A 130,184-nucleotide genomic window follows, 5' to 3' on the forward strand; every position below is an offset into this window, starting at 1 on the left:
TTTTCCAAAGTTCGACTTTACCCTTGTGTAGATGAGGTGCACAGCACCAATACTACTGTGCAGACATGCTTGCTGTGTAACCAACATATTTACTTGAAACCATGTATGTTTTAAGTTTCATAACAGGACTGCTAAGGTCAGAGATAAAGCTTGAGCACCATGCTGTTTGCAAAACATCTCAGGGTGACTATAAATGTGCTGGAACAGCCATATTATACCCTACGGAGCCACAAAGTTTTGCTTCTAGGAAGGGAGTCCTGCTTGGAACAAGAACTTGCACCAACCATTGTGTAGTAAATTACACATTTTATCCAGCGTCAACCTCATACTTTGGTTTTCCCTTGACATCTCTGATATTTTCACAGGCCATGACCTGTTTGTGTATCTCATGTAGAGGACTAGTTTTATTACAGATGTTAAAATAGTGTCATACTGACTAGGAAGTTTTGACACGTGCCTTGAAATCAGCCTTTGTAACGTATCACCGTACCTTCTTTTTTCAGCGTGCATGTCGTAGCAGCGTACAGGCATACATACCAGGGACACTCCTGGGATAGCACAGTACAATGCGCAGTGACCAGCCCAAGACAGTTTCTGCTGGGGTATGGTGGCTGTGCTGAAATCCTATGACTTTGCTAGAGCATCCTTTCAAAAACCTTCATGTCTTGACCTAAAGTCTGCTGGGAATGTTTTCACGGTTTTGCATCAGGACACCCGGGTCTGACTGTGAACTAAATGTGTTTAGATGAATGTGCAGTATGGGACCTGTGAAAAAAGTCAAGGTACCACAGAAAAACATCTGTATCTTTTAGGCAGTAGGCAGGGTCAGTGAACGAACTAAACTTTAAGGAGTTACAGAAAAGCTTGATTATTTTCACATGCATATTTCAAGGTAGAAACTGGCTCTGTATTTCCATACTAAGTTTAAAGAAGAAAAAAATATCACATATGAATCCAAACATTTATAAATCAGAGACATCTCTTTTCAAAATTCCCTGTCAGAAAATTGGCAAAATTCTGCCTGTATGGATTTTTGTACGTAATAAAGTGCAATAAGATGAAATGTTGTCTTAGGGACAAAGAAAGGTTCCATGAAGTCTCTCTGCAGAAATATACGTATTTCTTTAGAAATCCATGGAATAGATCACTTTGGAGCTTTTGTCTTTTTCTTTTTGTCCTACTTGGCTTTAGCACGTACTCCCAGGTGCCCAGAGAGTGTTACCGTATTGTTTTTGCACTAGGTTGCATCATGAAAAGGAGGGAAGTTAGCACTGATGAATCCAGAACACATTTTGTGCAGAATATTTCTCTTCTTCCCCTTCATGGTGAGGGACCATGTTGAATTTTGAGGGTGTTTGAACAGCTTTACTGGAGCTGGTGTGAAGGCAGAAGTAGAGTTATATATAGCAACTTGGAGCAGGGAGGGAAAGCAGCACGTGTGCACTGGAGGGACAAGGACAGAGCTACCCAGAAACATCGTAAATTAACATAGTGTGATGACATATGAAAAAAAGGGACCTTGTTAACGAACCAAATTGTTATTGCAATGAATGTTTATTTTTAGAGTTACAGGAGGTATGTTTTAGAGGCTATTAGTCAGGAAAAAAAAAAAAAAAAAAAAAGAAGGGAGGGGGATTTCGTTCAACATCTAACCACATGCTTCTGCCCTGCAACGCAGGGAAACAAGGAGAGCATTGGATTTCACAGATAGCACCACAGACAGCTATTAAGGCCTAATCCAGTGTCACATTTCTGCCCAGTGCTGGCTAACTACCAGCCCAATTTGCTGGCTTCTCTCTCCCTGTGTTTCTTCATTGTTTCAAGCCATGCAGAGACTTATCCTAGTAATGGGTCAACTCTCAGCCAAATGTGTTCAATTGAAGGCCACCATGGGAGAATGGCAGGATATTGTCTTTCCAACAGCAAGTGAATTTCAGGCAGCTTAAGGCAGTATCCATTTCACTATAATGCTGGTTTATGTTACAGCCCTTTTCAAACTTCTAATTGCCCTGTACTGCTGACATTTATAGACATCCTCGACTTTAAATGAAAACACAACACTGAGGTCAGGAGGAGGTTCTGGGACAGCAGAGATCCCAGGTGAGGCCAAGGGAGGAAATTACTTCAAAACTTCCAAATGCCAAACATGTTGGGTTGGGGGGAGGAGAAGGGAGAGAAGAATAAAATCCAGAGGTGAAGGAGACCCTATTCACAGCCCCAAAGGTATGGATGCTTAATAGTGACTCTTACTTAACGGCGCATTCGAGACCTGGAGCACAGCTAGTCCTCTCTCCTCTCAGTTTCTCCCCCCAGGTATAAAGATTTTAAAATATTTCTTCATTTGGATGTGTGACACTATTTTAGCCCAGCTCTTCAGCTGTGTTACATCGGTGGAGCTCCAGTGAAGTCAGTTACTTTATGCCAGCTGGGAACTTGGCCTCACTGGAGTGAGAATGTGCTCTGCCTGTTACAGAGCAGAAAACTCCCGGATTTTCTTTCTTCAGTCCAGGTATCCTCAGCTGAAGGAAACTGATTTAACAATGGCTGAAGGTAGGAGATATCATTACATAGGCTGGCCCTTGCTTTCCAATGTGCTTTCCTCATCTCTACAAGTATTTGTATGTATTCCCAGGAAGCCAAAGCCTGGCCTAAGCAGTGCACACATGATACTAGGAAGGCTCACAGATCTATGGAGCACACACAAGGGGAGAAGACAGGCAAGGAATAAGACTGCAATGCACAGTTAGATTGGGAGGAAAGACTGGGATGTGAAAAATTCCTGTGCTCTTTGATCTGTTGCTTGGTGCTGTGTTTTACTTTTTCCCTTGTGTCACTATTACCTTTTGAAAAACAGGATTATGAACTATGAGACTGTGATGGAAGATACATGGTATTGGACTAGAACTTGGACAATAGGCAGATATTACTATTCTAGAACCATATAAAACTAAGATAATATTGTATCAATTATGTGAAAAAGATGTTAAATGCCAGTGTAAACTGATGAAAACCAGAGAAAATATGTTTTGTGTTTCAAATACATTGTTGAACTATGTTTACAACTTTCAGGTACATAATATTTTTTACTTGAAATATAGGCATGCTTATATATAATTCTGTATTTCTGTGATTACAGGTTGATATTCCTAATGAATATTTATAATGCTTTTACATAGCAATAAAAAAAAATCATCTAATCATAGCCAATTGTGTGCTGATTTTAAAAAGTCCTGTGTTTTATCCTACCCATAGATGGACTTCCACATCTTTCCTGGTGTCTTGCGAATTATCTAGTAGACATGCACCAGCTATTATGCAAGATATTCAACAGCTGCACGGTGACAGGTTAGACTACTTCAGGCTAGTTATTTAGGTTGCTGATGATGCTCATGATTCAAATGTACCTCTGGTGACTTTCAGTGGGAGATAAGTGACAAAACATTTTTGCAAAAACCATTGATAAATGTCTTGATGAGTTTGATTCAGTAACTCATACACAGGTACTTAGTGTCACTTCAGAGACCTTACAATATCTGAGAGAGGGTGTCTGACACACAGGACTGGCAGATAGAAATAGGACCTCCCAGAGAATCATATATTTCTCGACCAACAGCTTGGATATATTTAGTACTGCATCCAGCTCTGGAGCCCCTAAGGTAAGAAGGATGTGGACCTGTTGGAGCAAGTCCAGAAGAGGGTCACAAAGATGATGAGAGAGCTGGAGCACCTCTCCTGTGAGGACAAGCTGAGAGAGTTGAGGCTGTTCAGCCTGGAGAAGAGAAGGCTCTGGGGAGACCTTATAGCAGCCTTCCAGTAGCTCAAGGGGGCTTATAGGAAAGATGGGGAGAAACTCTTTAGTAGGGCCTGTTGTGATAGGACAAGGGGTAATGGTTTTAAACTAGAGGGAAGTAGATTCAGACTTGATATATGGAAATTTGTTTTTACAAAGAGGGTGGTGAAACGTTGGACCAGGGTGCCCAGGGAGATGGTGGATGCCCCATCCCTGGAAACATTCCTCATGCAAAAGCGGCATGGGTGCCACATAGCCAGTCAGTAAAATTCAGAGGAGATCCACTCACTTTAGTGGGGAGTTGTTAATCTACCAGACTTAAGGGCTTGGCAAGATTCCTCTTCCTGGGATTTTTGCAATTATATAGATTCATACAGTGGAATATCACTCGACCTGTCACAGAGATAGACAATGAGGAGAAACTCACATTCTTTTGACTCGGTGTTTGCCTCAATTTGGAAAATATAGTTCAAATTTTAAATATCATTCTATTAATACAGTGAGGTTTAAGACCTCAGTGAAGCTTAGGACTTTATAAAGGAAACCTAGACCTAAAGTAGCTATTTCTCCATATGTTTGTATCTGTTCCTGTCTCCAGGCATCAGCAGAAGATACTGGAATTCCTCTTTATAGAGAGGACAGTGAAGTCCCATGGGACTGGTGTGGTACTTTGCAAGCTGGAACAGAGGTATGAAAGAGCCTACTGCGCGAAGCACACAGAATACTCCTCCTTCTCTCTTGCATCTGCTCATCATGCTTCTGCCCCTCACTTACAGAATCCAGACTGAAAAACTTTGTCTTTCTTTCAGCATCCCACTGTTGCGTCAGGGTTAGTCAAGTAACATTCGTGCTGTGTTAAGCTTTCAGTGGCTTTTCTGCTTATACCTTGGAAGGCCTGGCCCACAGCAGTCTTCTCCAGCCTCACTCTCTGCCTGATCCATCCTAGTCCCACATTGTATGGGAAACTCCAGAGCTAGAGAGAGGGAAAAGAGAGGTAGATCTCTTGCAAATGCATTCAAGTAATATCTCATCTTTGACTTTTTTTGGCAGAGTGGTGACAATCTGAGTCGGTATTATTAATAGATCCAGACTGCAAACAAACTCATTCGTTATTTGATTTTATTTTTATGAGAATTTATATTTCCGTTAAAAATTCTCCAACTCAAATTTATTGCCAGAGTATAAATTACATTTTCTATTTCCTCTCTCTCTTCTTAATTTCTGACAAGTGACAACACTCTCTCAGAAGGAAAAATGTCATTCTCCTGATGGGATGTCTCAGTTCCCTTAAGCCCTGGTAGGTTTTTATTTGATGCTTTGGTTCCTTTCTGATTCTAGCTGTTCAGGAAATAAAAGGTCTCTTCAAAATAATGCTTATTGTAAAGGTATTTATGAATGAGAAATCTATTTCTAACGCAGCTCCTTGTTCTTAAACTAGAATTTCTGAGCAGAAACTCTGAGCTATGTTTCCACTGTTTTCAGATTTCTGCTTGTTAAGGGGAGCATTCTGTATGCAGCACAACACTGAACCAACATTTCATTATATTTTGGGATCCAGTTACTCATGCAGAGGGGTTTTTTTCTAACTTGGTGTAAGTTTCCTTTTCCTGGGGAGGTTTTCTTTTAATTTGCTTCAGTCTACAATGTCCTACAAGTATTTAGTGATATTTTTTAAATCATGGTAGTACTGCAAAATAAGTATCTTTTTCTTTTTCTTCTTTTTTTTTCTTTCTTTTTTTTTTTTTTTTAACAAATCTGGAAAAGAACCAAATCCAGATGAAATGCATCTCCAAGTTTTCTGAGTGAAAGCAACATTAAAGGATATCTAATTAGGCCTACAGTAATAACATCACCATCCTTGTTATGGGACATATATATATCTAAAGGCTTGTGATTTGCTGAGTTAGGAAGTTAGCAAGCTGGAGGGTCTACCACAATTTCTGAAGGCCCAATCAGCTACACCACATATTACACACACCATGGAAATTATAACCTACTCTATAGCTTTTGTGTAATCAATTTGGAATGACCAGATTTGCTCCCAAAACAAGACTTCCAGGATGCAAAAACCACAGATCTGAACAAGACCACAATTCCCTATATGCAAACTATCACGTTTTTATATAGTACAGTGAATCTAAAGAATTTAAAACAAAATGCAGAAAATCTGAAATGCCAGCAAACTAGTTGTGCTGTTTGCCTATGACCACAGAAAAATACTCTGGATGTCCTATACAGCCTGTAACTTTTTAAAGAACATTTAATGACTATATAGGAATTGCCATCTATGAATCCAGGCATATAGCCTCAACAAATCCTAATATAGCATCTCTTCTGCTTGCTATTGCTTGGCTCCTGAATTCCAACACAATCTTTAGATGGTAAACTTCCTTACTCTCAAAAATGTTGATCTGTGCTTGTGAGTTTTAAATAACATCTGTTCTTAAGAATTTCAAATACTTTGCTCAGCTCAGCATGGATGTAAATTGTTATGTTTGATTTTTTTTTTTTTTTTTTTTTTTAGTTTTCCCCTTCTACTGTATCTGCCGTTTTATGCAACAATGAGTTTCGGTGCTTTTATTAATCTTGGCAAAAGTCAGGATGACTGAATATCATAAATAAGTCTGGTCAATTTGGAATAGCCTCTGACTGCCATGCACTGAAGGAGGCATTACGGACTAGCTCTGTTCAAACAAAGATGCAGGGCAGCATCTTACCTTGTAAAAGCCCTATTTCTTTTGTCACAGTTCTGTTGCCTTATTCCATATGTCATGAATATGGTGAAGTGAAAAAGAACATTAGAGGATAAATTTATCCCAAGCATTGTAAAGTCTGTATTCAACCTATATTCTAGACTAAATATTTTTCTATTTAATACTCTTTCCTTGCTGAGTTTTTAATAGGGAATATTACTCGTTTTCACATCCAAGAAAGCATTTTTACTCATTAATTTCTCCATAAATCATCTTCCTTCTTTTCCTTTATTTTTGCTTGAGGGGTCTAGATTTGAAGCCACTAAAGCTCAAAAGACCTGGACCTAAATCCCAGACTCTTAAATAGCCCACTTGTTTAGCCTGGGGAAAATCCCTCTGTCTTTAGAGACATGGGCAGAGACAGGGGGAGAATGGAGAGTGTTGCCGTTCTCTCTTGCTCTGCCTTGTCCTTGTTGTGGCATTACATGAGCTGAACCTGCCTAGCCTCTCTATTTTAAAGATGCAGGCACTGCTGCTGCCTCAGTCAATGGACAGACGTGACTTAGCAGTGCTTGCGAGTCGTGTCTGAAAACTGCAAATAAGATCTAAGTTAGCAGTGCTGAGCAGGCTCTGAGACAAACTAAGATTGCTCATACAGACAATCGCGTCACCCCAGCAAGGCATGTGGCAACAAGCTTTAGTGGGCTTGTGGTAGCAAATTTACAGGGCAGAGACCTGACAAATTATTCTCGCTAGGTAAGTAAAAGCATATCTGCCCATATCCTTGGTTCTATAAGCATAAACAGGAATTATGTCATTTTCCCCTCTAACAGGAATTAAGGATAGAAACATTGATGCCTGTGGTGGTTCTATACTACAGGAATAGGGACCATACTCACTCCTTAAGAGGTACATTTCTTCACAGCAACTGCCCCCCACATTTCTGAGGCCAAATTTTTAGTATTCTAAATTCAATTAGTTCACATCACACTAATAGTAGCCTCATTTTCAGGACATTTTATACTGTCATAAATTTTAGAAATTTCTTAACATCATGAAACTCTAGTAATTTGACTATAAAATCTACAAGGTAGATATCAGCCCCTGAGCTGCTTTTACAGCCATTTGGGAGAGAAAAAATATGCTTGCAATGGAATTTTTTTATGACACACTTTAAAATTGCCCAAATCCCTTCTGCAAGGAGGGATGAGAGTGTACAGAAACTAACTGACAGTTGCCTCTATTTTATTTTTTGAATCTTACCCACAGAGACAGCTGGGATGAGGCTCTTGGAGAGACAGCGCTTTTAAGACAGTGATGTACTAAGGAGGGAGAGCAGCGGCAGCTGAAGCCCTGATCTGACTGGAGGGGCTACACGGCTGTGTGGCCACAAGTACCTCACCACCTGACGCAGGAGCACGTATGGCCCTGGCTGACGGCTCAGGGAACTAAAGCTGCCTCCTCTCACCTCTGTGATAAATCCATGCTCACAAGTCATGGCTTCTTTGGATCAGAGAAACAAAAGATAGGGAGCAGTAAGTCTCGGTTAGAGAAATAGCCAAGTAACCTGAATCAACTTGTCTACTTTGACATGTAATAGCACAATATTTATAGATCTTTTCTGAGCTCCAGGAAAATGTTCTGCTTTCTGTTGTGCTCAGTGAAATAGATCTGGATGCTGTACACCCCTCCTGTTATCACTAAAGTATTTAAACACCTAATCCCTTATCTCCATCGTGCTGTGGATTGAAATGACTGAATGAATGTTCTGAAACTTTAAACCATTAGTCTGGAGTTATTCCAAAAATATTTGCAGATAGGGCAAATAAGGAAAGAGATTTACCACATTTTAGGAAAATATGATGAGGAGAAGGAGACAAGATTTCCTTTAGTGTTTGGTCCATACTGGGCTGAATAATGGTTAAGTCGAAATCGTCTCTTCCTCTCTCCTGCAGCTATTTAAAGAAATCAACACTTTTCCTGAGCACTTGCAGGAGGTTCTGATGCCTCACTGTTCTCAGACAAAACTCATTGCCCAAGGCTGGGGACCCAATGGTCCTGTCCTTGGGGCAGAGCTGTCAAGAATGAAGAGAATTTGCAGAACACTTCTTTGTTTTGCTGAAAGTGTCTTAAATTAATCACATTTTCAAGAAAACAAATGCGCACATTACACAGCAAGTGTTCTGCCATCAGGAAAATGTTGACCGGATGTATTCACAGTAAAGAACAAAGGCATAAAGATAAACAAGACCCTGACAAAGAAAAGTATTTAAACATTTTTAAGTATGTGTTCAGAGTTAAGCGTCTCCATAATCACTTTGTTGAAGTGTATCCAAAACATAAAACTAACCTACTTATTTTTCTAGAAGTGAAGCTGGACAATGTGGCCCTGGTTTTCTTGCCTGTCCTACTGTATCAACCACACAGCCCAAGAGAGTACAAAACCTCTGTCAGATGAAACCAGTTGCATTTAACGTGCTGTTTCAACCCGCAGAAGTGTATCAAGCCCAGCAAGCAGTTTTTGCATGTGTATATGTACAAACTCATCTACACATACAGTCTAAATGTGTTTGCCTTACTTCCTAAGCTGTTGCAAGGCATAAGAAGACAACACAGTCAAGTAGCCTACCATAGCACATCCTCCTATCAAACAGAATAAGACACAAGTGAAAACTGCAATGGAGCTTTACACAGCTTAAATAGACACATTATTTAGTGTTGAATTTCCTGCAAGACCTGGTGGAGCCCTAAGAAGATCCTAAAGTTCCTCTTGCACCAGCACCTTGAGTGGCGCTCCCCAGGGTAGCAGGCACGCCACAGATCAGTCTATTTGCTCCCACCATAGCTGCACCCAGCGCTGTCATGTCTCTTCTGTGTGTCCAGACACTCCTTTTACCATGTTATAATGTATTAAGAATACTCTAGTACCATTTCCAGCCTACAAAAGCAAGTATTTTAATGAGACGGTCCTCAAGTGACCCATAAACTCTGCAGTTTTCCTACTACAGGTAGCATCTACTCATTACGGGCAGGTGGGGAGTCTGAATTGCAGCAGCTGCAACTCAATTACACCTTGTGTAAACTACCCTTCTATAAGAATATACATAGAAAGATGTGAAGGTAATATGTGCCACCTTCACTATGCTTGCACACAGTTGCACTCACTCACCCCCCCTAACTTTAGACATCTGCCTCTGGTAGTGCTCCTCTCTCCATCCACAGAAAAAAATAATTTAGCAAGGCTCTGCCTATAACTTAAGCACCACTGTCAAGGACGTTAAATTAGGTGGAATGATTCCAAGTTACTGTGATGACCTGCTATGGTCCATCTCCACTTAGATTTCTAGATGCAGTGTCATAATGAGACATTTTAATGATTGCAACGGTCCTTGCCCTGCCCGAGGTTACACAGCGCTACATACCTGTGTGTTCGTGACAGTCAATGCTGCAAATGAGCCTAGCAGGTAGCCTTGCGTGGCACTTCATGGTCACATAAATTGGCCACGTATCCTAAGACTTATTCCTAGCTTTCACATTGACACAGTAGCTAATTATAAAAGCAAACTGTAAGCCTATCTGTTTGCCCTTGCCTGTTGCCAAGTAATGTTTGGTTTGACGTGTGACAGTAGTATCAAGATACTTGAACCAAGGTTGGTGTAAAATAAGAGAATGATGTTGAGAGGAAACAATTGCAATAAGTAACTTTCCTTTTAAGGAAAAGAATCAGAAAACTATACACATTCTTAACATTTTAGATGCTCTTTCACTTTAGCAATAACCTGTGTGTTTGAGGATAAATTGCACTCTGTGTATTAAAATTTAAACTATCATTTCCCTTTCTTTGATATTTATAACAAATAAAGAAATATGTAGCTCTCTTCATAGACTTATAAAAGCACAATAATTTCTTGAGGGTTAAACATCCAGCCCTGAAAGATTAGGTTAATCATTTTTTTTTCTTTAAACAGAAGAAAAAGAAGAAGAAGGTAATAGTTATAAATTATCCAAGTAAAATTTTGGCTCCATGATTCCAGAGCTGTCTGGTTACTTTATCTATGACTAGACAGTCAATGTCTACAGCTATGCATAAGCTTATAGATTTTGACCTTTGTGTAGCCCATGACAAAGAAGATGTAACCAATGCATAACCAATTGTAGATTCACATGCTAATCAGTACCACAGCACAACAGAGATCATCGTTTTCACCTTTGTACATCTTTTCATGTTGTGATAATCTGACTAAAATTGACATTGGGGAGAGGCTGTTCAGTAGGGCCTGTTGCAATAGGACGAGGGGTAATAGTTTTAAAATAGAGGGGGGTAGATTTAGATTGGATATTAGGAAAAAAATTTTTACAATGCGAGTTGTAGAGCACTGGAACAGGTTGCCCAGAGAGGTGGTGGAAGCCCCATCCCTGGAAACATTCAAGGCCTGAGGCTCTGAGCAATCTGATCTAGTCGGCATGTCCCTGCTCCTTGCAGGGGGGTTGAACTAGATGACCTTTGAAGGTCCCTTCCAACTCTAACCGTTCTGGGATTCTATGATTCTATGACATAATTCCTAAGGTATCATAAAGCAAACAGAAATGAAGCCTTGAACAGGATATGTATTAATATTTGTTTTCAAGATTTCTGGAGAAAAGTTGAATCCACTAATTCCAAAATTTCTGAAACCTTTTCCTAGTTTAGCCATTTATTTTTATATGTGTATATTCAGTTTTATATACTAAATGCATAAATTTTTAAATCAAGCCACTTAGAAGAACATGGGAGAGTTGAGATAGCATTCCAATGCTCCTACAGTTTTTTTGCTTTTTAAATTCTTCTTGGTTGTCAAACCCAGGCATAGATTGGAGTAGCCTATCCATACATAAACTTCCTAAATTCCCATTCAGTTGATAATATCATATTCTTTTGGAAGTTCTAAGAATTGAGAATAATTATTATTTCCCTTGCTCTGCAGTCAAAGAAAATCCCCATGGCTTCTACTCAAGTCACTGAAACATAGAGGAGAAAAAGCAGTGCCACTATCTGATATTCATGTACATTTAGTGCTAGGTGATACAAGTGGATCTTATTTGATGAAAGAGTGCTACCAGTATCAAGGTGCTGAGCTCTGATTAATTTCTAACAGAGATGCACCATGGCTTCAAAAAAAATAAAAAGGCAGGAAAGCAAATCTCTTCTTCATTCTCTCCAATTCATAACTGTTCCAGCTGTTTATGGCTTGCTCTTTCCACTCAACCTTCTGGAGGCATTTTTGTTCCTCATGACCATTCAGCACTTTCTCTGGATGCCTCTGCCTATAAAGAAAGGTAGGATTGGCTTTCCCTGATGACAATTAAAATGCTTTTCCTGTTATGGGTGGAAAAGGAATGCTTGCAGTGGCTTGACCTGCCCTGAAAACTCTCTGTGTTTAGTAACTCGTCTGAAACACTTGTTTTGGAGTGTCAGCCATTTTTTTCTCAATCAATGTTGAAAATTTTAATAAGACACTACTGGAAAACAACTTTCTATTAGAACTGTTCTACCTTTCCATAACAAGCAACAAAATACTTAATGTTCATATGGAAAAATCTGAAGCAGAATGGATAATATATTTTAGTATTTTACTAACATTATGTATTCTTGGGCCTTGTTTAATCCTATTTCTAATTTAAATGAAAACCAAGATCCTCACTGCATCCAGAATTAAAAATACTTTCACCTCCAGCATGTTCTGTACAAAAACACAATAGCAGGTTCAAGAGACAGCACAGTCTATTTCTGGATGGCAGATGCTCTGTAGTGTAATCATTATTCATTGGCTGCAAGGATTTTCAGGCAGGCTGCCAAATAGCCCATGTGCCTCTGCTTATTGCCACATTTCTTAAAGGTAAGCTTTTTAATTGGAAAAGGGAGAGCTCATGTGTGATTTGCTATGTAGTCCTTGACAAGTAATTTTTTAAATTAAATGCTATGCTATTTTTTCACATGCAGGAAACTTTGGAGAATGTTATCTGCTTCTCCAAGATTCGCACATTAAAGCTCCATAGAACACAACTGTTCATAAGAAGAGAGGAAAACTGGGAAATTATTTACATCAGGCTGCAGCTTGGGCCCTTAGGTAAGTACATCCAAAATGTAATGCACATATCCACCATAAAGAGGAAGCGATATATTCACTAATGCGTTCCTTCTCCAATGCAAAGTGCTCTTACCAGGTACTTACTCTTCATCTCTACCTAGACCTGTATCTTCATCATACTTTGTATAATATACCCCTCCCAGATGGCAGTGGATAAAACACAGATCTACAGAAGAGTCTAATTCCAAGATTTGATGGGCATGACAAACATATGGTTTGCATATTCTAGACTCTATCTAAGATTTTAGAGCTGTCCAGATCACCAGACCCTTAGGTCTTTATCTGTAGATATAGGATGTAGCCCTATGGAGATAAAAATACAGGATTTTCTCTTAGAGGAAGTAGAATATGGTAAAATGATGAATATATTTCTTCACTGCAAATCTGAAAGGCCCAGTGTTCGCATTTGAACGTCTAGAACCCATAGATCCATTTCTAGCTTCTAGCTTATTTCAGGTTTGTAAGACTTGATTTCAGTACCTTCAAATGAAAATGTCATCCAGATATATAGATGTCTTAATGGGTACCTGCTTGGGCTTCCTCTTACTTCATGTGTGTGTCAGTGGTATATATGTGTATATCTCAGCTGAGTTCTAAGCTCTTCTTTTAGACAGCCGGAAGAAGAGGCTTCTGCAACGCACTGCTCATCTCTTCCTGAAGTAGATTTCTAAAGTAAATCTGTTAACCACACCCTAAAAATTCCTATTTTTTTTTCACATTGACAATAATGCATTGTAGACATCTGCATTATAGACATTGCACACACCTTGTGTACTAACCCACAGGACTAATGAAATACAACCAAACTTAAAAACTGGAAGCAAGGGAGACTACCTATGAGGAAAGACTAGAAGTGCTAACACGTTAATGCAGCCTGGTTAAGCTGTAATGCAGGCCTTCCTTCATGTTCTTCAGCATCACAAGTACAAACAAACAAAAATAAAATTTCCTGATATCCTGGGGTTGCTCAGCTTTGTCTACATCAGCTCTCTGGCAATAAGACAAGTCTGCTTGCCTGCAGAGTACTGGGGTAACCCAATCTCTGAATGTGGGAGGAGGGACACCAGAGAGTACCAGCATCCCGCCTGCACTGTAATGCAGCCATGGGGCCCTGTAGGAGTCACTGCCATCTCCTGTGCTTGCACCCACTCCCGGAAGGCCCCTTTCACCATCCCTCTTGTATCTACATTGTGTTTCAGTACCTTATGAAGATCTTGTGATATATCACCAGGGGTCAAGAAGACTATAGCTAGAAATAATGAAGTAGAAATAAGAACAGATAGAATAAGGAAAAAAAAAGTTTCCTAAAGCTTCCTATCACTGAACTCTCAACAGGCATAAAAGAGAAGCAGCTCATTACTTACAGACATTTTCTTCGGTGTCTTCAAGCCTGACCATCAAAGGCATTGTGCAGCAGACAGACACACTGCACACTCCAGATTCACAGACATAGTTGTGATCAAAAGGTATGAGGTCCCCTGACACTTCTCAAAATACCCCTGTAGGTAATCTGCAGCTTTAGCTGCTTTAATAACTTTAGATTCCTGGCACTTTGCTCCACCTTCTTTAATTGTACTAGTACACCTGCCCAACTCTCTTCACGCAATCTTCTGTGAAGCTGCCTTAGAATACTGCTTTCCACAAAGTTACCAAGGTATGAATAAAGACTATCATGCTCTCTCCCTCCCTGTCTTATCCTCCCCTTTTAGGAAAGCTGCCTGACTGAAACTATTGGTTTAAATTATGTAGACTAAACCTGCTAAGTTTTCCAACAATATTTTACGAGTAGCTATTGTCTTCCTCTGACTTGGAAAACACCACCTTAATTTTCCTCTTGCCTCTGCACCCTCGTTGTTAACATTACGGTATGCCTTAACAGAGATTTTTTTAGACCATGTGAAAAATTAGGTGTGTAAAGCCTAAACGGGATGGGGGTGGGTTGGAGGGTATGATGCTGAACTGACACAGGATAGGTTAAAGTCATAGTGGCCAAAGCTGGGCTTCTGTGGCCTGCAGTGCGTTATTCAGTTGGCAGTGATTTTCATGTGTATATTACAGCTGGAAAGCATCCTACAGGTGAAGTGGCAGGACAGAAGCTCTTTCCCATCCTTTTGAGAGCATTAAAGGATATTGGGGCTGGTGAGGTATGGAAGGGAGAAGGGAAATGGACCTGTCTGTCAGGAACATAAGGAGCTCCAAGCTGCTGGCCCTGCTCCTCAGCTCCCCAGCTGAATAAGGAGTCTGAGATGTTTAGGAAGGTAGGAAAGGAACATCCCAGAACAAAAAAAAGTCTGCAAAATGCTCTCAGATGCCAAGGAAGTCCTTGGGGAAAAATACAAGAATTAAAAAAAAAAAAAAAGGTTTTGGGTCTGGTCTGAATGATTAAGCAGCTTTTTTTCATCTCTAATTTCTATGACTTCATACTTGTGTGTTGAAATCCAGACTCCATTGATACTGATGATGAAACTCCCACTGAATTCCAGGAGCCAGGCTTTTATCTGCAGTGTCTAAGGAGAACTTTTGCTGATTCTAAAAGTCCTAAGTGCTATTTGAGGAATTTCCAGCTGCCATAAAAGCTATTGTTCTCTTCCCGATACTGCAAGCACAATTACATTTGAAAAGAGACCTCTACAAATATAAGTATTTGTGTAAGTATAAGGCCCCCTTTCTGTTTCTCATTGTCTTTAACAAGAGATATTTCCACTGATGAGTCTGAGGGTTAAAAACTAGTTATCTTACAGATGGGTAACTAAACTTTAATGAGATCAAAGATTGGCTCTTCAAGTCTATACAGTCTGTATGCTGCCTATCAGCTTTTTTTATGCTGACAGTTCCTGCTACGCACAGCTGACAACCTGAAGTGAAGCTCCCACCCTCCCCTGGTCTACAGCTACAAAGGGAACAAGGGAGGTCTGCAGGGAATCTGGAGAAGCCAGTTTGTTCCACACAGACGTGCCCATTGTAACTACTATGAAATATGGAAAGTGGGAGAATCCTTTAAATGTTCCATCTCTCTCCTCAGCACCACTGCGGCACAAGTGTCCTTCTGGGTTTAGTTTCTTTCCCTGGATGAAAAAAGGTCACACCATGTCTCCCATGTTCCTACAATTGTTTAATTTTGGGGGAACTAATGAGGGGAATACAACATATCATTTTCCCTTTGCAGAGGTTTTGCTTTTTATTTTAGGAATTAAATATTCATTAACATGGCAAGAAGGAACCAGTGTGAGTGCATCTCTGCAGTTTCATGCCTCTCCCTTGATGACAGAAAGGCCCCTTCTCAGGGGCAGAAGAGTAATAATGCTTTTGCTTCTTGAATACTGTCACCCGCAGCACGTTCTCTGAAAAAGATGAGGAATGCTACCTCTTCCAGCTGTTGTGAGGGGGAATAGCTGACAACACTGCCTTGCACAGACTTGGTTTGTAAAGGCATTTTCTCACTTTTGGGTGAGGAAGGCAAAGCAGTGTCCAGCTTGTGGATCCCAGGATCACTCAGAGCATCAGTCACTTGGGCTTTCTGAGATTTCTGATTTTCTTAGGAGACATATCCTTTTCATAGTGTTTCCCTTTTCACAGGGTCATCCTGGTAACTAAAGAGGATGAAAAATATATGCATAACAAGGGCGACAATTTGCCACAGCTCAGCCCAACACCGCACACGTTGTACTTGCTGTTGGCTTTATCCAGGAACTGTCATTTGGTGGGACTCCTTTCCACATCATCTGTACGGCAGAGTCAATGTCACTTATTGTCTTTTTTCACTGTGCTGGTCGGATACCTGCATAGTTTCATTCCCACAAAATACTAGTGGCTCTTGACATTGATTCTTTGCAAGACACTTTTCCAGATTCTTTTATTTTTAATTCATTCTCTTCCTTGACTGCCTTGAATGTTCCCATGAGCTTATAATTGCTTTTAGCAAATCCATGCTCCTTAAAAGAAGCATACGCCTCCCAGCTTAAAAGAAGCTGGCGTGTCGCACAACAGATAGATTGCACAGTTGTGTTCAAGTTTATTGAGGTTTCTTTCTTTACTGACAAAACCGGAAAAATATATATGAAAAGAACAAATCTAACTTCAGAAAATCCTTGTGACAATTGTTCCATCCTGCAAATGCCAATTTAATGTGGCATTTTGTTCATCTGATGTGTACAATGGTGAGAAAAAATGGATTTGATCAGAACCATGTGCACAGCAATATGAATAACAGATTATATGAATATCATTAATAATCTTTCTATCAAAGGATTGGGGCTTTATTTCTTCAGTTTTCCATTTTACATAGATTACCATTATTGCCTGTTTTTTTTCAGACATCAAGGCCTCCTAAAAACTCCTTAGATAAGGATTGAATTTAGCAACCATAAAGCAAAGCAGATACCTGTTGATGACGATATAGAAAAAACACTGTTGTGCAGAAAAGAACTTTGTATGACAACCAGTTTTCCATCTATATTTCCAATAATAAATAACTGTAAGACTATAGTTTTTGACACCTCTAAATATCTGTAAATATCCTGTATCCCTCTTCCTTAGATATTTAACATGACACATATTAATTGACAAAATAATACATACACACCAATCTTCCACATGGTGTGAAAGAATTAAACTAAAATGCCTTAGACTATCACCATATAAATTAGTAATATGCTACTGCCTTGAATGAATTTGTATCGATTTGGATGTGCTGCAAGTCTGGCCAAACGAGCAAAAATTCCCTGCTCTGAGGAAATTCCTTGGCATCAGCTCTAGCCATATTCTAAGAATAAGCAATTAGCTGCTTGTGTTTAAAATAGCAAAGAAAAAATTCATGGAAGTAAATAGCTCTTCTCCACAAATACTTACAGACTGAATATTCTGAGAGAGGATCTTTGAGATGCTAATACTAAAATAGCGTGAGACAGAAGAAATATTTTTGACCAGAAAAATCAGCAAGAAAAGAGCAAAAATGATTTATGAATGAATTGCCAGGGAAGATTTTTACCACATAATAGACTGACTTCTAGCAAGAAAGAGCTGAAGAATGATAGTTTATGTAAATAAGTCAAGAAAATAGAGACTACTAAATTAAATTGCATTAACAAAAAGTATAAATAAATCCCACGTTCATATTTGGATACTGAAAAAAGTACTGACACTCAAATGTAAGAAGAGTTTTTCCATTGCTATCACTACTACAATACTATAGCAGATTGCCTAGAAAATCATCCAAACAAGACAGCAAATCCTGCCTGTGCTTACTAGAATCGTATTTGCAGGAGACAAGTAGGGTCATGCTATGAAACAGAATCAAAGCTGCTATGGCAGGTTTAGCGGCCAAACAGCAGAGAATATGTTGGAAATGTATAGTGTGTTTGTCAGCTAGACTGTGGCTTTCTGAATACTTCCAAGCTATAGACATGGAAAAACGCTTCCAGGAAATAAGATCTCAGTATACTTCCCAAAAAACCCAGACAAAATATGGAAAGATGTTTATGAAAGGCTTAGATTTCCCTCTTCTACATGTAAGTGTTTGGACTCCGTACCCACAAGAAGCCCTAGAGAATGTGTAGCTTACAAGCTAATATGCCATCTTCATGTGCAATGAATTATGATATGGATAAGTTTTGCAAATCTCTGTACAAGAAAGTGTGCTGTGATGGAATCAAGGTTGTCTGGGAGAGCACTTGGCTTCCTCTCCCATGAGACTGTCCCTTCCCTGTGCTCCCCTGCCTTGTCCCCTACAAACTTATATTCTGCAGCAAAGGAGCCAGGAACCCTAACGGATAAAAACTGTGTTCTTGTCATATGGTTCTGTTTCAATCTTATCATGTGTATGAGGGCCTGCTTAACCTCTTGATCTGGTTTAACAAAAAGAGGAGGAAAGGAAAGAGCAAAAATGAAACAATGAAATAATAAAATAAAGTGAAATGAAATTAAATTAAATAAAATTAAAGAGAAAGGGAAAAATTGGAACTTCAGGTAGATTTCCTCATGTCTTCTTTAACAAGCATCTTATGAAAAAAAAAGCAGCCACATCTGTAAGAATTTTGATTTTTTATTTCCTTGTTAAGCAATTTTTTTTTTTTAATTGGGATAACTTCACAGTAGCTTGGTTTATAGTGTAGACCAACAAGCAACTTTCCCTGGCCTACCTGAAAGAGTCGTGAGCTGCAGTACAGGATGAGAAGGTGTCATGAGTGTGGGGAAAGGAAGTAGAGAGTATGTATACACTGGCTTTGCCATAAGTTGTTGTTCAGGTAACTGTCCTGAGGAAATATTATATTCTAACTATACATTGCAGAGGTCCTTAAAAATTTTCTGAATAAGCTGTTGTTTGTGTTGTTATTTTCAGAGCCATTCTCTTGGGGATTTCCAGAGCTACAAGTATATCCACACACAGTCCTCTGGAAAACTTGGAATCAACTATTCTAAATTACTACCATTCTTGCTCTAATGAATAAAGGTGAGGGAAAAAAATGATATCTCTATTTTGTCAGAAGTGTAGAAGTTCTGTTATTAGCTTTAATTTAGAATTGCAACAAATGTATTTTTCAATTTCCTATGCATTTTTTTTTAAATAAGTTACTTATTTTGTCAGCATGGCAAAATGTCATATTAGAAGCACAAGAATTTTTGAAATCTGCTGAGACTTGGGTTTAGGCAACATGTGACAAAGCTCAGTGGCATCTGTAATTTGTGTAAACAAAATAAATGTCTTGTGCCATACACGACAAATAGATACTTCACCAGCTTCAGTGAGATTTCCTATAAGAGTGGGAGCTACTTCACTGATTAAAGGAAAGATAAATTCTGAGTTCTGTTCTCAGATATATTAACACAAATCTGGAATGATTCCAGGTAAAGTCTATCAAATTACTTTAGCTTCCCAAAGAAGTTCCACTGTGATGCAATAGATATCATCACTCCATTTTCACTCATGTGGAGCATAAGAATACTGTCCAAAATCTGCACATTTCTTCTAAACAAACAAATTCATGCAGATCTAAACACAAGTGGAAAAGATTTTTTTAGGCTTGCATTTAATCATTTTGCTCTCTGAATTTTGAAGTTTTCCCGCATTGTATCATGACTGTGCTTCGCGTACCAACAGATATTAGTAATGGCCATTAAAGTACCCTGTCATTTAAAAAAACCAAAATTATAAAATCATCATGACATCTGACAGGATTACTGTTTGCAAGAAGAGAATTGCACAAGTGCAAGAAGCTGAAAGGTTGATCACTTTCTTTATTTCTTCATACTAACTTCATTGGATATCAATCTTCCTACGGTGTTTCCAACACAGGGAATTATGTGGGGGAGGCTGTCAAAAGTGTTTTCTGTCTGATATTAATTGGCTTCTGTTCATGCCTACAAATTTAGACATTCACTTTAATAGCACGTCCAATATTAAGCATATCTGAAAATCGCTTCTGCAAGATACTAGTGACTGGGAAAAATGTTTTCCTCAGATTGAGCCCTTCTTTGGTTAAGTATCATCTCAAAATAGATCCCACAGTGGGACAAATGTGTTTGTTGCTTAGATATGGTCTGCCAGATTTTCATGTGGAGTATTTCAAGCCGAGGAGGGAGAATGACCCGTACCGTGCAAGTTCTTCATGGGCGTTTAACACCCACAGTTTGAAACTCTAGCCGTGTTTATTTTCTCAAATAAAAACCAAGTGCTTGTTTCTGGGTCCTAGGTTTGGACCAGACCTCCCTGCCAGTGAGGCCTGGCAGGAATGACTGAATAAGCAACTGCGTTGGGTCATGCTAAAGCAACCCCGGGTTACTGGCTGGAGAGAGCAGCCAGAACTTGCAGTTGCTCCCAGGCTGGCTGACAACTGAAGCCTGTTGTTGCTAGTCCTTCTCCTGACCTTCAGCTTGGCTTTTGGCTACTGACTTTGTTTTGGTCTGTGAATCCAGATCTTCATCCTAAACACTGACTTGGACTGTGTGTGTTGTATTGCTTAAACAAAGGTCATGTGACAGGATTTTCAAGCGTGGAGAGTAAATCTTAAGAGTCTCATGTCTTCATGCAGTGCTTCAGAATATACCACCCCTGGTGAATTTAATTCAGGTGTTCCCTGGCATCTGGGTTAGCTGGGCGCAGATGCGAACAGCTACAGCAGAAAGCCATCCTCGCATTACTGCATCCAGATGTGCACACTTCTCGTATGAGGTGCTAGGACTCATAAGGACATATCCTGTGACTCATAGTGCTATATGAAGTGGCACTGCTCTGAATTGTGTTCATTATGTGTTAGGAGAGACCCTGTTCCTTTCCAGATGCCTACACTGCAGTGTGCACAGCCCACCAACTCATAACATTTCCTTTCTATTTGTTATGCTCCATATTCCTGTCTAGGATTTTTATTCTAACAGATGACAAGACACAGACTCTACAGACCTCTTCTAGCTGTTGACATTAATCCACCTTTCATTTTGTAGCCCCAGAACAGATGTTGTGATGTGAGGTGTACAGTAGAGCAACCTGGCATCCAAGGACAGTAGCTTGGCTTTGTTAAGATCACACAGATTACAAGTGGATACAGGAATACAGCAGGTTTTAATAACTACAGCATTTCTTCGCGTTGATTGTCAATGTTGGAACAGAGTGCCAGGACTGCCTCACCATGCTTTCTAGGCTAGCCTTTAAGAAGTTGCATGAGGGATGTGCTCCAACCCAGAAAAGGACACACAAATCGGAAAGACCCTTTCAGGCTAGAAATGGGTTGTTATTAAACATCTCCCTAGAAATAGGCCTTTAAATGCCCACAGGTTTGTGGTTTACAACAGTTTGATGCTGACAGTGGTTTACAACAGTTTGATGCAGGGATTGTAATGAAAGGTGAGCTATCTCTGTGATATCAGTACGGTTGAAGATGTCTAAAATTCCTGAAATCCTCAAACAAATCAGATATCAGGGCTTCCATCTAGTTTGTTGAGCTAGACTTTGTGAGGAAAGAGACAAGGAATCTCCTACTAGCCTACAGTACTAACATTTTGAGGCTGAGGTGGCACTGGAAGAGCTGAATTTAGCCAAGGAGCAGGACCTTGGCAGGACTATATCTACCTGTGTTTGTACTTTTTCAAGATTTGCTGACAGACTACACTGAAGACTGAGGAAATGTATGTGTTACAAGAAAATATTAGAAGTTCATTCTCCAACACACTGCCTTGACATTTTCTGTTGCAAAGGAAATTACCCTGCACCACTGTACAGGCAGGTATTGAAATTTGGGCTAATAGGAATGGGATGCTAAGTGAGATTGCAGAAGCCATGTTCACAGCAAGCCGTTGTGGGATCTGTGCAATTTGCAAGTGCTTGAGGCTTAAAATGATCTCAGGTCAGCCAGTAGATTGAAGTTACACACTGGGCTTCCAACCCAAATTTCCTCTGAAAACTCAACTGATGTAAAAAAAAAAATCAAGCATATGGATCAATATACCTATGCTTGTGCATCCCGCATTTTCATCTACAAAAATTGCTGGATTTGTATCACTAATGCTTGCATTGTGCTCTGCTTGATACTGTAAATCACTTTTTACATACTTGAAAATGTAGTTTCTCTACTTGGAGGCTGTCCTGAGTCACATCTGCTAGGGACCAAAAGTGAAATAAAGAAAATGGGAGGTCCTGCCCTCAACTAAAGTTTTATGTGAAAAATCTCACTTTAACTGAGAGAATATTTTACATTTGAATAAGCGATTTGTCAGTACTAGGGTAAAACTAGACCAATTAATGACCCCACAGTACGAGTAAAGACAGCAGTCTCTGGGTTGCAGTGTGGCTGGCTTTTCTCTGTTGTTCTCTCCAGTCTGATCTTCATTCTTGTCTTTACAGAGGTCAAAGAATCCCAGTTTGGGGTTGTCTTGACTGAAAGCTCCTTACTTTCGCCTGGTCCCAAAGCTGCTAGCAACTGTTCCAGCTGTTCTTGTCTTTCTGCTCCTAGATGAGTTTTAGCAGCTCCCATTTTTCAGAATGAAAATGGATTTTCTTCTTGGGGAAACAATAAGCAATTGGTCCAGCTCATCATGGTATAGACAGGATCTTAGTGAGCTACCAGACAAAAACACTGGTCAGGCTTAGGGACACCAAGAATGTCAGGTGCAAAGGATTTGCAGGGACGTACCGGGGCAACTCCAAGCGCAAGACGGTGCAGACAGATTATCAGGAACAGTTCTGAGAAAGTCTTGGATGAAGTTCAAATCACTGAAATGCCTAATGTGTTTCAGATTTGGCCAGAAGGGCACCTACCACCAAACAACGTGTTCTCTCTGACACATCGCTTTTTAACCAACTTCACTGTCACAGCAGTTTAATCACTGGTTACTTTTACTATCAAGGCAAACTGTTATGTGAGTTTCATTTCTTATGTCCAAAATACGTTTGCTGCAGGCTGGGTTTGCTGTGAAGTAGATAAACCACATCTGAAGCACTAATGTTCTCATAAACTGCCTTGTACTTTCTGATCATTTCTTTTAAACACAGCTTCTACTCAGCATCAAAAAACATTAGCACTTTTCAGAGAAACCAGATCCCTCAGCTTTGACACATGATTTAGCACTCTGATCATTACACAACACATGGTTTCAAAGTGTCTTTTGCAATTTTAAACATGTGTGATGCTACTTGAACTACACTGTCTCTTTCACAAACTGCCCTAGGGAGTTTATTGAACATATTTTCAATCGAGTTTCCTAGCACTTTAAGTATAGCTTTCTCAAATATCAGGGGATGTTGAAGCACTACATGAAACAAAATAATGGAGTGTGGACTGAGCAGGTGCAACTTTCATGGCTTGTACTCAGAGGTGTTGTGAATTCACAAGTGTTTTGAGTTATTCTAAGTTTGTTTTGATCTGTCGTATCCCGTTTTGGTATTTGGAGAGTCTAAAAACAAGTATAACACAAATGCCACAACTGCTGGAAAGCCACAAGAGGTTACTTCCTGCCACTTTAATTTCCTCCTTTGGTATCCTGAGCCATTTATGGGAGGCAAACTCCTCATGGAAGCAGATTGAGCACTTCCAAGGTAGCACTTGCTTATACCAGGATGGAGTTTTTCATGGTCAAAGGAGTGGGTGAGGGAGTTTAGTTTGCAGTGGGATGCCCTCTTTGATCCAGCTCGCCACAGGCCCACATAAGTGCTAGTGACAGCACTAGGGAGGGATGTGGGAGTGAAAGTCTGAGCCCACAGGATGGGATGAGACCACCGCTTTCAGCAGCAGATTAGATTTATACCAGATTCAAACGATTCCAGCATCAGTAACACCCATTGCTCACAGCCACTGAAAAACCAAATCAGCCCAGGCGATGCTTATTGCTGAATCAACTCCTTTCTTACAGCTTCAGAAACACAAAGTTGTGCAGCCTGACCGCAGCAGGAAAGAGCAAAATGTGGATCAGAAACTCCAGCCTGTGAGAGGATGAAGGGACTGAAGCTTCCTGCTCTCCCCTGAGCATCACTGAGTGCAGCACACCGGGAGGAGGCAGGATATTTGGGCTGATGGGAGCAGAGCCACCTGGTTGATGGGCAAGCATTGGCAAGGATTTCTCCTTGACAGCAGGTTTCTGTGTCGGCTATCTTGACGGCTCATCCCTCCCAGCAACAGGTTTTGTGAATCCACAACACTGTGCAACAACTCCCATACTGCCGGCAGCTCGACAGCCTCGCACCCCTGCTTCAGCCAGGGAGGCTGAGCGAGCGCATGAGATCCCAGCACTGCCTGTCGGCACACCCCATGGAAATGGCCTGGCTGGGGCTATCTGAAAGCCTGCTGGGTACTTCACAGCTGTGAACTGGACTTTCACAGTGAAAGCTGTGTTCTTTGAAGCTCCTCAACCAGACCAAGAAAACAATGGATCTTCTGAAAAAAAAAACCTTTTCCTGATAGTGTATTCAGTTCCCACCAACTTCAACACTGAAGTCTGCACTAAATAAGAGGCAGAATGTAGTCCTACCTTTGGTAATTTGTGCAGGTACTATTTCCAGAACTATTCCAAAGTAAATGAGGTACTTGCCAAAATATTAAGCTCCTTCACCTTGTGATTGCTCCCCGGTGTCCCCCTGTTTCAGGAGGAGTAGGTTAACAAGGAAAGACCCTGCTGCATTACCTTAACGAGCTGAAAGGGGTTATGGTGCCCTGGGGGCTGGCTCAGGTCATCCAAGCTTTTCTGCAGATATTAATACTAATTGGCCATGAAACCGAAACACATACTTGTTCTGAAATGTAGGTTTAGTGAGATGAGCAAATTATCATGGGCTGCCTGAAACCCACTGTTCCAGATCTAGAGACTGATGAAGATAAACATCTCCCTCTGAAGAACAAAAGCAAATCTCACCTCCTCGTGGGTGAACAGATGTAATTGTGTCATTTTCAGTGGTGTTTTACTAGACTGAGAGTTCTGTGTTGTGAAGGCTTGGCTGGAAGACATACACTTGCTTTTTTGGAGACTAAAAAGATCAGGTCTAAAATCACACAATAATCAAACCTTGCAGAAAGCTGAACAATTAATTAAATCCAAAATTCCCAAACATAGAAAAGGGAGTTGCTAGTTGGCATACACAAGCATAATATGAAGGTCTAATCTCAACTGATTTTACCTTTACTTAGGCAAGACATGTAAACCAGGGATTTGCCACTGTGAAACTTTGACAAAATTGTATTTTGAATCATAACAGTAAAGGCTACTGATCAAGATAAGCTCTGGCACTTCTGAAACATGGTTGCCTTACCCTTGGAAACACTTCTTGTCACTCTAAAACTTGTTATCCCACTCACACTGTTTTATTCTCTTCCCCTATTTGTTGATAAGGCACATATCACTATCACCAGTACGCATACAAGTTGACCTGGCATTTTGTTTTTCACATGGCAGTCATGGTGATATAAGATGATATGGGGTTCAGAAGATAGCGATCAAATCAATGAAACCATCATCTGGTTAAAGCAGAAAGCAAAACATATGTGAAATAAATTTTAAGCCAGCAGAAGGAAAATCCAGTGCTGTCATCACCCCAGCACTCTATCACCTGTACAGAAACACTGCATGTGCACTGGGTGTTCTTGCCACCCACCTCCTGACATCACGTGTGTGCTGACCAGTCTTATTGTGCTATCATAAAGCACAATTTATGCATGCTATGGCAAGTGTGGCAAGAGTGCAAACCATCTTCATCCACCATACTGTCAGAGCATGTGCAGAGAAAACAGTCAAAGGCTTTGGAAGGTGCTGAGATGGTGACCATTGTGTCTGCCTGGAACCCAAGTCAGGTCCTGCTCTGTCATTTAACAGCTCCGCTCCCTTCCAGACTCCTGCTGTGTCTGGCCATGGTTCCACGGTGACAACACCAGATCTGAGCCCTCCCGGCTGATCCACATGCAGACATTTCATCTGGGTGAAATATGGAGATGCAACTCTTCTTCCAACACGTGAACTGGAGCCCATCATTTAAAATTTGTTAGTTTTATGCTTCCAAGGTGGCAACCACAGGATGTACAACGCCTGAGCCACATAAACCTAACTGATGGAAAGATAAGCCAGTGCAATTGACTCAACAAATTGGTACTAGAAAAATTAGCTTATTCACCAGCAAAGTTGTTCAATACTTTGCATCATGGTTTTTTTGGTACCTCTCAATGCGGCAGGAAGAGCCCTTAAGATGGGGTTACTATATTGGTGAACCCCAGTCTCAAGCAAAGTACTGCAGTACCCAAGCCATAATAAACCCTCTGGACCCTGATATGATGCGGAGCAGAGACCTTTATTTTGCCTCTGCATGGAATCAGAATAAGCTTGGCAGGGTTTATTGCCTGGATCAATACTGGAAAGTGGCTGAGTGGCCTTAGAAGTAGGATAGATAACTTACTTATTGTAAGCCTGACTTAATAAATCCTGCTAAATTAGAATTAATGATGCATGGGTCTTCTCTGGGGTCTCTGCACCCATGACACAGCTAATTAATAGTCTAGATAAACTATCCATAGATAAAGACTAATGAGGTCAGAAGCACCCATTTCAAATATCTACTTTCTCTACCTTCCTATTCAGTTCCTTGGTATTCTTTGACTCCTCCTTCCCCAATTTCCTGCATTACCAGCGCAGGCATGCACAGCATGCAGTGCAATGCCTTTTGGCATACTGGAGGAAGAGGCTGAGCAGGAAAAGACAGTCAGACAGCACATGCTTCCTCTCCAGCCACACACCTTCTCTGAGAAAAGGGAAGGGATTGCTTTGGCACGCGCTGTGTTGGCTCTGCCTACACTCTTCTGGGAGGCAAGATCAAAACTACAGACTGGATTCTGCCTGCAGGTCTCCAGCTGACATCCCTGCTCTACACTGTAGAGCAGTGCTGAAATGCAAGAGCTTGCTAAATAAACATTTGGGGTTTTTCTGATGAAAGGGAATACAAGAAGAGAAAGGAAACAAATCCCTCTGCATCCTGCAGCAAAGATTGTTTGAAGTCCCCCATTGATTTTACACTGGTAGCAATGAGGGCTGCTGCCTCTACAGTTCTGCCCTGGGAATGGCATCTTCCAGCCATATCTTATGCCCGTACACTACCTCAGAGCACACTCGCATTGCTACATGGCACCATGCAGCACCACACAAAAAGATGAGCGACGATACCAGATGCAGCACTGCACTGAGCAGCTTCTCTGAGCGCGGCTCATTTTCTTGGGTCCCATGCCATACCGATGTGGTGATGCTGTTTCTGTTCCTGGAGGAACTTCACCCAGTGCCAGCCCAGACATCTGGCACCGAATCTCATCATGCAGGCTTGTGCTAACTGTGAAATTTATAAATGGTAATTACCAGTCCACATTGCTAATCCTCTTTACTACTTACGTCTCCAGTAAAAACTAGGGAGGCTTAACCATAGGCCCCCATGGAAGGGCTGTAGTTGGACTACTGGTCTCTGACCCCAGAGTTTGGAGAACACAGTGAAGGTTCCTGTCTGTTAATGTCTCTCATTGAAGGTTCATATCTGTTAATGTCTCTCATATTTTTTTTCTTCGCTGCTTCTTCCTTCTCCCAGCATATGCTGGCCAGATCCCATATAGGTTCAAAACTAGCTGCAAAAGGCACCAATGTCATTTGTTCACGGATTGCAAGGCTGATTGTTTTTTATCTCAGCAGCTCCTATTTCTTGTCTCTGGAGGTTTAGTAGCACACATTCATTTTACCAAAGCAGGTTCTTTTCTCTGACACCCACTGAAAATGTGTCGCTGCCCAGTGGGATGCTTAGCATCGTTATGCCAAAAAACTTGTCCCTAGGGGGTTTTGGCAGCAGTAAGGGCTTGAAAGTTGAAGGAACATATTTAAAACACCACCTGTGTGAGAGCCTCCGTGGTTCACTGCCTCTCTGAGGAACCCAACGACCACAGAAGCCCAGATGAAGCAGCAGTCTTGAGGTGGACTCTATCACCCAAGTCTTCTTTTTTTCTTTCCCCTGTTGATGGTAAGATGACTCATGTGTCCTTGAATCTGAGGGCAAACAAGCTGTGAAAACCTCTGTGAAATTCAGAAGCGGTGGCAGTGTTTTGCAGCATTGAATGCCAGCGCAGCAAACTCATCTCTGTAAAATGTTCCAATTTTACAATATTTCAACTACACACTACTAGAAAGCATCTAATATTAAGCCATACATCACTAGGGGCAGAGGCTTCTCATTCCTTTGCTGCAAAGGCAAAAGTAGGTAACCTGCATGTGATTTATAGGGAAAACCCTAACTAGATGAGTGCAACGCATACCCCATGCCAGCAGCAGTAAATCCAAGCCCGCTGTGCTCTCAAGGGAATGTTTCATGCAGTAGCCTGAAAAATATGTGTAATGCCTTTGAAAATCCTGTGGTTGAGGGCTGGTAGAAAATTTCTCACCACCGCCCTATGTGGCTACCTGCCTGTGCTGACAGGCTGCTACAACAGCAGCAACTGTAGAAATGACCTGGTATCAGGCCTTATATCAGACTCACCGAATCACTTTTGCATATAGTTAGGTTAAAAAGTTTATTTATGTTTATAAAGTCTGTAGTTCTATGAAAATAAATAAATAAATAAATAAATAAAAGAGAGATTATTTTATCTAGCCTTGAAAAGAAGGACACTTTAATTGCAGGACTGAAACATTTAAAAGTGTTACTTGAGGGCTTTGGAAAAGTCCTGTTCAAATTACTAAGATGAGAGTAGAACAAACTCTGAGGCTGATATGGACCAGCCTGAAACCAGTAGCAGAAAAATGACTTTTTCTCCATCAGGGTCCTGAGAACGTGGGACCAATGAGCAGGAAAAGTAACTGGGACAGGCAGCAAAATGTACTAAGGAGGAGGAGGAATTCACTTGGCTGTTATTAGTTGTAAGTTGTTTTCCATTTTTACTTATGGAAATAGGTTAAAAGAAATTTCTTCAAATTCTGCTCAGCCCTGAGTAAGAAAAGGAGCTCATCCAAATAACGCCCACAAGGAATGGAGGGAAACACGGGACTTGAATGACTTGCGCAAAGTCAAGCTGTAGGATAGCAGAAGACCTAAGGGGCAAAAAAAAAAAGCAGATCCCTACGGTGCAGTGCTGAGCATCCTGACGTGGGACATCTCTGTACCACCCGCACCAGCTGGGCTGTAGTGGGGCAAGTCATCCTCAGGAGGAAGAGGCAGCAGGGCAGCTGCCTCCCAGAACCCCCAAAGGAAAGGGCTGGCCCTGCTGGATTCAGAGGCTGTTGCCTCCACTTTTGCTCCTGCAGTGAGGGTTTATTTCTCCCTCTACTCAGAACAGACTGCGCCAGGTACAGTCTCCTGGGAAGACAAAATAGTCGCCACTCTTTAAAGTAATGGCATTTACCCCTGCCCAGAGCAATATAATCACCACTGCAGAGGGGAAGGAAAAATTAAAGCACTCTCAGAAATCTGGGAGATGGCAGGTGTTAGCCTCTTTAATAGGAGTAATAAAAATAACGACTTCTATTAATATTAGGTATCTGATTTCCAGTGTTAAACAAGAAAAGTGCAATACCTGACATTTTAAATTACCCTGTCATGTTTTCATTCCTTCCTTTCCCCTTGGGACTTAAAAATCTTGATGAAACGTGTGTGCACTCTTCAAATATTTCCTGAGGCCAGTGGGGTCCATATGTTCTTAGGAACAATTTTTTCACTCTGCGGGTCAGTCCTGATGACATTTAGATTTTTTGATTGGTATATATTGGCAGCACAGAGCTAGAAGATGATGGAGATTTCCCCCTGCAAATATAATGCAGTATTTTATATAGTTTAAGGGCAGCACGAAAGTAATATAGCATTTTACAAAGATTAAGCAGAACACTTCAGTGTTTACATTTTGATTACAGCCATGGTTCCTAAATTAGAGTGTCACTGTCAAGGTAAGAATGATATTTTATTTAAACTGCTGCTGAACATATGGTGTTATTTATGCCTCAGACATCCACAGCAGAAAGAATTTTCTAAGTCTAATTTATGCTGTTAGCGAGTAGCCAGCAAAAAGATGAGACCTCACTGTTTTTACTAGCTAACAGAGTGCTGTTTTAGATTAAAATAGTTAAGAGATGTATTTTTTTGAAGGAAAAAAATTCTACCCGGAATTGTACAGAAACCATGACTAATGTCAGCGTAGATCTGTATCCTTCCTCTGCTGTCAGATCTTACCCGTGACACCATCTCTGGTTGTCCTCAGCAACCCATTGTACATCATATCCCGTGACCTTCCCCTCTATCAGTAGTTTTTGATGAAAGTATTATTTGGACAGGTTGAGGTGGGTTATGTGTTTCAGGGGATGGACATGTCTGTATTCATCTGTGCACATGCTGAGAATCATTTGCTCTCTTGCTTACATGGAAGAAGAAACTGAGCTGAAGTCCAATTACAGGTCAACTTTACTCTTGAGTTGCGGCAAATGGTGTAGGAGGTTTTGTGAATTGGTGCATTCTGGGGAATTTATTTTTTTAGAAAAACAGGAAACGAGAGAGTACTTAAGAAAAATACTTACTTTTTATAAACAATTTAAATATATTTCCATTCTGAGTCCTCTCTCCCTTCCTCACCTTCCCAGTACCAAGGGAGGACTTGAGCCTGTATATTTTACCTTAACGCACTTCCTAACTCAGCTTTGTAGTTATCTTTTAGAGCTACAAAAGCTCACTTCATTCAAAGCTTGATCTATCTCATCGCTTCCACCAGAAAAGAGATTTATTTTGTTTAAATATTAGCACTCGCTCATATTAGAGAGCTAGATAGAGTTCTGCAATACAACAGACTATGCTAAAGAAAAGCTTGGTGCAAAGCGGAGATATTAGTCATTCAAAGGGAGCTGCCAAGGGTGCCAACAGGTGCGAATGGACATGACAATTTTACTTTTCAGTCAGAATTTCTAAGGATTATCTGATTTACATTTTTTTTCTGTTATGTAGAAAACTTAAATATGCATATATTGAAAAAAAAAAGTTTTAATTTAGGTTGTCCACCATTCTGTTCATTTTGCATTATGCAGTGGCCACTCTGTAGTAGGTACAGGCACTGCGCTGAGGGGTCTCCAGAAAACACCGTGCCAACACAGCCCGGTGGGCTGGGAAAGGGAAACAGGCAGGAGAGGCAGCAAGACTCAGATCCCTGAGCTGGCCCTGCTGTGGAAGGTGTCCATGAAATTTTCTGTGGGGGACAAAAGAGGTCAAGGTCTGGGTTTGGTACTGCAGCAGGGCACTGCCGACTCCATTGGCACAGAGAAACGGACCAGCCAAAATGACCAGCGGGATGGGGTAGCTCGAGGTTTCTAAAGGACATTTTGTCAAGAGAGCCTATTCGTATAAAACAGGCACAGCAACTCTGCCTGTTGTTTAAAAGAAAATACACATGTTATTGCCACTTATTCTGGCTAATCTTTGCAAAGTGCTTAAGTTTCACGTTCAAAGACATTAAGCACATGTTTATATCCAGTTCAGCTCCGTTTTTAAGAATTTTCAACAGGATACGAGCAAAGTCAATAAATCTGGAAAGCAGCCGCCTGACAAGTCCTACACCTTGCAGTGAGGACATTCGCTAATAACACGAAGAAGGGCTGTGAGTCTTTCAAAGGCAGCGTACGGTAACACCAGACTGTGTCCATAGGTAGTGTTCTTACTACCATTTTTTCAAAATTCTAATGCACTGGATATGCTTTTAAAGTAGTTTATCCTCAAATTTTGTGTGTAGAGAACAAGTGAGGCACAGATGTGTGCCTGTGCACGAAGCAGATGTGCACACGCAGACTCCGGGGCAATCTCTCAAACCAGTATTTCACACACCATGATCCATGTGAAATGGCCAAATTTCACTGGAATCTGCAGTTTTATTTACATCAAGGACACTATCTTTTAAAATACTTGATTATCTCAAATTTTAGCATGTGATTATATTTTTTGCTCTCCTTTAGACTGAGGCAAGCCCCAGATAACTTCACCAAATGAGATGTTGGTGTAAATCTGGAGTAGGTCAGACCTGGCTCTGACAAACCTCCTTGACTCTGGAGGTGAATAATGGTTTAATTCTGTCATGAGATGGCGGTTCCTCTATTTGTTTCCCCTGCTTTGATGAGTGGGAATGAATCCCCAGCTTTGTTCTGACAGCCTGATAGTGCTAAAGCCATTTGCAAACAGCCCCTGACTTCCAGCCTACAAAACCGGAGCTATTCCCATCCTAAACTTCTCCCCGGCGGATTCTGCCAATCATGACAAATTGTGTGAAATTTGTGGTGAATTTGTGATGTGGAGAAAACTCCACTAGGGACTAATTTGACACCATCAGATGCAATTTTCTTTTATTACCCTAAGGCAAGATTTAAACTAGTTTCCAGGGGTGAGAGGTTATAGCATTAACCCTCGGCGCTCGCCCCAGCAGGCTGCCACCTAGACAGTCTGGAGCATCGTTAAGTGGATGTATTTCTCCTGTTTCCTCAGTCTTTCCTGGGGTTTTCATTTTAGGGTGGTGCTTTTATTCTCAGTTTTCAAGATGGACACCTCTTTTCATAGTCAGACCAATCTCTACGAAAGCCTCTTCTGCAGCTTTTTTTTTTTTTTTTTTTGCAGGAGGAAAGGAAGATTTAGGCTCAGTCGCCCAGATCCGGTTAACCCTGTGCGGTCTGGAGAGAGGAGTGGAGAGTGAAGAGGGCAGGGATGTGAGGCCCCCAGTGAAGCTCAGATAACACGGGGAGGAAGAAATGGGCAGGGCTGTGTGGAGACATGGAGCACGGAGTCAGCTCAGATTCTGCGGGGCACTGCCAGCCCTTCCAAACCCAAGCCACCTCTGCACACACCTACCCTGTGGGGACCTGGGAACACAGCAGGAGACCAGAGCTTTCACATAGGGCCAGGCTTCAGCTAAGCATCTGCCTTCCTGCAATGTTGTGCCTGAGGCACGGCATCTCGCGCATCCTGCTCTCCAGGCAGGCTTCCCATAGCACCAGCCCAGGCCTAGCGGGGCTTCCTAGCTTGGGGTTCATCCTCAACCAAAGCAGCTACTTCACTTCCGGATCCCAGCAGGCACTGGAAGCAGTACAGACGTATTTTCTTGAAATCAGCCCTGAGTTCTGAATCTTTACCTTGGTGTTTGCTCGTCTGTCTGTTTATCCATGGAACAGTTACCCAGCTATCCACATAAGCTGCACACCAATAACAAATAACTGTGCAGATGTTCGTGCTGACCAACAGCAAGTGAGATTGCAGAATCATGTCTAATACCCATCTTATACTCATTCAGGACCCAGTTCCACCAAAGTCCACCACAAAAACTCAATACCACAAGTAAGAGTGTCATTTGCAAAAGAGCTCAGATGGCATATGCTTTTTTTTTCTTTCTGTTTCTTCAGAGTTTTTTCCTTCTTCCTTCACCTTCAAAAAAGTTGAGTTTAGTTTATTTCTGTGTCCTTGTGCTTCTCCTTTTCACACAAGCACTGACTGCCAGATGACATGGCACTCACGTGAGATTTTGCAAAGGACAGAAGGTGAGCTCCTCAGTGTTTTCAGTGATGAGTCAAGAAAAGAAAGGACAAAAAATGAGAAATTTCCTCTTTAAGTCCAGGCATGAAACAGACTCTTCTTAGGATGCTGTTTGTAAGTGGTTTAGCTGAACCAGGGACTTCTGGAGCAGTGGAGGCATAACCACCCTGAATCTGCAAATATTGCAGTGTTTGTCTTTGGCAATAATTTGGAGAAGGCATTGCAGAGGCAGGAACAAGAATCCCCAGGAGGGCAGATGCAACATTCTCTATGGTTTTAATAGCTGGCCTAAATCCTGAATGGTGAGGTAGTTCTGCCTCTTTAAAATGCCTTTTTAGTTGTCAAGAAGAGATTTTATGTGAATTAAAGTGAGCTACCTTTAAGAAATGAAATAAAAATATTTTTCTAGGGGCTTGCATGGGTTTGACTTCACCTTTTTAACTAAATTAGGGGAAAGTAAAATGTTGAGAACTGATGATTACTGCAAAATAATCTGGATGAAGATTGGTTAGAAATCTAAATTTAATTAGCTATCTTTAAATGGTTTTTTATATATATGGACATTCTTGTCCTGAGGCAGACAACTGGAAAGACTCTGCAGGCTGGATCACCTGAGAGTAGAAATCTGGGCCACAGTACCTCTGATGATAGCACTGAATTTCTGTCATTAACTAGCACCTCATGGCTCTAATGCTACTCACTGTCCTTCGAGAACTGCCCAGCATCCCAGATTTTTACCGCATGCCCTCTGCCTTTTTCCTCCTCCAAGGCCCTGTGGGAGGCAGGCCCCACTGCCATATATGAGTGTTTGCAACACACTTCTCCAGGAGAGAGAACACAGGCTTGGAGGCATCTGTTTTCAAAATCAACAATCGCTTTGGGAGAAAAAAAAAAAAAATCCAAACAGGAAAAGTCATTTAAACCAAATTACTGGCACTACTATTTTCACCTCTCCACAACCTAGCCATGACTTACAGACCATACTGAGTTAAGAGTTCATCATTCCAGCTGAACTTAATGGGAGTATTTACACAAGAATTATGTTGCAATAGCTAATAGTTGGTTGTGGGCAAGTCTGTTTTGCTGTGTCTGTGCTGATTTTGGTCCAAAGAATCTTCCCACTGCTGCAGTTCCACCAATAGGTAGGAATAATTATAACACTGCTGTGACTGATCACTGCTAATTCAACATCGTATCGTCTAAATGTGGCCCTGGGCAGACTGCAGGGTTTGCAATCCATGCTGATGGCTGCTGCTGTCTTGCCCACACCAGATCTCCCATCATCAGTACCACAACAGAAGTTCTACTGGTGGGAAACTTGTAAGGAAATCGTGATTTTCATCAGATCCTCTCTGTCTCCACTTTCTTCATGGACATGATGGCAGTAATGATGTTTCTCGAGGTTACTCTGAAGACTAACGAATAAATGCTTACAAAGTGCCTTGAAGATGGAAAGTGTGAAATATTCTATTTAGTTATAAAAGCATAGACAAGGCAAAGGCAGCAGCCAACCATTTAATTCAAATAAAATGTCCTTTTATAACATTCTAGTGATGCCGGTTTTTGAATGTGACAGAGAGCAGTCAAACTCTGTACCTAAACAATGATGGCAGGAGATGCACTTCCTCTTCATGAACTTTGGAAAACCTGATCCATCTCATTTAATAACAAAAAGAAAAATAAGGAAAGGAGTGAAAGAAAGAGAAAGACAGAGAAGGAAAATATGTTCTTTGAGCCATTGTGAGGTGTAGGGCAATGTTTCATATTAACCCCAGCTTCCTCTTCATCCAGCTGATTGCTTTGAAAAACAGGGCCATAGTTCATCCACTGGTTCTATGGCCCATGTTGATCCTCAGGGAGGCACGATGTTATGTTTAGAAAGAGCTAAAGGAAAAGTATTGCTGAGGAATTTAACTAGATTTTTCAATCTAGCAGCTTTGTAAGAAAAGGGGATGCAGTGAAGCTAAAGTTTCTCCTTGAAATTGCGTTGGTTTTAATTGATACTCTCAGAGAGAAAAAAAAAAAAAAAAAAAAAAAAAGAAAAGAAAAGATAATTTCCAGCCAGAATCAGAATTTCCAGCCTGAATCAGACAGAAACCACTACATTTGGTTGGACTGAGTTAGGTAGGGTAGGGTAGATTAGGGGACCTTCTGAGGATATGGAGAGCTGGAAATCAAACCCCTGTCCCTCCTGGCTCCAAACAGGAATGCTGAGGTGGCTCTCCTGTGCTGTAACCAGTCATTTCTGATCAATTAGATCCTTTTTCCCAAATCAGCTACGACTTTTCCAGCAGAGAGACTGTCACCAAGGAAGGGAGATCCTCCAGCCTGCAGTGACAGAGATGCTCAGCTGCTGTGCAGAGACCTGGTTACCCATCCCTGGTGCCAGTCAGACTGGCAGTGAGAGCAACCTGAGCAACATGCTGCTCTGGCGCTCAGCAGCTGGGAAGAGCATTGACAATAACCTGCAGATGATGGGCTGGAAAAGCCTGTGTCCATATGATGGACACTGTTGGGTGAGATGCCCCATTCAATTTCTTGCTGCAGGGTCCATAGCAAATGTAAGGGCAAAGAGGGACATGAGTGCTGTTTTCCCACAGAACAGACAAGCTCCCTCCTCATCCTAAGAGGCACAGGTGTAAGAGGGGAACAGAACAGTGCTTTCCAGGGATTTTTTTTCAAAATGCCTCAAGCCCACATGAAACAAAATCAACAAGAATAATTTTGAAAATCAGAAATACTAATGAGCGAGGATTTAATTTCCCATACTCTACCAGTTGCCTGACCTTCCCTCTACACGTTCCCCTGTCTATACACAACAGTGAAGAAGGGAAGTTATTTCATCTAACTTCAGACATTTTAGGACACAATTCAGCTTTTAGACATCTATCACAAGACAAATAATCAGTTATAAAATACCTGTGTCTTCCCACTGACTACAAAAGCAGTCTAGATGACAAGTTCATACGCAGATATGTGATCAGATCAATTCTTAGCCCATGACAATTCCCCCCACATCATCCCCATCTCCCCCATGAAAAAAAAAATACAGATCCCCTCACAGCACAAGGCTCAGCACAAGCCAGGCTCTGCTTGCAGAGTCACACCAGGATGTGTTCATTGATGAGTGAAACCAGGTTGAAATTCAACTGCTAGCTCTGGCCTCCCACTCATTATCTCTGCTGGGTGTTTAGATCTCAGGGAATTTGTGGAGTTTCTGGGTTTCCAGATACCAGATAGTCTTTTCAGTGAGGCGGTGGGTGTAATCCCTTTGACAATTGTGGCGGAATCTCTAGAAAGCAACCTCACGAGCATTTCTTGCCCCCTCCTCTAAGGGAAGAAACCAAATTAATGGGTTTTTTTCTGACAAATGCTTGCTTTCTGCTGTTGTCAGAAAGCCAGGAGACATTTAGCAGCTGTAACAGTGGAAGATAAATAAAAGCAGAAAAATTTCCAGTCTGCTGCTACACTGGATACATATGCAAAGTGAGGTTAAAGAGAGGTAGCTCTGCTCCAGGAGAGGCTCACTCAGAAAAATTTTCGAAGCGGCACAGCTCTCCCTCCCCTTCCACCTCGATACAGGTTTAATTCTTAAAATCATAGTCCAGTGACCACTGCAAAACAAGGATAGTAGGACATTCAAACCATAAATCAATGTGAAAAGGGAACTCACTTTTTTAAGCAGGGTATGTTCACAGCTTTCAACCAAGATGCCAGTGTGCAACTGATGGGATGTTATATATGATTCAGACCTATGTTTCTAATATGAAGTTATCATGTAACAGACGCAGTGTGTTACCAGACACTGAAGTCATACAAAGCACTGCAGAAAACAACCTTCAACACAAGGAATAACTCCATTTCTTCAGGGTGTGAAACTCTTTCACTTTTTTTTCTGCTTTTGTCTCCTAGGGTTCTGTTTCCTTCAAAGCTAAAACTGGTATTTGCTGGTTTCAAGGGCTATTTATTGCTGTGACAGTGACACATCACTCCAAGTAATGCCTCTTAAGTACTATTAGCACGTATCTGATCTGAAAATGTACAAACACATTCAAATTCAAATGCTGTATTAGTAGACAGGCCTAAAATAAATAAACAGGAAACAAACAGAACTTTTGAATAGAAGGAACCGCAGTTGCAATACTTTAAAGTTAAATAAACTTTTAGATTTGACTCCCTCTAGAGTATTTTTAAGGAAAAGCTTGATACAGGAGATTCCTTTTTTGTTGCAGAAACCCTCGCACAGCAGTCCCACCGAAATGCACTTCTCTCCAAAGGCAATAACCCCTTTGTGCCCAGCAGCCTCTCTGCAACAGAGCTCTCTGTGCCGGTCACGGCCAGGCCCTCACGGGGCTCAGAGCAGAGCGTCTCCGTACCTCACTGAGACCAGAAATCATAGGAAGATCTTCCTTTTGAATCAGAGGTGAAAGAGCCGCAAGAGCGTGTACCTACATTTTCCAGAAAGGGGATCAAATCCCGTCTGTCTTCCTCAACTAAAGGAGGTAGGAGGGCTTTCGTTTGGTCTGCAGTGAATGGAGTCAGAGCAGAGCGGACCCATGTCCATAGGGGCCTGCTATAGTACAGGACCTTCATTCACTTTGACCCTTGGGGACTCAAAAGACCCCAACACATTGTTGCAACAACTGCAGCTCCCAAACGTCTTTTTTTTTTCTAAAAGGAGGACCAGTTACCTATCCCAAAATGAGCAGTGCCAATGTAATTACTGCGGCCTTGACAAGCCTTTCAGTTAAACTCCCTCAGTCCCATCATGCAGGACACAAGAAGAAACACCAACATTCAGCCGTGCCCTGTGTCCACCGATGCTCCCACTATCGCTCACTCTCGGGGAGCCACAGAGGATCGCAAGCAGCAGTGAGAGATCGAACAGGAGAAAAAAGAGCACAGGAAAAGCAACTGAATTTTCAAGAGAGAGCCCAGCAGAAACAAGACATGGAGTCTTTCAAAACATTTATGTCTATGTTGCCAATGAAAAACAAACAGAACATCAAATACATTCCGTAAGTTACATATGTAATAAAGAAAAAGGAATAAAGAACATGCACAATTTTTATTCTCTCTTTGCCAGGCAGTACAATGGAAAGATACTTGGAGGAAAAAATAAAAAGTTTAAATATACTGTAGCTGACTGGATCTGAAAATACAGAAATTGGACTTCTTACTAACTAGCTCCACCACTTCCCAGCATGTGATGTATTTTCAGTTACTAGTTTTCTAAAGACACAAAAGAAAGGGGAAAAAAAACAAACCAAAACAAAACAAAAACACCCCAACAAGCTTGCTAGCTGCGGAACTGTGTAGATAAATTCAATCTGACTACAACTCATGTACTGCACTGCAGTCCCTCCAGGAATAAATTTGGATCACTATGCCATACACTCCAAAGGGTCAACATGACATATTGCATCATATCCCCCTACACGAAAAAGAATTCGCTAGCAAACATCACTTCCAAAAGTGCTCCTTTATTCCCCTTTCACATTATAGTTTCTTATGAAATATTTTAGTGGATGACTTTGGTGCTTTGCCACATTTCTCTCAATCTGTCCATAAATGTTTTGTTGGAAAGAAAGTAAACATTACAGGACAAACACTTTATAAACCTTTGCTATTTTCATATAATACTTGAACTGGAATTGGTTTTGCCAAAAAAAAAACAACCCAAAAAAAACCCCACGTAATAATCCTGGGCTGCTGTGCAGAATGACAAAAAAAAAAAAATCTTGTTAAAATGCAAAAAGGAAAAATCAAAAAGCATAAACCAAATTATTTGTGTCTCGTCTGAGAACACAGAAATTATGCCTTTTATGAGGGTAAAAAAAAAAAAAAAAGAAAAAGAAAAAGAAAAAAAAGGCCTGCCAGGTAGACTCCATCCTGCATAGTGTAACTGGTAGCAGGGCTATCACTGTTGTTGGATCAGAAGTAGACCTGACTAACCCGCCCCTAGACGAGCGGCAGCAACGGCGAGGGTGCGAATCCCCCCACCCTGCACGCCCCAATACCGGATTCAGCAAACGTTTGTCACTCCAGGGCCCCGCAGCCGGTCTCCGGCCGGCGGAGAGGCGCTGGCCGCCGCCGCTCACGCCGCCTCCCCGCCCCGCGCAGCCGGTGCCTCCGCTGCCGCTGCTGTTTATTTCAATGACACGAGAAACGATGGGGGCTTCTCATCCTCCTGAGTCATGCATCCTCTGTCTGGGATCCTCCGCGGAGGCACTTTTAGCACCTCATTAATTACCGACTGCAACAAAGTCACGCTGTTTTGCAACTCTGCTGCCTTTGTTAAGAAATCTCAGTCCTGTGTTAGAATGTGAAAGGGGACTGTTATCTACCATATGCCCTGCTTGACTCCATATTACAAAATTAGCTTCTGGTTCCTGAAATACATATACATGTGCTCTTTATAGCCGTACCCCACGGTTCAACAGCCTGGCTTCTGTTAAAGAGCCTGCCAGTAACAATTGTGGAAGCTACTGTTGCAGATAAAAACCACTCTTAACTCCACATGTTATAAATAAATGGTTTATCCAGGAAGATGTAATTTCTTAACAATAATCGTCAAGCCCTGCTACAACACACTGCTTTAGATACCTTTTTATAAATCTGAGGGTGGGAAAACCCTCTCAAACAGTTAACTATTAAAGATAAGTAACTAACAGACTAAGGAGTCGGAGATTTTATTCCACTTTTCTTTGGCAGGTTGGTGAGACAGTATCATGTAAGGAACCGTGAAACTCTTCCCTGCAACATCCTGAGTGCTGTTACTGCAAGTAACGCTGCAGGCACATTAAAGCAGGTTGGTAGGAGAAGTTTGATCCGAACAGGGACTTTGATGGCTGTGTAGAAAGCTGTGATTTAAGAATCATCTTCAATAGCAGCTTAGCCTGGAAGCACCAGATTAGATCCACAGTGTCCTTCCTTGTTTGAGGTGGATGCTCCTCGGAGTTCAGCCCCTGCAGAGCCCCAGGGCCAGCCCAGGCTGGACTCCTGGGTGAGCAGCTTTCAGGCCAAAGCTGAGTGTGTCAGAGCTAAATTCACTGAGGAGCTGGACCTAGCCACCAGCGGGACCAGGCCCCTCTCAGCAAGGAGTGTGCAATAGCTTCTTTGTAAAACAGAGACAGAAAATAAAAGGAAATTGTAATGAAAATGCCTTTGCATAGTGGTCAGGATACATGCAGCCAGGAGATACCAGCTTCTGCTCTTAAATTTCCATTTAATGTGAAATGCGCAATCTTGAAAAAGAAAAAAAAAAGACAGAAATTAAGACTTCCCTTCGTATCCCTTAAAATCAGTTCCTTCTTATAGTCTGACACCAAGAAGCTGATCTCCTTTGCTATGTGATGGCCCTGCTGCAGCGAGCAGCCTGTGGCGTGACCCCAATTGAAGAATCCCCTAAGCAGGAGCCTAAGGTGCGGGGTGCCATTGCACTCTGAATCACACACAGGCTGAGGGTACACATGGAGCATAGTCCAGACTCTGGCAAAGTTTTATTGCCATTGGGAATTCATACTAAAAGGGATTCTGAAATAAAAGAGAAAGCTGCCTCAATTCTTTGGGAAAAAAAAGGATCTGAATGTCTCCCCTGATGGAGGAGGCTGGCTGGCTGGGGCAGGGCTGATACTCAGCTAGGCAGAAAACTCCAGCCGGGCTGGGTGTTTCCTTATTGCAGGCTCTGTTCAGGATGGATGTTGGTTCTCATAGTAGTCTGGAGGGGTGCACCTATTCCCACAGTTTATTTGGGGACTTTAGGCACCTAACTGTTGAGTGTTGGGTGTCACTTGCAGAGTCATCAGCCTAAAATATAAGAATTATTACTCCTGGATTGAAGATGCCACCATTTATTTCACTGAACCTGGGCTTTCAAGTCATAGCTGTCTGACGGCTGGTTTGTAGCTTGCTCAGTGTAGTAAATGCTGATGCTAGCTCAGCAGAAACTCCATGCTGTCATTGTTGTTTCACTATCGACCATCAGCCCCATATGGCAAAGAACTAAGTACTGAGCTAAAACAGAGTGGTTCTTTCCAGTTGTGAGTAGTGGTCAGAAAAACGCTGGAAGGTACACTAAGATGGTAAGGCTTTGACTGAGGAAGATGTGTCTTTTCAGACAAGCGCAAGGGCTTATTTCATTTCTGATGAAGTCAGTGCAACATATGCATCTGCTTCAGGCTCTGCAGGCAAAGGGACTGACATCACCTTGTGCTTCTTCTCAACAGAGGACCTTGTCTCTGGTGCACCAGTGAATATCCTACTTCAGGACTACCGTTCTGCAGTTTTTCAGGACCTTCAATTTACACTTTGAAATAAGCAGCAAGAGCATTTGAGTACAAAAGTGTTTCTTGATGGCTCATCATTATCTGCCTAATGCAATCGTGTATTACTGAAATATCTCATAGAATAAGTGCTGGTGACACATTTACCAACGTTCAGTGAAGAACCATCTCTTGTAACATTTAAAATTGAATAATAGTTGTCTCCATCTGATAAAATTCTAATTAAGCGCCACAAAGCATGGCCAGAGGAACAGCTTCTCCTCCCGTGCCAACCCCGACAGCTTGTTCAGAAGGGGCAGTGCTGCTGTTTCACTACATTTAGTAACAGTGCTTCATCTACAGCTACTACCAACCCTATACCTCTATACCAGCCCTATATCCTGTAGCTCTTGTGCCTTCAGGTCACCGGAGCCGAACTGCTTCAGGATTTCCTGGCAATGGGACAGGGTTGTTGCAGACAGCTGTAATTGCAGCACAGGAACTCCATCCACACTGTGCACCATTGTCATTCATGCCCACTTGTCCATGTACACTAGACAATCACCTATGCTGGGGTGTGAGCATACTCGCTCAGAAAAAGGCTTCTTTTCTACTCCCTGCCTTTCCAAAAGACCCTACCTGTGTAATTTCCCCTTCAGCAGTGAGACTGCTTCACTGACCCCTTTGAGACACTCCCTACCCTTACTGTTTTACGTGTCAGGCTTTCCATTCCCCTTTCCTCATGGTGAACCAGATCAGGGAACTGAATAAACTTTTTTTTTCTTTTCAGGATTTCATTTTTTTCAGCCCAGTATTTTCCTAATCCAGCATACAACTGCTATGCTTGGGCCAGCACAGCCCAGGAAGTGGGAATGAGCAAGTCGCTTGGGCAAGTGTGGGTTCCAACTTAGGCTGACATTACTACCAAAGAAATTCACAGGAAACACTGCCAAAGTGAGAAAACTGCCCCTAACTTAAGTGTTGTGAATCACCCTCCCAAACACTCGGATCACAGCGAAGTCAATGCTGAGACAAATGGATGTGTCACAGTCCTGCAAAGTCTTTGTTGTTGGTTACTCACATCCTCCAGCTTTACCCAGTCACAGTTCTACCTTACGGGCTGCCACCACTGGAGAAGTATACTTGTGCAAACTCAAGCATGAATTTAAACCAGTTCAGCTATTCTGGTATTGCTTTCTGGATGCTTAAAGTTAGTCTAGCCTAAAAGCATTTTTTTTTTCAACTTAGTGTACATCACAAAAACATTTGTATTAGTCACTTCTGTTCTATGTTGAGTATTTATACCCGAAATACACAGATACTTCCACGACAATGCTGAGATTTTTTTTCTTGTAGATATATTTGCTCTAGGCACACATTCCGCAAACACAGAACAAAAAGTTGGTCTGCATCCCAAAGGTTTTACAATCTGATTGCAAGGCCAAGAGATGACCAACTGATAGATTAATCCAGGGAAACAATGACTTAGCACGGTTTGATCATCCTCGTATTAACTGCTAAAACTTCCTCTGTGCCAAAAAGTTCTCAGTTTCATTTTGAGGCCTTCCTGTTGGACTTTCTTAACTGAACTGCATCTGGAAGGTTTGTGCTGCACAATTCGCCCATGTGTTTTTCCCACAAATATGCTTTTTTTTTTTTCCCCTATGTGCAATAAAACAATAGTTCAGCTCTCTTCCAGTGTGATCCAGAAGACCAGATCCAAACCTTTCTCGGACTGATGAAGGGTCAAGCTGACAGCAGCAGGCTTTGGACCTGGCCCAGCCTGAGGGATAGTCCAAACCGACATGCTGAATTAGGGCCTGATCCTGCAGACTTTGATTGCACTGGGATTTTATTACAATGACAGAATTGCACAAGTCGGAGATGGGAAAAATCAATTAGGTCATCTAGTCTATTTGTTGCCAGTGTAGGATTGTTCCCTACTGCACATTTTGTTAATGTTCTGTCATTACATCTTTTAAATATCTGAAGCATAAAGACATTATTAAAGACATTGGGTCTGGATCTTTGGGAAGCAGTTCATTTTTTTAAAAGCACACGTATACTCATAGGTTCAACTTATTGTGAGCAAAGTATTTCTCATCATTCATCTCTTTTGGTTTATTTAAACTATGCAATTGTAATCTTCTGTTTGTGATATTAACAGCTTTTGAGAATGCTCAAGATGTTACAGAAGATTAACCTCCTAAATTGAATATGGCTAAAGAACAAATGGTTTATGTTAGGAAACACAGAGAAATGCAACCACTGTCAGATTGGGAAACACGGAAAAGAGTAGTAATACAGACACACACACATACTTACATATAAATATACACGTGTTTTGGGTAATTTCTTACATATTCGTGCCTCTCTGCATGCCTTCCCCACTCTGTGCTTGCCTCTTAGCTTCTACAGGGAACACAAAATGTGGGGCAAAGACTGTCAAGATTTGGGGTCCTGTGCAGTGCCAAGAGCATCATTGGTGTTAACAAATAGTAGATGTGTCAGATTGTGCAACCTTTACTCAGAATGCCTGCTCCAGTCCTCTAACCCTTCTCACTTCAGCAGCCATCACCAGCCCAGGTCTGTGGGGGTGCCACTGTGAGTCCTTCCTTGGTGGTGACGTCTCACCTGTGCCACCTACACCGTGAGCAGCACTTGAAAAATAAGAGTGTCCAATACAGGACACACTATGCTTCATTTTCAAATTATGTATCAGAAGTAATCTGAGGCCTTTATTGCTTTACTGTGCTTCCCAAGTTGAAAAGGCAAATTGGTGACCCTTTTGTTCACTTACACAAACTATTTCCAGTCTAGAGAAGAATGACAAAGGGTTAGCATTTGGCTGTCCTGTTCACATGGCTAGTTTTTATGACTAGAGTGCCGTTTTAAGAAAGCACAGTATCAGCTATTAATTGGATATTATTATCTTATTTTGGATATAATCTGAGCATCTTGAGCCCATGTCCTTTTTTCCCCAATTTGTTAGCTGTTTTGAAAACTGAAATTAACATTTTCTAGCTGCGGAAAGTTGCACAGAGAAACATTTGCTGGGCAGGAATTGCGATAGTGAAACCACCAGACATTATTCCTCTTTGTTTTTTTTTTTTTTTTAAGAAAAAAACAAACAAACAAACAACCACACCACCTAGCTGATTTTACAGTCTCCTGCTGCTGGTTTTAGCACAGTTCAGTGAAACAGAGGGCTCAGACATCTTTGACTTTTCGGCAGCAATATGAACCATCAGCCATTCTCCCCTTCCCCGTGCTCTTTAATAAACTCCAAAACAGAGGGGCGCACAAAACCACCCTGGGAGCTCTTTCTCATCCACCCATTTCAGCTGCAAGGAAACACTACATCCAGCTCCCTCCGCTGCATGCGTGGCTGCTGGCTCCTCACCTCCCCAGGGCCTGGCGATAGGAGGCTTTTTTTGCAAGCCCGCTCCCCGCCGATGCGATGCAGGCAGCCCACCGGTTGCAGGCCCACGCGCAGCTGTGCAGCCCCGTGCAGCCCAGGCCAGCTCGCTGGCTCGGCCTCCCGAGGGCTGATGTCAGCCTGAACTTTGCCACCGATATCTCATCGGGATGAGCGACATAAACAGAGAATCGCACGCCAGGGTTTTGCTCTGGAACAAGCTCCTTCCACACATTTCGGCAATATAAATCTTCTCCTTTTATCGCAGAGTAGCAGTAACTGTTTATGGGTTCGGTTTGTTATTGTCGTTGGGTGTTTTTTTCCCCCCAACGGAGCTGGTTTGGGGGGGTAACCTGGTTCTCCGGCATCCTCTTGCCCTGTCCCTTTTCAGATCCCATCTCGAGTAGAGGCGCAGCTTTTGTTTTCTCTCCCTGTTCATGCCCTCTTCCACAGCAAATAAGAGACCTCTCCCCCCCCCGCCACTGGTTGCTCATGCGTCCCCTGCCCTTCTGCTTGGCCCTCAGCCGGCACACACCGCACAAGGCAGTTTGGTCGAGGCTCTTGGGCGACCCACGCGCTCCCAGGACCCATCTCCCAACACGTCTGCCCCACGTATCTCTGCTCTAGCAGGGGCACATGGAAGGGGAGAGGCTGGAGAGGCAGTGAGCGGAGTTTCTCAGCCGTGCTTTGTCAGGGCAAGGAGAGGGAGTGCACTCCCCGTTTGTTTAATGTTTTCCTTATGTTTCTCGCGGAGCGTTTATTTTTTCGACATGCTTTCTCTGCCCACTGGTGCTAACGCTGCTCCAGCGAGCTGGCTGGCTGGCTGCAGGTTGGCTCACGCGTGCGTGTCCCATCCTTTCTCTGCAACCTTGTTTATTTATGCCACTCGTCCGCCTTGCTCAGAAATTTCCACACGCGCACTAGAACACGAGGAGTCTCCAACCAAACAAAACACGGAGGCGAACACACTCTCTTCGTGTTGGTGTAGCCCCTCGGCTTGTCTGCCGAGTGACTTTTTATTTTATGCCTCTCCGGCAATCCCACCCCATCCGGCTCAAGTATCCTGGATTAGAAAGACTTTCCCCAGAGTCCTTTTCAAAGGGAGCCTCCCACAGACCTTTAAATCCCCCACATTTTATGGTACAGATATTTAACAGCTCGGAGAGGGGCAGCGGGGGGAGAGCCCGAGGAAAACAGTGACAAACAGAGTGGCTGCCCCTCGCTCTGCCAAGGCCCCCGATGCCATCAGCGCCTGTTTCCCCAGCTTTCTCTCTCATCCCAGCGACAGCCACTGAGATAAGAAGCCAAGCAAGAAAGGGTTCAGTGAAGTCGCCGGTTTTCCCCTGAATCAGCCTCACCTCCCCCTTTCTCGCCCTCCCTTTCCCCCCTCCCCCCAAAAGAGACACCCTTGTTGGAGAAAGGAAAGGCAATACCCCTCTGTCAAACAGGCGGCCGTGCCAGGCCTCTCTGCAGCTGTGGGGCGGGCTCTGGTCGGAGTCCCGTGGCGGCGGCTGCAGGCACTCCCGGGGCGCTCGGGCTCGGCTGGGCTCGCCCCCCGCCTCCCCCCTGCTGCCCCCGGCCCCAACGGGATACGCGGCTTTGCTCTGCCCCGTGCCGCGGGAGAAGCCACCCCGGAAAAAAACCCTGTCCCGGGGGCGGTGGGGAAAGGCAATAAGGGAGAAAATCCCGAGGAGAGGCTGAAGACCCCTCGCTCCCCTCCCATCTCCATTTTGAGCAGGGCTGTAGGGGGTAGATTCAGGCAAGGGAGGGGGGCGGGAGGGTGCTGCGCTGTGTTCCCTTGGCAAATGGAGGGGGGGGCTCCTCCCCACGGAGGGGCCGGGGCGCGGAGAGCAGCGGCAGCTCCGCGGAGGGCCGGGGAAAGCCGGCGGCGGAGGGGAGGCGAGCGGAGACCGCCGGGCGGGGGCTGCCAGCGAGGCTGCGGAGCTCCGCCGCCCGCCCCGGCCCTGGCCCCGCCGCGGGAAGATGCTCGGAGTGCTGATGCCCGGCGCGGGGCTCTGGCCGTCCGGGCGCGGGCCTCCTCCCGCCCCGCCCCGCCCCGGGGGCCCTCTCCCCCGGGGCCCCGCTCCGGAGCAGCTCCTGCATGAAGCCTGGGGGCTCCTGGTCGGCGAGTGGGAGAGCCGGGGGGCGGGTGGTGGTGGTGGTGGGGGCCAGCCCACCTGCGCCCGGCGGCTGGCGGTGCCCGCGGCGCAGAGCGCGACTGCTCCGGAGCGGCGGCGGCGGGGCTGGGTCCTCCTCCTGCCCCCCCGCCGCTCCCGCCCTCGCACACCCCTCTCCCACGGCCATCCATCCACCCATCCACCCATCCATCCATCCATCCATCCCTCCGTCCTGTCGGCACCTCGCCCGCCCGGCGCGCAGACGGGCGCGTACAGCCGCCCCGCACCCCGGCACCCCCCCATCTCCCCTCAACCCCCCCAAAATGCTGCCGGCCGCCCGCCCGGCGTGGACCCCGGCAGCGGCTGCTCTGCTCCTCTCCGCTGCTGACTCCCCTCTGAGGTTTGCGGCAGGTAGCGGGGCGGTCGGTTGGAAAGTGCAATAAGAAAAGCGGAGGGGAAGGAAAGAGAAAAAAAAAAAAAAAAAAGAGGAAGAAAAAAAAAAAAGGAAAAAAAAAAAGCAAAAGCCATCAAGCCGGCCAAGCCCAGCTTTGGATCTCAGTGCAGGTATTTCTGCTGCTGTGTTCATCCCTTGCCGCCCGCCACCCCGGTTTATGGTTTTTTTTTTAAAGGAAAGAAAAAAAGAACGAAAAGGAGAAGTCGAACTCTCACAGGGTTACTATGCAATTGCGACTGATTTCTTGTTTTTTTATCACTTTGAACTTTATGGAATACATTGGCAGCCAGCACGCCTCCAGGGTACGGCGACAGGGAAGAAGTAAGTGCGAAGAGATTTATACTTTGATAACTTCTGCCTCTTCTCGTTGCGCTGCTCACCTGTGCGGGGGGCTCCCGTGTGCCCCCGCTGCCCGCGGGAGTGCGCGGGGACGCAAATCCCGCGCCCGCGGGGCGGCCGAGCGGATCTGCGGGCGGTTTCCTTGAGCCGGAGGGATGAAGGCGAGCTTTGATCTCTTGCTGCTCTTCTCTCTCACCTCACCGGGATGAGCAGAGCTGGCTCCGGGAGGACCTGCGTCCGCTCCTTTATGTTTTAAAATCTGGTAACGGGGAACGTCCTTTCCTAGCTCTTTTTCCACTTCCTAAAGGGAAAGCGCGATGACACGACAGGTAACTTTTTTTTTTTTTTTTTTTTTTATCCCGCCGTGACGCCCCAAGCGCCTTTCTCCACCACCCCGGTCACTGTGTTTAGCGACCTGGGGGAGGAGGGAGAGAGAAGCCCCCACCCGAGGACCAGCAGTAGAGGTTACCGCTGTGGGTGAAGCCTGGCGCCCGGCGATGCGGCCTGGGGGGGCTGGGAGGTGTCGCGGCGCTGGCTCCCAGCCTCCACTCGCCACCGGTCGCTTCGGTGCCACCGTCCGGGAAGCTCCCGGCTCATCCATCGGCACTGCCCTGGAGCTGTGCCCCCTGATTTTTCATGGTTTGAGTTTTTTTAGGTTTTTTTTTTGTTTTAATTTTTTTTTAATCCCATGGGATGAGGGCACTTGGTCCCTTCTGGTTTAGCCAGCCTCTGACCAATGCCACCTGGGTCCGGGGTGGCGGCGGGAGGGAGCCAGCAGGGCCAGGGGGCGAGGGGCGGTACCGGGGGGTGCTGGCAGCACCTCCTTGGGCGCTGCCGTCGGAGGAGGCGATGGGAGAGACCAGGGGCAAGCTGAGCCCCCCGGCACCGGGGCGAGAGGAAAAGCCAGGCAGAAACGAGTGTCCCCCACTCGGGAAGGCGCTGTCCAGGCCGCGGGGCCCCGCCACCGGCGGGCGGGTTCGGGCACCAGCGTTGCCGGCGGCACCGGGTGCCTCCGAGGACCAAGCTCCGCCGTGACCCCCTCACCTCACTCCCCCCGACGGCAGCGGCGGGATGCCGCAGCGGCGGGCACCGGGACGTGCCCACATCCCGCATCACCACCCCCCGCCTACATCGGGCCCACCGCCGTTTTTTGGGGAGGGGAAGCATTTTTCTGCGCACCTCCCGCGGACGGGCTGCTCGTGCCTGACAGCTGCAGATAGCGGGGAAATGTTATAAAACACGGCAGCCCGCCTTTCAGCAGCGAGAAGTAACGGAGTTACCTCCTCAGGGAGGGGAGGGGGGGGTACTATTATTTTAATGTTTTCTTTTTTTTTCGCTCGGCCCTCGCTCCCTGCCCCTGCTTGGCACGGCTCGCCCTTGAAAGCCTCCTTTGTACGGTTCGCCTGCCGCACACAAGGTCCGATTCACCCAAAGTGCCCCGACAGCGGAGCCGAGGACGAGGGAGCCCGGGGCTCCAGCCCTCCCCATCCCCATGGCCGCGCAGCCGGGGAGCACTAAGGGCGAAGTCAAACATGTCAGGGCGTCCGATTTATTATCCTTGGCAAGGGAGGGCCCCGCAGCCTCCACCGCTTCCCACCCACTCCTTTAACCCCTGGCAGCCGCCGGCCCACAAGCTGCGGCTGCCCGCCCCGACAGACGCGGGTGGAGGGGTCCAGCCCCGAGTGGGGGGACACAACAAGGGTAGGGGAGCAGGACACCCCCTCCCACCACCACCACCACCACCACCCTGCGTGGGGAGAGGGTCGGGGAGCGGGCCCCCCTCTCCTCCGCCCGGCCTTGCTCCGGCACCTGGTGCGCTCCGGGCCAGAGCTGGGCCGGCGGCGACCTCTGCTGTCCTGTGCACGGCGGGCAGCCCCCGCCGGCAGGTGCGCCGCCCGGCTCGCCTCGGCCCGGCTCGGCTCGGCTCGGTTCCGCTCGGCTCGGCTCGGTTCCGCTCGGCCCGGCTCGGGGCAGCCGAGATTTCCCGGTAGCTGGGCTCCTGCGTGTTTTCCGGGAAATAGGGGGGAAAGTGTTGGCTGGAAGTAATCGGCTTGTTGGTACAAGGTGGAGAAGGTGCTGAGTACTTGCTCAGAGCTTTCTGGTTAAAATGCAAGCGTGGAGTTGAATTCACGGCTGAAAAATCCCAGCTAGAAAGAGTCGGAGTGGGAGCCCGGCTCATTGTTTTGGCAGATAAGGGTCGGAACACCCCAGCTGTACATCGTCCACGGGCCGAGGTCTGCACACCCGGCGGGCTCTGAGATACTCGGTATAACGAGTGGTTACGTGGGGTGAGGCAAAAATGAGAGCGCGAGTGTTTGTGAAGGTTGTAAAATAAGAGGTTACAGTCGCTGCTTGCACTGGTCATCTGGGCTTTAAAAATCCATGAACTGCTGTTAGTGAATAGTAGAACTTGAAAAAAACGATAGCGTGCGGATAAAGGAGACACCTGTCAAACTCATCTGTTGCATGAAAGACTTTCCCTGGATTTCTCTTTCTTTTGCCCAGTCTCCTTTAAGCATAAGTCCTAATCCAATTGCTAGGGAAGTGTTTTCAAATTTCCACTTAACTATGTACTTTTAAGTATAGTACAAACCACTTGCCATCAGACAGTCAGTGAGCCCTTGTTACTGCATTTTGTTTAATATCCAAGTCCCCCATTCTACGTATTATATTGTAGACTCCCACATTTTAAGATAAAGGAATAATGAAGCCTGAACTGACTAATTCAGCATACGCTGGGCCAGACTCCCAGCTGGTATAAATTGAGGTTTCTTTGTTAAATTACCCCATTAGAAGGACCTGAAGCATTACTTATTTTGTACCTATTGCCAGAGTAATCCTTACTAGGAGAAAAATCTGGTCTGCAGTCCTTTCGCTCCCCAAACTCCTACTCCAATTTCTAGTTTGAGGATCCTAAGTGTCTCTCTTGTGATCAGCAGTAAACGCGGAGTTGGCTGTGCAGAGGCAAAACTCCTCTGAACTTCGCAATGGAGTGCGGAGGATTGGGCCCATAGTTAGACATAGCACACAAGATCAATAAAAGTTCAAAAGCAAACATATAATTAGCAAAGGGATTTGTTTGTATTCTGATAAGAGCAATTAAGATTAACAAATTAAGTTGCTTGTTTGGGTCCGACAAGAGAGATTAATATGCAGCTGGGTATAGACTAGCCTACCAATAAGTAAGAAGTTCTGTGTATCTGCCAGTGATTACAGTTTGCTTAGGAAAAAAAGTAGGATTAAGCCAATAGTTCCAAAATATTTTGGCTCTGCAGGCCACCACCAGCCCTCAGAACTTATTAGTGAGCTGTGCACCTTTCTCTTTGACCTTTTAACTGACGGACATGAAGTAGTATTTGCATTCACGGGTCTGTGAATGACCGACCAACCATTTGCCATGACCCTGTGGACTACCACTGAGCCATGGACTAAATTTGGAAATCGCTAGAATAAGCAAAGTGATAGAAAATTCCGTCTTTATACTACAACTCCTACATCTGGGAGTAAAACTACCAGTCTGACTTAGTGGAAGAGCAATTCAGCTGTAGAGCTACCATGACGTATACTACTGGTAGCCCATCGGTATCTGATGTTGGCAATTGCCTCCTGCCTTTTGCTGTAACGGCACGTTCACGATACCCGACGTTTGCTCATTTGTTTGGTCGCTCGTTCCTTCGGTCGCTCCTCTGTCGGTTCTTCTATTGACGCGGGACTCCAGGTCTTCCAGCATCTGCTTCTGGTCATGGTCACGAGTGGAGGGCTCCACCCTGCAAACACTCTGCCTCTCTGGCGTGAGTTTGCATGCAAATATTTTCAAACTCAAAATTAAGCAGATGCGTAACAGCCCGTTTGAAAACATAGCTATATAAAATAGAAGAAAACAGGAGAGAACTGACAGAAAACAAACTAGTAAAATTACGTCTTCATTTTGTTTATACCCTTGTGGAGGGTGTCATTTCCATGGAGGTAAAATGTCAGCAAGAAAAGAGGAATTGTATTATTAATTAAAATAACACTGCATTTTGGAAGCAATTTTTTTAATAGTTCACCATCAATACACATATTACATGTATCTACATGTGTGTTTAGGATTGGCATGGCACAGATGGCAATGCTACATATTCTATATGTAATAGAGGTGCTGTTAGCAACTTTTTAAAAAAGAAATAATTTAATATCTGAGTGCAATAATTTAAAGCAGAAGTTAGCCAAACAAGCAGCCATCAAGTAGGCTGAATCTGTCTTCGGGCAGGATTAAATTATTCAATGTTTGTTCTCTTTCAAAGTACTTGTATGCCGCTGATAATTCTTTTTCTATGATGTTTTCATATTAGTATTGTCAGGGTAAATTCTTTGCTGGTGACAAGTGCATCTTTTCTTTTTTTGCAATGAAACTATATTTCTCCTTTTGGATGAGATCCTTTTTGTTTCGAAATAGACTGTAAAATTCCTACTGCAGTTGTTAGAAGCAAAAGCAGACACAGAACTGTTTCATCGGGTTTTCATAAACGGTGGACATATTTCGTTGCAATGATATCTTAAATAATTAAATATTAGAAAATCACTACCCATCACCAAAAGCATTAGAAGTGTTATCGGGATAGCCTGCTTGTGTTGATTTTTTTATAACTCTATGTGCATGTAGGTCTGTGCTTGAAGTATCCCAACGGCATGTGGAACAGTACGTGTTATTATCCCAAGAGACTAAAGAACAGTTACAGACCAGTTCCCGTCTCATACCTGGCATCTGAAAGGCTGATAATTTCAAATTTTGTTTCTTTCAGCTGCTGAAGACATTTCTTATACTATATACAATTCATGTTAAGCTGTAAATACATATATTACCACAACTTCTCAAACCCATCGATGTGGGATGGTATATCAGCAAATATATAAAAAGTCGTATTTCTCTTTGCAGGCAGAATAAAATACTGCTATTATTAACGAGATGGTATTAGAGCTTGAACCTGCCTCTGCTTTCAGTGGAGAAAGTCCCATGGACTTCGCTGGAGCTGGAGAGGGCTCTTTTTCTATGGGACCTCGGGAAACATTTTGCGTTTGGAAGAATTCCTATGCTAGAGCACTTGCAAAATTGCAAATATGTACGACCTCTACATAGGAAAAAACAGTGCTCCCTACCTTTCAAAGCTATGATATATAGCCTGCTTGGGAGGCAATCTCTTTCTTAAGCATATGGAAAGAACAGCTATTTTACTGCTTTCACCTCTTGAGCCAACTGAAGTCAATAAAGTTAACTCTGAGATTAATCTCTTCTATTAAGCGTTGTTATTAGTCTATCAGGCCTTTGCAAATCCCCAGTCTGCTGCTGCTTCTTGCTGTAAATTTTTCTCTGAAGATAACGGAAGTTATGCTGAATAAAATCTGAGCTAGGACTTAAAAATCAGACTTACTCATTATCTCTTGCTTAGCGTGCTCATTTTCCTTTCTGGTTAATACAACTAGTGTGCTGGCTTGACCACTGCTGTTTATTGCTAACATTAACAAGCTGTCTGTCATTTCATGTTCAATCATTTATAGACAGTGACTACTAGGAAAATTCATCCGTTAAAACTATGGTGGTTCTTAAGAAGTTTTTGTCCCCAGCAGTAAGTTTTCCCTTTTGCTCTTGAAATTAAATGAAAAGTTGCGAAAGCCTGGTGGAGGAGATTTAAATCTAATAAAAAAATAATATTCTTGTCTCACTTCTAATTTTGGAGTCTGGACTACGCAAAATCACTTTGCCAATTTTTCACCAAAATAATTCAGAACAAAGCAATCTTATCAGATGACAAAAGGCAGCTGAAACAATGTACGTTTTTATACAAAAGTCTGTCTGTCTGCTATTACCACAAATGATGCCACAGATAAAAATATTCAGATAATATTTATTCATGCAAAACATGTTATGACTCTCAAAAAAAATAAGAGAAGAGCTACAACTTTTTAAAAAATAATTGAATAACTGGGCTTCTGCTGATGGCAGAACGATTACTTATTAGACGCTTTCTCATAATAAAATCCAACAGATTTTATTAATGATTACTTTAGCCCTATTTTTATTGTTAGCAGTGAGCAGTGTGATGAGCAGTGCTGCTTAAAAAGAACGAACAATTGTACTATGGGTATACGGTAGCTGACTAATGAACGTTTTTGTGTGTTTCGATTTCTAGGATTATGAGCTATAGACCCTGCATTTTAAAATGTTAGTATTATTTACTTGTGTGATCAAAAATAGCACCCACGGAAGCAAAGGAGCCACAAAACTTACATCCCTCCCATGCTGCTAGGGAAGAACTCGGCTGCGGGGACCGGAGTTGAACCGGGAGAGACATGAACTGTGACGGCACCAAGCTCCCGCCTGCTCCCAGCAGCACCCCAGCATTGCGCCGACACTTCAGCTCCACACAACAGAGTAACTAGGGGGAGGAACATAAAGAAATACATATATAGTGATACTTTTAAATTAATGTAAAAACCCGAACCACAAGTCTACACCAAGTTCTGGTAGCACGCTGTGATAAACATTATCCTTTCAAGCTTCTTATTGTGTGTCAGCTTTATGTCCTGACATGTTTCGTGTTTCAACTTGAAAGGTCCTAGATGGGATTTCAGACGTTTGATATTTCCTGCAGGGCAAAGCAGATTTTGGGGCATGGTAAAATAAAACAGGAGCTCATTGATGGGTGTTGGAATAGCAATGATGTGTGATTCCTGCGGCTTCCTGTAAAGTGCAAAGGCAGACACAGCAAGGCTCCGATCCAAGAACAGGACTTAGGTGCCTAAGGTGTGTCTGGGGCAGGATTTAAACACCTGAGTCCCTCACCTTCAAAGCCCTAGCTTAATTGCCACCTCACCCTTGACGCACGGTCATTTCTCAGATGTTTTGTGGTTCCTAATGTGAGACTTCAGCTTACTGACACAGAGCGTCCACCTGGCATGGGAGACTTCTGAGCTCAGGTCCCTTCTGCAGAGACTTTGAGATTTTATCTTAAAAAGACCCTGGTAAAAAAAGGCAATAAATAAATCATAACAAGTATAAAAATAACAATACAGAGTTCTTCCACAGGGAGCAGAGGACTCTGCAGGCGATCGCTTACTGGCACTGGAACACAGTCACAGCATCCCTGCTCCCGTACCTGGGCCCCCTGAGCCCTCTCTTCTTCCCTGCTAACTAAAACGGGTGCAAGCAAGTGACCTGAGGTTGCCTACAAATCCAAATGATAAAAAGTCCATTTATTAGAGCAGATTAACACAGGCTAGAGACACACTAGACAGAAAAATTAATTTAACTTAGATTTTTCAACTCCTGACCAAGTATTTTACTACCGAGGTTTTGGATACATTAAGGGCAGCAAGCCCACAGCTCCCTTTTTGATGTGAGAGTCTCCTTTCTTTTGTTCAAGAATATATTGGCTTGCAGGGCTGGACATCAGTGCCAGGGCACCTAAAGCCTCTGGACAGCCAGGATTTGAGACCTGACCCCAGCATTTCCCTGTGACAGGGCTGAAGATGCCTTGTTCAGCAATGCTGGGTTTTGTCAGTCCCTGTTGGAGGTGCCCAACTCTTCCCACCTACTGAAAGGCAACGCGCATGCCTCACTCAGGGCTGCCAACTGTACTTTGATGGAGGCGTCGATGGAGGGCATTGCTACACAAAGCTGAGGTGTTCAGAGTAGCATAAATCCTTTATCAAGTGCCAGCTCATCCACCCCACTTCTCTCCAAATAACTCACCAGGTGCACAGCCTCTCTGGTAACAGTGTTTTGGTTGGAAGTTACAGCAGAGGTAGGGCTTGAGCCCTTTTTCCTCATCTCCCCTACAAAGTGAGGTTCTGTTTCAAGGGGAAGGAAAAGGAGAAGGCCCTCATGTGAACCAGAAACGTAGGAGAAACCAGCTGGTGGAACAAGATTTCCATTGCATTTCTTGACTAACATTTACAAACATCCACATGAACCACAGCTACTAAAACCTGACACTTTAATATGTTTACAGAGTTTACGTATGTTATCAGCACATGTAATACTCCCGACAGGATTTATTACAGGTTTCTTTAGCAACAACATTTTTTATTCATAACAGCTCAACTGGTCAGGGAGAGGAAAACAGCCAGTTTCTTCAGAGCGTGCCTCCCACGCACGCTCACCCCGCGTTATTGCATTGCTTATTCATGGAGATTACAAACACCAGTGTCGGCAAGTGTTTCATAACCTTGTTTCCTTTTCCTAGAATGTTCATAATTAATTTCGCTTTTTTTTGTGCCACTGAATAAGGGGCTGCTGGTTTTATTTTACTTCATGTTACACTGCCGAGTGAAGAATTACCCCTCCAAAATAGAACCAAGTGGGACCAAAGGATATTTATTTAACGTGGGAGTCAGCAGATGTTAAGTGCGTGTATTTAGCAAATACATGGAGATGGATGAAGATTCCAGAAAACTTTAGTATAAAACAGAACTGAAAATAATAAACTAAGATGAGACCTCCTTGTGCTGGGCATGATGACCACAGATGTCATAAAATTTATTAAACAAGATCTTGGAGGCAGGAAAGGTAAATAAATGACACAATTTGGTATTTTGCAGAAAAACAGCTTCTGCTTTGCAGTCTGAAATGAAGTCACACATTTGTCTTTTGTGTTTATGTTTTATGAAGAGTTGAGCAATTAACGAATTTTAGAGTTGAGGATGCATTAAAAGTGAAAGTAGAATTCTGTACAAGACTGTAGAATTTATAACTTGTGCTGTGTCCTGAACGAGCATGTCCAAGCGCAAGGCCCTGGCTTTAGGAATGAAATAACCTAAATGTGCTATTTAAGCTTCCCATTCAGGGGAAGCTTTAGAGGTGTAGGAATTTATCAGTAGGATTCAGTTGTGAGTGAATGTCAGCAAGAGGACATCCACATGGCTGCTGAGGTCATACATTGTTTCCTAAGAAAAGACCAAAGTTATTTTGAGGAACAAGTGAATACAATAACAAGTTTCCCTGGACAGATTGTGGACAAAAATACTTCCCTTTCTCTGTTGGCATAATTTATTTTTGCTGACAACCTAAGAAATTAGCATGGTTTGAGAATGCTTGTTCTCTTCCATGGGTACCCTGTTCTTTCATCTGAGTAATTCACTGAGGTGCTAATCATGCTTTAAACCCTCCCACTCCTTTCAAATGTATGTCTTAGAACAAGTAAGCTGGCACATTACTAACTCTGAGTTCAGTATATTTCAGGAAATCATGTAACAAGTGGTAACATACATTGTGTGGTCTCTTAGAGGTCAAAGTGGACTCGATCTCTCCATGGATGTGAAAATTTTGAAGGCGGTTTCGAATAGGCTTTCTTTTACAATTTTTCTGTGTACTGTGGCTGGATACTCTGATGACCACAAGTCTTCTCAAGCTTTATGGAGGTTAGAAGCACTCAGTGGAGAGCAACTGGAGTGGGGGGTTCTTATTCCTATCTGCCAGGATCTGGCTGGCCGCAAAGGAAACTGTAAACTGTACCTTTCCAAGATGAGGACAGGCTGCTATTCACCTCTTTCTGAAATCACATCGTTTCCCAGCTACCCAGTAAGCAGAGAAGTTCATTTCTTCCTCAGTATAAATCACACCTACGTCCAGATAAAATAGATTAGTCAGAAGAGTAGTCTTTTCTTGCATTTCCATGCTTCATTGATTATGTGAAAAAGGAGGATTCTAACCAGAGCTACCGCTAAAAGACCACCAAGCATTATGAAAGTCAATCCAAAATATTTCCTGAAGCCTTGCATAATTTGTTGAAAAATAAGTTATTTACCTATGAAACTTGCTGGTCAAGCCTCCTACCCTGGTTCCCTGACTGACTGTGGTTACTGCTGTGTGCACCAAAAAGGGCCTGTGTTTTTAATCTGTAAGTTCACAGAGACCTTGGACACATCTTGTGCAAAAGAGATCAGCCACAGAGGTTGCAGTACCTGCATGTAAGAAAGCTTGTTCAGAAGAAGAATCTTCCATCTCATACTTCCCGACTCCTATGTAAGCCTTCTCTGGTTTATGTACTTCATCCCCTGGGACCCCATAAGCCTACAGCTGCAGTCCCAGAGTTGGAAAAACTCCTTTACTCAGCCTATGCCCATGGTCTGCTAAAAATAACTTTTTGACCATCAGCATATATAACACTTGACAAAAGTGTCAGAAAACCATAAACCTACCAAAAGTGCAGGGCAGCGTTTAACCCCATTCACAAAATATTGACAAAATTTGTAATTCAGATGGAAAAATTAATAAAATGTTATAAAATAGAAACTCATAATTATCCAATTAAAATATAAAATATAAAAAAAAATAATATAAATGCTTATACATTTAGTCCTCTCTCCCTCTCCCCTACGCATTCATATCTATATCTGTGTATACACATTCACATGCATACATACAAATTCACACAGACACAAGCAAGAATTAAAGGTCTTGACTTGTTCTTATTTTCACTTTGAAATTGTCTTAAAATATAGGTAAAAAGGATACAGGCAACCCCAGACAGAAGAGTTTTGTTTCAAGCCACACAAAGCCCTTTGGTTTGTCTGAAAGCTCGATCTCTTCTCCCACTTCTTATGATCTGTTTGTTCACTGAAAACAAGCCCATTAGTTTTATATGGGTTAAACCAAACACTAAATAAATAAAAAATCCATAGGAAGCTTGATATGGGACCCTTGTATCTTTCTGTTGAGCCTGGCATGCCTAAAACTATACTAGAAAGTTATATGGACCCTTCTCTTTTTGGTTGTGTACAGATGAAACCTTTATGGCTTTCCACATGATGTGTATCAGTAGACTGGAAATGTTATTCAGCCAATGAGGAGGAAAATAATGTTCCTTAGGCTGGGCTCTGGGCAGGGGAAATTGGTGCTAGTAGAGAAGCAGCATCTTTCCTTGCCCCCGTGACAACCCCGCAGCACTACTGCTGATGTTCCCCGAGGGGTGTCCATGCATATGGGGGTGTGTGTGCACCTGCATCTGTGCATCTGTGGAGGAAACAGCAGGAAGAATTACTATTCCTCCCTTTTATCAGAGAACAGAAACGTCGTGACCATAAGGCACATGCCGGACTAACACGAAGCTTTCAATTAGAGCCTCTGCATTGTTTTTGATGAGAGTTGGTTTGCGCAGAATAAACATCACATAAAGGTTAAGGGATTGATTCTGCTTCTAGCTACAACTCGTGTCAGGAAGCAAGTAACTCACAGAGCTCTGCCAGCATAAAATTTGCATGTGCTCAGCATCCAGCCTAAATGTTTATACAGGCTGTTAGAAAACCACCATAGTTGGTGGGGGATTTTTGCTCTCCCTCACCAAGAAAAGGAGCAGCAATGCAATCTGCACTTCTCTTCCCGAGGCTCTGGTAAAAGTCGTGAGGGGATTCCATCGTCTTTTGTAAGAGAACAGCTGCAATTTGCCGCTCGGAAGTGTGGGAGGGATGCTTCTGCTGCTTTCCCCGTGCTGTATTTATTCACTGTATACTCATGAGCTTTCTCCTACTTTGCCATCTGCGCAGTTACAGTTGTCCAGCTTCCCTCTTCCCTCTCTTCCTACAGGTACTGAAGTCAGGTACTCTTTCTCATAGTGACTGAAGTGATTTGCAGAGTAAAAACATACACTAAATCAGACTAGCTAAATACATAAGCACAGGGGTAGACCCAAAATGCTTCATTTTCTGAAGTGGAAGTAGTAGAGGGACTCTAGATCAGCTCCATCAGCCTGCCTGATTTAATACAGGCATGGTGCAGGTCCTCCTCACTGTCCATAACATGCCTGGATCCAACCCAAGCTCACTGGAAACAAGAATTAGTAGGTGAATGTAGAGAACCTTTTGATGCCAAGCCACAGGTTATTGCAGCTTAGAGTTCTGAGCCCAGGGTTTTGAGGAGAAATGGCAGAACAAGAGCGGACACCCTTGAGCTGTGGTGTGATGACTTGATGATAGCAGTGGGTTTCTTGGTGAGAGAAAAGAAGCAGTGAACAGCTTATTTGATTTACAAAGACAGACTGTAAAAACAAGCCATGAATCTTTGCATATACAAAAAGATGTGAATTATCAGAGCCCTTGTCAGACATGGTCTGGTAGAAGCAAGGAAGGAGCTGGAAAAGTCGGCGTACTGTAACAGAGTACATAGCCCTGAGGTCCATCAAATACAAGAATATGGAGGGTGGAGTTTGGAAAGTGGTGAACTATTCTGAGTATGTCTGTTGACATCAAACATGTCTATAGCTATATGACCAAGCACAGATACCAAAATGTTGACCCAGTTTGTCTACTGCTCTCCAAGCAGCAGTGCAGGACTCTTCAGGGACCAGCAGAAAACGTTTACTGTTTGCAAAAATATTGGGGGAGGGGGAAAGTCCCCTCCATAATGCTTTGCATTTCCCCACAGCTTTGTCAGGGAGTGCCACAATGGATGGCAGAGCAACTAGCCTCAATTTAGTACAACTTACAAAATCCTCCTCTGGAGCTGCAGAGCAAGGTGGTGTTGCAGCAGGGACAGGCAGCGGAGTTCATAAGCCGAACTGCAACGTGCAGCACTGCTTGCTGCACTCTACAAGCAGCTCCCAGCTTTCGTAGTGCCTGATGGTCCTAGCTTTCCCTATGCTAAGCCCTTTCTCCAACACATTTAATTCCTCAAAGCTCTGCACATCTCTATTCTCTCTTGTGACAGCAGTTGAATAATGTCTACAAATGGAAATATCTACTCCTCCTCTTGGCTTGCTGTGGAGCCATAACCCCCTCCCCCAATATATTCAGTCTAAGTGGATTTACAGAGTTAGTCTGACAGTTTCTGAAATAGAAAACCTCTGCTTAACAGCAGAGCCCAGGCGCTGCTCTCTCTATAGGCAGGCCAGTGCTTCTTGCTCCTCTTTAAGATGGACGCCCTCCGATGACGTGGGGACGGAGGAGATACCACACCCTGTCCAGCCGTCGGCCTCTTGCTGAGACAGCTATCATGACTGCCAGTTCTTCTTGAAGATTTTACAATGCATACAGTTTCAAACAAACATCAGATGAAAGCAATTTTGAGTTTAAACCAAGCACGGCCAGGTTTGCATTGGTGATTTATTGGCGAAAGTCATCAGCTCCTATTACCTATTTCTTGAGCCATCCAGCCCTTTGGCTTCCAGCCATTTCTAGGGCCTGATTCTGTTCCTATTGAAGGTAATGGGAAGTTTTGTCACTAATTTCAACAGGAGGCCTTTAGCTTTCCAGCTTTCTGTCTATAGAGGCTTGAAGTGCTTCCAGGTTTCCATCATAGTCTGCGGTCCCTCTCTTTAAGTCAATTGGACATTAACAGATTGCCTGGGCCCACACCTTTGGATATAGGAGAGCTCTAGATCTGATTCAGCTCTTGCTCACATACCAGCTTTATACCTCAGCAGGGTCCCTCCTGATTTATCCTGGCAGGAGAGTGAGATCCAACGTTACTTATGACTGGGTCATTGCCAGCAGAACGCAGAGAGAATTCAAGTCACTTGTTATCCCCTTCCCTGCACCTCTCAATCACAGCATATATGTACGTATATATATGCGGATATATTAGAATCATCTGGACTCTTTTAAGTTATTCACCATCGAAACTGACTTCAAATTCAAGTTTTAAAGTTGAAATAACAAAGAAGGAAAAAAGAGCCAGAAGGGAGCCAGCTGCAAGGGTACTCGCAATTTTCATCAGTCTACAGGACACTCCTAATAACATATTTTACTACTTTGTAGTGAACTTTCTTTGCTTCTGCCATAAATATATTCCCTATGCTGTAAATGAATAGCTTGCAAGCTCAGTAAAGTTAATATAGAAGAATAAATCTTAACTACCTAATGTCAGGTCAGAAATATAAATCTTATCTAATATGCCAGGTCAGAAGGAAAGAATACTTTTAGCTGAAAATAGCAAATACTTTCCAGTGCAGAGTAGGAACTTATTTTTCTCTTTAAAAAAATATGCTGCCCCTAATAAGATGAGTTGAACAGTCTCCTTTTAGAATCTCCAAAAGAAAAATAAACACATAGAGCAGAGTTAATTTATAAAATGCTCCAAAGTTTATCTTGGCAGTACAGTTTTAGGCAGTGAGATTTCTCTCCCTCTCACACATGCATTCATACACATACGCACTCACATCCACACACACACATCTCAAAATTAGGACAGGCCCTTACAATAGCAAATACTACAGAAAACTTCTATATCTGGATAAATTCACGGATCCTTATGCAGGGGAAGCGATCAGTTTCAAATCAATGGAAATTTTTCCAAAGCAAGACAACAGTTCTTCAAGCTTTTTTTTTGTGTAAGTACAGACCTGCTGTGTCACAGCGGGAAATAGTGAGCCACACAAGTGACTCCTGTCTGAGGTCCCCCTCCCGTGTGCTGGCAGTTCTGCCAGCTGTGGAGCAGCGATGCAGCCACTGTCCCCCTCTCCGGCCTGCCCTGGGGCACCACTTGTTGAGCACAGCTGGATAGCCTGGTGCTGGCACATGGGTCCTTCCCAGGAGCCACAAGCTCCTACTGCTGCCCATCCTCTTCTTCCTCCTCCACAGACATCTCTGATGTGAGAGCCAAGGCAAGTGCAGGGGCTGTGGAGATGATGCCCACCAAAGGCTTTCTTTCAGCCTCAGGGACTTAGCTTTATTTTTATTTTTTTTTAAAGTCCATATACCTGCAGTCAGCCTGGGCTGGGGAGCCACAACAACAAGGGAAAATGCTGCAGGCTCCAGATCTGACAGCCAAGAGAGTGCCCCAGTGCAGGGCGCAGTGCAGCCCACAGCAAACAGCAGCGTGCCCTACACTGACAGCCCCAAACAGTTTGGAACTCCTCCACCTCTTGCAGCAGCCACCAGCCTTTTCAGGCAGTTTATTTACTTCAGGATTGGCAAAGCAAACAGTCACTTCCCTCAAGATTAGCAAGAATAGAGGAGGTTTTAAAGCAGAAACTGGTGCGTGCACAGTTCTCTGGACCATCCTTGCTCAGTGCCACCCAGTTACAGAACGCAGACCCTGACCCAGTAAGCCCCACAGGAGAATGCAAACAACAAGTGGGTTCCTTTTCTTTTCTCTTCTCTATCCTTTTTGGCGGCTGGGAAGTTGCCAGTAATTTCCAGCATTTGCTCTGACAACGGTTCTACTGTAAATATTTAGAAGAATCCATTAGAGATTAAACAAAGTGTAAGTAACTGCTCCTAAGTGATAGCTCTTATTAATGTTTGCAGCAATAGGCGCTTTACAAACGCGTATGAAAGTCCTACCTCGAGGCTGCTTGTAGGAAAGGGCAAGAGAGAAGGCAGCGGGCAGAGCACAGTGTAATCTGAGCATCAGTGTGTTATTATTATAAATAATCAGTGCAGAGACAGCATTCTGTAATGTGTGTACCATGCTTCAAATCTTCTCGACAGCAACAGGTAGAGTGTGCTATACTGACCAATGTATTTTAAATTATCTATATCAGGCTGCAAAAGTACTCAGAGCCCGAGCCTGGACTTCTTTGCCTTTCTCTGGTCTGCCCTGAAAATATTAAAAAAAAAAAAAAAAAAAAAAATCCAAAACCACCAAGCCCCCTCCCACCCCAAAAAGCAATAGGAATCATCATGTGTTACAGACAAGCATTGCTCTAGTGAAATTTGTAACTTTTATTGTATTCTAAAATTATCCTGACTATACAGTGTCTTGCATGTTCACTGAGCAGTGTGGTATTAGCAGAGAAGGGATGAACACTAGCAGTGCTCTGGGGCTGACGATTCGATACTCAAGAAGTAATGCTGACAGACGTCACTGTCCAGTGGACTCTGTTCTGAGGACAAAAAAGACTGCATTTACAACAAACGGAGATAAATGAAGATGTATAAAGGCATCTACACACTAGCCAATTACTTTGCTGAAAAAATACATTATCTCTAGGGACACAGTGAACAGCAGGTATATGTCTACGCATGTGCGTACCATAGCAGAATTTTCCATCCCAGCAAAGGCTGGTGACATTAATTTTTTTTTTTATTTAAATTGCATTATATACTGTCAGTCTGCAGTGAGTGGAGTGTGCTGATTCCAATATAGAAGAGGTAAAAATAATGGATCACAAGACTTGGCCCCCGTGTCCACCTTGCACTGGTTAGGTCCTGCAAGCAAAAAGGCCTGGGGCTTACCCAGGCCACTCACGATGCTCTCCTAGGGTGGTATCTCTGATACTTCATAAATAATGCATGTAAGGCATAATTTCTATTTTTTTTAAGTTGGCCGACCCCTTCTACTTTCCTGTCCTCAACCTTAAGGAAAATGCCTAGATAGTATCTAGCAGTTATCTGTATTGTTCATCCTTTCATTTTAGTTCCACAGCCACATCTGACTTTTCAAACTTAGTGTCACCATTTTCTGTATGCAAGTTTAAGTCTTTACTGAATAAATAAATAAAAGCAAGCTGGGTAGCTGAGACAGTTGGGTATGAGCTGCTGAGCAGGAAGATGCTGACTTGTTAGGTACTCCCATCACTGATTGTGGAGGCCCATGGAGTGGCTGGATTCCATGTGACAGCAGGGAAGAAGGATGAAGCTTGTTAAGGTAAAGTTTGGTGCTGCAGGTTTCTCAGAGAAAGAAAAGGGGAAGATACAGTGCTTGTGATCACCCGAAGCAGGCCGTAGCAAATTAAACAGGAAGGGTGGTGACAAAAGGAGTTATTAGCAGCCCCCTCACAAGTTCAGATGTTGGAATGGTGTCAAGAGTGAAGAGGAGGGTAACTTCTGCTCCAGCTTCCCCTCCGCACGGTCAACAATTACTCAGCACAAATGAAGTAAACATGTTATTAACACCAGTTCCCAAGCATGAGATGGACTCAAAGCATAGGCAGCAATGTGTCTGACTCCACTGGGTGCAGTACATTTTTCAAGGTGCTGCTGAGGCAGGACCATCTCTGACGGTTGGCTGAAGTCAGTAGCCATGACTGCTACAGGCTGGACCTGGACTTGCACCACACATCGTTCCTGTCCAAAAACAGGAGACAGAAAGACATGAAGTCTTCTTGAGTTTCTGAACTTGTTTATAGTATAGGCTTCCAGGTGCTGACACTCATCCACCTCAAGAGTCAGTAGCCAGCAGGAGGAGAGGGTGAGGGACCCATCCTGAGCTTCTTGACAGTGGCAAGGATGATGAATGTCAGGTAGGATGTAAGGCAATTTATCTTCTTCTGTACCTCTATGTGTGCATGTATGGGAGCTTCAGGAAGTCAGGCAGAAGATCATGCTCTAGAAAAGCTACAAAGGGGCAGACCAGGTGGTCTCTTCAAGGAAGAGGAACATTAGTAAGGAGTGTTTCTAAGCTAGTGGGCTTGGACAGCTAAGAGCAACTGGAGTTCTTCTGCACAAAACTCTCTTAAGTGACTGTATTCACCTTAAGATAATAACAATAAGAAACAGCAGCAAGAGTGCACCTTTCAAAATCTGTATAAATATCCATTCATTTTTCATATTAATCTTCTTGACAGGTTTGCAAGAGGGCATTGTCATAATTTTTCAAAAAGTGAAAAGGAGGCAGACAAGTTATTTTCTAAGATCAGCCAACAGCAGTGATCTCATTTTAAGACACACAGATCACTTACTTGCAGATCTTGCTGAATTAGAGGTGGTCAGACCTCTTAAGTACCTCAAGGAATGAATCTTCCACTGGATAATTTGGCAGGGCTCTGTGGATTTTTACAAGACAGTGACATTTGACCCAAATAAATAATTTGACCATCTCTCTTGACTGCAGACATTGAAGGCATAAACAACAACAACTGAGCTCGTCACTGGACATAACATGGCAATTCCCAGACCATCTCATCCTTAGGCACTGTTTAAGACAGTTCAGATGGACTGAGCCCTAGAAATGTCTGTTTGCCTCCAACAACTACAAATTCTGGTATTGTCAAGCCCAGAGGATCTCCCCATCTCTGTCCGAAGAAGAGTTAAACCCGACAAGACCCGTGTTTACACGTGAGGAGCCTGGACAGTTGGGTCAATCATGGAGGTTCAAATCTTCAGTGCCTACAACCAGGAGAGATGAATCCCAGCATGGCTCCCTCCCTAAGTGCAGGCACCTTAAGGCAACCTTTCAGAGGTGCTAAAATGTAGTTGAAAGGGAACTGAACCTCCAGAGCTCTTAACTCCTACTCTGGAGTCATGCTTGAATCTTCAAAAGCAGCACACATTTTAATTATACATCCTTTCAGGAGGATTGCTGGGATGTCATTTCCCCTCAAGTTTGTGATACTGTGGGCCATTCCCACTGATCTTACAATGTAATGATCATGATGAAGAGAATTGTTTCTCACAATTTGCTATTCCATCGCTGTATGGTCGGTTACAGCATAAGCACATGCAATTTGAGTGCGAAACTGCTGCTGGAGAATAGAAGCGTTTGTCAGTTGCTTAGGCTCAGATGTAAATGTGTACCTCGGGGTCTGTGGGAGGGGGGATCCAGCCCTACACTTCCAGAGCAGGACCCAGAGCACAATGGGGATGAAAGAAAAGTGTAAAAAGAGAGGCTAATAAAGGTATTTTTTCTCCTTTTGCTTACAGCCATGCTGGCTGAGGGAATATGCTGTTTAAGGTAATGGTGTCTCCAAGTTCCGTATAAGACAGCACCTTAAACACTCCTCCCAGAGGGCAGTCTGAAGAAACAAAGTGGAATGCATCCTGCAGTTCAGAAAAGACAGAAACAGTGAATAACTTGGCTTGTTATTCCTTCTGTTTTTAGAAAGAGAAGCATTCTATCATTTCACTCAATTTTTATATGAAACAACATTCCATCTTTACATCCCCTTTAAAAGACTAATTTATTAGCGCTTCCCTCATTTCCTTTGATATAAAGAATAAACAAACTGAGGAAGAGACCATATTGCTGAAGAATTTCAGATACATGTTTAGGTTTTAAAAATGAAAAGGTACTGTTAATTTTCTTTTGTTTTGCCAGTAATATCATATGAATGTTAAACAGCATTAGGTAAGTGGCTAAAACACAGTGAGAGAAAATTATGTGAAATCAAAAGGATACTTTCTTGAGATTCTCCCCTTCTCTGTCCTGCACAAATATATCATGGTAAAATCAACAAGTCTCCTACCATCTGTTTGCTTACACTGATGCCTCATCCAGCAGATATGCTACATTGAAACCTTATGAGACATAAAAATCCAATTTTGTTAGTAAGGCAACAATGTGGAGTTTGTTTTAAGGAAACTGAAGTTTATTTTATTTCTGAAAACTCCTGTGAAGCAAGTAGTTCTCAAATCACAAAGAAAATACTGGATCATCACACTATATTAAAAATATGGCATTTTTATTTGCTTTTATCCACAATTATTTCATTCTCTGTTTTTATGTCATCAGAATCAGATTGATGAGCATAATACAACTCCCTGCGAGTAAGAAAATGATGATATTGCTGATGCTATCTTAAGGCAAAATGCTAACAAACGGCTGGCTCACCAGCGCCTGCAGCTGCAAGGGATATCTGAAGGTGCCTGGCAAAAACTGCAGGGCCCACTCAATGGTTGCTTTCTCAGGCACAATAATTTATGGCCAAACTACAGCATGCCTTCAGAAAGATGTCTGACCTCTTATTTGAAGCACACATGTGACTGAGATTATACTGCCTCCCTGAGACTGCCGTAATGATTTAACTACCAAGGCTTTCTGAAATTTGTGGTGGATAGTGCAGCAAGACGCACTAATGCTCATTTCCAACCACGGATCCATTGTGTCTTTACTTCCAGTAGCAGATAGCTTTACAGCATCCGATATTTTAGGAGGAACACTTAGTTACGGACTGGCTTTTTTTTCCACCCAGAGGAAGAAGTGTTGTTGTAGAGTGTGCCTCAGGCAAGGCTGGTTTTGGAGAAAACACTCCACAAAGCTAGATGCAGTTTTTACTGTGCTTTTTTTTATCTCTAAGAACAGGCATAACTGCGGCTTTGATGTAACTGAGCTCAGCACTGTTCTACACCAGTGTAACTCTTTTGGTGTTAAACTTCCATGGAGCTGTTCTTTGCTTATAAGGACACAACAGAAGAATTGGAGCGGAGTGCTGTTCCTATGTTGTGACCAAGCAACTGTGTTCCTGATGGAAGTGAAGACGGTGAAGACATGCCACTTTCCCTCATCATTGTGCCCTACCTGCCACCAGCAGCTCTCAGGCATTATTAGGTAGTGTCAAGACACTTAAAAGCTGAGAGATCTCCAGAGGAAGAAAACAGCAGGGAGGTGATGCACTGACCCTTCTGAATTCCCTAGTACTGAACTGTTGCTTCAGCACGGGCATTGGGATGGCTACGCCTCCTCCTTGCAATACAAAGCAGAATAATGCTGACAGCAACCATGCTGGGTTTGCTGGTAAGAGCCACAGTTTCAGCCCTAGAGATTCCCCAAATGTCTCCGTTCAGACTGGCTATAGCAGCTATCAAACAGGCGGTGGATGCCCTTTCTTCTCCAAACATGTGGTGTTAAAGAGCTGCTGCAGCCACCTAAGAGAAAGGTACTATGACCCCTAAAGCATTTACTTACATCATGGAGCTGCATCTTACCTGATTGCCTTGAGGACCACAGGGTGAAAGGTCCTACACAAGTATTTGGAGTCTTACTGTTGCTGCTGCTGTTACTATTTGATTATATGGTGTTCCTGGGCATTTTTAAGGATGGTTGCAATCACAGTACAGTTTGCAATAATTATCTTTATTCTCTTTTTCACACGTCCATGAAAAAACTTTGCAATCATTTTCCCTGAGCTGTTGGCCTCCTTTTCACTTGGCTGCCCTTTGAACACCTCTTTCTCATTTTCTGTGAGAACACCTTTGTTGTACTGGCTTTTTTCCATATGGAGTGTTACATATGATGTTGGTATGGAAAGTATTACATAGTAAACAGTAGATTTAAGCTGAAAAAGATACTTTGGAGATTAATGAACAGGCTTTGAGTCTCTCCTTTTCTAGGACGCATTTGATTGTTACTGAAATCAAAGCAATCTGCTTACCTTCCTATCAGGATATAGTTTAGCAGTCCTTTATAAAATTATTTAATAATCTCAGAGTTTAAAATCTTGATATTAAAAAAGCAGTGAAATTATCATCTGTGTTAGGTTTTCTGCCGAGACACAAAAAACCAGGGCTGCTAACTGCAAGCACTGTAGGAATCTTATTCCCAGATATAAAGGCAGTGATTTAAAATGCATGAACATTAATTTTAAAAAGTTAATAAAGTAGTACCAGAAGCCTTTCATAAGTCTTTTGAATTCACATAGCTATGCTTTTCTCTGCAGAATTAGGGAAGATAATTTATTTTTTTTAATCTTTTGAAAAAGGAGAGAAGAATAATGGTTTTGCTTTCTGGAACACCATGCAAACATAATCATTATGTTGAAAATATTTGATATTTTATTTTCTCTAGTACAAAATTACCTAAAAATATCAAAAAGTTAAAAAACGAAAAATAGTTTAAACTTTGAATTAGTTAACGGCTGAGAAGTTCAAGGCATTATTTTCAAAGTTAGTATGTTAAGAGTTAGGCTTTTGCCTACTTCAGGAAGATATGTGTCTGCTCCAACCACAAGAGCCTCTATTCAAGAATGTGTCCTTAATTTTAATCAGGTATTTAAGTCTAATTGAAGTCAAGGGGTCTGTAACACATGTGTGAAGGTAACCATATGCTGATATGTTTTTTCGAATGGGGAAGAATTTAAGCATGGGCTTACATGGTAGTTGTTTGGGTTTTTTTTTTTCAGTTGGGTCTGGGTATGCAGAAAGTAGCATAAAGGGGATCAACAAACATTAAAGCTTGTTTCCCTCAGTATAGAGGGAAAAAAAAGGGCCTTTTATTTCCCTGAAATTTCTGACCTTTTTTTGTTATTTTTCTTCTCCCTGTTGCTCTTTGCTCACCAACCACAGCTCTCGTTTGCTGTGGACAATTCCCAAAGGGAACATTCCTCGCTGGAGTAACTTACCCAGCTCTTTTCCTTAATTTACAGCGAGTACAGCACCCCTCGCAGAATGCATAGCAGACCCTTTGGCCGCAAGCCAGTGCTAATAGCATGTTTTCCAATAATCTAATCTCTTCAGTCACAGAGCAGAAATCAGAAAGTTAAAAGAACTGGCTTCTCAACATGTCTCAGTCCGCCTTTGAAATCTGTGCATGGAAAGGTTGTGCGAGTAACTACAATAAATTGTTACCACACTTGCACCCATGACTCAGGAGTTGTGTTCGTAACAGTCTAATGTGTATGAGAGAATCCCGTATAAAGTGAAGTCGAACGCGGTGCCAGAAACAGAATCACGCATGAAGGCTTGCATGTGCAAAGAAGCCAGGAATTTCAGCCAAAGCTGAGGACATATTGTAAACATCCATGAATTAAACACCTCAGCACTCCTAAGAGATAGGTATCATTTCTCCTTTGCAGACAAAGAAACCGAAGCCCAGAGATGTCAAGGCCAAAACTTTTACATTTGGCTCTAGAAGGGAAGCAGCAAGCCTTTGATAAGGCTCCTAAATAAATAGCTGCATTTTCAGACCTCTAAAATCTGCATCTTCCACAGGCACCCTGAAAATCAGATTATATACGTAGGAATGAAGCAGGAGATTAGTTGTCTCACTGGAGGCCCTGGGTTTGAAAATGTGGATGCTAATGCTTTTAACTTTCCAATGCTGGAAGGGGACCTTAAGCAGGCAACTTCACTAACCTTCAAATCCAAGAACCTCTGACTTTCTCCAAAAGCATGTAACTCAGGGGTGCTGTTAGGGGGGTTTCAAATATAGGCAAAGACAAAGTAACTAGATGTTGAAAGTTCACCTATTGCTTTTATTTTCTTCCACGTTGTCTGTTTCTTTTTCGTCTGTACCAGACCATGTGTAAGTTTGATTTAGGGGTGGGGAACTGATACCATCACAATAATTGTTCCTCATTTCTAACATTATGCAGACCTCTGGTGGTGTAGAGATTACAGACTGATAACTGGGTCCATCAGTCTACCCCAGGGCAGAATCCTCTGTACGTACAATTTTGCTTGCTGTCACTGGAGGCAGGTACTTTTGGGGAAGTGCTACCACTCTGTGTGAACAAATTGCTTGACTTGCTTCATGCAACTCCATGAGGTCAAGGAGCCAGTTAAGAAGGATGTTTTCATAGTAGGGCACATTTCAACCTTTTCTTCCACTTAGTCTGTTTTGGCATCTGCTCGCGTCATTTTTTATCGCAATTTTTGCTGCAGCAGCCCGGCATTTGGAGTAATGTTGTTGCGGTCATCCCATATCCGAGCCCTGTCTCATGGCAGCCCAACGTGCTGCCGCAAGCCACTAGCCACCAGCTGAGCTGCCAAATATTCATCATATTGGATGCTTTAAAAATAACTGCTGTGATTTCATGTTTTTCTAATATCCAGGGGATGTTTGGTTTTCACCGAAGCCTAACTAATTGTTGGTATAACTTATATTAGACAGTTCTATTTGCAGTAACGGGTTTGATTTCTATCATTTATTCTACATCAGCTTAACTTAATTATTTTACAACGTGACAAAGCAGAACTGAACAGTCCTCTCTTCCTCATTACTGTAGTTATTACAAAAATGTTCTTCAACAGAGCACTGTTGCAAAGTGCCAAGGATATTTTGCAAGCTGGCTAAGGCATCCGATACCTGAAAAAGTAGCGCGGTTGGACCACAAAAAAAAAAAAAAAAAAAAAAGCAAATGGCTCATTTTGTTGTGTGGCAGGTTGTGTAGGATGAGGTGTCTCACAAATTTGTACTTGCACGTGCAGCGTAAGGTTAAACACGTGCTGTCAGGATGCTGCTGTGATCCAGCCTAAATTATGTGACTCCTACTATTGTTATTGGTGAAATACTTTTAAGACCACTTGTTCAATTGTGCGTAAAAAGTGTCAGATACTACTTTGGACGTGCATCAGCAATATTATATAATATATCAGACAAAAAAAAACCAGTCATCCCTAAAAGTTATAATTCATAGATTAACTATGAATCTTTCCAAATGTTTTGGTCTTCAGTTTAGGTTAAATGGTTTTAAACACATAGGAGACTTTTTATTTTCTTTTTTTTTTTCTGTTGTAGAAAAATTTTAAAGTGGCTTCAAAACCTTTGACTTTATAGTTCTCACTATAAAATGTTTCATAATGCTCATAACACTAAATTTCCTACATATTTAATTCATGGTTTTATATATAATTATATAACTTTGTTTGTTTGTTTTTCTTTACCTAGTATTGTCAATAGGTGGCCTCAGTTTATTTTTTTACTTTAGAATGTCCTTTTCCTTTTAAATTGAAATTGTAGATCTCACTATTCCTTATCACTTTTACATTGTTACTATTATTATTTCAAATTAAAACCACTTGGAGAATCATTGAGAGAACAGAATTCCATTACAACAGGCAACTTTAAAAAAATAGAAATATTTTGTGAACAAGCTTTGACATAGAATCATAGAATCATAGAATGGTTAGGGTTGGAAGGGACCTTCAAAGGTCATCTAGTCCAACCCCCCCTGCAAGGAGCAGGGACATCCCTGACTAGATCAGGTTGCTCAGAGCCTCATCCAGCCTGGCCTTGAACGTTTCCAGGCATGGGGCCTCCACCACCTTTCTGGGCAACTGGTTCCGACATAATTTTGTCTTTTTTTTTTTTTTTCAAATAACTGAAACAAGGTATTCCCAACAAAGTAAACCAGATTATCTTTTAATCTTTGGTGGAACATTTAATACATTTTTGCATTTTATGGCAATTTTGTGTGAATTTCCCTTTTGAAAATCCTTTTGAAATAGCATTCCCATCATCCCCTATAGGTGTGATCCTTACGGGGAGACATTGGAGCAGAGCTAAATATTCATAGAGACCTTTAATCAATTAAACTTATTTCCCAGTTGCTGCACATCCTCTCCAGGGAATCCTCAAGAGGCTGTGGCAGCCTGGCAGCTTTCAACCTTAGGTAGCAAGGGAGGTGATGGCCATGGGGCTCCTCTTAGCAGGAAGAGAGCAGGTGAAGGTGGGTAGGGGGGACCTGTCTTCATCCTGCATTGACTCATCAGCCACAGGGGCTGTCTTCTACATTGGAGGTGGCAGCAAGGGGACAACAGGGCATTTTGGCCTCTGGCTGGACCTCTTCCTGCCATTAATGCACACAACAGGATTGCTGCAGGCAAACTAGCTTTAGAAGAAAAGCTGTGATCAATTGGCTTGCTGACCGCTGAAGTCATAATTGTGCTGCTTGCCATTTACCGACGTGGCTGCACTGAGCTTGCCCAGTCCATGCAACCACTGGCTACAACAGTGACTAACGACCCCGCAGAGTCTGCAGCTTCTGTTTTCAAATACAGCCTGTGCAGCAGCTTTAACCATCTGAAAAGTTTGATGTGTCAGCGTTAACACCGTTAATCGGTTTTGGGATAAAGAACATACTTTTACAGATGTTACATTAAAAAAAAAGCCATTTTAATTAATTTTAATTCATTTTCTCTTGCAATGAACTGAGCTGATTGGCACACAAATCCTCAGAGAAGTGGCGGTACATCACCACATTAAAAACGAACTGTGTCCCTACTTAAGCACAAAATGGACGATAGCTTTGGTTTCATCACCAGCACCCCAACAATTCAGCTCAAACACTGCCTAGCATGGCTTTAGCGTGATGGTAAACTGCCTGCTGTGTATCAGTGCAGTGATGTTAGATGCATTACGGTTTGGGGGAAGTGAGTGATGCTTGGTGTGAGCACTAAATTTCTTTCATGTGGCTCAGTGTGTGAGGCAGCGAAGCTGGTTGGGAGGGGAAGGCTCAGACTTCAAAGGGAGGGCAGTGCGCAGAAGGGGTGATGAAACAAGCCCTAACTGCATGCCAATCATAGTTACTGCGCAAGAAGAGCCAGGCGTGCGGAGCTGTTGAACTGAGTCAGTCTCTCAGGAGTCAGGCACCTACCTAAATCTCACCCATCCTGTTACTTAAGCCCAATCAACACAGGCCATCCAACCACACTGCCCTCTAAAAATCAGATAACTGTACTTTGACATGGACTGCTGTAATGTCAAATAACAAATTAGTGAAATCCTCACCTCCATCTCTTCACAGGGCTTTTGCCATTGACTTTGGTGGACCAGGACTTCCATCACTGAGTCTGAGCTGCCTGGTGATGAAGTCTTTCGCCTTTTCCATCAAAGTTGAATTCAGTTTCATCTAATACTGTTCATGCTTTGCACTCAAAAACCTTTGACTTCTTTGATTTGGTTTGTTTTTTTTTTTTTGAGTCTGGCATGGGTTTCAGTGTCATGAGGGAAAGGTGAAAATAGTTGGGTCATCATTTGCTGAGTGTTGATAGCATATGCATAGCTACACTGCACTACAGCATAGAAGCAGTCACTACAGCTAGTATTTTCATCATTAATTGAAACTTGGGAATATGAACTGTATTTTGTGTCACTGACAGATGGACGGTCCAGTCAACCTTGAGAATTTACCCTTTTTCCTTCATGAAAATTTGAGATCAGAGTTTCCTATTGTTATAGATGGTAGAAAACAATTTTTAGAGACCTTCCATCACTGTGATACTCCTTAGCATCTACACTCTGGGTTCAAATCTTGATGCAAAACTTGAATTTAAAGAGACAGGTTCCACTTCAACATTAGCAGGCATCAGTCCTGAGCAGTTCCACTGCAAGTAACATACTTCGGGGCTTTTAGTTAGCTTCAATATGGTATGAATTTAATTGTTACATAGAAAAAATTATTTCATTCAGTACAAACTTTTGATCAGTTCCACTTAGGAAAATATACAAAATTGAGAGGATATTAAGTAATTGACCAAAGGCACATCTGAGCAATGCCAAGGCAGTGGGCTGGCTTGCTGTCTGGCTTTTTAACGCTGTAAACATCTGTAGTAGAAAATCATAACTTCGACATGGGATTACAGGCTTTTGCTGTCTAAACCCTTCTCCCTAGTCCCCAGCATCGAAAGTAAAATGTGTTACGTCCTGCTGTTCTTTCTGTGGTTACTGAAACAAAACTCTGAGAGAAAAACTCTGGTCTCAAAAGACCCTGTGGGAAACGAGAAACTCGCAAATGCTACTGTAGTTGTGTAATGTTGACAGTATGAGCTGAGTGATCCTTATACAGCTTCGATGTAGACGAGCATCTGTGTAATACGCAACAATAAAAGTCCCCAGTATGTTAAAGGAACAAAATCAGAGAAGCAAAGATGGGGCTTTTCTGCTACGAGCACAACCTAAGCACCACCAAGCTTTGTCAGAAACACATAAGCGATAGATGGAATGCTAGCATCAAGCAGAAAATAAAGCAGAAAGACCGTATCTTTCAAAGAATGAGCATGTACAATATGCAGCTGTGCTTTTTTTACTTAACAGAAGTATGTGTCTCTTGTAGGGAAGAGACTGGGGAGTCATGAAGTCACGGTGACATTGGCAACTTTGTTTTTAGAGTTCTGTGTGTATGTGAGCAGTGTAAAAATCAACTGAGGATCTTCAAGACGGCATCTTGCAGGAGCAGAGTATTAAAATACTGTCTAAATATATGTACACCAAATATAATCTCTTTCCAAAACTCATGCCTCCTTTTTTTCATCTCGGCACAGATGCTTTATTTGCAAGTAGCTGAGTCTGACAAGTGTCATGACACGTTGGTTATACAACTATTAGGTTATACAACTATTAGGTTACTGCTCTTTACAGATCCTATACTTTCCCTTTTATAATAGATCATCTTATCTAGACAATAAGGAAGAGATAATGTAATTCAGTTTTCCATTTTTAGAGAAGATTCATAATGCATGGTCTTGAAGGCTGGATATTTGGAAACAAGTAAAGCTGACTCTAAAAGTAAGATCTGAGGTTGCTTATAGGATTTAGAACTTGATGCGAGAAGGTATGGCATTACCTGGTCCTACCTTTACCATCACTGCCAGGGTGCTTAAGCAACTTACCTCAGAGATCCTCTTCGGTTCCTATACTGGTTAAACTTCCTGGATCCCTGAATTTTGGTGGTGCAGCGTGGTACATGGGGAAAAAAAAAGTCAACTTCTCTTCTCTCTCCGTGAAAGGAATTTTTCAGTTTATTTACAAAACTCTCTGGAACGAGAAGGAGCCATTTGTGGTTGCTGTGGCTGATTTCTGTTGTGCTGAAGATGCTAGGAGACTGCATAAAACTCTGCACCCCTGGTGAGATTTTTCAGCCTGTTGATGCTCTTTCTAACCAAATTCAGGGGAAATGTGTTTTGGCAGCCAGTATGCTTAATTTTCAGGATCACTTTGCCAGACATGTGTTTAATAATGATGAGGCATTCCCCAGTGAGATCTTGGCCATTTGGGCTGAGGGCCTCCTTGCTCATAGACACCACTACAAAATGGTTACGGATACTCCCTGAGATTGTGGGACAGTCCCATACTCAAGTTTCTTCAGCTCTTTAGAACTGTTGACACTCAGTGAACAAAATAGGTTGGTTTCTTTTCCTTCAGATGGGAAGTGCCTCTTGAGGAGAGAAATATTCTGTCAAGCCAGGCAGATGTTTGAGGAATTTTTTTTTCAGTCCCTATAGGATATTTTCCCTCCAAAACACTGGAGGACACTTGAGGATCTTCTATATTATGTATTTTATACCATAGAAGGCAGCGATGCTGTGAAGTAAAATGGGAGTCAGACAAACCTCTGGAGGAGTCATCCTCTTAGAAAGAAACCTTAAGGTATTTGTGACGCACAAATCACAAAGAGAAACAGAGGATGTTAAGCCCTTAATGGTTGACTTTTAGACTGATTTTTTTTCTCTGTGCTCTTTTTGTGTCTGCCTCTCCTCTCAAGGCTGCCTCAGACTCCTGTAGATCCAGGGGAGGCTGGATGGAGAGTCCACATTCCTCAACTATCACAACCAGTTCGCTTGCATCCTAGAAAATCTATGGCCAATCCAATGCAGCAATTTCCGTGCATGAGTCTACCTTCCCCACAGAGCCCAGCTGCTGCCCCATGATGACACATCAAATCCCTTGCCTCCCTATGAGTGATTTAAGGCCAAGCAATCAAGCAGAGCTTAGCCTGCAAGATTGAGCTCAGGTTTCATCTTGGCCCAGGCTGGCAATCTATTTAGCAGTGATAATAGAAACTTATCAAACCCATGTGTACTTGCTCTCCCAGTGCCATCCCACTACTCCTGGGCTTTCTCCTTGCTCCACAGCCCAAGTTGCCTACATGTTGGTTCAATGCTTTTGCTCCACTGTTGTCCATTCTGCTTCTAATGCATTTCCACACAGAGAAATGCAGTCCAAGAAAGAGTCTGAGGAAATACGCTGTGGTTTGCAAACTGAATTCCTTAATGACTTTCTCATTTGAAGAGCTCACTGCCAAAATGCTGTTTGCATTTGCCTAAAGGACAGTCCGCATGATTAAAAGTAGCTCTGCTTTACATGAAGCATTGTTTTCAGGCCACTGCCACAGGCAGCTGCTTCACACTAGGCAAGAGAGAGAAATGAACGCCAGTGAATGCATGGAGCGATCAAGCAACATAAGAACCCATGAGATGTCCCATCCCAAATATCCCCCATGCAAAAGGGCTAGTGGACACTGCACGGTGGGTGAAGCCAAGGCAGGGCCTGGGTCTTGCGATGAGGAGCAGCCCAACCAGGGAGGGTGAATTTCAGAGCAGCTCTGCTGTGAAAATATTTCCTGTGAGAAGAACGTGCAAGCCTGAGAAACCAGGAGTAGCAGCAGCTTTCTAGCAGGGATGGATTTTATTTGTCTAGCACATCCATTTCAAAAGAGAGCTTCTAAGTGGACATCTTGTCATTGAAGATTGGTGATGAGACAGTGCACCTTAGCTGCAGCAAATGGGCAAAGAATATTCTTTTACCCTGAGCTTCTCCCCTCGCTGTCAGAACACACGCCCACCTGGATTCCTCCTGCATTTCCTTCTTTTCTTTTTTTTGATCCCATACATTTTAATCTATATATAAAGTAAAACTTTTAGAAAAAATTTCATTGCAAAGGTTTCAGAATTTATTTGCTGCATACCATCAAAATCTTGTATCATCTTGTCATTGAAAGTTCAGATTCAAGTTCAGCTCCTTGTCCCTAACTTTCTATTTTTAACACAGAGACCACAACTCATTGTTTCCAGAGCAGTGCTTTGGAAAATATTCTGAGAAAAGAAAATCCCCAGTGATTTCATTTGTTAATGAGGCTTAAAACTAATATCTGGACAAACAACTTGCAGAAAAAAAAAGGCCTCCAAGCCAAAAGGGGCTTAAAGCCAGGCAAGGGAAGAGAATTGTTCAAGATTAACTTAGTGTCTTCTCTGATCTCCAGTATTTAGGTTTTATAAAAAGAAAAATGAGGGCTGGATTCTGGACCTAAAGCCAGTCATAAGCCTGCACATCCATACTTTGTACCCAATGAGTCAGCAGGCCTGGCTGACGCTTTTGTAAGAGATGAGGAAGGATTTGTCTGTGGGTCTCTGTGCTCCCACCGCTTGCTTTGCCCATTGCTGTGCTGTATTTTCCATCCTTGAGAGTCTAGGATTTCACTGTGCTCAAAAGAGTGTTTGAATGCAAGAGGGCTTGATGGCTGGTAGGGTCACCTACCAGACACTGGTCCTAACAGCCCATGCTTAGAATACTTAATCCTCACCAAAGTCAGTTCTGAGGAATGTGGAGATATTTTTCTATTTCCCTTTATTTGTGTTTTTAATGGAGCAGGTTGCACCAAAGACCAAGTGATTACAAGCGAGAGCATCTCTTGGACCTATTTGCAATGCTAAAGCCCAGATCTCCTGGTTCTGAAGCCAGTGCCTAACCCATGGGGCCACAGTGCCTGCCCCTCTGCCAAGAGACCAGACCTCTCTTTATCCCTCTTACCACATCTAAAACTTGTGGCTAACGGGAGTGGTCTGCGCTCTTCTAGTGTTTTTTCACCTGTAGACTTCAAAGCATTTCTTAAAGTGGATACACATTACCCATTTCTACTGTTGCCATGAAGCAATGTACATGAAGCAATGCTCACACCAGGTGTACCGTGTCTGGATTTACCCAGAACGGGTTTATGTTCCCAGCTTGTTGCAGCACATCACTTAAACTCTGAGCTCACAGTGTCTGATAAGGGGGAAAAAAGGGATAAAAGTTCTGGTTGCTTCCTCAAGGTTATGGTGTGCATTTGCTGAAGTGCTTGAGATCTGCAGGCACTAACATCCTGCTGCAATGTGAGAGGAATAGTAATGGCCAGTTCTGTACCCAGCAGTAACTTCCCTCCCTGTGGCAGAAAGATGTTTTGGAGCTTGAGTTTGCCCTTGCCCCATTTCCTTCTGGAATCCCTTCAACCCCACTTGGCCTCTGCAGCAGGGGAGGGACCGGCCCCTACACTGCTGAGATCAGGCAAGTGCCTGGATATGAACCGGAGGCGGAGGAGGCTGAGAGGTAATGCGAACAAGATCTTCAGCTGAAGCTTGGAGATGCCTTATTTCAAACACGCTATCTCATTTTCTAGACAAAAATATTTTTCCTCCACTATTTGTTTTCTCCCAGGTTCAATGACAAAGCCCAGTGCTATGCTTTCAAAAGTACCAATTTCTGGAGCACTCGGCTCTCCCTGCTCTGCTTCTCGCCTGAGCCAGAATAAGGGTCTACCTACCACTCAGAGCAAGCGCAATGAGAGACAGTTTCATTACACAGATACAAGGCTCAAAGAAATGCCAGGCACAACAGGACACAATAAAAAAAAAGAATCCCTTTAATAGCTTTTAAGAGAAAAAATGTCTTTCTTCACTTAAAAAGTCGATTCTGACTTTTCAATGAGACTTTTGCTCTATGCATTTCCAAGAACAGGGGCTTATTTTGCTTCACACGTTGAGTTATAACATGACATTAAATCAACCTTTAAATGGAGCTTGACTTACGTATTTTAATTTATTCCTTGCTCCATAATGCTAACAACATGATTCTCCATTTGGAACTACAGGCTTTATTTTTTTTGCTGTATTATTTGTATGAGATATATCTGGGTCGCATGAAAGGATGCAGAAATTGTGAAAATGGCTAGGAGTACATTTTATTTTATACTTAATACTTCTGGAGTTAAAGGGGAGATGAAAATTGGCCATGTAATGGATCTTAGCTATAGAGAATTATCATATTTCGAAGTATTGCCTGTCTCAAGGGCTGACACACACATTGACCTCAGAGCAGTTGCACATAATGTTTTCTCTGTCAAGAAAATCTATTCATAATGATGTGTCACAGGTGCTCATGCATAATATGTTTCCTGTCAAAAGTGATCATCCATATTTTATATAGCAGCTTTGATGACAAATATTTTGTACTTCAGTTTTTTTTTCTTCCCTCTATCAGATTTAATGAAGGAAAGGCATGAATAGTTTTTAAATAATGTCAGCTTCTTAGATCACGTTACTGTGTCTGCCTTTGAAAGTAGCTTCATACAAGAGCCACAAGACACAGGAGAGAGAGACAAGGACATATTCTTTTACTCAACTTTAAGAAGAAAGCCAATTTTTCAGGTTCTTAATTTCAAAATCAATATACTCTGTATCTTTGGAATCTTCTCAGAAAAAAAAATATGCTATATTTATTGAGCACTCAGTATTTTGAGAGTTCAGTGAAAGCAAGTCTGACAACTGAATTGGGGTTGCAGCTTCTCACTACGCAGAATGCCATTTATTCTCATAATAGTGGTGTGTCCTGGTGGTAAAAACACTTTCCTCCAGGTTGTTCTACAAAGTGAGTGCCTTGGGGGGCACGGAGAATTGAGTTCTTATATTCTCATTGAAATTGTTTGTTTGCAGCAGGGCGAAGGTTTGCTCTTCTCCTATGTGTTCCACCCTACTGAGAGAAATAACCCTCATTCTATTAATGAAAGAGGAAAAGTGAACTTGAACTCCCTTTGAGGTTTCTCAGATTGCAGGACTGGTCATTGAAACCTCAGAGCATAGAGGAGTGCTTTTCCCATTTACGGGCCATGTCTTTTCTGCCAAAACTGTAAGTGAACAAAGGACAGAGGTATTCCTGAACTTCCCTGCCACCAGGCAAACTCCCCTGAGCTAGCAGAGAGTGATGGCTTTCAGCCTGTAAGCCAGGGATTCACATGGGCTTCTAGTCTGCCTCCAAGGGATCCAGAGAAGGGAGCCGACAAGAGCAAATTCATTGTGTAGGCAAGCTATTTAGCAGTGTCTGCAGATAAAAATAAAATCAAAACACTAAAATAGGCAATCAAAGTACGGCACATGCATATTTATAATATTATCACTGGCGTGAGGAGAAGGCAGAACAAGAAGCCAATAGTGTTTACAAATAGAATTTACAAATGTAAATGAAAAATGGATTTCTCTTACATACAAAATACAATCAGATGTCTCAGCTTGAGAGATGAAAGCTTACATTTAGAAAAATGTCAGAGTTTTTCATACAAGGCGAGGCAAAAAAAGAGGAGGCGCTTAATTATTTTTCAGATTCAACTCCTATTTAAGAATGCAACCAAGAAGGAATTAAAAGTCGGTAACAACAACTAAAGTACAGGAAGATGGAAAATACTATTCTTTACCACTGAGAAGTAATACACTGATTACGGTCTGCTACTGAAACCATAGTCTGCAGTAGCACCCTCTTTTCTGCTACCCCCAAGCCCCTAAAGAAGAACTGGACAGTCTTAAGCAGTGAGTGTTATAAGTTTTTCTTTCCTTGTCTGAAGAATTAGAACAATTCAATTGAAACGCAAATATAATCCTACCTATGCCCATGCTGGGACTGGAGCAGGATAAATGCCACAGTTAAGTCTGAACATCAGGTTGTAATTGTTAGAGATTAAAAACATGCCAGAGAGAACATTCCAGGGAAAGAAGGAGGGTGAGAAGGATGGCTCTCCTGTGTCTTTTTATTAAGGCACATTAGCATCAGATCGTACAAGGGCATATTCCTGCACAGCAGAACTCAATCAAATGGCATTTAGTCAATGAAGGAAATTATACACTAGGTTAATTTTTAATCATCCAGCTAGGAAAAGCAAAGATAAGTGAACATGTATTTATCTGCTGAGCCAGTGCATACAAGGCAGAAAAGCCACTGAAAATAACTAAAAGAAAAATAACTGTTCTCTAGGATGCTGCTGTTCCATAAAATCTATTTCAAATATAATTTACTGTTAGCTATTTCTGCAAGATGTGAGTGCATCAGCTGAGCTTCTCATTTTTATGCAGATGAAATAATCGCTGAAATTAAATGTCACATCAGAAGAGACACAGGAAAAAATGAAGCAATCTTTAAGAGCTGTCGGAGAGGTGGATGGTCCACCCTTCCAAGTACAGAGGAACCATTATGTCATGGTCTTGTCTAATATCTTGTTCTCTCACTGTTTGTTGTTTTGTTTGTTTGTTTGTTTGTTTTTTTTAAATGCTTGTCTTCTCAGTGCATCCTAACGTGAGCCAGGGTTGCCAAGGAGGGTGTGCTACATGTTCTGACTACAACGGATGCCTGTCATGTAAGCCCAGGCTCTTTTTTGTTCTGGAGAGGATTGGCATGAAACAGATCGGAGTATGTCTTTCCTCGTGTCCAAGTGGATACTATGGGACACGGTATCCCGACATTAATAAGTGTGCAAGTAAGTGCTGGGGAAAGGGGAAGTGCATGGATTTATTTGTTCTCTCTTGAATGCTGTGTCCCCCTAGGAGTCAACAGCAGAGAAGCAGACGGACAGGACATGTCTTTATTTGCTCATTTCTTTTATAGTAGTGCAGTAAATATTAACCCAAGCAACAAGTTAAGGTGAAAGACCACAAAACGGCCTAAAGCTCAGGGATCCTGGCTCTGCATGAATGACCAGCCTAGAACTCAGGTGACAGTCTCCTCCTCTACACCCCTCACGCTAAAGGGAAGCGCTGGTGGGCACCAGGCATTGCCCTCCAGTAGCAAGAGGGAGAAGAGGCAGCTCTGAACAGCGGGGCTGAAGGACGCTGAATCTCGGTGGCTGGAGCTGTTCAACCCACTGCCCTTACCCACCTGACCCCTGCAACAAGGAGAGAAGACAGCAGGTGTCACTTTCTGGAGCTGCGGTTTGACCTGGTCGCCTTATAGCATGTCTCACACTCAGTCTAGTCCTCTAAATGCCTCTACCAGCTGGCCAGGTTTCAACTGGCCAGGTTTCAGCCTGATCTGGGGGAAGTTACTGATTTGTGTTGTCTCTGGGTTGGGAGACAGAGAACCCAACTCTATTCTTTACCACTTGCGCAACGTTTTGACCCCGCTACATATTTTGAACTGTAAATGAACTGGAAAAGATTGTAACATGCTCCCTACTCCTCTTTATGTGGTTGAATTCACTGTTTTTAATCCTGCAGGTGATATAAAAACATAAGAATGACGGCCAAGCAACTCTCTCAGTTTTTACCTGGTAATAAAAGTTATTTAATGAATGGGCCCCAGAGTAAAGTCTCACAGAGTAACTTGACACTGTAAAGTATTTGCTCAGTTTTTAGCAGTGTGTGGCCTTGCATATCAGATGTGAGCTGTGCCATACACAAGTTCTTATGTATTTCTTTTAAAAATATCTGAGAACTGGGAAATATATCACTAATGCCAATTTGCTTAGCCATATAGAGAGTACATGAAATACTACAGGACATCTGATTGAACATTAGGGAGTTATTTAAAAGAAGAAAAAGATATTGATGCGAAACAGTCTAACAGTCTATGCAGATTCTAAATTCTGGCATATTTTTATTTCTCCTGGATGAATGGAGACAGTGTGGAACTGGCCCAGTACCTGCGCCCTGTGGGGTTCATTAGTACCTATGCTGTGTCATTGTAGGGCAGAAGCAGTATCTTGTTATTCCGATGTGCTGTGCTCTGTCTTCCGTTTGCACAGGTCTGCAAGAAGACAAGTGGTGTGAGGCCAATCAACATCAGGCCATCCTTATTAAATCCTCACTCCTCCCAAGGTCACTTGTGGCTGGCCTCACTGTGTGTACAGGCCAGGAAGAAGATCTAAATAGAATTTGCTTCCTTTGAGGATTGCTTAACATCACTAGAATTGTGTGATTCTAGTATATGTGAGAGCCCATGGCGTTTCGTGGCAAAAAGCAACAACATTGTTGTTTATTGTTTGCATTTCAGAATGTAAAGCTGACTGTGACACCTGCTTCACCAGAAACTTCTGCACAAAGTGTAAAAGTGGGTTTTACTTATACAGTGGAAAGTGCCTTGAAAAGTGCCCTGATGGGCTGGAAGCCAATAATCACACAATGGAGTGCACTAGCATCGGTAAGTTCGGTCCCCCCATGTCCTGCCTGATTTTCTCACAGGGGATGTGGGATCTAAGGAGTGCATGAGTTCCCAGATTAGTTACACCACTAAGGAAGTGCAACTTAAAATGGAAATGTTCTGCATCACAAGATGTATTCCCCAGCACAATGAACTCTGCCATTTCACAAGAGGCACAAGCTCGGTTGTGCCCCACAAACACAGCCCTGACGCTAAGGGCAATTTGGCCTCAGGAAATATGGCCCGTTTGGTCTGCCCTGAGGTAGAATGACATCCGTCTCTTACTTGCTCTGTTACGGTGTTATGCAGTACTGCAAACATCAAAGGTTCAAAAATCCTGAGCCAGACCCCATGTGTAGTTGAAAGATTAAAATACTAACTGCTTTGCTTTAGCTCCCTTGTACTACCTGAGCCTTCAAAGCATGCATGCATCAACATTTTGAAGCTTACCTTCGCTAAGGTGAAGGCTAGAAACAAAAATATTACCAAAAAAACCCCACAAAAAAAACCAAAACCCCAAAATGGTATATGTGCATAATCACCTGACTCCAGAAACTGAGGATTAAAATAAAACACCAAATAGTGTGGCACTGTCACTGAAGGAATGAGATTGGCGACACTGGTCCTGTGACTCACTGGCTGCGGAGAAGAGACCTGCTTTTGTACCTCTCCAGCCTCTGACTCACAAGCTCCGATTATTCACGCCGGGGCAATTTTGGAGGTCACCACACCTAACTGTCTGCTCCATCCCTCCACCACCTCTCCGTCTGAGAGCAGAACAAGTGATATATTTGCCTCTGGGCTGCTGCAGTTGACCTCCCCTGCCAGGACCTTGCCGAAGCTGCGGCAAGGTTCAGCTTATTTTAGTACTCCGGCTGTGAATTGTGGTGGCTGAGGGCTGCGAACTGCGGTGGAAGCGGTAACCTCTTCAGCCACCAGCGACCAGGGAGTACTTAGGCACAGTCTGGCCGTGATGGAAATCTCCCCCACAGGAGCATGCACACAGCTCTCCATGGCATCGCATTTTTTGGAGGGGAAGTAATGCAGGAATAAAAATAATATACAGTAGTTTGGCATTTTCCTTCTGAAATATATATTAGTTCAGGTGGTAGTGATGGCTTTTACGGTTTTATTTTCAAGCAAAGACTTTCATCTTTGAAAGTAATTTAAGGGATCGTTTTTGTTTCTTGTTGGCTGTTTCCAAGTGCTGTAGACTTAGCTGCTTTAACAATGAGTCAGTCTCAACTAGGAAAAGCCATTTAAAGCTACGATGGAAAAACAGAACCTTTTTGTGCACGTGAAGGCCAATTATTTTAACAGGAGAGCTCCAGCGTAATATGAAATACAAAATGACCCACACGACAATTCACTGGAGGAAGGCTCAGAGATTGCCCGAGGTCAGTTATATTTTCAGGTTTTGAAAAATCTGGAAGTAAATTCTGGAGCTGGAAAAATGTTGACTTTCAAATTCCTCCTTACAGAGAGACTGAAAGTCTTTCCTTCTTCAATGGTGGTTTATAGTCTTAAGCATAAAGTAATACAAATGTTTACTATCTTTTATCAAGAGAAGGATACTGAGGAGATGACACAAAAGAAGGACAGTAATTAAGAGCATGTTGTTAAGCTTCCATTTTTGTCTACACTGTTTGGACAAGAGCCCAGCAGCACACCTTTTGAGTTCCCAATAGTGCGCATTCAGATCACCTGGGTTTAGAAACTGTAACCTAACCTGCACTTTTCCGAAAAGCTTGCACCCCCCAACCCAAATTCTTCTCTGCTTTGCCTGTTTACAGCTTGTGTATGCTACAGATGAGGGCTCTTTCACTATTTAAGCTGAATACCAAGCAGTAGATCACCAAAGATACTTGATTCTTAACCCCTTTTGATATCAGTTGGTCCTTTGTAACTCTATTGATTTCCAAATTCAATACCTTTGAGAACAGCTGCAGCATCTTGACACAGTCACTTCACTGTCCTTTCACATAGGCCTGACCAAAGTTTAATTCCATTGAAGCTACAAGGATTTCTACAAAATGAAAGCAACCTCAGAGCAAGGCTCAGTAACTGATTTCATTGAGACCAATTGTGTTCTTGTTGGCCTGTTTCAGGAACAGTATTGCAAAACAATGAGTACAAAATGTAACTAACAATTATTTGACATTATTTTGTGCAGTAAATCCTTAGCAGTCCAATTTATGTCAATTCACTACTGCAAATCCTGTTTAATTCCATTAATTTTTGCCACTTTTTGGCTGATGTAGAATAAAATTAATGTACCATATGCATTGTGTGTACAAGAAGGTATTGGCCAGGCTCAGCTTGTCCTATGTTTATTGCAGTGCACTGTGAAGCTAGTGAGTGGAGTCCATGGAGCCCTTGCACAAAGAAAGGAAAAACTTGTGGTTTCAAAAGAGGAAATGAAGTAAGGGTCAGAGAGATCGTACAGCATCCGTCAGCAAGGGGCAATCCTTGCCCAGCTACAAGCGAGAGCAGAAAATGTATTGTACAAAGAAAGAGATGTCAGAAGGAAGGAAAAGGTACCATGTTATCATCATCATAATATGAGATCGGTATTGTGCTTGTTTAATAACTCACATCTGAATTCCCAGGCTGTGATTGCAGGCTTCACCAAAGCTCCCATTGATGTGGTGTTCTTTAGGCTGGAGAGAACTGTGCCCTTGCCTGGAGTAAATAAAGTCCTAACGCTGCTCAAAAAATGTGCTTTGTGTGATCTAGAGAGGACAGGGTGGGCTGGATGGGAAGGCACATTCTCTCTCGGTTCTACTGAAAGATCTGCCAAGATGAGGGGTTGCATGTGGAGCTCGGAACAAAAAGATCTATCATAAAACATGTCATGATGGGAGTTGTTTGCTGGGTATCAGGCAGCCAAGTTTCACACTTCAACCATGGGATTCCTCCAAACCGATTCATATTTCCTGCTTCCCTACAGGTAAGACTATAACTCTTGCAATTGCAGCGCTGTGGCCTCTCTCCCATCCCAAACTATTTCTATCAGTTCTGGCTGAACAACGTGGCCTGATCCTGCCATCTGCATCTGGCTCATGCAGTCCCAGCATGGGAGAAAGACCACAAGACTGCGTGGCAGCCAAGGTTTTACCCAATAAGCAAGAGTGCCGGCAGAACTGTGAGCCAGCTTATTGAACTTATTCCCCATCACGGCACCTAGTGAATGGCATCCCACATGTTAAGAATGGGACATGCTTAAGAAGTCTATGAAATAATAATTTATACAAGTTCTAGCCAGTAGAGATTGTTGTTCCATTGTTCCGTTTTCTCCCCTTCTTACAGCAGGGAAGTTACTTGCTCTGTCCCTGGTGAAGTTACTCTGGTTGGCCCAGGAGTGTCGACGGAATAGTTCCTTTTCCCCATCCCTCCCATTTTCCCCATCCTTCCAATTTTCCCCATCCTTCCAATTTTCCTCATCCTTCCTGTTTCCCCATCCCATCTATTTCCCCCTTTCCTCCCAACTCAAAAGCAAGGTTTCACCCCTTTTGAGGATGAATGGAAGAGGTGGAGCAGCTGCCCCCTGTGTGAACATCTGTGAGCCAGCATGAGCTGCTGGTACCAAGCAGTACTTACTGTTCCAGTGTTAAATGATCGGAAAAAAAAAAAAAAAGTTGCTGCAGATTACTTATAGAAACGTTAAAGGGGTTTGGAGCTTGGAATCCTTCTGAAGGTTGGCTTGCTCCCCAGGGATATACCTCATGAGAGGGGAAATAATGTTAGAAGGATGATCTTATGAACCAGATAGCTACAGGTGCCTCCCCCTCACCCAAGAACGAGTAAGATCTACTGATTTATGGGAACCTATGAGGTAGATGTCACCTCCTCCTCCTTGTGTCAGGCAGTGCCTTTAAGAGGTAGAGAGGTGTATTAGCTTCAGGGGAGCAGCGAAGGCAAGCTATTTATGGATTCCCTTATGCTTAGAATCTATGTCCACAATGTCCATGCTTGTTTCTGCTCCTGCATAGTGGTACAACTTGAAACACAGCCTCTCATTAGCCTGCTGTAGGTAGGGGAAGAGTTCTTCTTTTTTTCTACCAAAGCTAATTTTGCCAGAGCTGAAAATACAGGACTGAACTGTAGTTTTGGAACTGCGAACCTGTTTTTTTTTGAGGTGATAATGATGTTGTGCATTTGCTTACGGCAATTTGGCAATCTCTTCAGATTGGACAAGACATTTCTCTTTGAGAAATGCCTGCTGTTCCTGTATAGTAAGTACTTTAGAAGAAACTACTCACGTATTTTACTGTCAATTCTTATTTTATGGGATCTGAGCCAAACCATACTTGAAAAATACTGCACACCACAAGAATTCGTTCACAATCGTGAATCTTTTTCTTTTTTTTTTTTTTCTGCAGTGTGCATAAAGAAGGCTATTTTTTCTTCCTTTTAGGCAAGACACAGACTATATTCTAGCCTATTTTACCCTCAGTAGACAGTTCCTTCAAAACCAATGCAGGCAGATGGAACCTCTGTTCCAACTCTACCCATGCCGTTTAAATTTGTATGTCCATGTCTGACAGTAATTTCTTTTAGTGTTCTGAAATCCACCACTATATACTTCTCAGTATCCACAAAAGTCTGTACCATTCACTTTCATACACCTTCACAGGGAGATTAATTTAAATTTTTTTTTAAAAAGATAATTCTTAATAAAACTGAGGAAATTCACACATAAAATCTTAGGTTAAAATAGCTTTAAGGGATGGATTATGGTGACAAGTCAGGAAACTGAGAATGAAGTTAATCTTAATCTCCAGGCAATTTATCTTCCCTACTGCCACTATCCCTTATTACACAGAGAGAAACTTCTGTTCCCCTTTGAACAACAGAATAATTGCATGAGAAACCAAGTCAGGCCTTGTTCTTATGGCTAGCTGTGTCCAGTCAGTGAGTGCAGAAGAAGATAGCAACAAAAACACTCTGGGAAAGGGAAGGGAAACTAAATATGCTCGTATTTACTGTTAAGAAATATTGAAAACACTCTTTTGTATTGTACGACTCCCCATTGCCGCTCAGGCATTTCTTTTCAGTTTAGCTCCCACAGCATTGTCTTTTGAAATCTAGCAGCAGACTTAGAAGTTTCCAACAGTGCCGCTCATCTTTTCTCCGCGGCCATGAAGAGACAGTCAGCTCGGTCAGCCTCTGCCATTTCCATATTGAATAGATGTCTGTGGCCGAGGGAGTTAGGGCAAAGACCACATGATGACGGGGTATGCTCGTCACAGATGCCTCAATGACTTTGCTCAAGAAGTTGAGATCAGAGACAGGATATTAGTCAGTTAAGTTGCTGCTATCGCAGAGAAACACGGACATGTTTCTGGAACAGCTACGCAAAACAAGATAAAACATATGAAGAGGTTTTTTTTTTTTTGGTTTGTTTCCATCTGGTGGTGTGTTATTAAAGCTGATGCTCTCTATTACAACTCCTTTTATTCCCTTGCTGGCTGTAAAATGCAGTTTTACTAGAAGAAGGTGCTAGTATTTTCAGATTGAATGCAAACAAATGGGAATAATGAGGATACAAATAGCCCGACTAGCCTAAAAGAGTCTTACTCATTTCAGCACTAAATTAGTTGATCCCAGTGTGTTCTGACATGGCAATTCCCATGTGTTTCAGGCTCCTTTTATAGTTCAGTCCCATCCAAACCTCATTGTAATTTATTTCATAATTCTCTTTTAAATCCCATGATGGTGAGCTCTTCTTGTCTGCACGACTATATGATCTTAAGTTCAAGTTTCTTCTTCTTCTTTTCTGTCCCTCAGATTTTTTGGTTTGTTTCCCCAGTATAGTTCACTGTTACTTTTACCTTTTCACACTTCACACCTTCTTGGCTCCTGCTTTCACTGATAGACATTCTTTGAGAGTCAAGCGTTTCCTGTAGCCAGTTCCACAAATGGCAAATGCTTTTTTAGATGTACTGGAAAAGTGTAACTTGCAGAGCTCAGCAAACATTGCAAATTATCCATCAATATTATTTCTTTGACTTAATAAATGTGCTCTGGTCAAACAAAAGTCCCTTTGGACTGCTGTCTGCAAATGTGTGAGATTGACTTTTACTGGCAAAAGACAAATATCAGAATTGCATATAAAAGTATTTGTGGTGAAGGAATTGCATGTTTTCATGCACAAGTAATTCTGCCAAGAAAAGAATGTTTACCATATGACTTTCTGTTGAGTCCCAACTAAACCCTCCATAGAGCAGACAGTTTTAAGTGCTTTCAGAGAACATGTTCTGATCAATTCAAAGAGACAGAAAACACTCAACAAAAGATTGAGTGTGGAGTTATGGACTAGGAAGACATCTTAGAAAGCTGAGTATTATGCAAGCCAAAAGACAGGCTACACTAGTTACACAGTTGTATTGTTGTAAACAAATAAATAATACATTTCAATTGTTGCTTGTTCATATATTGATTCAGTTGCATGCTGGTGCCATTTAGGTGTTCAAAGGAGAGCAGCAATGTTACCACGTCCAGGTCTGTGCAAACACAGACCAAAGAAAGCTCCTGTTCCAAATAGGCAAAAACTCAAGCATTAGACATTAAAAGATGGTGGGGTGAATGAGGAATAGCGTATTTCTTTTTCACTGTGGAGTGTAGGAATTGTCACCTTGTACAGTCTGAAAGCAGAATACTGTTATGAATGGCAATTTTAGTCAAAATTCACAAGATTGCAACCCCCTGGAAGCAAGGTACCTTGTCAGTTATGGTTTGTGCCGTAAGGAGAATATAGATATTATGCGATTTTTTTTTAGCATGCAGCAAGAATAAGAGAGGAAGCAGTATCTTTTAGACAAGGAGCTGAATTCTAGATGAAGACTGGTGAACAGAAAGGAATAGGATTTGTGGTTGAGCAGTTTTAATGAGGAAGTATATATATTTCAGGGAAATAAAGTAAAATAAACACTTCTATCCTGCAATGTGGACATGTAAATATAAAAATCCAGATTTGATTCAAATAACTTAGAGAACTGAGACTTAGGTCATCTCAGTTGTTTCTTTTTTTTTAACTAGTTCCTCTACCCCTTATTGCTATATGTCCGCATAATGCTTCAAACATGTTTATCAGGTCATGTCTGAAAATGTCTTCAGTTGGCTATGGTGTGAAGAAGGAGTCCTATCAGGCATCCATCAGATTTCCAAGACCACCACTCAGCTAAAAATCCCAAGCCATTCATCAGGAATTTACTTTAGCTGAAGACAATGTAACCTAATACTAACAAACATAAAATAGTCTAATAAACTAATTTCACTCACTTAAACTCATTGAGTTACCCACTCTAATGTACACGCTCTGATGCCATATGTGGATGCATGTAACAACAGGGCACAGAGGGCTCTGGAGTCTAAACTTTAGCATTTCTCACAAATAAAAGTTTCTGCAGTTAATCTCCATTTGAGATGCACTGATTTCATTAACAGTCAGTTAAGCTGTCCCAGGCAAAACAGAGAAAGGAAAAGAAAGCCCCTACCAAAATAAAAGACAACATGTGCAGTTGCATTATATTTTAAAAATGTACTTGGAAGTACAGTAGTGAAGGAAGTCATTTTAATTCAGTGGGAGTTTCCCCACTTCTCTGTACAGGTTTTGAATCATGGCACATAAAATCAAGGTTTCGTGATCTTCACTACCCATAGAAACTCCTATGTAGCTACTCAAGTCTTGCATAAGTATGTGCCACATGTTTATTCATGTGGCAATATAAATTTTTCCCCAAAAAGTCTGGACTGCCAGGCCTGTGGAACAGTTGCTTGTGCATTTTGTTTAGCTCTGTTGTCACACTGGACAATCTGAATTTGACGTGGATGCGATTTTCACAGAGAGGGTTTTGCTATCTAAGAATTCAGACAAGCTGGGACTTTTCACTGAGCCTCCATAGGCTTGACAAGAGCATGATGGGATTCACTGCATTTAAGCTGGACAGCTAGAAATTAGTTGTTTTTGTCAAAGCAGGGGTCATGTTAATGGTGGGGTTAATACTGCACCTGAGGAGAGGGATCCATGACCCTGTAAGATGAATTCTAAAAAGGGCAAAATAATTTGCCTTCTGAAAGTGCCTGTTTCTTTCCAAAGACTGTTAAGGACAGCCTAGTATGACTGATCTGGACTTTTAGCTGCTAACTTTTAAATTAAAGGGTACATTTTCTCCATCTGCACAGTAATGACTTTGCAACACTGCAAAATCTAACCCAAGGCTCACCCAGGCTGACTCTGTAAGCAAGATGAATGTGTTTCAGGGGATCCCTGGGTCAGCCACAGTAAAAGAAAAAGTAGAGTTGAAAAATACTCATTCCCAATACTAATTTCACTTAGCGTTGGCAAAATCTGGGTTAGAGCAGTGTTTTGTTGTGTTTGTTGATCAGTCTAGTAATGGCTGTACATCATTGGCTTATTCAAAGGTGAATTGCCCTGTACAGAACAAGCTATGAATAGTCTGTCCCTATCCACTCCATAGGCTAAAGAGAAAAATCTCTTCCCAGGGCAATGGAGGCCCACACCAGTCCAATAATTCCTCAGTGTATACTATTTTTAAACAATTTTTTTTTCTGATTTAAAAAAAAAATGCATTGGGGGAAATTCTGGATATTTTTGGTACTGAATATTTTTACTTAATCACATTTAAGTCCTAAGCATAGCTACATGGGAAAGTAAGATATTCCAATCACAGCTCATCCCCAAAGTCACATCCTCTTCCTCATGTACAGCTCAGTGGCACTTAAAACAAGAGGGCTGGAGCATGCGAGCCAGGGAGACATCACAGAGCACAGTTCGCTCGTGTAACTGTGAGAGATGGGGTGTCCTGTGTGAAGGTCACTAGTGTGGTTATGGTTAATGACCTTACTCCATGGCAGGTCACAGGACTTCTGAAGCCTCAAAATGAACACAAAGCTAATTACCGCATCCCTCTGTTTACACACTGCATACGCCAACGGGTCATAACTCCGGCCTTTGCGAGCCCGAGTTACTATAATTGAGGAATCTGTCTTGTGAAGAGTTTGCTTGTTTATTTTCTGTTTGTTGCTGCCAAGAGGACCTCTCATTTCCTTTCCTTGCAGGGGTTTTGACTCTTTAACTTTAACACATTTTCAGCCTCCAAGTGTAGGGCTATTGAGGCTGGGAATCTGCTCACTGCCACAGAAAGTGAAATGGCGTCCTGGGGATACCCTGAGCAAGGCAGAGCACGGACAGCATGGGGCTGCCTGCTGCCACGGGCCGGCTAACAGCGGCACGATACAGAAAAGGGATCTGGGTGAGATGGGGAAAATAGGACCGATACAAGCCAGAGAGATTTGTAAATCCAAAATAGCTAATAGTAGAGAGAGGATGTCCTGGCTCTACAATTCAGGGGCTGAAAAGGCAGGAAAAAAAAAAGCCATTTTTAAACTTTAATCATAGCATTTTCAAAATTTAATCACAGTTAGGCAGTTTTGAAAGTCTTATTAAATTACTACCTGCAAACTGAGACCTTAAAATCTGAACTAGTTAATAGTAATATTGCATTTTGCTCCAAGTATGTTTAGTTTGCTTGTGTTAGTGTCAATGTTAAATTCTTATCATACCTCTCTGCTCTGACAGACAAGTATCCACTGCACAAGCAGGTAATACGTACACACTGTGTGCCTCTGCGCATATGGTACTATACACGTATGCACACACTGTGTACACGTGTACCTTGCCAAGGCTGTATTCTCTGAATAACGTGCATCTTGATGAACAGTCAGGCTGAAAATGGCTGTGGCTGTACACCAACCTGTCAGGCCCTCAGGTATCAAAATTGGTTTTAGCCTCACAGGGTGCTGGCTGATGCTATCTCTGTGCTCCTCGGGAGATGTTCTCCTCTCCTGCTGCCAGCTCCTCTCTGCCATCTCCCATCTCCTTCCTGTCCTGGGGTGCCCAGGAGCAGAGGGGAAGATGCTGAGGTCCTCTCGAGCGTGCTATAAAAATGTGCTGGACACGCTAGGAGTGAACAGCATCAACCTTGTATTAATGGGAATGGTGTCAGAGCTGAGAAAGAAGTGTGTGGTCAATTGCTCCCATAAGGGAACTGAACCAGAAAAGAGCTGACTGCATTCTTCTACTAAAATGTGGACAATGTGAGAGCTGTTCTTTTCAGATCACCAAACCAAATAAGGGATAGAAATTGGCTCTTTTTCTCTTTCTGATCTTCCCTTCTGGTACGTCCTTGTGCTCCAGAATTGGCTGGCTGACTATCTTTTAGATGCCTGAGCTGTAGGAAAACCAGAAGGAAATACAAACCTCTCAAGAACTCCTCTTCCACCCTCTTCCAAACTTCCCATCAGGTAGTCATTCAGCACCAGATTTCCAACACCTGTCTAAAATCTTCCCTCCTGAGTAAAAATGTTTGGAATTCAGAGGAGCAGCACCAGCTTCAGAAGGTGAAATCTGCAGCTATGTCCATACTTGTAAAGAAATGCAGGCAAAAGTCCACTCCTTGGCCACAAAGCCAAGGGCCACCTTCTGCCTTGTATCCCAACTATATGAGGATACTCCCTCCGTAGTAGATTTGACTAGGGAAGAGGGATGGCTGTGGTAGGTCAGAGTCCTAAAACAAACTACCACTTATGCTGTGCAGACACACAGGGGTCTGCCTGGTGTCTGGCTAGCACAGCTGTACTTTACTTACCCACGGCACCTTCACCTTCAGCTACTTCACACTGTTGAGTTTCAGGGAGAGGCAAATAGGAGACTGTGGCTGCTCTTCCCTTCCAGCGCAGGGCACAGACCACGTGCGAAAGAGCAGAGTATTGTCCTCTCCTACCCCACATCACTTCCTTGCTCTGCCTGCACATCCTCCAGTACCTGTCCTTCTCTCCACACTGGTCTTTCTATCACTTCTCACAGTCATAGAATCACAGAATCATAGAATGGTTAGGGTTGGAAGGGATTTTCAAAGGTCATCCAGTCCAACCCCCCTGCAAGGAGCAGGGACATCCCCGCCTAGATCAGGTTGCTCAGAGCCTCATCCAACCTGGCCTTGAATGTTTCCAGGAATGGGGCATCCACCATGGCCACCTGTTCCAGTGTCCAGTCGATGCTTCCAAAGTCCTTGTCCTCACATCTAGTGCTTTAAGGAGCTCTTTCTGAGGGAGGGACATGTTCATCACAGCTGGAAGAGGAAATTAGCCTGTTCCAGGCTGTGTGCCACAGCGAGATATCTTGACAACTTCTTTCTCTTGACTTTCCAGAAGACGACAGCAAGCTGTTTCTCACCTTTAGGCAATATTACATAAAGCAAAGACGAAGGGAAGTGGCTGCTGACAGCAGGGCTCTCCCAACCCTCACCACCTGGAGATCTGAACCCCTCACTATTTTGGCCTGTGTGTCCTGGAAAGAAGAACAAATGCAAGAGAGAAGTTTGCTAGCATGTCTATTAAATTTAGTCCAAGAATGTAAAACATTTGGGGTATGTGAGCTACAGAGTAAATCAGGCAGTGGATGTTTCAAGTCTAACGGTGACACATGCGGCACTGTTTAATCAGCTAAATCCTGCACTGTGGAACACTTCCATGTATAGCAATGCTGTTATAACACTGCAAATCGTGGGCAGCAATGGCACTCATTCGCTATTGTATTCTAGCTGCCATTCTTTTAAAGGGCCTGATCCAAGACCCACTGAAAGCCCATTGACTTCAGAGTACTTTGGATCTAGCTATAAAGAAGGGATTTTCAGCATTCCATTTTTACAAAGCGAAAACAAAGCAGCACTTTTTGGCTGCTCTTTCTCCTCATCTTACTGGATATTTGTCTGTTCCTCCCCACCCAGGCAGCTCTGTTTGCTTTTCCCCACCCAGGTCTCTGCATCTCCAGTCTCGTTGTCTCTTTTCAGCTCAGTGTCCTTGCCAGCTCCGACACCTGATGCAGCCCTTGGTCTGCTTAGGCTGCCACCTCCCAGCTCTCTTCCAGCCTCAGAGCTTCTAAAAAGAAAACACTCCCTGACAGAACTTTTCTTTACAAAGGTCTAAGGGAGCTTCAGAGCGTTCCCAATGAGACGATAACATCCAATGTTCTTATCAGAGACCATAAAGATCAAGAGAGACGTTGTGGGAAAATCCATCATGGAAGATGTTTAAGGAGGTTAGACAAAGATCCATCAGAAACAGTCTAAAAATAGCAGTTCAGCTTCACAGCCTAGTAAGGGACTAGATAATGCTTTGATAAGCATTTCTAAAATTGCTACAATATTTCTATGCATTTTTTTCTTGCCTGTAAGTCTTCCACAGAGAGACAGAATGCTGCACATTTACAGAGCACAAGTATCTCTGTCCATTGACATCAATATAAGGCGTCTTGCTGTCTTCACCAAGCTCAGACTTCTGTTTGGGCCTGAGTCAGAGAACTGAAACCAACTTTCCTTTCATTTTGTCCAGTTTAGTCATTTATATTGCTGAGACATCTGTTCATGTTCCTCTTTGCATTCATCAGCTGTTAATCACTGTTATGGGAAGAGTACAGGGCTGGATTTTCCTACAGAAAATGTCAGTGAACTTGTTACACTAATTCACCAGAGATATAAGCTGACACCTTTCTGCCAACGAAGCCATATGTATTTTAAGAGCAGACAAAGATGTGGCCCATGAGGGTAAAACTGCCTAGGCCTGAAAAAAAAAAAAAAGAGCTAATTTTAAGGACCAATGCAACAAATATTATTTTCCAGTAATTTTTGTTGAAGCAATTTTGCAGTAGCAAGAAATTAAAGGATAGAAAAAAAACCACATTTATTATTTAAAGACGCAGTGGCTATGCAAAATTCAGAAAAAAAGCATTTCCTAAATTTTCTACTTTTAGATCCTTGAAATCTAAAGGGTAGCAAAACAATTAACCAGCGGTCCATGAGTGAAATGTATACAGGTGATATTAAGGCTAGAATTTAATGATTAACTGTGAGGATTTTTCTATTGTTTTTTGGTTTACAAGCAAAATGACCCAGCAATGAAATTTCTCAATTCTAATCTAATTCTCCCCAATATCTATAGCAAACAGTAGCTCCAGTATAAAGATTTACAGCTACAGTTATGTCTCTGCTTTGTTCTTAAGCATGTATTTACTTCTGCCCATTTGCTTTCTGAAATTCTCTCTCATTTGTCATCTGAAGAACTCCGTTTAAAAGGAAAACAGGCTTCAGACATGAAACACAGCTACATTCCTGAAACATGAGATGAACAACCTTTAATTCACGCAACCTTTCATTTACAGTAATGTTTAATGGATGGGCCAGTTTCAGTATGGACAATGCCTCTCCCTGTCATTAGCCTGCAGAAAGGTCTAAAACTCTTAAGCATTTAAAGGAATGCTGTTTCAGGCTCTGTACTCTCTCCTTCCCTCCTTCCCCCCTCCCCATCACCCTTTCTGACTGCCCTTGTTCTAAGTGCATAATCTAAACGCTGTACTCTGCAAATTGCACTTATTGTTGGCTTCAGGCTTCGAAAGGCCCTTCTGAACACTTTTTATACAAACCCTAACAAGGTCAGAGTTGGAAAAATCTCAGCTGGTGGACTTGGATCCCATGAGCTAGTGACCATTTATAATTAATATTAATGAATGTCAGACGACAGATGTTTATTGCTTAAGTAGAAATGTGCATTGCTAAACCAGAAGGATTTAGTTTAAATCCAGAGGAACTGACTTTATTTCTTGTACGTATGTGGGTGGTGGGAGGGAATGCCAGTGGGTGATCCAGCCCCTGCTACCTTTAAGCACGAGCAAGGAAACAATATTCTGTATTCACTTTAGCAGGGTCTGTTGTGATAGGACAAGGAGTAATGGTTTTAAAATAGAAGGAGTCACACAAACAGGTTCAGACTTGATATAAGGAAAAAATTTTTCACAATGAGAGTGGTGAAACACTGGCACAGGTTGCCCAGAGAGGTGGTTGATGCCTGATCCCTGGAAACATTCAAGGCCAGGTTGGACAGGGCTCTGAGCAACCTGATCTGGTTGGAGATGTCCCTGCTCTTTGCAGGGGGGTTGGACTAGGTGACCTTTAAAGGTTCCTTCCAACCCAAACTGTTCAATGGTTCTATGATTCTAAAGAAGGATCCTGAGCTCTCTAGTTGATTGAAGCATGATGTTTGGTCCTTCAAAACTGAAGTAAGGAGGAGTCTCTCTGTCCACTTCAGTGGCTTTGATCTGACTAGTAGTGATTTTCATTTGTAGATGGCAAAGCACTTACCAAAATTAAAGAACTGTCATCTCCATTTTACAGTTGTGGAACCTGAGAAAGTCATATGAAGACTGTATTATAAAGGAAAAAAAGGTTCACCACTCAGAAAAAGATCACATTCCCAGACACAGTATATTTTATGTTGCTGGATTTTCTCCCCAGTGATCTTAATTCAAACTAAAACTATGATGAACACATCTCTTAAGTTTGAATATGACACAGTGGAAGGTGCAATATGAGGATGAAGTGTCTCTATGAATCCCTCCAAATACTACAGGTTTATGGTTGATGGAACCTCTGTTTTCTAACTGAAAGCAACTCACTCTTTCAGAGCACATAAATCAACTTCCTGGACAGAGACATCCTGGGTAACATTTTCAAAAGCACACGAACAATTTTAAATATCTTCTTAAAGTTCGTGGTTGAGATTGGGGTAAGGGTCTATTTGCTCTGGATTCTTTGGACAAAGCATTCTGCACTTTTAGTATCTTACTACAGTATGTGCGTACCAATTGTTTGCTGTTTTCTAGTCCCATAGATTTCTACACTTCTGTATGACAGTCTATAAAGTGTTTCTGAGCATGTCATACCAGACTCTTGCAAAATATTATTGGCTTTACGGGATTGATCTCAGATGTTATAGATGAGTGCCTAAGGAGCTGCTAGAAAAAGCAGGTGACACTCAGATTTATAGAAACAGTGAGTAGTTTCTGTTTTTGACTAACATGACAGTTCTTGGATCACGCAGGAAAGTTATTAGTTACTCGGTTTTAAAGAGAAGCATGAATATATTCATTGACTAGTGTACAGTGGGCTGCTTCATCTGGAGGCAGGAGGCAGCTGGAAAGAGAGATCGCTGGTCCCCACAGTCCCACTTTTCAGAGGCTAGAGAAAGTCCTGACTTCTTGCAATACATTGTAGTACAGAAAATAGCACTCAGTGAACTTTTGCTTTGGGTTCCCCAAAAGCTTTCTGCAGCTCTATAATTTGGCTCCTGTAACCAACCCCGCCACATGGGCTGCACACAGCCCACAGGCACACCTGGAAGTGTAAAGCCTTGGATTGATACCAATGTACCAGCACCACTGTAGCACTCTTAAGGCACCAGCCAAGCACCAAGCAGAAAAACAGAACACGCCTACAACAAGATCTGCTGAACCGCCATTGCATACTGCTGGTAGGAATGGCGCTAGATAGGACACAGGGCAGATCTCCTGGTGGGGTGGCTAAGGGGTTACAGACTTCCCTTAGCACTTGTTGATGCCCTCTCTAACGAAAGGCTGATTTCTCATCCCGGTTGGGGCTTTGTCTCATCTAACCTTTGGGCCATCCAACCTCGTTCATATCCAATCTAAATGGTGTGGTGGTCAGTTTAGAAAGTGTACTAAGTGAAGTGGACTCCAGTGATGCACTGTCACATGGCATACTCATTTTTCACATTCCACTTCAAGCTACTCATAAAGCCGGCCGCTCACTTCAGTGTGCAAAGCCTGTGTTACTACAAACAGCTCTAAACACACAGTTCATTCCCAGAGGGATTTTGAAAGAATAAACTTATCACATTCTTGGAAAAAAAAAAAAAAGATGACAAGGCAGCTTGGATAAAATTTACATGGACAATTTCTATCAGTGATTCATTTTAAACTGAAGACTTACAGGCAACGTTAAAATGTGTGCATTGAAGTTTTTTTCATGCATGCCCTCCATGACCCCTACTTAGAAATCTTTTTTTAATATTTTATAGGGCTGAATTTTCCAAAGGAATGGAAAGTACCAGCTTATCAAAGTCACCACATTTCCCAGAAACTTGCTGATTTCAATGAAGCCCTAGGGGAAAGTAGGCAGGTTTTGAAACAACTTTGCCTTTGTGTTAGGTTTCTGCCTAATACCCTGTCAGCTTGTCCATTGGGTTGGCTCTTGGAAACCCACCTGGTATACCGACAAGGATTCAAGAGCCTGAAAACCTAAGATCCTTTTGACAGCATCTTGGTCACCCGAGCTTCCTGAGGGTGAAGCTTGCTAGGGTTAAGCTCTGAATCACTTTGGCATAAAAATTTCCTGAGCCTTTTTCAGAGGTAGTCCAAAAGTCTTGGTTATCCCAATCCCCTCCTGCACAAGCTGCTCTCTACCTGGTGAAGTAGGTATCCTCTGAGGAGGTGAGAATAACTTTTCAGAAACATATGAAGATGGCCAAAGTGATATGTCATGTCAGCCTTTTTGAAACGGGACCTTTGGAGTCCCTGATTTGTATGAAATTTAGAAACTTGACCTGTCATTTTAGTAAAGATCTAAGTGTATTTGGAGATATTGGCACAACCTAGAGAGAGGAGCATCAATGCTTTGGCCACCTGAAAAAGTACACATACGTTGGAGACACAAAACAGAAAGAAACAGTCATTTTTCAATACCTTGTTTTAAAAAGTATCCTTGAAAGCAAATTCTTCCTTCATTTTCACCAGAGATCAACCTTGGTGACCTCCGTGTGTTTGAGCAAGTACAGGAGTGGACAGAATATGGCCTCCCATTAATTTAAGTAATAGCACCCTGGCTCTGGGCTGATGGTTTTGCTGAGTGGATCCGTCAGGGGCTGCCATCCCCCTCCATGTCAGCTGCTGCCAACCGGCTGATCCATCCGTCAGGCTGGCCTGTGTTACCTCTGGGATGCACAGGCGCTCCCATCTACCTGTCAGCACAGGTGTCACCCCAGGCGGGAACGCAAACAAACTGAGCTTAGAGCAGAGGGGACCAGTGAACCATGCCGAGTGGGGCCAGAGGTGCATCCTGTTGACTCCTCATCTTCCTTTACCTTCCTGGCACATCAGGAAACTTAAGGAGATGTAAAAAAGGCATTCTTATGGATGCATCCAAACACTGGAGTCGCATAAGTATCTTCTGAATTGGCAGGTTACAGTAATGCAATCAGCTTAAGTAAAGCCAAGGAAAACATCTTTTCTTGTTTATCCCTCCCTTCAGGGCACTCTGAGTACAAATTTGAGTACTGAAGAAACAAGTTTCTTTGGGTGTTTTCCCCTTTTTACTATTGTACTAGAAAGAGTTCAAATGTCTGCTGAGGCACTAGCATCTGTCTCTTATCATGTATAACTTTTCCTGATTATTTCTAGAGAGGCAGACTAAACATGCAGCTCTGACATAATGCAGCATCACATTTTTATTTCTGGTTTGCTCAAAAGCCTGCACCAGCTGAACTAAGTCTCTAAAAAGGACTACATTTATGACCTCAATCTGGGCTAATGGGAGGGCTTGGATTATTGGTGCCTAAAAGGAAAACAAACTATTATAGGTTTCTGCCAAAATCCTGATGCTCTAACAACACAGTAAAGTTTTTTTGGTACCAGTCACTGCTATTGCCAGTCTCTGTATTGGCATCTGATTCCCTTAGTCCTAAAAGAGGCATGAATGGTGGATTTGGACACTCATCTACCTTTTTGCAACTCTTAGGACTAAGTTGTAAAACTTAAATCCCATTCAGAAGCCATTGTTAAAAATATCACAGCCATCTTGGCGAGAAAACACCACTTTCCTAATTACCAGCGTGGCGTATGTCACTTCCTGTCCTAAGCAATGCAAGAGTGGTTTTCTGCTCTGCTAAACAGCCATGACTTTCCTGTCTTTGGAAGCTGTGTTGAAAGTTTATAAGCTGCAGGATCTTATAAGATGAAAACTGTTATGTAATTAGAAAATTGCTCTTGTTAGCACAACGTTAGTCCTGATTAAAACAAGGCTGCTAACAAATTCCCTTAGTTCCAACAGACAAGTGCAAAGGAAATAAATCCCCATGGGCTCTGGTGTGAAGAGACAGCTGTAAATGTCTCCATAAACAGCAAACAGAAGTAATTATAGAAATCCTTCTCCTCTGGCTGCTTCTTTGACTGGAGGATATTCTTGTATTTTCAGGCACTGGCAATGTCTTTTCTATAGCTCAGGAAAGGCAGATCCAAACCCTTTCTATTGCAAAGGGGTCATCACAAGACAGTTAAGCCAGGGACTTTCCATCAGCCTTGCTTATGAGCTGATGGGTTGTTGTGGTTTTGTTAGTAAGGGGGGGGCTAAGGTGTCATTTCCCAAGCAGCCCATGAGAGAAATGACCCCTTCCTACTTCCCGTACACCTAATGGGATACAACTTGCTCTTTATCCGCTACAGCAGCAAAGCCTGACATCTCCTGTCGCAGCATAGCGGGTCTGCTTAGCCTCCTCTCTGTCCTCTCTGCCTGCTGTATGCAAACGGCTGTTGTGCAGGCCTGATCTATGCCTGCGTTTAGACACAATGCTCTCATTCCCCCAACACGCCTGCCTCAGCATTGCCCTTTTCTGGCAAGGACATGACATAAATACAAATATTTTTCAAGTGAATGCAATTTAGTAGTCCAGATCCTATTTTCACAGGCAAATGAAGATCAAGGATTCCAAATCTCATGGAAAGACTACTCGAAGTCTCAGGCTTGAACATCACCTAGAATCTACATCTAGAGACATATTTCCATTTTCAGAGGAGATAGGCACATAGGTTAGTCACTAAGTCCTCTAATGCAGTTGCCCAGCCATAGGTGTCATTATCTTTTGAGGTTATCTTGGGTTATCTAATATCACCACACAGGACTGTGGATACGATGCATGCCTAAAGACTTGTATCCATCTGGACTGGTATGTGGAAGTCAGGTAGGCTGTTCTCATGCAGCAGGAAAACCTATGTTTGGCCAAATTAATTGCTCCTTGAATGCCCTTGGACCTTAGCCCCTTTAAAATTTTTACATAGATTCACTTCAGCAGTTGGTATATCTTCAAGAGTAAGCCCAGGAAATGCACTGGGCCATGTAGCACCTACGTAATTCTCAAGTTGTTGACCCTCACCATTCTGGTCACTTGAAAATATAGTGATCATAAAATAGAGCCACTATAACTAGGAAAACAATGATTGGGATAAGAAAGTTAGGCTGTTTAAACTTCAAAAGGATGTACCAGATGAATCAACCACTTATGTGAATGAAAGAAGAATGCCCTTTGCATCACTGGGCAGCTGGGGCTTTGGACACGTGTTATCTTGGCAAGTGGTGTGAGTACATGCTACAACCTGTACTCCAAAAAAAAAGTATCACTTTTCTTGAAAATGAGTCATCTACTCATTTGCATAATATGACATGACTGTATTGTAGACGGAGCTGCAGTAAATGGTTTTAGAGCCTGGGGCATGCTCCTCTTACTGCTTTAGCACAGCTCCTTCTAGTTGTCATGCTGCTGTTTTCCAGGTGGCATTACGAGAAAAGAGTGACAGACTTTTAGGTTAAAAGGACTAAAAAAAGTCTCTAAGAAGGGTGTGGATAGGTGGGAAGGAGGGCGACACTGAGCGGTAGCACTTAGCCCCCAAGTTTTGTCCCCATACCTTGTGGAGTATAGAGGTGTTGGAGCACTGGTACTGCAGCACCGGTGCTGACAGTGCTCCAGTAGCCGGGAAAGTGCCGAGAGGTCAGCTGAGGCTGTGAGGGGTGTGAAAGAACACTGTGGCACGTTACAGCTGTGGCTTGTGGTCTTTTATTATAGCTCTTCAGTTTATTGCAGTGTCGTGGGGAGGATTTTGTGGTCCGTGGTGACATGCACAGTAGAAGCGCCAGGACCCTTTCAGACAAGGGCCTATTACGTCGGTGCCTTCAACCCCGCCAAGCGCAGTTCAGTGACTCCTCTTGCCCCTTCTCCTCTCTCAGGATAAATTTCTTTGTGGGAGTAATCTCTCCAAAAGAAATAAGATCACTCCAAATGCCTGACACCAGATCCTCATCCCTCTGGAGTTTCCACGAGACCTACCCTGTGACACCCTCATCACCACACCAAAGTGAAGGAGTTTGCAGAATTAGATTTTATGCCTTCCTGTGGTGGTTTGGGGTTTCAGTGCCCATGGAAGGGAGAAGTGAACAGATATGCTGCTCTGAGCTCCCCATAGTAATTACAAATGAATATAATAGAGTTATATATATTATAGGGACTAAGTCACAATGCCTGAAGTAGATGAAATCTGGAACCTGCAGTAGTTAATCCACGAGTTGTGGTTTTTTCAGTAACTCACTCTCACATGGTACTCTTAAGTACCAAGTTCTCCCAAGGTGTCACCAACCCTTCCGCCCTTTACTCCATAAAATATGGCTGTAGGTCCAGTGGAAACACCACATCTAATGCGATAATGCAAATACTTTTTTGAAATACTCATGCTTGCATACTTAAAGATGTATTCAGACACAGATTGCATAAATACAGACACAGGGATTTGTTCAACCAGGAGCTATAAATTAGATTAACAAGAACTCAGCACCTTCAAGCTGATTTGACATGTAATTATATTGTTCTCTGAATTAATTTCATGTCTGCATTTAATTTGAACTACTGCACTTCTCAAAATTATAGCATGTCTGTAGATTTTCTTCACTATATAAAGTTGTTATTGTTAGAAGTAGTAAAGTATCCCCTATGTACAAGAAAATTCACTGGATAGTGCCTACAGACTAATTCTCCCAGTACAGTTGGCTGTATGAATTTTTGGTTCTGTAATAAAAGCTATTTTAATGCCAAATAATTACTTCACAGAGCTATTAAAGCCACATGAAGCCACATCTTCATGAGCAAAACAGTCTCTTGGAAAATGTTTTACTATCTCCTATTTAAAAGGATTTACCTTTTTTTTTTTAAAAAAAAAAAAAAGAAGCTTTTATTGAACCCATAAGAAGACATAAACATTATTAGCGTTAGTCATCACTGTAAGATAACTCTACAACCCATCAGGCAACAAAGATATTCCCAGATTGTGGCACAACACGCTGCCTTTTTCCTGGCATACCAAAAAAAATGTTCATCGTGCGCGCAGCGTAAAGCCCAGACCGACGATGTCACAGCAGACACAACGCGGAGGAAGGGAACTGGACAGGAAGCGCTCACCGCGAACTCCCGAAATAAAGAACTGGAGGGCAGAGCGGAGGAAACTCCCTCCCGTTCGTGGCCCTCGGCTGCACCCCCTGCCCGCAGCAGCCGCCCCCCGGGCAGGGGCCCGGCCCGGCTCCCCCGGCCGCCGCGCACGGAGGGGCCTGGCGCGGCACCGCGGCGCCCCCGCGCGGGCGGCGCCGGCACCCCCACCCCGCCGCGCCCGTCTCCCGGGGGAGAGCTTCCCTTAAACGCCGTGCGGCCACGGGAAAAGGCACTGACACAGAGATAAGCATAGGTGCATAAAGTGTTACATGTTCAGACTCAGGAGGATTTTCTAACAACAACGTTTTTCAGAGGGAGATTGACATTTTGGGAGCATATTTCCTTCGAAGTTATATTATTGCTCCATCTGCTTCTCTGATGAGCTTCAGTTTTAATCCCGTCCTTGCCTTTTCTTCTTTTTCAAAGGCAAAGTAGTTCAGAGATGGACTTGTAGTTCAGAGATGGACTTGTAAACATAACGACCCATGTCATTTTTGCACTTTTAATTTCACTAACAGCCAAATGCTCAAATTTCCACTGAATTTCCACAACTTCTGGCATCCAGCTCAATGTGCTGTTACGAAGTGGGCTTCAGCAAGTACTAGGAAGAAGAAAAAATATTCAGGAACAAATCTCTGGGAAAATGAGAGTAAGGATATGAACAGATGCATGTAAGAACTTGGCTCCAGCTACTCTTGGACGCTAGCACAGAACTGCTGGTAGAATCTTCCCTTGGGTCTAAACTGAACCAAGGACTGACTGGAAGGAACATTACATTGTCATAGAAAAACTCCCACTAAAATAGTGGTGAAAAGAGCCAAACAACCAGCCTAGACAAAGATGACCCTTCTATGCTTTATGGCATGACCAGAACAGCACAGGTCTAGACAGCAGATCCTTTCACAAATGGCAACAGCATGGAGATTATGGCACTAAATGATGTATAAAATTGCACAGAAGACTCCAAACTAGTTATCCTGCGAGTAGAAGGCAATAAGGACTGAGTTTTAAGTACCTTCCAGAGATCAGTTTTGCTTGTTCCTTAAAATGACACCAGTCTGATCAAAACAGAAACAGCAAAGCCATGCCTAGGTTAGTCTCTAGCTAGACAGAGAGAGTGTATTAGTATATTCACACACATACAGGTAAATGCATATATCTTGATCCACGACTGAAAGGGAAACCATTAAATGTCATTCCAACACACTTAAAGAATTGTGGCTAGGAAGTCATGGCTGAAGGATTTTGGCTAATCACCAAGTGAACAATGTCAAACACTGAATGTCTGGACAGCCACCATTCAAATAACGTTTCATCTTGGGCCAACTGGATTTACAAACCACTGGAACGAAATTCCGTACTGTTATTTATCCGTTAGTAAGGGATGGCACTTCAGCTGGGTAAGAGGTGGGTTCACTGCTGCACGGAGCCCTCCCAGGCCTCCCAGCAGCGGCAGCTCTCACTGAGCCTCACATGCCCATTCTGCAGGTCACTCCTAGTCACCTCTGCATGTCTTAGGTGACATTGCCAAATTCAGAGAGGGATTCTGGAGGTATGTGGGTGTATATTAGGGTTATCTCTGACTGGTTACCTAAAATTTGAGGTGCCAATTTACATTTAAAGCTTTACTACATGTTTCAGAAACAACAGATGAGAAAAGCGGATGTTTGTCTCTACTTGACTTAATACGTGTTGACTTAACCTTCCCTTACTCTCTGATCTCAGGCAGTGATGGTAAGGCATCGAGAAGCTGTAAAATAAGCCCATAGAGCTACACAACAAGAAGAGGATACAGCATATCCTCACGTCTTATTCTTACTCTTTGCTTTCCGCCTTCTCTTCACTTCCTTTGAATCTCTCCCTTTATCTGACCTACTCCTCCTTAGACGGTCATCTGTTCTCAGAACAAAGTCACTGCTCCTGTACCTACTCCTCCACTGTCACCTACTTCCACAGAGCCCAGCAAGGCACCAAAAACTCCCAGCTCCAGTTTTGAGTCTGGAATGGGCAGAATTCCCTGCATTCAGCATCCTCAATAGCAAGAGCAGGTTTGTGGAACTCTCCCAACATCGGTGTAGGAAAGTCTGAATTTTCTCTGCTGATATTTAAAAGCAAAAAGTATTTTTGCTGTAACAAAGAGGGATAGATTATTTTCAGTAGTATTGTTACCAGGATATCACAAAACAGAGTTTGGTCTGATGCTTTTCAGTGCTTGTCCAGAAATTTCTCCATGTAATGAGGCATACAGGTCAGTATGACATTGTATCATGAAAGTCTCAAGTGAGGTTGCTTGCTTTTGAAGGCGTCATTGGGATTCATCTAATCACAGGTGAATTTCAGTTGCATAATTCAATAGATGAACTGGTTCCATGCAGAAAAAAATCTAATTTGTCTTAGGCTTGTTTGTACACACAAGTTCGATTCAATGTCCTACTTGCACTGGTTTGTAAAGCAAATAGAAGGAATAGAATCATAGAATCACAGAATAGTTTGGTTTGGAAGGGACCTTTGAAGATCATCTAGTCCAGCCCCTCCTTGCCATGGACAGGGACATCTTCCACTAGATCAGGTTGCTCAAAGCCCCATCCACAGTCTGACCTTGAGCACTTCCAATGGTGAGGCATCCACAACTTCTTTGGGCAACCTGTTCCAGTGCCTAACCACACTCAGAGTAAAGATGCTCTTCCTTATGGTTAAGCATAAATGCACTGTACAGTATCATCCCCACAGCCAATACACAAAGTTTTAATGTTCCTTAGAGGACAGGAAGGTTTATTGGAGGAGTCCGTAGCAGTAACAAAATCCTCAACATTTTACCTTCATAAGTATTTAAAGCAATAAAGTACTTGAATACCTAATTTTGTAATGATAGTCTAAAGCTTGACTTGAGACTTGGAATACCACTTTTTAGTCTGAAGAGGGTCACACACCTGCGCTGGAGGTATTCATGCTGCAATATCAAGAATCCCCCGGCATGTGGGTGCAGCAGGAAGGGGAGGGTGTTGAGGGAGGGGAGAGGGATTTTTAAAAGATGTAGATGCTGAGCATTGACAGTGAAGGGGAGTAACATGATGGTTAATTTCCTCTCATCATATGCTGTGGGTCCCAGCCCAAGACAAATTTAGACCAGTCAATAGCCAATGCAATCTGGCTTCAGCCACAGATGTCCCCAACCCAGCTGTGTTTTGGTGGAGTATGTGGAGCTGTGCCCCTGGCTGTGGGAGACAGGCTGTGAGTGTGCGAGATATTTATACCGGCTCTAACGCACTGGGACTCCCCAGGGAGTTCTCAGCTCTTTGCTCAGAGCCAGGCTGACGGGAGGTGCTAGTCCAGTGGCCGAATTGAGTAGTTTGATGAAGAGTTGGACATTCCTAAACACTAGTACTAGTGTCCAATTTCTAACGGGAGGTGCTAATCCAGGGCCGGTTTTACAGGCTATGGCAAAGAGAGGGAGTCAGAAATTGCAACAACCTGAGCAAATCTTCTAACGTGCCATCATTTTTATTTCAGGGAAAAAAAATAGGGAGGAGAAAAGAAAAAAGGCCAACAAAGACGAAAGCAAGGAGACAAGACAGGAAAGCAAAGGGCGAGCAGCCCGAAGACAAAATCGAGAACAGAGGGAAAACAACAACAAAACGCAGCCGAAGAAAAGAAAAGCCCCAAATAAAGAAGAGAACCTGGCACCAGCCGACACTGCACATTAACAGCCCTCCATGATTGTTTAAGTCTTATGATGCTGCTATCTCTACCAGATCGCCCTGATAGGTGCTCCAACCTTTCAGGCCGCAAATGGACAATGCTACCAGTTATTATTAAACTTTAAACAACATTCCAAATACTTCCTATATTCTCCAAGCAACCATAGTTTATTAAAGAGATTGACATGAGCCACGGAAAAAAAAAATCTAAAAATGGGATACTTTAAAACTGTTATATGCTTCCATGCATCTGTAAAAGGCAATTAAGAAATTTTGTATATATTAATAATAGGGTATAAAATATAGCAATATAATAATGAATGACATTCAGATGAACAATGTTCTTTTTCTTTGTAAAATATTTTTCAAGTTATTGTTTAAGTATGAGGCAAGAGATATGTCTAAATCAAAGACGCAAATCGTATCCCTTCATATATTGTACATAAATATTAAGAGAAGGAGGAAAACGTTTCTGAAGAGCCAGTAGGAACCCAAGGTTTTATAACCTCTGATGGAGCAGGATGGGATTGCCCTGTGGTTCCCTGGTCCTCCGTGCTCCAGACGTGGGTGAGTAACACCGGGGGAAGCTGGCAAGGCTTCACAAGCTGAGGGAAAAGAAGCAGAAGCATCTGCAGCTTTAAAGACTGAATCCCTGAGGCAGAAGGCGATGGAGTTGAGCTTGAACAGCGCTCTTATCTGAGTGACAACACAATGTTTTCTGGTCTAAACAGTGGTACCGTGTGTGCTGTTTTATGCTTTTTATACCTATGTGTAACTTAAGTCTACATTTCAAATCTTCTGGTGAATGACAAATCGTATTTGTAGGAGACAATGTTGAGTTAATAAAAACCAGAAAAATAGATCATGTACGTATGTGTTTTTTACAGTGATGGTGATGCCTTTTCTTCCTGGGGAGGGATACATTTCATAGCTTCACAGACAGAAGAGGACAGAACTTACATCCAAAATGTGCATCTAGTGAAAGAGCATCCACAATGCTAAATCTATTGCAGGACAGAAATTACAAACTTCTGTTCAATTGTACTTAAATTCTTGTTCTAGTTCTTCTCTCTGACACAGCAGAGGTGTAAATCTCCACTACTTGCAGGACAAACCAAACCCCTTGGTACCATTCTGGCTATATCAGTGGCTAGAGTGACCCACAAGAGAAGCACAGGCTATGCTATACACTGACTCTCTGCTCAGAAATCGATTTACCCTTTACAGAAATACATTGAGGAACCAACAAGCTTCACAGCATGTTTCATTCCCATGCTTTCCCCAAGGGCAGTTGTCACAGGGGTAACAGCCTGCCCAGTGTGGTGCATGGACTAGAAAACGTGGCAGGCGAGCCTTCCCAGGTAGTTCCCGTCCCTGTTCACTATTTCTGTTTCTCACAGTGAGTTTGACCTTAAAAAAGACTCTACCCAACACCGAAGCCTGTCGCTCAGGCTGAGGAAGCCTAAGCGAAAGGCTTCTGTGACTTTTGGAGGAATATCCTAATCATCCAGACAGTGATGCAGGATAGTTTCCCACATTTTGCTTGGTAAGAGCTTTGTCTCTTAATGATATGCATATAGACCATAGATACAATAGTCTAATTGTGTATAGATACAATAGCCTAATAATATGGGTGTTTAAGGCTCCCACAGCTTGCTTTCAACTTTCATGAGGTTTAGTAAAAACTTTCTGTTACTAGTCCCTGATCATATTCTCGTTATATTTTTACTGGTGAGAAGAACTAAATGCTGAGGGTTGAATGTGAGTATCATACACATGTAACACTCATCACGTACAATGAAGTCTGAATGGGTGAGAGAGAAAAGCAAGGTGTGCTGGATGCCTCTGGGAGGCACCTAACAGTGGGAAACTGGAGTGGGGGTGGCTATCTGTGGGCTTCCAGCTCCATCACATAACTTATCTACACCCACCTTACTGGAAGCAGCAGTCAAGGAGAAGCTGGTCTCAGAGAAGTGGCGGGTGCAGGACCTGTGCTCAGCACTGAGGCTCTGGGTGACATTGAAGGAAGGCAGAGAGAGGAAAGGAGAAATCCTGCTGCTGCCAGACTCAGAGGTTGGCACCAGAAGATGAAGTGCAAGCACCAGTTCTGGGCCAAGAGGGGTTGGCGTCACAATGGAAAGTGGAACTCAGTGCCTCAAAACTCTGTCCTGAAGCTGTAGTCACCCATCTGTGTGGGGTGCTCGTGGGCAGACAGGGCTGTTCAGCTGCTCAGGAAGAATTGACTGCTCTATTTACTTCCTCCGGGGACAGGTTGTTGGCCAGATGAAGTACCTCTAGTTGGATTCAGCAAACTAGACCACCAGCTGGACCACATGGATAACTGAGCCCAAGGGAGCTTTGTCTACAACTCTTAAAACTAACCAGCAGGATTATGTCTTTTCCTTGCCTTAATTAAATATAGGAGTTAAATAGCAAGGGGTTTTCAGATGGAAGATAGCTCTTGAAAAATGCACAAGCAAAAATTACAAAAAAATGAACAAGAGTGTTCAAAGAGGAATTAAAAAGAGGAAAAAGCAAAACAAGGAGCTAAACCCAGAGTGTCCCTGATCTCATTTATTCTCTACTACAACACTTGGAGGAGTCAGAGGAATGCCATTTATCTGGCAAAGACAGAGAAAAGACTGGAAAAGCAGTATCAAGTAGTTCAAGAGCTACAGATTGAAGGGGAAAAAAAGAGGGTGAAAGGAAAATAAGAGAATTTAGCATACAAATTTGAGTTTTGTTATACACTGCCACATAAACCTTCATTACAAACTCCAGCATTCCTCTCCCTGCTTATGCAAGTGGCAGTGACAAGAAAGATGGTTTGTCTTACCAAGAGCAGGACTTGGAATAGTATCACCTTTCAGCAAGGGATAAAAATGTAAAAGGAATTTGGCTCGTGGCAGTAATAATTCATAGCAATAGTACCTGAAAAACCATGATACAACTTTTCCTGGACATGATCAAGGAAGCTGCCGTCATGTTGTTCCCTCCCACATAGGATAATGTTTGATAATATTTCCTGTAGCCATGGTGAAGCACTAAAAAGTACATCCAACTCATCTGGGCGACTAAAATTTTCTCCAGCCCTGGCACTGAATATAGACTACTCTGATGGCAGGTGAACTACTCCATTAGGACTCCCAATAAACTGAAGAAGAATAGGGACCTTTGTAGGTCAAATACATTGCAGTGACACTTTTTGCCCACCCAGTTATAAATATGTAAAATCAAGAGTCAATGATCTTACATGCTAACCGAGTAAGAGCTAATGGGGACTCACACAACCTTGCTGGAGAAGATCTGACCAAGTACTGCAAGTAGCTGTGATTAAATTTGTGTGAAACTTCTTTCCTGACAATTGCCCTTCAGTTACCAAATACTTCAAAACCTTAAGAGTAAATCGTAAATAATTTTCAGAGGAGGATTATGAACAGAGTAGGATTATGAAGAACTTTTCTTAAAACAGGAGCTAAATTGAATGAGTGTTAATTGTCAGACAGATTTATAGTGTGCTAATTATTAAAGAACAGTTCTGGAATAAAATACTAAATACCAGTTATGGTCAGTAGATAAACACAAATGAGGTAGTATTTCTGACAATTAAGCTGCTCAGGGAACTATAATCAGCAACAAAAAAAGTAGAAAAATGCAAAAAAAAAGCAACAGTTATGGCCAAGGCTTCAGACCTGTCTGACCAAGCTGTAGCTTGGTCTCTCACCTGGCTCCATGTTAGTGAAGACCTGACGAAGGGGATCCAGAGTTAAGGTATCATAAACAGTTTAAGCTCCAAACTGCTGAACACTTCATTTAAATTGTCCCAGCAGCTTTATTCTGAGCCACCAGAGCAGAGCAGTCAGGCTGATCAACGCACTAAATAAATGACAGGTTTTGCTGTACCTTTTAGCAAAGTGGCAGCAGAAGGACCCATCAGCAGAACAGGACCATCATCATCACCTTTCATCCCCCACAATGAAGGTCTTGTGTCATACCCTCTATGAACCGCCTCTGGATACTTGTGGTTGATATGCTGATGGGAAAGCAGCACATGAATATTGTTATTAATTCAGAAGTATTCCTCTATAGCCCTCATGAGTCACTGTATTTTATGTTTCTGTGGTTTTAGGCTCTGAAACTTATTGAAGACAACTTTATTATGCAGCATGAACACACCATGACTCTCGTACTTAATTGCTATGCATTGTTATTTTCAGAGTCAGCAGTGGGTTTCATTTGCACGGTTCACACGAAGTTGCAAGAATTCAAACAAAAAAAAATCTGTGCCGCATGACATAACAGTCAATGATCATGGGAGCCACTCTTTGCAGGAGCATTCTGCGAGCGGCAGCTAAAGTCGCAGTTTCAGGCTTGCCTAAGTCCGACAGCGAGGGCTTGGGTGGTACTGTCACATTTTCAGGCTCAGATCTGCTACTCCATTGCTATTACTTAGCACAAAGCTTATGCAGCAAAGACCTTGTGGTCTTGTAACCATGGAGCCTCAGCCTAGGGAAAGGAGGGAAGGGTAAGCAGCCTCTCTTGGATAAAATTGCCTGCACAACTTTTTCTGTAATCAGTACTGTGGAGGCAGAAGAAAATCTGCAGGTACCACAAAAATAGGATGCAATATAATAGGGACAGGAGGGAAAAGAGTTGTCAGCTGGTCTGCCACCTTTAAAAGGCTGATGTGAACAAAATTAAACTAGCAACAGCAACCACTTTTTTCTTATATAAAGGGAATAAAGTACCAGGATAAATGATCCCAGAATGAAGCCAATAGGTTTCAATTTATTTAGTCCTTGATGTGCCTATAGCAAGAAACTGTAGATGAAACAAATTAATGCAGAGATGGGAACAGAGGAATGGCTGGCTGCAAATAAGCAAGAAGATGAAAAACATACTGTCACTATTATTTAATCTATGCATGAAATAATCTCTACAGATGTTCGTACAGCCATTATCCAGAGGGAGCTGGCAACCAACACCTTGCACTAATGAAAGAGGTATTTTCCCAGAGTGTGAGATTAAGGAACTGCTTTTGTGATTTTGGGGTGAGGAGGGGTGGGGGTTGTGACTGAAAAACAGGAGGGCAGTTCCCCTTTCTACTTTATGCTATAGCACAAAACACCTGGTTTCACAAATATAGCGAGGTTTCATCCTCGCTATATTATCAATGCACTGTATACATCAGTCCATAAAATAGGCTTCTATGAGAAACGAAAATGTGGATAAAATTTCTTAGGCAAATCAACATAACCTGCTCAAGGGTATGTGCCTTTTTTGTAAGAAATGACATACTGTTTTATTCTACTTTCAAAGTTGAACAATGGTAGAAAATTCGAAAAACATCTAACAGCATAAGCATAATTCAAAATGATAAAGGAAGTTATTTTTCACCCTGATGCTTTGTTCATAAAAGAAAGCTCCCATGAGTAAATGACAATGAAATCTATCATATAGCTACTCTAATAATTCTGTTCTCTGGAAACAGGATTTACAGTTTCAGACAGCAGGAGGGGACTAAAAATGGGTAAATTATCTCCACATGACACTGACAGATGTCAGTGTACCCCTGCTAGTTATTGGAAAAGTAATGTCCAAAATAATAAATAAAACCAAGGTCATCCTTTTACCACCCCTTTCTCCCCACTGTTAATTCTCAACTAGCTGATGGGAGAGCATTTGGTTTTGCAAGAAAGAGGATGAATAGCTGGGCAAGGAGCTGTCACTCACTCTGTTTTTAAAACAGAAGATTTCTTGAAGAGTGGCCAAAGGGCACAATCCTGTCACTTTTGGTGATGATGTCTCTACGTCGGATGCTTATATCTTTCTGCCATGCTATTCACTAACAGTATCTGAGACACTACTGCCCTTCCAGTGTCTCCCTTCCATTGAAGAGTGACTTTGACTATTCCCAGAGTGTGATGAGCTTCTATTTTTTCCAGATTCGAGTTACTTCTTTCTAAAACACATTTCTACCCACCAGTCCCTGCCTTCTGTTCCATAGGTGTTCCATATGTAGGATAACTAACCCAGTTCTGCTGAGAACAAGATCGTGTGATTTGGACATTCCATGTGCATGTGTATGTGCGTTGGGGTCAGGGATGCAAGGACTGGTGGAGACTGGATTTTGGATCAAATCTCTCTAAAAGAGAAAGGACCTTAGGTGAGCCACCATTATAGTTTTAAACACCTTGAAAGCCTGGGAGGGAGCATTCACACACCTTAGTCTCTTGTAGTTATCCCTGAAACAAATCTCAAGAGCACAGCCTGACCTCTTGAGCTACAGGCTTGGCCCATTTCTCCATGTTTGCAATATACCGTGTTATTTCTGTATCATTCTCCTCACCACAGATTCTCAGCTTACTTCCTAAGGGGATTTGTAATAAATGAACAGTCTTCCTGAGTGTTAATGAAGTTGTTTACATTATTGTTAAGGAACGGTGAGGGCTGAGCCACTCGCTGTTCTCCATCCTGACAAATCCTTTTTGGAATATCTTTTGGTGATAGCTCTCCAGATCATCTTAAGTACGAGTACATATTATACCCTTTATGAGTCCTTTTACCTTACTGGCATTATCTGAGCTCCTGTAGCACATCAAATGATGTAATTAGCATCTCTCATCTGTGGTTTCTTTTCACATCCTGTTTCCTACGACCTTACAAGTGCTATGTCTAATGCCTTATTGAAGTCTAGACATATTGTGCTTACTGCTTAGAGGGAAGCAGAAAAGAGAATCAAGGATACTTATGGTAGCAGAAATCTTGCTTGAGAGATCAATTTCTTGGTTTGGTTTGTTTTGCTTTTTTATACAGGGGAGAAATGTCAACATAAGACAATTTCTTAAGCACATGCACCCCGAGACTTTCATTTTCAAAATTAATGCCAAGGGAAAGAAAAGAATAATTAAAAGTAAGTATTCGAGAGTCAGCTGGGCACCTTAAGCTGAGATTCTGGCACACCATTAGGGGGTCATCTCAATATAAGATCTTAAGAATGAAGCTTTTAGAAAGTCTTAGAAGTTTTATTCAGCCGAGACACACTTGCTTAGGGATAAGTAAGAATTCTTTGCAATTTTCTCATGGGTCCTGCAGAATCCTAGGAGCAATTTCATACATTAGGAAATGCAGGTCCACTGCACTTTAGTGACTGTCAGTGGGTGGTTAAAAAGCACAATGTCCACATTGTACCTAAGCTGTAATTAAAAAGGTATCAACTATTTTTCAATATAGAAAGCTTTGTCTTCTGACTACAAGAATAAATAAGTCATCGGTCAGGAATGTTGGATAGTCATAATTTCAGGCCTATAAATCATAGTTAGTGTGTTTTGTAACCAGCTTTTACCAAAATGTTACTTCACAAAAAATCACACTAGCAGCACCACGCATTGCATTCTTTATTACTACAAGTGCGAGCTGCAGAAGCATCCTCATCATCTTCAGCTGTCTCCCCCTGGGGGAGAGCAATAACTGCCACGTTTTGAAAAATAGTGGACAGTATCATGAGGAATTCCAATATTAATTTGAAAAGTGGACATTCTTGGCTTGCTATAAGGCAATACAAAGCATCTAGATTAAGTGGCTTATTTAGAGGATGCATTGACACCACTGCGTATTTTCTTAAACAGCTTTTAACTTGATTTTTTTTTAATACAGTGACACAGATCTGTAGCTAAGGTGTCTTTGCATATCATTTTTTGTGTAAGCAACAACAGTGACTTATAATTTCATATAAAGTTGTCAGCACAAACACGAGCTCCGTTGCACGATCTGAAGCTTGTGCAGTCTCTTTGCTCAGCTAAGCACAAGAATGAGTCTCTGAGCAGCCTGCAGTTGACGGCTGAGAAGGTTCCCATGGGCTTCTGTGAAGCAGCACGATGAAATTCAAAGGGGAGAATGCAGAGCACTACACCCCAGCAGGAATACACAAATACACAAAGGAATAAGAAAAGGCCCCTTAGGCAGCGGTGGTAATTCGCAGATGAATGCGAAGTGTCCTGCTATAACAGAGAAAGCAAACATCATACTGGGGAACACACAGAAGGACGTAGCCTGTAATATATATGAAGCAATTCTTCTGTTCTACTCAGTACTGCTTGAAGTCTCAGCTGAATTACAGTGTCCCCTTAAGGTACCACAGTTCAAGAAAGAGGTGGTCTAACTGGAAATAGTTCAGGCAAGAGCACTGAGGATGGTCAAAGCTTCAGAAAAATGCTCTGACATCTAACTGTATCTATGAAGCAGATGATGGACATAAAACAGAGAGGGATATGGTGGTGAATGGGAATCATTTGGAGGACAGCTGAAGGAAACAGAACTAAGGAATTATTCATATGTACAAATTTCCCCCTTTCTGGATATAATAAACAATGACACTCACTGAGGGCAGGTAGCACCAAAAAAAAAAAAACAACCAAAAACAAACACACCGAGAAATCTAGGTAGGTAAAACTAAAATATCCTTTCCATCCCATCTGTAGCCAGTTCATAATGTTACCCATGCTCAGGATACGCAGTGCTTGCATTCCTAGCTCCCATATTCATACCTTTAGACAAGAATAACCCTTCCTCTTCTTTTACAAACAAAATTTACCCTCTTTGTTTCCCAGTGACTCAAATGAACACCGGAACCTCCAAATTCAGAAGACAAATACAAAATATAAACTTTATAATCTCTTTTCTTGGAGAAACAAAACTTATGCTGTCATGCTAGCCATCTAGCAGCTAGCTGTCCCAGCAACTTTTCAGCTTGCTGGCCAGTCTCACCTTGATTTGGAAAAACAAAATACAAGAAAAATAAGTTTGTACAAGGTAGGCATTTGACAGAAAGATCCTGGGCAGCCAGTCAGCATATGCTGACTTCTAGACTTCTCTGCAAGAATGCTGTGGGGAGCACGTAGCAGAGGCAGCATCACTGGGGGGAAACGGGAAGGGCTAGGGCCAGAGGACACAAATCCCAGAGAAAATCGGCTTCCTTATTTTTGCTGCTTATTGAGTGACTTATTTTACTTTCTAATCTTAAATTTTTTAGTTCATGATTTCGGGAGAAGCAGGGTGCAGAAGACCAATTTATGATTTCTGAAATCCTCGGTAGGACAGTACTATTTCCATACAGAAGATGTCCCACCAGACCAGTGGTACCTGTTAATGGCCAGGATGGCAGCTTTAGGGACGCTGCTTGGAAGAGTAGAGCCCCCTCTGACATTACACATGAGCCTACCGCCATACCCCCACACTCAGCAACAGGAAAGCAGTCTCTGGAGGACCCCGTTAATGGCCAAAGCAGTTGAACTGTACATACCCTGTGCCACACATGCTGCCACCCTGTCTGGCTCAGGGAAAGCTTCTCCAGCGTGGACTTGTGCCCAGAAGGCAGCTGAGCGCTGCAGGTCACTCCAGCCAGCGTGAGTGCAAGGGGAGAGACAAGAGAGGGAGCACACTCACATCACCGCTCTGCCGGCTCCCCTGGGCACCCACCTCTGCGTGCAACCCCCCAGTGCCACTCGGCAGAGGAGCCGATGGGGTATGGGAATGCTGAGCCACCCCAGCAGTCCCCCTTTAGGTAGTCAGATGAGGTTTTGGGAACCGCTGACTCTGCCATCTTAAGATATACATATATACATTATATCTGAAATTAATTAAAATGAAGGACTCTCCTGGATTTCTTGAAAGCCTTGGAGCTAGATTAGAAATCCAGCTCATTCCTTCCTTGTCACATATGGCACTTCCCAATACTGAAAAGTGTATCCTGAAAGTAAGGTCCCTATAGGGATCCCCAGAAAGCAGAGCAAAGAGCTGCCTAACACAGTCAGAATTAAAAAGGAAATTTTGTGACTGAATCCTCAGCTGGGTGCATCAATGCCTCTGCCCACCCAAGGAGCTGTGTCATTTCACGAGTATATTATGGTTTGGAAGTCAAACAAACACATGCAAAGAGACAAGGAGAGACCTCTACTTCAAATACCAAGATCCAGGACAGTGACATTTCACTGGACTAGTAGACAGCTGGGTTCACAGCTGAGTGTCCCAACTTGGAGAGGAGATGGGAGCAGAGCAGTGACTGTGCCAGTTTAGGCCATGCACACTAAAGCTATTCGGATCACATGGCCAGGAAGCAAAGGAATATCTACTTAAAAAAACCCCCCTGTTTCAAGATCTCTTGCACACGTGAGTGGCCTCAGCACCTGAGCAGCATTACACATGCTCACCGGCAAAACCCCGGTGTGCAGGGCAGAAAGTGAGGTGGCTGGAGAACTGATCTGGGCACAAGTAAGGAGCGCTTAAGACAGTGCTTAAAGGAGCCACTTTAAAGGCACCACGTGAGGCAAAAAAAAAAGACCCTAGTTACAGGTTTCAAGGCTGCGTTGTTCACAGCTCACTGCAAAGGCTTATAGATGTTGGCAATGTACAGCATGAGTCTGAGGCAGTGGAGCTGAGGGATGGATGTGTTTATGCACTTGAGCAATCACCGACTTTTCACAGCCCTCTGAAAAGATTACAACTTCTCCAGCACAACAGACTTCCTGGTAATACACCCTTTGCCAAAAGACATTTCCTTACATCATAACTGAAGGATATGAATCACAGGAGAGAGCCAGTGTCCCAGATCAATACTTATCAGCTCTTTGGCTGGAGGAAGTATCAAGGAAGAATGAAGCTACATGAGTAACAGATGGCACAGAAAATTTGGCGATGATAACATGTCAGCAAAATATATTTTACCTGAAACTTCTTTACTGCTTACTCTGGATCATGTTTTTCCCTCAAAGTTTCTATTACAAAAATTAAAAAATACTACGCATCTTGCTTTTGTTTTGAACCTACCCATGCAGGGTATTCCGGATTCTTTGCTCAGTAAGTTTCAGCCTTAAACTTGGAGATAGGATGTGAGTGAGTCACATTTCAAAATCTGAAGTTGTTTTTGCACCATCAGTCATCTCAGATAATGGAGCAAATGCCTTAGCTACAGCATTCTCACTCATTTATTTTCTACGGAAGCTTAGGTGACACTGAAGGCCTGCCAAGGGACTTCTTACTAACTTTTACTATTTGTCACTGTGTCCAGATGATCTGAACAATGTCTTAAAGTCAATGATACATTAATAATATATATGAAACGTAAAATCTATTAAGATCTTGGGCTTAACATCTGACAGTTATAAGGATGTGGAGAAATACATACACATACACCTATATATTCTCAATTGTAATTTAGAGGGTCTGCTTTGTGACAGAAACCTTGAAAGATCACCTTTGCCTTTTTTTACTCTATTTTCCATGATTCTATTTAGACACAATGTCCAAGACCAAGACTCCTAGCCGCACCCAAAGGAAAGTGAAATGCAACCCTGAAGAAGGGCATAAGAAGTGATTTCAACCTATTTTTATTAGCTAAAAAAAAAAAAAGCTGTGACCACTGTTTACCACTCAGAGGGCTCCTGTATAGTTTTCTGGTTTCCAGTAACTAACAGAGCCTAAGTCACCTCCCAGGGTATTTGAAGTTCATCTCAATGAGACTTTGTCTTTCCTGGCAATGTCCTGCTTGGCAGGTGGGTAATGAGAGAAGCGTTACAGTGACTCAGCTGGTCCATGGGGTGATGCGTCCACAACCAACCGAGAGCCAGGCAAAGCAATCCTTATGTGGGAAAAATTTGAGCCACTGATTCAGGGATTGCTAATTGGGGATCTGAGACTCAGAGGGGCCTAACATATCATTTTCTTCATTCTTGTGTTGTGGACTCATAATAATAGGTTAATTATGGTTTTAATTTTGGAAATACAGATTATTGTTCTTCAATGCACAGGCCAGACAGATAGTGATTTCTTTGTTTCAAGTCTGGCAGAACACAATGCTTCTTGTTTGTAACAGCAACTGGACAATTTATTTTCATGCAGGAGGTAGTTTTTTTCCACTGGATAGCCTTTAGCCCTTACTTCTCTATTGTTCAGAAACAGCACAGTATATTACAATTACAATTATATTACAATAAGCTTTCAATTATTAGGTAAACCAATTTAATCAAAGAAGAGCATGGTTCCTATGGAGCTGCAATTACCTGTAAAGTTATGAGTACTGGCAGTCAACAATACTGTCTTTACTGTCTTTCACAGCACCATAAGAAACGGCATCTCCTAATTTAAATATGCTCAACTATCAGCAAGACTCTCATTGTTAAAGAATATTATGGTAATTATTCTATTATGGTGTTATTCCACCTTACTACCCATAGAAGGACAGTGAAAAAATAAAAACTTTAGTGTCTCGTATACATTGTACAGTCTTTTCGCTGCCATCATACAGCAGAAATTTTTAAATATAGTTTGTTATATATGAAAAGATCACAAGTGTAAGCTCATGTGATGCAATTCTTCAGCATTTGCCATCAGGGAAATAAAAGCCTTTGCAATCTTGACCAGTGCAGCAGCTATTAGCCCTGTCAGCAACAGCCTCTCTTTTGCTCACAGCTGCCCTTAAGACCTTTGGCTTCTACCAGCATGTGCATGCTTGGCCATGAGCAAGGTAATTTCCAGCAAGAAAGGACAGTCGCAGGCATCAGTGACCTACTGGGGCACAACCCATTGGCCGAGTCAGCCTCTGTCTGTGACCTGTCTGTTTCAGCTCTGAGTTAAAGGATGAGGTTCAATCTGACAGGAACATGCCTAATTTTTACCATTTCTGTGGAGGTGTCTGCACAGGTTACGCATCTAAAGTCCTGTTACTGTCAATGGAGAATTGGTGAATACAGCCAGTGGAGCCTGGATGGTGATTCAGGTGCTCAAAGGCAGGTGCCCAGGGCCATTTTACATTCCCCATCATATCCCATCTGACTTCCAAACAGCACTTCAAAAAGGGGACAGGTCTCCTGTAAGGCCTGTGTCATATCTGCAATGATGCACGGTTCTCGCCTACCCTCTGAAATGGCATTAGATGTTACAGTAATTGTTTCCTACCTTTAGTGTCTACTTTAGGGTAAACTGAATTGATCCAGAGACTCTTCTGACTGTACTGCCCAGGAGCTCAGTGCAACTGCCTTAACACCGCACAGCGTGCCATCCGAGACGCCCTGGGACAGCCTGCCTGGAGCCCAGCTGCCACTGCAGAGGAACATGGGTATTCCAAAGGCCCTGTGTCAGAAGGACCAGTCTCAAGTCTCAGAAACCCTACAGTGTCTCAAGAGGCACAACACACCTCTATACAGGCACCTGGATCCTACCTACATCTCCATATCCTTAAATGGGTGGCATATCTATAGACACCTGCATATAGAGGCTGAAGTGTGTTTAAGACTCATATTGAATCTCACCCAGTGTGACCTAGCTTTGACCTACTTTCTTCTGATTTAAAACCTTATACAGTTATGGGCACTCAACTAAGAGCATCAACTCTTAAGCTGTCATAACTGGACTGTGTGTCTAGTCTAAGCCAAGTTACAATTTTAAATGAGTTTAAAATATGAGTCCTCCCTTCTCTACCCTTCTCAGTATACCCTCGTCCAAGGCGCCTCTCCAGTACAAGCTTTCATATTTTCCAGAGAGATCTTGACTGCTACCGCATCTTAGCTGGATGACCAGTTAAAGAATGTTCCTTTATAAATTCTTGCTCTGTGTAAAGGTGCAGGTTCTTTCACACCCTTATTTTAGCTACAAGAACTTTCCATCCCATTCCTGGAGATAATCTTATTAAAAATACAATACCACAGAATCTGGGCTCCTAAAGAAGATTCAGCAGCTCTTCAGCTAATCAAGGAGGAATGATGATAGATACTACGTACCTCAATGAAGATTGAAGTCTGATGATATCAGGTAAAACTATAAAATGAGTAATCATACTGCTGCTAAACTTTTCAGCAGAAATATCCAGCTTCTGCATTTACCCAGCAATCCCAAACTATCTACCACATCTGTCCAGATACCCTGAGTCCTGAATACTCCTCTGCAGAGCTCTCAAAGCTTTCTGCTCTTCCTGCATAGTTGTGTATTTTATCCCTCCTGATCCCATTTTACAGCAAACTAGAAAGTGAAGTGGGAGAAACGAGGTATAATAAGCTAGATAACGAAAATAACTGCTCCATCAACACAATTAGTTGACATCACATGAAGCTGAACCAAAACCACCAGTGCTGATTTACCTGAACCTACACAGAATATCTACTTTGCTGGGCCTGAGCATCACAGAAATTTTGCCACAGAACACAAAGCATGAAGCATTCACAACTGTATATGTGAGGATGTATACAAATGCATGCATTCCTTAAAAAACCATGGATACCTTCCATGGTATGGAAGTGCAAATGAAAGTGCAGGTCCATTCATCATGTTCTCTCAAAGCAAGCACACTATGCCTCCTATAAAATGTACTGCTTAATCTTTGAAATCTATAGCCCTGCAGTTCTTCACTAATTGCTCCAGTGTGGGTCCCTTCCACAGGGTGCAGTCCTTCAGGGTGCACCTGAAAGGTCCAGCGTGGATGGACGTCACAAGCCCTGCCAGCAAACCTTCTCCAGCCTGGGCTCCTCTCTCCACAGGGCCACAGGTCCTGCCAGGAGCCGGTGCAGGCTCTCCACGGGCCACAGCCTCCTTTGGGTATCGGCCTGCTCCAGCATGGCATCCTCCATGGGCTGCAGGTGGATCTCTGCTCCTCCACGAGTCTCCATGGGCTGTAGGGGGACAATGGCCTCACCGTGGGCTGCACTATATGTTGCAGGGGAATCTCTGCTCCAGTACCTGGAGCACCTCCTCCTCCTCCTCCTTCTTCACTGACCTGGGTGTCCGCAGGGTTGTTTCTCTCACATATTCTCACTCCTCTCTCCAGCTGCTGTTTTGCCATGGGTTTTTTTTTCTCCTGCTTCTTAACTATGTTATCCCAGAGGCACTACCACCATCGCTGATGGGCTCGGCCTTGGCCTGTGGTGGGTCCATCTTGGAGCCGGCTGGCATTGGCTCTGTCAGACATGGGGGAAGCTTCCAGAAGCTTCTCAGAGAAGCCACCCCTGTAGCCCCCTCACTACCAAAACCTTGTCATGCAAACCCAATTACACAGGTAGAGAAACTGACTACTTATTTGGTAAAGCTTATGCCAGAGCAGAGATTAGAAAGCTGTACTTCCTGAATTTCGGATCCCAAAGGTACTGTAATCCTTCTGTGAACTTTCCTTCCCTGCCTTCCACTTTCTTTTGCCTGCTCGCTTCCTTTGGGTCCAGAGAGGGAATACAGTGTTGCTGCCACTAATTTTTGTCATCCTGTGGAAGCCACAGAACTGATGTGCACTCAGTCAGAACAATTAGGACTACTGGAGCTAGCAGGATGAGCAGGAAACGGCCGAAGTCAAGGCATTAAGCATACAGAAGGAAAGGGTATTGCACTCTAGGCTGCAGAAAATGCACCCCTTCTCTTGCGATTACAAGTCATTTATCTTCTACTGGAGCACCTCTTCCTGACAAATGGTGCTAGCAGGGCAGCCCGCTCATGCCATTTCTGAACTAGTTTGTCAGCAAACTCAACCAGGATGTACATTTGTCTCTCTCTTCCCCTTGGAGAAGATCTACATGGGGGTTAATTGTGCTCTCATGTTTCCAAATCCTTCACTGTTCCCTTCTATAGGAGAAGGCATAAAACCCTTCATACCTGCCCTCGGCCAACCCAGGCAGATTGCAAGGCAGCAGGCAGTTAAACACACACAGATATTCACTTGGGCAGTCCATCCTGCTCAACCCAATGAAACTACTTGCAAAATGTAAGGTTGTGTGTAAGTACTGCTTTGGGGGCTATGTGGGTAATCAGAATTATTAACTTTCGACTTTATTCTTTTTAACATTCAAATGGTTATTTTGCAAGCTATGCTGAACATCCCCATCCAGTGCTTATGGATGCTACTTCCCTTCACTGAATTTGTTAATTAAACTCTAAGATGTAACAGGCCGTGCAGCATTACTGATTAATGCATGTCTCAAATCCTCAATGAACTCCTGTCAGCTCAGAGTTCATGCTGCTAAGAAATGCACTTTTCTGTGCTATGTTGTCATACTGAGAACACTTTATTAAAAACATGCAAAAGCAAGTGATACTGTGTTGTTTCCATCTGCAACATCATCTTTGCGTTAACTGTCCCAGTCCATGGGGCTCTTAGAGGTGACAGTCATTAAAATTGCAATTATAATAATTATTTAAGCATTGATTGACATTAATTTCCTTCTAAGATTTGTCATAACAACTCCATCTTTTCCTACTTCATGGAGAAAAGTCTGGTGAAGTCATAGAAAGAAATTCCTTCTCACAGACATTTATTTCGTCCACATCACTGGCATTTAAAAATTCAAGTAATATTAAGAAGCATTTCTCCACGGCAGTACTACTTCAACTGCGTAGCTAAAAACTGCATTACAAGTCTGACCTAATCCTGCATTCTCTGTAACATCAGCCATCATAGGCATCTCACTGGGAGACGTGAGTGTACAGAGAAAGAAACTACACATCAAAAGCATTTACCCCAGTTATTTTCTTTACATCATCATGTTATTCCTCACTCAAGAAACAAAGAGATGCTTGCCACACTGCATGGCTGCCTGTTGCAGCAAAGATGAAAAATTCTTTTGAGTGACTCTCACTCTTCTGTACCATAGCTCTATACATCTTCAGAAAACATTTTCTCTTGCTGGTCTTAAGTACTACAGAAATTGATCTGTTCCTCGAGGCTGGAAACTGAGACGTGCTCTTGGGGGGCTCTCATTCTGCCGTGGAGATTGTGATGGAGGATGGTGCTGTATGTCTGAGACTCTTCTCCTCGTTTGCCACCTTGGTGCAATGCTGGGGGGCTACACACCGCACAGCATGGCTCCATTCCTCACTTCCTTCCCTCTTGAGATCTGTTTTGTCCCACTCTTTCTCTGCACTACTGGACTGGGGTATAAAGGACACACCATCCGACAGCATTACTCTGCCAAGCTCTAGGGAGAAGAGCAATGGGAGCAAAGGCGCAGCGGGGTTAGGCTGTGCAGAACAGAGCCCTGTACACTGAGTCCTTCCCCACAATGTTTCACGCTACTGTGGAAACTGGTGACACTGTGAGAAACTCTTATGAAAGCTTCAGATGATACTGCCCACCATAATGACAAGGTCTCTCACCCAGAAAGCCACAGAGTCTAAGCATAGCAGAGACCAAAGGAATGCCAAAAGCACAAACCATCAAACAGCAAAGTAGCCACTGAAAACTGTATGGTGGGTTTGGTGTTTTTTTTGCTAAAAAGCATTAAGAAAATTTTGGCTTCTATATGGAACAGAAGAAATAAGACTTAACTGCAGAATTGTGTCCACAAATCTTGCTCATGTCATCCTTTTCACACAAGTAAAGCCTAGACAACAGTCATCCAGAGAAGTTTTAGTTTTGAATTGAAAATTTACAAACTAAAATGTCAGTCATAATTGGAAAATTGAAATAGCTCCATTTAAGCTGTTGAACTGTTTACCCAAATGGAACAGCATAAAATGCTTTTGTTTCTTTTATAAAGTAATAACAAAATCATCTCACCTGTTAATCAAAATACTGGAGTGCTTGTTAGCTGCCATCTTATCTGCAAGAAGACTTTTATGTCCTAAGGTTGCAGTGTTACCAGGTCCTAACAAGAGCTCAGGTGAGGAAGTTTTCTTGAATCATGTCAGCCTTTTAATGGATCCAGTAACAGAATTTTTCTCAGATGCTAAAATTCACATTGATCTTATAATTGCTGGAAAAATATTCTTATGGAATTTGTTTTGGCTGTCTCAATTGTCCTATTATGTTTTACTTCTTTTCCTATTCTACCTATTTTTATTTTCTTTTATAATTGCTACAGGATATGCTGTTTTGATTGTGCTATCGTACATTCAGAAATGTTATATGCAAAAATAACAATGTGCCCTCTAGTGTAAAAGTAGCTGCTTGCAGGGCAACTATATGGTACTTTATCTAGGCAGAGCTAAAATAACAAGCCTCAATTTCCATGTGTTCTATCTCTGTGAGCATATTTACGCCTATCGAGAGCTCACCAGTAGGTAGCTCAGAGGCTCTGATGCAGGTAGTTTGAAGACTTCGCTAACTTTCCAATAAAGTGTGGGTGTTTTCAAGTGCTTCAGCACAGAGTTCCTCTTTTTAAATATAATGCTGAGTTAGAGGCCTAACTAGTGTGCGGTATCTCAGAAAACATGAGCACAGAACAATTTATCAAGTTTTGCCACTGCCTGCGGTAGGACCAGGGGTTTGGTATAATAACAAGCAGTTTTAGTTGTCAGGAATAGCTTTGCGTGCATTCCCTCTGTAAGCCAGGAAGACTGGTCAGTGTAACAGCTGGATCAGGAGAGACAGCAGTACCTATACTCTATCAAAACTTTTTTGAAGAGCTCAGCTTCCCTACAGTTACCATATACCACCTAGTGATACAAAAGGAAATTGCAATTTCTAGTTCATTACTCTTTAAATGAAAGATGAAGATTGCAACAACATATTTTTGATATTTTGCTTTCCCTCCACTAAAATACAATGTAGTTATGCATGCGCTACCTCCCCTCTGCGATTAACAGTTTTTATGTCTATCAAGAATCTTGTGACTCCAGCTAGTTTTCAAGATTTCATTTCTGAAGATGTATGATTATACAAGAATGTCAGCTTCAATAAAGTTTAAAAAAAGTCTGTCTTATAGCTACAGACCTACATTTTATATGTAGTTACAAGTTATTGTAAGTCCTACAGATGTAAAACTTGGGGCCAAATTTAAAAGAAACCCAAAATCTAACCTTGTAATTTTTGTAAACTTTATGATTTTGAAGATCACAAATAATTTTTTTTCTTTTAAATACAAGGTTAATATTCCCTGTTGATGGGGAAGAAGTCAAAGAGAAAGAGATTCTAGTGGTCTTGAGACTAAGACACAAGATTGGCTAATTGGGAAAAGAAGACTTTAATCCTGGAAACTCTCTGCCTGGAAAACTAAAATATTTAAACATAGTGTAATGTAAGGCAGTAACTGTTTTGTGGTGTTTTTTTTTTTTCTGCTTCTCTGCATCACCACATGGATGACTTCAGTTCAACAGCAACATTCACTGTGATATGATTCTGACAGCTGGGATAATGGAAAAAGTCAATGTTTACTTATTGGCAGAAGAAAATTTTACCTTGCTTGCCAACTGGGGCAATAAAATAAATTTGTTTTGTATGTTGTGTGGAGTTTTTTACTGCCACTAAATGAAAGCAAAACAATCAGGATCTCTCCCTGGGAGTTCACAGACAGAATGGATATACATCCAGCAAAAGTAACAGATTGAGAGAACTGAGAAAGAGAACTCACCCTCAGCTCCTCTTCTCCCACTTCTCCTCCTCAGCATCACTCAACTTTCTGTTTTTAAAGCAAAATGGGATTGTTCTCATGAGTAACCAGCACAATCCTTCCAAAACTGTTAAATAACAGCATTTTTGGCAGAGGTTGCTACATATCTAGATTATGTAAGCAAAATACAGATACTATATGAGGTACAGCAGTTGCATTTTCATACACGAATTCAGGCTTTAACTAACACTTTTTTCTGAATCTACAAATAGTGACTGGTAATCAGTTTAGCTACAGTGCAGCGGGACTGTCAGTGTAGATTGCTGAGACAGACAGGAATGTCAAACGTTTCCATGTAGTCAAAATGAGAAACCACCTGCAAACCCAAGACTAGGCTTTGTACTCCCATCGATCAATTTACTTTTTGTACATCACCAGAACAACCACTATTGCATTTCAAGGGAGTTGAAGTGAACGTAATTTTGTCTCACTGACACCATCTCGGGCACTGCTCTTACAGTATTTGCCTGGCTGTAGAGAAGCAGGACCGTCAAGTGCCCGAGCCAGAGGATGAGGGAGGCAGCATGATGCTGGCTGCACGCTGCCAGGGGAGTCCCTGGCTAGCCCAACCGGCTGTCAGGCCACTCTGCACTGTTAGCATGCTTAAAACACTTGTGGCACGAGGGAAAGGCTTGTGTCACAGTCTGTAAAAACTATACATATAATTTTAAAAAATAAATATTTCTGGAAAATTTGTGTATCCTAGTCTTCAATGATGGTAAAAAAATATCACTTTAATGAAAATGGAAGCGTAAGATGGGGATCCCATGTTCTACAACAGCTTAGAAGACAGGAATGCAGTGAGTGATAAGCGACGGGTGTTCATGGAGCACATGCATCACTGAAACAAAATTGGGATCTGTGTTTAATATATTTACACTTTGGAACTCAACCTCAGCCCCTCCTCTGGCTGTCCACACAGAAGAGCCAAGGGTACACTTCCACTTGAGGGGTACATTGCTGACTTTACACCTTCTCTGTTCGGTACAGAGGGTTTGTTAAAGGTGCAGGAGTGTGGAAAGGTGGGGTATGACACCATACGTCATCTGCTCCTTTCCTGCTAGCAACAAATTCTGAGGTTTCCATACTAATTCCCCAAACTGCTTTGATATAAACTGACTTAAAATCACAGCAGAAGGAAACTGGTTTTCTTCCCCTTCTCCTTAATTGCGCCAAGAGCAGCAAGGACTGATTTGGTGAGCATAAGACATTTGCAGATCTGCAAAGGTTTGTGTAGCATCACATCCATTTGAAAGAGCATAAAAAATGCTTTATAAATAGAAACACTGAAACATGGATTAATAGTTCTCCACTGTCAAAGCATCAGCAAAATATTAATGGTGGGATTACAGACACTTAACAGGGGAAGTGGTGCCTTTTAAGGATTAGTGTGGTAAATCTTTACTTTTCAATCCACTGTATTAATTAATAATTTAGTGGCAAGCATCAGACATAAATTCCAGATTGATGACATTGTAGACAACAGTAAAAACAAACAAG

The 130,184-nt window shown here is 42.6% G+C and overlaps 1 protein-coding gene across 1 annotated transcript; it reads left to right on the top strand.

Moving 5' to 3' along the window:
- The first annotated feature begins 47,372 nt into the window (after positions 1-47,372).
- RSPO3 (R-spondin 3) lies at positions 47,373-110,191 on the top strand. The gene is made up of 5 exons (XM_086744507.1): positions 47,373-48,156; positions 82,605-82,796; positions 84,308-84,454; positions 86,794-86,991; positions 109,142-110,191. Exons 1-5 carry the CDS (start codon positions 48,060-48,062, stop codon positions 109,333-109,335), a joined length of 828 nt encoding a protein of 275 aa, XP_086600633.1. The 5' UTR covers positions 47,373-48,059; the 3' UTR covers positions 109,336-110,191.
- Positions 110,192-130,184: the final 19,993 nt, after the last annotated feature.

This window comes from Chlamydotis macqueenii, chromosome 3 (genome assembly GCF_036417535.1).
Source record: "Chlamydotis macqueenii isolate bChlMac1 chromosome 3, bChlMac1.mat, whole genome shotgun sequence".
Lineage (NCBI taxonomy): Eukaryota > Metazoa > Chordata > Aves > Otidiformes > Otididae > Chlamydotis > Chlamydotis macqueenii.

Bases quoted from the DNA above. Each gene is read 5' to 3' on its own strand.
- RSPO3 (XM_086744507.1), top strand. From the start codon at position 48,060: ATGCAATTGCGACTGATTTCTTGTTTTTTTATCACTTTGAACTTTATG. The intron at 48,157-82,604 runs GTAAGTGCGAAG...TTGTCTTCTCAG, and splicing joins GGTACGGCGACAGGGAAGAA to TGCATCCTAACGTGAGCCAG. The intron at 86,992-109,141 runs GTACCATGTTAT...TTTTTATTTCAG, and splicing joins ATGTCAGAAGGAAGGAAAAG to GGAAAAAAAATAGGGAGGAG.